Below are 126,142 nucleotides of genomic sequence, written 5' to 3'. Positions count from 1 at the left end.
TGGTCCATTGCCCAATAGGAAATGTAGAATACTCAAAAGTACTTTAAAAGTGCTTGAGTTACTTTTCTCAGGGAGTAACGTTGGAAGTACTTTTAAAGTAATTGAGTTACTTTACTCAGGGAGTAATGCAGTAAAGTAACTGGTTACTTTTTTAAAAAGTAACGCAGTAACGTACTTTGATTACTTTTAAAGTAACCCTTACCCAACACTGGTCAGAATGGTACGGTTTTGTTTCATAACCATGTTTTGCGACGATTCAACGGCGAGACTGGCATTCGAATCAGACTTCTCCGAATCGAATCACTGAATCATCGACTATTTGGGGTCACCCTTACTGAGTAGTATTGTCCAATCGTGTTTGAACGGTACGTAAACAGTCTGTGTGGAGAGGCGGAACGCATTGACCAGAATGCAGTTTCGGAACCCTTACCCAACACTGCTAGCTAATCGCCACCACTCTGGACTGTGCTCATACAACTCAGTCTTATTCTGAAGTCACTGAAATCTGGCGCTTGGGCAGCGGCATCAGACACAGACAAACAAAACTGTCCTTTCATGTTGGCATGATAAGTGCCCGGTCGCCATTATAGTTTAATGACACAAGGTGGCTTCAGGGGGAAACACCGACTTTCACCCTGTTGAGCAGTGTTTGTGTCCCATATGATAGTAAAGCCAAACCCTGTTCTTTTCTCTTAAACCCAACCACATGTGTGTGTTATTGGCGAAAAAAAAAAACAATCAATTTGCGGTGTTGTACCAACGTGCATTTATTTTGAAAGATACTGCCTGCAAACGGTACATTTCCTGTGAGAACAGAAGTGTATTTTGTAAGAAGACAATGCATGTAACAGGCAGAACTTGACATGGCGTCCCAGAACGTGAACAACCAACACACCCTGGGTACCTTGCACATTGTTTCTGGACATAGAAAGCCCATAACCAAATGTCGATATGTTACAAGGTTGGAGTGAGAATGTGTTGGGTCATACAGCGGTTACGGCTGGTTATTAGCACTATCCACTACCAACTGGGTTCAACCACTTCCATGTTTGCTCCCCTGCACAGGGCTTTGATTAGATTTGAGAGCTGGCTCAGACTATGAATGTCATGTGTTGCTCCTTTAAGTACTGTACTTAAATAAATGTGCCTTGCTACTTTCCACCTCTGAGTATACAGCCTTTAGCACAAATAAGAGAGGAAGAGTTTTTCAGTCCAGAAACAATAAAAGTTCCACCAATTACTCAAATTTGGCTCGACTTGCTGCTGCACGACATTCTGGTTTATTTTCTGCTTCTGTGGATGTAGAATTAGAACTCTGTGCTTCCCAAGACTCCCAGGAACAGGAACAACGCCAGGCTTTGAAGTCAATTTGACACAGTGGCCGTAAAATTACAACACTCGGGTCCATCACTTTTTCTCACAGTCTTAGAAAGTTTTTAAACCTTTTACTGTTTCAGATCTACAGAAATTTAAAATGTCAAACATTTCTGACTTCATGTGCCACTGAGTAACTTTCATAGGACTGAGCGGGGCCCCTCCTCCAATGCTGTATCCAGTTCTTTTTGTACATCCAGAGTGTTTCCACTTTGATGGATGATTGATTATCGCATCATTGAAGTGAACAAATAAGTGATAACACATAATCTACATTTGGAACATTCAAGTGAAACAGAATAACAATGTGCTCCTTGAAAAGCGAGTGACATCATCATCGCTGCTTGATTTTATTATGTAATTGCCATTAAGTCTGGTGTTTATTTAAAACATATCTAAGAGACGTAAAAGTCTGAACTGGTCAGAATTTATTTTCAGAATTAACAGGACATTTGGATGAAAAATAAAGAAAAAACGTTGTATATAACGACCCTTTCCAGCACTAGGAAGTATTACAGTTTGTTTAATGACTTTGTTGGACGCTCTTTCCATTTTTCTTTTGTATAACCATAACATTGTTTAAAAATACATTGTTAGCAGAACCAAAACCAGAACTGATTACATTTAGTTGCTGCAGACCACACAGACTGAATGTACCTTAGGCTCCATGGTTTATTCGGGGTGACTGTGAGCATCCAGCTGGGCCTCAGCTGCTGAGCCAGTTCATGGTGCAGGCTGGGGAACACTTGCTTTGTGTTTTTTACATCCAGTTTTTGCCAAACCTCTCCCAGCATGCCCTCTTGACCCTCCCAGTGCTGTGGTTGGCATCCTCAGGCTCTGGCTGCACCCTCCCAGCCAACACAGCCATAATACTCCCCCATATGGCAGACAGCATCTCCTGCTGAGGGACTCCTTCACTCCTATTAATACACACAGTGTAATAAAGGGCTCAATTGAATTAATCAGCTTGAAGACATTAATCAGACATTAATGAAGTATTGACCTCTGCACCGCACTGCTGTTCACGGTGTCTGCCTGCCTGTTTACGTCTAGAGTCGTATCGACCTGCTGCTCCGTTTCTTGGAAGGTTTTTCGTTGAGAATCTCCTGCTTTTCACTAAACTGACATGAAAGCTGCAGAGTTTTCTGTACAATGAGCCAATGGCTTTCAGGAAGCAGACAAAGGTGTGCAGAAGAAAAGAAAATCTAAATAAAAAAACCGACACTATCAGCGCAAATATATCAATATTTATGAAAGTTCATTTTTGACCTTGGGTATAGTCATTTGAGAAAATATTCTTTGTACAAGGTCCACTTACTATTTTTTTCCTGAGCTTTTTGTCTAACCTGAGATGCAGCTGAAAGCCCTAAAACAAGCTAGTAAGTGGACCTTGAGGTAAGATTTGTTTTGTCAAATGTGGTGCACCTGTTTCTGTGCAGCCGCCTCACCATTTTAGTATTTTATGCTTTTATATAACTAGAATTCTTCATGTATGTTGTCAGATAGCAAAAAAAAAAAACCCTCCATCTTGATATCATTTAAATTGTATATCACTTAAATTCTCTGAATTTGGAAACCTACATCGGTGGTGAATCTGTCGACTGTAGATGCTTTTCAAAGTAAGATATTTTAATGTTGTTGCAAATGTGAGTGTGAGACTGCAGGGAATGGACCCAAATGCAGATTGTCCGGGCAGACAGGAAAGCATCTCTGATTCACTGACAATAAAAATTAAAAGGCTTATTGGCATGGGTGGTAAGTCCAAGCAGAATTATGAGGGTCCACCAGAAACAGGAATGAAGCAGGGAAAAGGGTGCAGACAGACAGGAAGGTGCCATTTCCAGATAACTAGACTCCAGGGTTGCTGTAGATCGAAAAGGGGATCGACTGATTAGACTCATGAGGGAATGCACAACAGGTGAGCAGGTGGGTCGGAAGATCAGGGCTTCGTTCACTTTGAAAACAGCGTGCTCCTTGCTGCTGCGGTTTCCAGGTGGAACGACATGTTTCCTCAAAATGGTGTGTGTGTTTTCTCTCGTTTTGTTACCCAATCAGCAGCAACATGTAACTCTGAGAGATCTTAACTTATGGTACATACAGTTTTTGATCAATGTTGCTACAAGACAGTGGTGCACATGCTGAAACTGATGTCGTTTTTTTGGTCTTGAACACCTGCCTCCAGGGTCGAAGTCAGTTCAAGCAGGAGGGACTTGTCCTGGAAAAAATATTTATCTAAATGTGCACATATGAGAAATGTGAAGTCTTTGGTGATTAGACCCCATTGTGATGTCATCTATTCCAGGGTGGTAAAGACGTCGTAGATTAGGGAACCCCCCCCTATGGAGTCTAGAGCTGGTGGTGGTGATGAGATGAAGCTGAGGATCTGAATGTGAAGAGGAGTGGGCTTCTGAGCTTTGGCTCTGGATAAGGTCACTGGAGGTGAATGGGGCGGAGGAGGGCGCGACAATATTGCCTAAAATGGCAGCTGATAGGAGCAGAGAGGAGAACAGATTTAAAGTCTGGCAGCAGCAACATGGCTGAAGGAGATCGTGGCAAAGTTTGATTGGCTAACAGGGAGAGGGAACACCCATAGTCAGCTGATTGGTGGAAGTGGTGGGAGTGGGATAGAGAGAGAATTGTGAATGGATACAGAATAAAGAAAGTCTTCCTGATTGAACTTGTGCTGAGCTTCATATGTTTGTCGGACCCATACATGTCCCCTCCTGCACCCTGAACTGACTTTCATGCTCTTTAAACTATGTCCGTTACTCTGAGCATCTAGTAATGATGCAGATGGGTTTACACTGGAGTTAGTCTCGCTCACCAGACCTTTCTCAAGAAAAGAAAGGTCTTGGCTGGGCCGACTCTCACTTTGAGATTGGAGAAAAAAACGCCCCGGCTGCTTGTACTTCTTTCAACCAATCACAATCGTTCTGGGCGGCCACAGCAACGGTGCGCTTGCAAAAATATTGCCGGGGGGAAACAGGTTTTGGTGTAACACGTCCACAAAAATTACACCTACAGGACGCGAACCATAGCAGAAAAATGGCTACATCCCCGCAAGATCAAACACTGCAAAAGTTAGTAATGTGTTGAAAACGGTTGAAAACTGCTACACAACCGGAGGTGGTAGGGCGGGACTTCAGCGAGTGGCTCGTTCCGCCCAATGAGAGGCTGATCTATGCAGCGAACTTCCGCCCACTCAGACTACACTGGAGTTGGTGGAAAGACTGGTGCGTCTCACGAAGATGCTTAACAGTGCCTGGTATCATTATAGTGACACCAGGGACACTGCACAAGCAGCATATTTTGACACCCAGGCCGTGCAGACACAAAACTTAAAGCCTGACAAGATGTTTTTTTTGTGTGATCTCACAGTGTTGTAATAATCCAGTTTCTGTAGAAGGTAATCTTGTTGAATGCTACATTCATATGTAAAATAACATTTTATTCAAAATTTTCTGTAAAATCTGGAACAATAAAAGGTTTAAAACCTATGTGTGTCTGTCTAATTATCTGTCAGACTGAATTAACATATTAATGGTGCTCAGAAATTTATAACTTGTTAATGCAGAGATTTTCCAATCAGAGGAAAAACGCTGCTGACGTATCCGATTGTGGAGGATTTTGATTGTCCGTTCAGCAATGATCTTGATTAGTGAATAATGGAACAATGGTGCCCAACAACTGTAATTACGGTAATTTTCAAAACTCCACGCAAACTAATCAATGAGGTGCTTACAAAACGGTGGCAAGAAAAGAGAGAGACAGGAGAGCGAAAATCAGGAAGGAGGTAAATTATATACCATTAGACAAATGTAGCTTTTGTCTCTGTGGTGATGTAAAGAAACGGCGGAGGTACTAATCATCTCCCGCCATTCAGCCGATCCACTTGTGATAATCATGTATTGTTAGCGGGGTTGAAGGGTCAATTCTCCTCCAGTTCAATCAGCTCTCTGAGATTCTTTTAAAACTCAGAACTTAAAAAGAGAAATGACAGCATCAGTCCACTCTGCAGGGGAAATAATTAACTTGAAACATAATTAGGAGAGCTTTACAATTAGCCAAATAACGTTCACTTTAATTTGATCAAGTTTTACATTTAGAACTTTAAATTGAAACTGAACCAATGCCTGCCGGTTTGTATGTGGCTGTATAGTCTTAGTACACTCACACATCTGTCAGAAAATACAAATTTTACCATGTGTCCATTTTGATTTTGTAAAAGCTCTGAGGAGCTTATTTATCTACACTTCCAAATATCTTCCTTAAATAAACCCCAAATAATATAAACCGTAATAATAAAATATTTAGTCTAAAGAGATGTTAAGTAAGACCACATGGGAAAGATGAGCGCATGGAAAGCATGAGCCTGCATGACTCCGATTTAGAGAATTATTTCATACCAACTCCACTCGTGCCAAATGAGCTCCAGATTACAATAATACCACTGGCGGGCAATTAAGTCCATATAAACACTGCATGCAGAGTGCTGGCACCAGAGTAAGCCACACACACACACACAAACACACACACACACACACACATACACACACAGGTTGATACGGTGCTCAGACTCTGTCAGCCTTCACCGTGTCTTGCCCCGTATCCATCAGCAGCAGACGAAGGCTAACCTGACAAACACCCAATACCACCAGCAGCTGCCTGCGCGAAGATAATTAATACAGCCAGCAATTTGGCAGAGCTATAAACGTCCTGATGCTGAGACATGAAAGGATGACTGGTGACAGAGAGAGAGAGGGAGAGAAGCACTGATAATCCAGGAAACATAACAGATTTCTCTGACAGACACACGGACGCTAATAACACAGATTTAATTGTTTCTGTCAAAGGAAAAATCCGCTGTAAAGATCCTCAGTTTATTCTCTGCTCAGACAATGAAACATGACTGGAGCACTTCCAAGGCTCGTCGTGTCTGGACACAAAACTCTACTGGTTAAATCATCTGTTTTAGCAAATATCTGATTCTTTACTAAAAGAAAACAAGTCAGTGTACATAAAAACATTTCAATAAGAAACACTAATTTATTCACACCTCCGACTGTCTTCTTCTCCATGGTAACGCCGGCTGAGGCTAATGAGTATCATAATATTTAGAGCAGAGGTCATCAACTCCATTTGTCCAAGGGCCAGAATATTTCTAAACAGACACTGTCGGGGCTGCACTTCCAATTAAAGAAAATATTTAGAGCTAATAAGCCTATCAGTGTTAAATAAATAAATAAACAAACTTTTTTTAAAATAAAAAAGAATAAAGAAGTAAGAGCTCTGAATTCGTTCTAAGCAGCAACCTCCGAGACTGAGAAATTAAGCCAATGTGGAGGTGCTAGAAACTGCAGTTCATCAAATGGCCACTTGAGGCTGGCTCAAAGACGGTGAAATACTCACAGACTCCCATGTTAAAACAGTGCATCTCATCACATAGTACCCTGGGGGCACTGGTTGTTGACAGTCTGGGACGCCGTGTCAAGTTCCGCTGTTACATGCATTGTCTTCTTTCAAGATACACTTGTGTTTTCACAGGAAATTTAACATTTACATACAGTCTTTTTCAAAATAAACACACTACGACAGTACCACAATGCCAATTGATGTTTTTTGGCTTTATAATTTTACAGGGCTCGGACACCGCACTCCTGGGTAAAAGTTGGCAACAAAAACACGTGGTTAGGTTTAGGAAACACGAACAGAGTTTGGCTTTATAATTTTACGGGACACAAACACCACTCTCTGGGGTGAAAGTCTGTAGCTATGTTTCCATCCAAAAGTGATTCGAATCATTGGGAAATGCGCATTAAAAGAAATACGAATCCTGTGTGTTTCCATTAAATGTACGGACTTTGGTGAAAACTACGAACTCGCGCGAGTTTTCCGCAGAACCGGAAACAAAACAAATCTTGCATTCTTCTTCTTCTACGTTTTCTGGCGGTTGGCAACCAGCTTGTAAATGCATTACCGCCTTCCCGACCCGGAGTGTGGATATCACCAAGGAGAGAGGTGCGCTACGTCAGACTTAATTCGAACATAACTGTCTCTATCCCCCGTTTTGCGAATCAACATTTTTTCGAATCAACCAAAACCCGGCTAAAGCGAGCTCAACATTTTTTCGAATCAACCAAAACCCGGCTAAAGCGAGCGTATTTTAGTTTGTGCAAATCAGTGGATTTTAATTCGAATTTTGGCGTTTCCATCATAATTTTCAGATGCGAAACTTCTAGATGCGCATCTAAACAGGCTGATGGAAACATGGCTTGTGTTTGTTTGACCAATCCACCACCCCTCCCATCCGCCCAACTTGGACTTTTGCCACCTTAACTTTTGTTCTTGTCCCGATGTGTTTCCTGATGCTGCCGAGCGCCATTAAACTATAATTGCGACCGGTCACGTATCATGCCGATGTTAAAGGACAGTTTTTTCATCATCTAACACCGCAGGTCACCACCCAAGCACAGGATTTTGACGACTTTAGAGCGAGACTGGGTTGGTTAAAATGCCCAACTTTACAGAAGAATTAAACAAGTATACAGCCTGATAACAAAAAAAAAAAAAAGTTTAGGTCTCTGTGGCAAATTTCATCATTCATGACAACTGTGCGGGGGCTGATTTTTTTTAATTAACTCACCCATTTACATTCTATTAAGGCCAAAAGTTACACATATTTAAGGGCTGGGTGTTTGATTGGCTGTCTGCGAGGCATCACTAGTGGTTGCTTCAGTCTATGGGTCAGATCCCCCTCTCGCTCCTTCACAGCTCCAGCCTCTTGTCTAAATATGACCACTTCTGGCACCAGAAAAAACAGTCCATAAACCAATGGGTGACACCATTGTAGCTATGTCAGTTATTTCTACAGTCTGTAGTTTGTTCCAATTCTTGCATTAAGACATTTGCCTTGGACCAGATCTTTAAATTTGTCTGCTCCCCCAAGCTCATTGGAACTGAGCTACATGCGGTGTGTGTGCGTCTGTGTGTAGTTTAGAGAGAGGTGCACCACATTTCTGCTCAAAATGTTCCTCGCAATGATCATATATCATCTGAAGAAGTTTTAAATTATTGCACAGGGAAAGTCGGTTCAAATGATGTTGCAACACATTGAAAATCTCCTCAAACAAATCCAGTATGGATGAGGCAGAGTCAGAGTCAATCAACAGGCTAAAACCAAAAAACAAAGAATAGGACACAGGGAAACAAAAGGCTGGAACATTAGACACACAAGGAGCTAAGAGGAACTGGCACTGAGGGAAAACAAGACACACACTAAATACTGTGGTGAGGGGAAGGATAACGAGACACAGGTGAGACTAATCAGGGCGGGACAGATGATCAGACACAGGTGAAGTCATCAAAAGGGAGGGAAGACACACAGGGGCAGGAAGTGAAGTGATCTGAAACAAGAGATGTGAGTTTCAATGTGAAACAGGAAACAACATGAATGAATAAAATAAAAAACGTAACCTTAGAAACTTGAGCTGTGATAAAAATACATTGTAACACAAATAAATTGTCCTCATGTTGAAACATTCTGAGGATTGCATAAATGTTCAATGTGATTCTGTTCAGGATGACCCCGACTGTGAAATGTAATATCTGAAGGTTAACAGCCTCGACCAAACCAAAAATCAACCCTTTAGCCTACCTACCTCCCAGTAAGACAGTGAATAAATTAACCCCATAAATCTGCCAGAGTTACAGAGTGTCACTGGGATTAGTAGCTGTAATTATTGAATGTTAAATTGTAATCCCTGACACTACTTGTGGCTGAAAACAGTAATCAGATTACTGCCCAACACTAATCTTAACCACCCAGAGGTGAAAAAAGTCCTCAGATCTTTAATTTAAAGGTCCAGGGTGTGAGATTGAGGGGGATTAAGTGGTATCTAGTGGTGAGGATTGATGATTGCAAAACTCCTCTTGGTGAGAATTCCTTCAGGTTTTTACCGGGAGCCAAATTATCTGCAGAGGTCTCGGACCAGGTGATTTAAGCTGGTAAAGCCACTGAATAAATCAGATTCACGTCACAGATCAGTCGCCCTTTTACACAGAGATTGCGCTATAGAGCAATTTTTACATAGAACCAGACAACGGCAGCATCATGCGGCTCCAGTGAGTGATTACAGCCGGCATGCCGGCATTGCAGAAGCAAAAGAGGAGTGGAGGGCGTGACATGTAACACATCAGCGTCAGCCTCTAGTGTGACATATACCATATGCATCAGCATCACTCTCTAAAAGACTACAATGCCATAACGTGGCAGTAACAATCATTTACTGTCTCACTTATATGGCGGCTGATCTAGTCCTCTGCTTGGAGGGTAAGGAGCTCCCAGACCTCATTGTTTTCCCAGTTTGTGGACATTTTCGGCTGCTGGTCGGCTTCGAGTAAAGCTACTTTTTAAATCACACACGGTGGGTCACACGCATCACAACGTCACACCCATGCTGCCTGTGATCCTGTCCTGCCGGCTCTCCAGTGTATGCAGACAATGTTTCAGTCCTTTTCTACCTTCATACCTGGCTCGGAGGTGAGATAACCCCAGTCTGTGATTGTACCTTTTATACAGAGCTGCGAGGCAGAACAGCATGATATTCCCGCCTTCAACAGGCAGTGTAAAAGAGACTAGTGCTTCTCCTACACTGTTCAGCATGTTGCAGATGACCTACTAGCCCAGCACCTTCTAATGTGTGCTCAACTCATTTCTAATCCAGTTTTCAAGAGATTCAGGGGCCAAATTAAATGCAGAGGTCTTCTCCTCTACAAAATAACAGACCTGATGATTTAAACCAGTAAAACACTGAATAAAACTGTTTCTTGTTACATATCAGTGTTTCTCAGACGCTGTTCAGCACAACACAGACAGGACGCTAGCCTAGCACCTGCTGATGTGTGCTCACCTTTTTTTCCCCTGATGACCTAGAATCAGTAGCTGGTGGAAACATGCAGCACCTGGCAATCTAGAGACTACGCTCAACAATGTTTTTTATTTATCACAACCTGGAAGGAACAGCAGTCTTTAGAATAGGACCGTACACACAGACACGTCACACATATGTCTTAACAGGACATATGTGTGTGTTTATTGATATCGACACACACCAGTCTTCACAAAGGGAACAGGGGAACTGAACTAAATTGAGCAGTGGACATGTGGCTCGCCGCTTTGGAGGTCAGAATAGCCTAACGCAACTGCACTGTACTGCCAATAATGAAGTGGCCCATGATCAAGCTAGGGCTGCTGGGAGTTCTTAAAGGATAACAGGAAGTTTTCTACAACTAAGGAAACCTCCCAAGGGATTCTGTGCAACCCCCTTGAGTAAGTCCCTCAGCTTAGGAAAAATGAAGCCTTAAGTGTAATACTTAAAGGAGCAATAAGTGAAATTCATCATTTCTAGATTGAAGGAATTAAAAAATTGCTATGTGAAGAACTAGAGGTGTAATTTCATCTGGAGTATAGCATGACCTCACACACCCTCTCTCTGTGTTGATCTCCAGCCCATTGTTTACAAGCCGGTCCGGCTGCGCGTTCATGTACGTTCATGTGAATCCCCCCTCCTCCTCCTCCTCCTCCTCTCGGAGCCCTTGGCCCTCCCTCCCTATAAAAGGCTACAGCCAGTGAGCAATGGCAGCGCGTATTTTCGAAATGAAATGGCAGAGAGCGGAACGTCCACCTGAAGACGACCAGGATCTGACATTACCTCTAAAGAAACAACGGTTGTTGGCGAAGAAGTTGTCGGATAAAGAAAGGGACAGAACTCGGATTAACATTGGCCTTGCATTTCCAAGGTGGAGAGCACTGCGAGAGCTAAAGGGGCTACAATCTGACTCGGAGCTAGCTCTTCTTCTCCTGGACAGGTACAACATAAAGTCAAATGTCTGTTTTAATTAGTGTTACAGTAACGTTAGGCACATGTCGCTATGTCGATTCAATTAAATTTAATGTTACAATCGTAGCATGGGTTAATGTCCGGAGCTTGAGTTATTAGCGGCTCGGTCCCAGCAATGGGTCAGGCGTTACGGTTGTGTTAGGTGAGTAGCCCGGCAGCCCAGCTAACATTTGCAATTAGCATTGTAAAATGTAGCCCGGCGGGCAGCCTGGCGGCTGTGTTTAGCTATTCCCCTGCCTACTTTAATGATGATGGTACCTGTAATAAATGTAATATATTTGCTGAAATGGAGGCGAGACTCAGTGACTAGAAGAGCTGGTAGAAGCGCTCCATAGCTGCAAGCTACTCCAGTAGCCGTAGTAGCTCTAGTGCTAACTCTGGGAGCTAACGCTAACATTCCTCTCTTCTCCGTGAGCCCGTGAGAGTTGGAATGTTAGCATGGCAGCCGACTAGTGCTAACGCTAACGTCCCTACGCTTAAGCAGGCTCCTGGAACGTTAGCATGGCAGCCGACTAGTGCTAACGCTAACGTCCCCTTGCTTCTCGGCTCCGACTCACTGAGCTTGGTGGAGAAGCGTGGGGACGTTAGCACTAATGGGCTGCCATGCTAACGTTCCAACTCTTCTCCGTGAGACCGTGAGCCCGGCTCCCGGCTCAGTTGGAGCGTTAGCGTGGCAGCCGAGTAGTGCTAACGCTAACAGGAAAGCAGGGAAATAGCTAAACACAGCAGAGACCGAGAGTGAGTGAAAGACATTGCTAACTGCTAAACTAAGCTGGCTGTTTAGGTTTTATGTCTTTTATGTCAGTGAAAGCGGGGGCTAACTGGTGCTTCCTCCTCATGCTCCACTTCACTCAGCAGCTAACACAACCAGTTAGCCTCCGCTAGCTTCCCAGGTAGAGGGAGGTGTGGCTCATGACACACTTTGTTTTGCTCTACAGGCAGTGCACAACAGCGAACCTAGCAGTGAAACGATTTCGCTTATTGCTCCTTTAAGGAGAAAACTTAAGGTGTTTTGTGCAACTGGCTCCAGACATTTAGGAAGTTTTTACCAGGAGCCAAATTATCCACAGAGATCTCTTCATCCCCAAAACATACAGACATGGTGATTTAAATGGGTAAAACACTGACTAAAGCAGTTTCATCTTAAAAATATTTCTTTTTCCAACGCTCTTGTTGCAAAGGAGCTGCTAATTTTGGGGGCCCGTGTTTGGTTTGTCCGTTCTGGGCTACTGTAGAAACATGGTACAATATGGTGATATCCGTGGACAAAGACAAGCTCTCTATGTAGATATAAGCGGATCATTCTAAGGTAAGAAAAACACTACGATTCTTATTTTTAGGCGATTATACACCAAAGAAAACATGCTTATCATATTATATTCCATATCTGCTAGTATATCCCTCTAAATCCGACACTGTACCTTTAAGATTCTGACATTTACTTTAGGAACATGTAACATTAGAGTATTAGCTCTTCATTAGCATGCATGGTGTTAAACCAGCATTTAATGTCTGCAATTAACATTCTAATGATAAGCATGTAATGTTGACACACTAGCATGTTAACATGTGAAGTGTTAGCATGTTGACAGGGACATGTTTAGCATATCTAACATTTAGCATGTTGGGGAGTATAGAAGGACTAAGTCGTGCAGTATATTAATGCCTATATTAAAGGGACTGCAGAGACACAACATGTGCAGCATTAAAGTGCCCGTATGCATTCACACCCACACTAAGAGGTTGAACGAACGCAGCAGAGCCGGAGCAGCCGTGTCTCCTCCTGCTCATCTGTGGCCTATGTTAATATGATTAGACTGGATTATGGTAATGTGCAGGGGGATCTGGTGGGTGTGGGGCGATGCTTTGCTGCTCTCGTTTCGGGGAATAGTTAATTGGTTGGGTTTCTTTGATGTCGTGGTGATGAGAGAAGGGGGTTGGTGGGAAAGGCTGGCAAAGGCGCCCCACAACTCAAGCCCATTTTATTTTTGGCCTACGAAGGATCTGTGCTGGCCAGTGTTGAAAAGGAATGAAACCTGATGAAACCAATGAGAAAGGATACAGATCTGGAGCTGAAACACTGTGAATATTCAGATAACAAGTACGGGAGAGAGACAGGCCACATTTTTATTCTCTCCTGCTGAGTGAAGCATGTTGAGTCATCTGTTGATCTGAGTTTGGGTGAGATCTGTTAAAGGCTCTTTAAATCCAGAACTGATCATCGTTTTTCAATCAATAATTGATCAGCGTATTTACTGTGGCTGAAAAAAGCCCTTCATATCTAGAAATACTGGTCACCTTCTCAGGTGGGTCCTTGTTGACAATACAAATAAAGTAATAGGATGAGTTGCTGCTGCATCTTTAATTTAGCAGTATCAGAATAAGTGCGTGGACACATACAAGGACTGAATTTTTTTTGTTGCTCTTAAGGTGCACACAGACATAGAGATACACTTAAAACAAGGATAGCTGAATAAGGTTAACATTAAAATTCGACTACAGATACAAATTTATATGATGTAAAAAATATCCATATAAAACAAAAACACAATGAAACTTGTGAACAGATTGACAATAGTGCAGTGGTTCAGGGTGCTGAAATAGTGTCATGTAACAGGTTGCTTGATATATAGTTCAGTGACATAAGGTAGTTACAGTGGGCCCTCGTGTACGCTATTGTGCACATATCTCGTCACATGATCAAACAGACACTCAACACTAGACATCAACACATCTATTTTAATTTTTTAAATATATTTATTGATTTGGGATGATTGTGTTCGTGTATTTATTACTGTCTATTTTCTATTTTTCATATTTCAGGCATGGCACAGCAAATTCCGTCGTACTCCTTGTGCAATGACAATAAAGTCTATTCTATTCTATATTTTTGTTATAGATACTACTGACTACCTGCAAAAAAACAAAAATCAAAAAACACAACAGATTGTTCTGCATTTGTCAAGGGCATATACAGCAAATGGCACCTTTTTTAAATTTAATAAGGATATTTCTGAGGTAGCAATCACTCATAAAGGCCCATTCTCCGCCCAACACATTGTTGGAGGGCCCACTCTCTCTATGGGCCCCCCACCTCACAGGCCCCAGTCCAACCACACTGCCTGCACTGTCTATATTTACGCCCCTGATATAGTTCCATCACATTTTCACCATTGGATTTTCAAAACTTTTCCATAATATTTAACCCCATTTCATGACTGTTTTTAAAAGAAGTTTAAAATCGGTAGGCCTGCTTTATATTACACTTCACAAAACGTCAAGGCCACGCCCCTTTTTTGCATATTAGAAACATCCTATAGATGTCAGTTCAAAGTTTCTGTGCATGTATTTCTTGTTCAACAAACATTGTTTTTCATAGACATGTCTGATAATTGTTTTGCAAACTTGAACCTGCGCATTTGCAAAACCTCAATATGGGACAAACTAACAAGGAACAAAGGGAAACACACAGGTGTATATACACAGAAAACTAATCACAAGAACGACACACAGCTGGAGTTGGTCGACACGGGCAAAAGGAGGGAAATGGGGATTGGCTAACAACAAGGGTGTGGAGGGGTGGAGCAAATAAGACTGAAACAGAGCAGGTGTGAAGGGAAGACTGGTGGAGCAGGGAAGGACTAACGAGACAGGTGTGACAGAAAACACACAAAGACAGGAAGTAAATCTATCTATCTATCTATCTATCTATCTATCTATCTATCTATCTGTCTATCTATCTGTCTATCTATCTATCTATCTATCTATCTATCTATCTATCTGTCTATCTGTCTATCTATCTATCTATCTTGTTAAATAACCCTCACAGCTGGAGAGGTCAACAGAGTACATTAAGCTTTACATGACTTTAGTTTTTCCTGTTTCTCTCTGTACAGTCACACAGCAGGAAGAAGCTGCTGCTGATGAACTGCCTTCATACTCATCTGTGGGTCAGGACATTTAAGCATGTTGCTCTTGTGGCCTCGGCACAATCAGGACCAGCAGGTGTTCTGCCTGTAGAGGCAAAACACCTGCTGTGATATTAGGCTGTGCAGATAAGTATACATTTATATACTTTAGACTAAAGTAAACGAATGGCTCTCAGAAGTAGGCCAAGCCTGCAGCTGTGTCAACTGCTTGGTCCAAACATGAGCAACAACAATATTTACATAGCGCGCATGTATACAAATTTAATAATGTCATAAGAGCAATATGTAAATGTAGTGGTTAGAAGTCAAATTAATATTTTTTTATTATTATATTAGCAGTGATCAGACAACAGAAACTACCAAACAAGCCAATGAGAAAACCTGTAATGCAGGTTTGGCTGTTAGCAATCACCAAGGTGCACAGTTCCTTAATTTTGCATCTTATCTACTACATCTTAACTACATGACAATATATCAGCCAGATTTATGATAAATCTTGTCACATGACAAACAATGTTTCCTAGACGTGTGGACTGCAATCATGTGACTTGGAATCGAGTCATGGATGGGATGACTAAATCTAAAAATACTTGTAACTTGATACTGACTTAAATGCCAATAATTTTGACATCATTTTGACTCTAGACTTTTAACCTGAGCCCAAGCATGAAAAAATATGTTGTCTGTTTGAACCAATGTCACAGTATCCTATTACAATGTGCGAGCAGGAGGGAAAGGTGTGTTTGGACTAATGACTCTGTAGCAGTCTACAAAAAGGAGGAAGGCAAAATGCCCAACATGCAGAAACGTCAAAGCACACCTGAACATTGTGCTTTTAAATGTTGTAAACTGTAAAACTAATGGAAACACATTTTAAAAAAACATTTATTATTTCTGGAGGTTATGGTTTAAAAAAATTAAACATGGAATTAGATTTGGTGGAGGACAAAAATGACTTGAACGTCATCGCAAAGACATAAAATTTACCAACAATTTCTTTACTGGTAAATTGCACTCCTTCCTTGATTTATGTTGGCCTCAAGGGTCGGCCCAGTCGGCAGAAGAAACAGTACAAAACACAATTTTGATTTGTTGTTTTGAAATACTGTTGTGTTTTGCACCATACAGGCAATATGACATTATTAACAAATTCATCATCTTTTAAGATTTTTAAAATGCTCCATTTTCTGTTGTTAAGTATGAACTAGATTGAGGATCCGAAACTCATTCATTTTCCGTAACCACTTATTCTGTTGAGGGTCGCGGAGGGGCTGGAGCCTATTCCAGTTAACGTTAGGGTACACCCTGGACAGGTCACCAGACTATCACAGGGCTGACACATAGAGACAGACAACCATTCACACTCACATTCACACCTACGGACAATTTAGAGTCACCAGTTAACCTGCATGTCTTTGGACTGTGGGAGAAAGCTGGAGTACCCACGCTTACATGGGGAGAACATGCAAACTCTGCACAGAAGGGCTGCTCCACCCTGGGGTTCGAACCAAGAACCCTCTTGCTGTGAGGTGACAGTGCTAACCACTGCACCACCATGCCGCCGATCTGAAACATCTGGTCACATCTTAAAAAATAAACACCAAGACAGAGCTTGATAAGTAAAAATCTTGCAATTTTATTTGCATATAAAGGCAGCTAAATATATCACAATGAACTGAAAGAGAGAACTAACATTTCCATGAAGAGGGATACAATCAGAGAAAGAGCGAGAGAGGAACAGAGCACAGAAAGAGCATTTACAGCGGCAAAGTTGAGACAACTATTGGCAACATTTTTTTTTGTGCTAGCAAGATTGCATTTACACACAGTGCAAAATTAGAAAAAAGAAAGCAATAAAACACAAATACTATCAGATTTACACTTTAAAGGACAACTTTACCAGGTTTAGGCAGGCGCGTTGTTGGGAACAACCAGCACCTGTTAGATTGTGACTCTGACAAATTTTCCTCTCTCATCCAAAAATGAATGTCTACCCTACCGGGAGAGTCGATACAAAAAACATGAAAGAAAGAGCGTCTGATGGGAGCATTAAAGAAACAGGTCAATTATACAGGTGCATACAGAAAAAAATGCACCAGATTTTCTTTTTTCTTTTTTTTGTCAAACACAACTTTTAGTACAGATGTTTTACAACATGAATATATAATATATATATTTATATATTTTATACATACATTTTCCAAATTAGATCAGAAATCCATAACGGGATGTTACAAAGTTAATTTTTCGGGCTGTAATTTGATAGCTTTCTGTCCCTGCGTTAGTCAGGTGTTGTTCTGCGGGGTAATAAATAAGGACTTTTCTCTGAGCTCGCAGAGAGTGGGGCTCTAGCTGAGAACATTAAAGCTAGTTTAAGGCAGCGTCCCTGTCAGCCAATAAGAAAAGACGAACTGACGAGAAAAAAAAAGAAAAAAAAAGACCTAAACACAAAATATCAGATGATACAACATAAAACAATGGCATCCATTGTCCGGCCAATGCAAACCAAACACAAAGAAATTGTACAAATTCACAAAGCATCATTTATCTTACAGATCTGACCAATATTTATCAAGAGCAAGATTGTTTAACCACAAAATCCCTCTGACAAAAGGAGAATACCGGCGTCACTCATAGCTCAGTTTAACATGCCACCCAAATTCATCTCACATTGCATAATTAGTTTGACTAACACTTGTTTTTTCTTTCTTTAAATAAAAACTTTCCAAATGATCAAGGACATGCAAATGTAAGAGTACTAAAGTACAAAAAGCTGAAGAGGACTCAAGGGCTGTCGATCAGCTGCTTGCAGTCTTTACATGATGACAGTGAACACATCACAGTACGTACAACTGAAGTCCACATGTCCAGAGGGTGGACATTTGGATTGAGCCTGATGTTTTCTTGTGATGGTGAAATTATATTTTTTGTGACCATGAAAAAAAAAATTCAAGAGATATTTTAGGAATGTAAAAAAAATACAAAGTATTTTCCTGCAACCCAAAAACACACTGATTTGTGATCTCAAGAAAACAAGCTTGTTATGTTGAAAATAACTCCAACTGCGTCATCAGACATCATCAACTTAAATCATCAAGGCAACGGATTTTTAAAGGATTATTTTCTGGATGAAGTTTCCATTTCTTTCCGTGGCCACAGGCGATTAACAGGAAGCAGAGCACTGAGAAGCGTTGATATAAAAATGCTGAACTCTGTAGGATGAAATCAGGACAAAAGACAAAGTTTCTTCATGGATTACCTCGCAATGTGGCAGTTGTTTTTTCAGACAGACGAGATTGGAAAAACACTCTTCTCCTTCTGGAGGAAAACAAACCCTGATATCTGCAACTACGCTGACTGTGTTGAAAACAAAAACCTCAGAGGGAAACCAGCACTGTTGGCACGATTAGAAGAAAAAAACAGAAAACACCGGTATTCTCCTTTAACCCTCCCCGACAAACTCCCCACCCCGCCCCACGTCTCCAAATCTTCTCGATCTCAACAACAGCTTGGAGAAGACCAAAAGTTTGCAAAGAAACACTTAGAATTTTTTTTTTTTTAAACTTGACATATTTATAGAAAAAAAGTAGTTTATCGAGCCCGTGACCATCCCCACCCCCGTCCTCTGGTCTCAGGAGCTGGAGGGGTTGGGCAGGTCGAACACGATGGGGGGGTTGGTAGGCTGGAAGCTGACGGTGCAGGTCGACGCGTTGATGAACGTCGTGAAGCCGTCTGTCATGATCCCGTAGCCTGAGGAGGGAAACAGGTGTCAGCAACAGGCAACATTCAGTCACCCCCAAATTTTTACAATCAGGGAGGAAGTTTCTGATGAACTGTTCCCAAAAATCTCAAATTTGTGTGCTTTATATACCCATTTTTTCCACAGGTTCAGCAATTTGTTCTCTTGTCTTCATTTATCACATTTATTCCACTTTTTTGTCTGGGCAATAACTGCTTGAATAGCTTTGATTTAATACAGGGTTTTGGCTACTTGACAAGATGTCATGTTATCTTTGATTTCCCTTAAAAGAGTTTTACGGGATGTGAGTTTGCTTCGATGTAATGACTTAGTGCAAAGTGCAGATTATCAACAATCATTCTATTAATGTTAAAGGCATAATTCGGATTTTTTGAAGTGGGGTTGTGTGGAATACTTAACCATACTCAGTGTATTACATTCAGTAGATGTCAGTCGGCACACCGGACTGTTTGGAGAAGCAGGCAGTGCGTGTGCCAACACGGAAGCTAAGCAATGTACTGCTGTGGACAGGAGGCAGCAACAAAACACTTCTAAAAAGAACCACCTAAAAATATATATATATCAATAACAGTTTAAATGTACCCTAGATTGAGAATTTTTTCACCGCATTACCTTTCTGTCAGATAGCCTGTTCTGGAAAGTCGTTAACTGCTGTGGTTTCCCATCTACTGTATGCTCTTGTCAAAGCCACCAGACTCCATTAACAAAACCAGTAAAATCATATAATCATATAATAAACACAAACAACCTAACTGACAGGGGCAGTGGTGTAAAATCACTGTTTTTCTCAACGGAGTCTGGTTTTGAAGAGAGTGATGTAATGGCTTCAGTTCCCCATCAGAAAACTGTCTGACGGTAAGGTAAACCGGTAAAAATATTCTAAATATAACGTATGCTTAAACTGATATTGAAATTCTTTTAGGTGGAACTTTTTAAAAGCAACTACAATATGTCTTGTTGCTACCCTCTGTCCACGGCAGTGCATTGCTTTGCTTCTGTGTCAAACTTCAGCCTGCTTCTCCAAAATGGATGCGTGCTGACCGCCATCTTCTTTATGTAATACACTGATAGATAAGTATCCCATACAACCCCACTTCAAAATAATCCAAACTATTGCTTTAAGTAACTAAGTAGTTGTAGGATTAGGGGAAAGGAAAATGTTTACTGAGTGCATGAATTTGTAATTTGCTGAAGGGACTAATTTAAGGTAGGTGACGATTTCTTTTAAGGAATAAAACAAAACGTATTTTTACTCTCCAGCAGACTGTACGCTGGTCCTTTGTTGATATAGAGTTGGACAACACAGTGTCCATCATGACTGACGGGGCTAATCACTGAACCAAAGCAAAAAGCTTAAGTAAGAGAGAGAGAGAGATCTGAGGTGATTCCTCTGTATGTCAGGTTAAAGCTCAGACCCTCCCGACCTCTGACCTTAATTAATCTTATTCTCAGTACCTTCGTGAATGCCTCCAAAGGCATGAAGTTTGGGTCGCACCCTCTTCTGCACCGTGTTGAGCAGCTCCACACAGCCGACCCGCTGCAGCTCCTTGGGGACCCAGTCTCGGAAACCTACGCAAACAGACGCGTTAAAATTCTCAGTTCACTGCACAGTCCTGGTGTAGTTGACCAGTCGTCAGCAATGGATGTACAGAAATGTAACACATGACCTAACCCATAACCTTGAACGTTTCCTGCAATGAGTCATGTAGGTGAGCTACAAGAAAGTGACAGGGTAATGCAGGTCCTGAATCACCCTGAAGGGGTTCATGACACAATAATGAGCAGCTCACTGAACATTATCTCGCTTATTAAAAGGCCACTTACAAAGGAAATCAATAATTTGATGCAAAATATTGATTTAAAGATGATCTTGCATCCATGACAACAGTCTGTAATTCAAAGCACTCGTCTGCTATTAAGTGATAACAGACAGTTGAATATCTCAACTGACCAGAATCAGATCCACATATTCAACAAAGCCGTGTACTGATACAGTTTAGTACACAGACCGTTAGCTACCTTTTAAGTTTTAGAGACACTGATTCCAATTGAATCTGATTGTTATGAAATTCTGGTTCTGACTCCTGTGGCATAATTTGACTTAATGACGGTTTTAATACTAATTTACTGTACCTTCTGTACTTTTATCACTGTCTTTTATTGTGAATGCTTCCTACAGTCATTCTACAGTCAAATGTTAAAGTAGGTTGTGATTCTTTTGTGAAAAAGGTGCAAATAAGGGATGGATATTCTCTCATGTCTTGCTATGCACAACCTGAAAGAACACAGTTTCCGGCTGCAGGAGATGCTTCGTCATATTGGACTTCATTTATTACAATATCACTGCTGACTTGTGTGAAGCTTGTCTAAACTGTTGATCTCTCACTGTGGTCAGATACAAGTACATCTTTTAACAAATCCCCCGTTCTTATATATTGGCAGCCTTTTCTAGTTCAGAACCACCTCTTGATACTCAGCTCTGTAAATAACTGAACACTGTTCATTCACTGCCTTTTCATCTGAATTTAACAGCAATCTAAACACATTCTGGCAGATGAAACCCGTTCTTCATATTTCTAGCGTGGTCGTGTAACCCAGATTTTTTTTCTTCCCATTTTGTGTTTTCCAGTTTTGGAGAGCCACCCTACATCTTCAATGCCTCCCTCCCCCCCAGCTCGGCTCTCCCCTCCCATGGTCTCTCTCCAATCGTTTGCAGCGTCTGTCACACTGGTGCAAAATCGAGTTTCCATGCAATCAAACGGCCACAGCGGCTGCCACAGCAGCAACAGCAGCAACCCTCCGTAGGCGAGAGGGAAGGAAATCACTCAATAAAGCCAGATGGAGAGCGCAAAGGAAAAAAACAAAAACAAAAAACAACCCAAACAACTAGAAGGAAAACTGAATCAGTCTGTAGTGGAGTAAAAAAAAAAAAAATCCAAACAATATGTATTTTCTTTTTCATAAAGTCAAACCCAAATATTGAATCAGACCGTGTTCAGGATTGGATTTAGATGAAACAGTTGTGACTATAGTGTACGTACAAACACATCTACACACACCGCCTGCTGTGGCGCCTCCAGTGGCTTCATACAGATTTTGAATAATGAGGCACAACCTCATTAGATATGGTGATGAGGGGCTGTGATTGGTTAATTGGACTCACCGAGCGGAGGTCCGTGGGTCATCAGGATGTCGATGCCTTCAGGGACGAGGTTCCATTTATCCAGCAGAGACTGACCCCGAGGCAGGTTGAACCCCCAGCCGTTAAACCACGGAGTCCTGCAGAGACAGAGGGAGAGAGAGCACATTAACATTGCTCAGGAGACCAACTCCACCATGATTATAGCATAAAGCTAAATTGATATTTGGAAGAAAAAATATATTACTGGATTTATGCACCTTTACTTCAGCAGGCTGTTTCTTAGTAGCAGCAAGAGAGCCTTGTTTTAATGCTTCTTATCTCGCTCCTGTGTCCTTATTTACTCAAGTCTCTACATAAACAGTTTTACAACTTTCTCCAGAATCTGTTTTTAAAGGGACAGTTCACCCCGAAATCAAAAACATATATTTTTCCTCTTAGCTGTAGTGCTGTTTATCAGTCTAGACTGAGTGTTGGAGATATCGGCTGTAGAGATGTCTGCGTTCTCTCCAATATGTAAGGAACTAGGTGGCACTCAAAGCACGCATAAAAATATATGTTAAAAACTCAACAGCAATGTTTCTTGCCAGAAATCATGACCCGGTTACTCAAGATAATCCACAAACCTTCAGCACTACCCTGAAAAAGACCATGCCGGTTGAAACGCGTTGGCATCCCTTACAATAAAGGATTTTTATTCCTATCACCATCAGAGTGCCTCAGTCTGCCTCTTTGTGGCTTACTTGACATCTTCTTTTTTGAACGCCTTTCTCTCTGTTGATTCATTTTGTCATCCTGTACTGAAGAGCACCTGATTTTTAATATATTTTTTTCAAACTGGTCCGACCCAAAGTGCAGCACTCCACCTCTCTCTCATCTTCAATCCACAGACCTTGCTGTGAGCAGTTTCATGTAGGAACTATTTTCTGTCTACCAAACTAAATATGTAAAATATGTAACACTTGCTGCTGCTTCACTGTAAAAGGTTTCGAGAGAATAGAACTGCTTGTGGTTCTTATTGTGAAGCAGCTGCAGGAAGTCTTAGGAGATGTACACATGATGCGTTTTTCGCAAACTAAAATCTCGTTTTAAATGTAGAAGCGCGGCGGGCCTGCTCAAAAGCCAGAGCAATGCTGTACGCATTCCTGAGCGCCTATTTGATGAACAACGTTTAACAACATTTGACTTTTAGAAAGCAGCAGTGCTCACCGCATGCCATGTGACGAGAAACAACCAGACAGATATCTTTCCCATCGTCCGTAAATATCAGTGTGTGGCAAATATGGAGAAATAGTTAATTATTTTAGTGCGGGGCTATCCAGACTTTTACATCTGATCCACGACAATATTTTTGGCCTACAAACTTATAAACAGCACCTGGAAGAAGATCAGCTCTGCACTCAGGATTTCAGGTAAACTGGCTATGATACCGTGCTTGTTAAAGTTGCTTAGCGACCTTAGACGCAGCCTGCCCCTGCGCTCTTGAGAGTGGGCACTCAGGGCAAGACCTCATCTTTTCCAGGAGGTAAAAGACAAAGCATGTGTACGGCCCCTTAAGTCAGCAGTAATGCAAATAAATCACAGTCAAAAACAATCACAACATACAAATACTGTATTTCTACAGTTGATTGTGCTGCAAACAGGGTAACGTGGTAAAATAATGACACATAATGTAGTCTACTAGAGTAGGAATGTTTTAAATTGGGCAAAACAATATCTGAAAGCACAAATCTTGTGGTTTTTTACACATGGAACCCAGCGTAATGACGATGCAGGATGCATGGAAAAAAAGGATGCTCAATTCCAGTATATTGCTGTATACTTGCAGAGTGCCCACAGTAGTGGAATGCATGAAATGTTTAAACCTGAAACAAACACCTGCGACTGGTCAGAGTGTTTGCCCATGATAGAGTGTTTGATGTTTGAGTGCGAGAGCTTCAAATTTAAAGAGCCACATCAAGATTAATTAATCTAAGAAGCCCAAACTATACGACTGACTGCGCAGGCCTTCTAGAAAATAAAAAAAGTGAATTTCTAAACAGCAGGGAGCCACATCATGTGTCAACCCCCATCCCCTCTGCTACACAGCCTGCAGATTGATTGACAGCAGCCGGGCCACCTCCGGCAGCCTGGATGGGAGTCTGCGGCTCCGGGGTGACAGGCAGCATCTCAGCCTTCCCCAGCAGACACAAAGAAAGCCTCGATCTGGCTGAGTGGGAATGAGGGATGGATGGATGGGTGGGTGGATGGATGCAGGGGGGGTGAAAACAGATGAAGAAATAAAGCGAACCGTGCGGAGGTTAGATATAGGAGCGGGGGCGGGGAAACCGAGGGGAGAAAAAGAAATCGAGTAGAGGCTGGTTGATAAATTGAGCCTTCATTTATCACAATAGTTGTAATGGCAGAAGAAGGCTGACAACAGAGGAAAGGAAGATAGATTATCACCACATAATACCTCAGTATATAAGCTGACCTACTGCAACAAGCCCAGAAAAAATCTTTTAATTTTTATCTGAGTGTTGCAGCACACAGTCGCTGATGAAAAGATGATTTTCTGTTACACCAGGTTACTTTGGGACAGACCACAGACTTTGGAGCAGCTTCCAGTCACTTAGCGATGGTGCTGCGGATGGTATCTGACCGAAGGGAAATCAGTGCTCCACAAACATCAATAGGCTTTGTTACAGTGAGGGATGGACGCTCTGGCTCTAATCAATACTTACTGTTCCACGGGAGGGCCGAGTGGGGCTAACCAGAGCTGAGCAGACTCAAGATGTGTAAAACATGAGATCTCAATCCCTCCTGGTTCGTTCTAAAACACAACCAAGCTCCTCGAGTATCTCTGCTCAAAATAAGACACCAAAAAAATCCCATCAATTCAGCGTGTCGAGAGAAAAGAGCATTATAATGCAGTCTAAGCACCGGCTCAGCCAGTTTGGGGTCTGGTGCTTGAGCAGTATTGAGTGTTTGTGCGGGGCGGCGGCAGCGGCAGACCTGAAGCTCGCTCTTTGATTTGCTCGCTCAGTCGTTGCCTCGTTCTCTCGCTCGGTGGAGAGCTGAGAAATGAGGTTAAAAATGAAATGTGAGGAGCGCACAGGGGAGTGAAGGCCACAGACTGAACTGATTAATTAGAACTAATCACACAAATCGGAGTTAATGGAAGTCTAATGGATTACTGGGAAGACTCGCCACTTCATGGATGGAAATAGCGCTGCTGCTGCTGTTGCTGCTGCTGTTGCTGCTGCTGCTGCGGAGAAACTTAGAAAGCAGTGAATCAGAGCCGAGCTGGCCTGGTCGGCCGGCTGCACACAGAAAGCACGGGCAGGATATTTGTCTGGCTCTAGTTTTGACTAATAGCAACAAGGCCAAACTTTGAAAAATGGCCGAACACATTTATTTTCCCCCGATTCAGAAAAATAAATCGTGGTCGCAGGCAGCAAAAAATAAATAAATAGCTGGAGCGTTGATTTTGTTCCATGTTTCACATGTTTTCTCCCGCATAAACACATTCATCTGGGAGATGAAACATAACCCCGGACATGAGCCGAGGATCCTGAGCCAACCAAAAGGTCCTGACTGAATGCAGAGCGAGGCGCTGCAGCTCGACGCCACAATGGCCCCATTGTCGGCTGTCTGCCTATGAAATATACCTTCCATGCAAGTGCATTTGTTAACCTCCGCCAAGATTAATGACATCCCGGTCACATAAAGGAGAGATTGTTTCCTGTGTGGCTGTGACACAGGTTTTATTATACTGTACTGCTCAGTGTGTGTGTGTGTGTGTGTAGTGGGTAGAGTGCACGTCCACCAGCATCTGAGTAGGATGTGAGTGTTGAACAGAATGTACGCTGCCAGTGTCTCAGTCTGTTCTCAGAGTGCGTATATACAGACCAGCATGTGTGTGAGTGTGCGTACATGCGTGTGTGTGTGTGTTGTGATCAGACTACATTTGGAGCCCAGTCTTGCCTTGACACTCGCCACCTGGAGTGCGTCGCCGTGGCAACAAAGGAGAAGCGTCTGGAGGCAGGCACAGTGGGAAGTAAAACACCATCACAGAAATAGAAGCAGAAGTGAGAGAAAAAGAAAAAGGCTGAAGGAGGTGAGGATCAGAGAGAAGGATAAAAAGAGGAGGAGGAGGAGGAGTAAACAACAAGGGAAGACGTGGAAAGATGTCGTCACGTGTTTGCGGTGCGTTTGTGCTCACGCCAGCGGAAGGAGGTGTTTAAGTTGAGGAAGAACAACATCAAAGCTCTGAGAAAACTCTGTAATTTGTAAGAAACTATAAAAAAATAAACCTTCTTTGACTCAAACAGCGGCACAAAAACAAAACACTGGATAAAAAAAAGGACGAAAAGACCGTAACCATGGTAACAGGGACGTTTAACAATCACCCCTCCAACCCCCCTCTGGGAATCAAACAGTGGAAAAAGGTTCAAAAACTGCAGCCCTGGCCGGCAGCGGAGGTGAAGCAGACAGAAGCCATTTAGCCCTCGTGTGCAGAACGTCAATATTCAATTAGGCCGGTGGACATCATTAGGACGGCGGCGCAGCGTCTCTCTGGGCGTGACACCGCTCTTAACCCCTCTGCTCCCCCGAACTGCTCTCTCTGGTTCCCTAGACGGGCTATGATACCCCCCCAAGACACCACACACACACAGACACACAAACTGAATGCTTCATTCATCTCATTACGCCTTTTAATCCGACTCCTCCCTCACTTAATGGATCATTTTAACAATTTTCTTACACCTCACTGATTCGGCTGTTTGAAGGCGAAAGGTTCTCTGACGTTTTTGTGTCACTGACCCCGAAATCATCTCAGAACCTCGGAGGGCAGGGCGATAATTTGATGTATTTTTATCATCTTCTAGTGGAAGTGTATAATTGTCAAATCTCAGATCTTAACACACTGAAGACCCTGCAGACTGATGCATGTTTTTAACAATCATTTTAAAGACCACATAATTCATAGATTACATAAAAACAATTGAGAGCTTCACAAGACAGTCATGACTATCATTTGCCAATTTACAGTTGATTCTAATAATGTGGTCATGCCATATCGCTATATGCTCACGTTTACATCAGTGATTCCAAGCAAACTGTAATTTACAGCAAAATAAGCTGTTAAAGTTTTGGTTTTACATGTGAAAGAGTTGAACGTCAATTTGATTATTTTATGTTTGATTGTGCCGACCCTTACCACCACATTGTAGGGCTGCAACTAATAATGTTGTTCCTTGTTAATTAATCTGTTGATTATTTTCTCTATTAATTGATCAGTTGTTTGGCCTATAAAATGACAGAAAAAAAATAAAAAAAATTGAGAAGTGTTTCCCAAAGCCAATGTCCTCAAATGTCTTGTTTTGTCCACAACCAAACGATATTGTGTTCACTGTCATGGAGGAGTAAAGAAACCAGAAAATATTAAAAAAAAAAAAGACGCTAAAATCAGAGAATTCTGACTTTTTTTTCTTTAATAAAAACCGACTGATTATCAAATGAGTTGGTGATCAATTTATTAACTGACAACTAGCTGACTAGCTGATTGAGCGCTGCAGCTCTACCACAATGTGAGCTATATTGGTATCAGAACATTCTTATCAATATTAACTTCAGCCATATGACAACATAATAATTGCTGGTCCATATTTGATCAGATTTCTTGCCATTTTGAAGCTGATTGTTTCCACTCAACACCTCTACACAGGTCTTTATAATCTTCCATATATCAAAGCAGTATGTGGGTACATCTGTGCTGCATTTTGCTGAACATGGTCTTGTCTTATACCTGGCATTTACATGACCCCCATTTGCTAAATTAATATGTTTGTGTTGCTTCTTTGGCATTCATGAACTGTGTGACTTGGTTTGATCTACTCTTTGGACCTATTCTGAATTAAATAATACAGTAAAGATCTTGAACCACTGATCGTTTTGCTCAATCCTTCTCTTTCTCCTCCCTCTAACCTGTTTATTCACCGGCTGTCCCTACAAATGCTTTTTTGTCCTCTTCCTGTTTAACACACTCAGGTCAGCCTCTTTTTTACCCTGTTCCTGAACTACACAAACACGAACACAGGTACCTTCATTTACCCTGTGCAGAGCAGACTGTTTACCAAACATGGTGCAGACTCTCTCAGCCACCTCTGGTTGTGCCTCATTCAACATACACCTGAGACCCAGCAGTACAGACCTCACAACAAACACTCAGGCGGGAAAGATGAGGCCAATACTGTCTGTCTGTCTGTCTACACCTGTAAGAGCCTGACTGTATTTATTTCTTAAGGCCAAAAACTGAATGAGGATTTCCCCCTCAGACTCTGCAACAAGCTTTAAAATCTGTCCAACAAAGGTCTTAAAATGCCTGATTGCATCCTCTACAGGCTGCACTGTTAAACATTTAAAAGTCTGCACAATAGACATGGGAATTGATAAGATTTTACTGCTACCAATGCAATGATGATTCTGCTTATCAGTCTGATTAAAAAAAACAAAAAAACAAATTTCATGTTGATTCCTGATCAGTTTTCAGGTTGCAGATTTTCCAGTGTCAACACAACTGTTTTATTATCTCCCAGTCTGAACACAGTGTAGAAGCAGAGCATAAAAAACACATGAATGTGACGTACAAAAGCTATGCCAGTGTTAAATAAAAAGAAGAAACAGGAAAAAGCTCAAAAACTCAACCCTTAACAAGTGAAAAAGGCCGACTCCTCACAGCACTGTGCATGTGTTTTGGTTGTGTTGAGAGCAGAGATAAGATCGAAACATGTCTTAGGTAAAGTATGATCCTCCACCTAAAAGCTGCAGAACAGCTGCACCCTGGGATACCAGCCTGGCGCCAAACACACGACAGGACGAACAAGCTGCACGGTGACCAGCCCAGAGATAACAGGAAAGAGAGAGAGGGGGAGTTAAGAGAGAATGTGTGTGCAGGTCCAGCGATCCATCGTGTCTGACCTCTGAGTCAGAGCGGCCCCAGGGTCAGTGGGGGGAGGGGTCTAATTGATCAACCTGTCAGAACCAATGAGGAGGGCCATGTTAATGGGACTTTTATAAGCCTCGCGGGACGCACCACCTGACACTCAGAGCTGTATGAGTATGTGCAAAGCAGAGTGCATGCCCTGTGTGTGTGTGTACATGTGTGTGTGTGTGTAATCCCAGAGCCCAGGTAGCCTTATTAAAAGGAGCCAAGTGGAGACTCTGGCTGGGTTTTGACAAATGGCCTCTCAACACCAAGGCCACCTTTGCAAACTTTGGGGACGAGGTAGAAGGCGAAGTCACAAGGGTGAAGGGGCCGTGTATGTTAGAGAGTGTGTGTGTATGTATGTATGTGTGTTTGTGTGCTCGGCTTCGCCCCAGCACTAATAACCTGTGCCTAGTGACTGATGGAGTGTGGAATGGATTAATCTCGCTGCAGTCATGCTGCCAAACGCAGAGGCGCTAAGGGTTAGCCACCAGACTTAGCCCGCTTAGGAAAGGCTACAACCATGGGGACGGGTTGTTTCACTCTCACACATATACACACATACACATACACACACTCTCTCCCTCCCCAGGGTTCGTCTCCACGCTGAGATGCAGCCAGCTGCAGTTTGACCTGCAGGCCGCTAATGTAAAACAACCGCTGCATCAGCCAGTAGACGCTTCGCAGCAAACACAGCTGCTCTCGACGACCCGGCAGCTTCCAGCAATCCGTTACATGCAGGTCTGAGTGCATGTGAAGACGGAGAGACACGGTGAGTCGAAGAAAGAGAAAAAAAAAGGAAGAGAAAAGGGCAAGTGCCCAACATTGTAGCAGGAAATCAAATGAGAGCAGAAATGGTCAGAGTGTATCCCCTGCCATCATTACATCTAAGAGACTTCCTCCCTAACAACCCCCCTTCCTTCAACACACGCACACATGCACGCACGCACAGACACACAGACACACACACACACTCTGTCTCTCTGTGCAGCCGGAGATACACTGGATTAGCACAGACATCAAAGCCATCAAAGACTACAGTAACTGTGCCTGTCTGGAAGTGTGACTCAGTGACTCAGTGTGCATGCATCTCATCTGTCCCGAGTCCTGTCATGGGGTGAGGGCAATCAATACTGACAAAGTGTGAAATTTTTTTAAAACACAATAAATTGTCTGTGTGTCTGTAGCATAGTGAGCATACTGTGGCACCAAGTGGAGAAAACTATTTACATGTAACCACAGCAAAATCTTAACAGACCACAGTGTGAACAAGGTTAACTGATTTTTTAAATTATTTTTTTTGCACATTTACCCCCTCATTACCACCGGACATATTATTAGACACCCATGGGCAAAATGCCTCTGCATCTGACAGGTTAAGGTTGCTTTACAGGACTCCGGACTGCCAACATTTAATTACACTTTGTAATCATTTCTGTAAACCAGATTTACCAAAATAATTATCTGAAATATGCAAAAACCCCTAAACCTCTAGAAGCACCAATCCTGTAGTCTGGCATAGGCCAGTTACAACTGTTAGTCTAATATGAGGAAGACTTGATATGATGACTGATTACTTGCAGAGCCTTTACGCTTTACGCAAAATACATGATGATGTCATTTTGGCTGGCACACCCATGCACCGGCAACACTCCAGTGCAGTGGTTCCTGACTGGTGGGTTGCGGTCCAAAAGTGGGTCGGGGGTCCATTCTGAATGGACCGCAAGTGACTCGCGAATGTGTCAAGTTTGTAAAAAAACAAACCGCTGCTCTAGTGAACATAAACTAAGCTTGCATCGGATTTTTTAAATACAACCAAGATGGCTGCAGCTGATGTGGAACCTTCTGTTAAAGTACTATTTTCAAATTCTGATGGCAAAAATTCCAGGTTCCAGACTAACTTGCACTTGCAAATTGGTCTGGCGTTTTCAGGCAACCATTCCTGGTTGTGCTCTGACAAATCCGACCCTGAGCTGATTGGCCTGAAAGCATCACACAGACTGCAGTAAGTATCATCATGTTTGTTAAATTTCTACCTCCCGAAAATAAACAAATAGAAGAATACAATTCATATAGAAACAAGGTGTCATGCAAGTCATTTAAACTAAAATTGGTGCCTTGGGACAGCTTTGGTTCTGAATAAAAACCACTTCTAAACAAATGAAGTTTGTCACCAAATTAGCAAAAACCACAGGTGGTGGAGACGAGCTCACGATACCTGAAGTACTGTGTGTTTCTTTTCCTGGTATATCCCTTGTCATTGTTTTAAGGCTTGACAGTCAGTTATAGAACCCACCAGACCCTGACTGATAACATCCACTGATGTTTATCACAAATATACTAGTGTTTGTTGCAGTTACGCTGGTACAAAGCTGCCTGTGGATGTACCAGATGGGGTTTGATGTTATAAGAACACTGATGTGTCTACATGTGAACATGGACTCAAAACACTTTGAAATATGGATATATACTGACAGGAAGCTGGGCAGGTCTGAAGAAACTGGAGATCTGAGGAATAAAAAGAGGGGTCCTATTCAGAGAACCTGTATGGGGGCTGGGGCCGAGACCCATTCAACCTGCTCTGAGACACAGGGACAAGGGTCCCATTACCCTCCACCAGCCCCGACCTCCATGAACTTGATCCTGGAGAACAATGTAAGAGGGGGGAGGGGGGAGTGAAGCAAGGCAGGGGGAGGATAATATCTCTGGGAAATAAGTGAGCTTTCCTCAGTGACAATAACTGACAGGCAAGGTTTCATTTCCCAGCTCTGCTCCCAAGATCGGGGCGGAAACCCTTGTTTTTTTTCTTCTTTGGATTTCAAACAGGACAAGGTGATCCGAAAATCGAAAGAACGCACTCGGTTACACAGGTGCGTCTTCCAGGCCATTTCAAAGCTACAACCTCTTACTGCTTTTCTTCCTCAACACAAAGACTACAGCTCCGGGTCTGCAAGTTAATTGAAAAAAAAAATAAATAAATAAAATTGAAAAAGCTGTTTGAACATCTCAAACTTTCATTTATGACACACAATACTGAGAGCAGAAAAGAGATGAAAGAAAATTATTAAAAAAGGACCACTGTGTGTTTTGGCCTCTGCCAGTCTTTGTGCCAATTCAGGCCAAATGCTGAAGGTCTGTTACTTTTCAGACACAAACAGGAATTTAACAGAGAGACAAAAAAGAAAACCCAGAACAAATCGAGAAGCTTTGACATAAATTAGCCGGTGGGGTTGACATTAGAGTTGGGGCATTCAGACTTCCCTTCTTTCTTACTTTAACAAAAAGCCAGACGTGTCCAAAATCATTTACCATTCAAAACACAGTCCATTATTTCACTCTCGCACACTGCATTCTTGTGCAGGAAATGCTTTATCATGTTAGCCTTCACATTTCACTGCTGGAACATTGTCAGACTCACCATAAACATAAACAAAAAAACAAAATCAATGCAGCAGAAACCAGACGTATCCCCTTTTTTATTCCACACAGTCATCTCCTTTGTCAAAATGTCAAAACCTGGCGCCAATATTACCCATAATACAACTCCACCACTAACAAGTCAATGTAGCCTGCAGCAGAGATGAACAACAGACTACAGAGGTCTGGTAAGCTCACTTTTCTCACAGGTCACACCCCCAGAATATTTTCATTTTAAAACTTGTAGTTTTCAGACCCAATCAACGCTGACTCAAATGACATCACATGGGCAGTTGTATCACTGCTGTCTTTTAATAAGCAGCAGTTTTAAGCCCCTATGTTCAGGCTACCATACATGTGCCTTATTGCATGCACAGCTGCTGTCATCTTTTTCTTCTTCTTGCAATGTTTTAAAATGCTTATTTACAAGCTGTTATAGTGGTTTCACAGAATAGTCAACTATCAAAATCACTAGTCAGCACTGTGCTTAGTTGTCAACTAATCTTTGATCTGTGGTTTCAGATGCAGGTGGGTGTGCTGTGGATAGACAAGGCATGAGAAACCTCTGCTGGTCTTCAGGAGCAGCAGCATTTGTTAGTAAACTCTACTGCACATTTACTTGATATCTTCACAGCTAAACTTTAACTCCTCACTGTTCGCTTACTGTTGTCTGCTTTCACGCCATTTGCTGTCACTCTCATTTGCGCTACTACACACTCCTTATGCACACACAGACTCTACATACTGGCTCTGCTCTTCTCCAAATGACCTACACTACTCTTACATCTGTAAAACCAGTCTTGCTACTCCTAAAGAAAGCAGTCATGTTGTTACTGCAGTCAAACACTACTGCTCAGACAATCCTGCTGTTGGGTTTAGTCCAATCACATTAGGGCTCATGTGTAAACAGCCTCTTCCAACTATTCCTATTCCAACTACTGCAGGTGGGTCCCACCTTTCAGACATTTGTGACGAGAACTGATAATTGCAACTGGGTGAAAAAATGAATCTCTCGCAATTAATCGACTAGTAGACTACTTTTGGGAGTAATCGAAGACCATTAAAATGCAGCAGTCGTCAGTACTCTACGATGTTATAGGGAGTGCTCAATGGAAAGTGCACAGGAAGGCACACATGTGCTTTCAGGTATTTGTGGTTGGACTTCTTTTGGATTGGTTGTTGCAGCCTGTGGCTTTGGTATGAACATATTTGATGTCTGGTGAAGGTCTGAAGAAATGTGTGAAGGGATTCAAACTCAAATTTGACATAAATATGAATGCGCAGTCAAGAGGAGTGAGGATCAGGTAGAAAGGATTACTACACCATATACAGAAGACTCCATGTGTCCCACAATGCAGTCACAAAAGTAGTGAACAAATAAAGTCACTAATGGGGCCACCATCATGCTATCAGAGTTGACAGGAGGAGGAACCGACACAAGAATGAACACAGTAACTTTATGTTAAAGATGAAAAATTACAAATACTTTACACCTTTAAAATGGCACTCAGCATTGGTGCGACTTATGTTCTACTAGCTACTAAAATAGTCTTATTATGTAAATATTTTCTGACATAAGGGTGCCCTGGCTTTGTTTCTCTTCACAGCTTTAACACTAGTTGGCTTTTCTTGTTGAAGTCACATAAAGAGGGAACTAACATCATTAATAAAGCACTCTGCAAGCTGTTAAAATGACACCGCTGCTTTAATTATATTGGTTTTTCTCGGTGTGGAATTACTCTCCTCCTGAGGATTAGGTGAAAGAAAGCAGCAGGTTCTCACAGATTCCTGTCAAAAGGCTGGGAGCGGACCGTGCCTTGTCCTGACATGACAGGCCAACCAGTCTTTGCTGGAGGGGTCGAAGGTCAAGGGGGGAGGATGAGGAGAGGGTGTTAAAGGCAACAGGAAGGGCCGCGGGGTCAAGCCAGTGCAGATACATGGCACTCTATTTGCGGTTATTGTCTCGACCTTACAACGAGTGGATGCTAGCCGGGGCACGGAGACACAGTGGCAACAATAGGCACAGGAAAGCACACAAACTGGCATTGTTAGTCTCATGAGTTTGTATACAAAGAGCCGGAACACAGACAAAACAAAACACACAAAGCTGAATGGGGAGGCAGCCTGTACAAAGGAGAGACGCACCCATAAAATATAAACCTAAAAATACTGTTAATTGGAGATGCTATTCTTTTAGGGGACAAAAGATGTTTACGAAATATCCAGCAGCACAGTAAACCTGGCTGCTGCCTAGTGCTGGTGATCAATAAGTCGATAGACAAACAATTAATCCACAACAATTTTGATATTGTTTAAATCATGTATAAAGCTAAAATGCTCCGACGACTTGAGCTTCATAAAATGTGAGGATTTGTTGCTTTTCTTCTTCTTCAGGGAAATTGTGATGGCAATTTTATAGATAAGGTGATTAATCTAGAATATAATCAAGAGGTTAATTGATGGAAACGTAAGATTGGGTGCTCACAGCCAACGACTGTAGACAAAGATGAAACATGTCTTCACTTCCAAAAATGAAGCCAAAATATCCCGGACATGGCCGCTGCCATCTTGCGCTGGTGATGTCATTTGGAGCCAGAGTCTGTGCAGTTGTGATCTCAACAGTGTCAAGTTGTCGCACATTCACCCATCCGACCCAATTGCAAGCAGCACCACTGATTATGACCACACTAACTGGCACACACATCTATCAACATGATGTCACACCCCCTTTTTATTAGATCAAATAACTAATCAAAACCAAAATTATCAAAAATATGAACACTTGAACATACATCGGCGTGATAAGAACCACCTTAAATGACAGAAACCCTTTTTGGGAAAATTTATTTGACGTGTATTTTGATGTTTTAGTTTGACCCATGTCCCATCTGCTTACATGGAGGAGGTGGCATTTGCAACCTATACTGCAGCGAGCCACCAGGGAGCGACCAAGCTGTCATGCTGTCCATCTTCATGCACAGTCTCTGATCGCAGCCCTTCAGCTGTCCAACACATCCACTTCAGCATAAATCTGGCATATTCCTTTAAATACAATTCCTAAATATGACTGACTTTTGTTTCTATTGTCTGTTGTTTGCCTGACAGCGATCACAGAACGGAGGTCACAGTTTGCCCACCGTTTTTTATTTACGATACCACATCCCCGCAGGCACCTGGGTGTTCCTACCACCCACATCGGGTGTCTAAAGTCAGCGAGTGCAGATAAGCAGAGTCTTGTCCTTGCCACTGAAGCTGTGCAGAGGTCAGCAGGAAGGAAGGGAAGTGCTGCGGGGACGACGTGAATGCTATCACCGCTGAGCAGAAACCAGTAGGTAGGCTGCCCTTCTGTTTATGGAGCTGTCGTTACCGCCGTGATTGATGGCTCGCCGCAGACAATCCACATCTCCCTCACGGGCCTCATAGTGTGGTGGGAGACCAAGTGGGAGAAGCAGAAGTGTGTGAGAATGTGTTTTTGTGAGTGGGAGAAAAAAACAATTTGGAAAAACAGTTCCAGCTGTTGTGAATGTTAAGTTCACTTTTGGAGGAGATCTGCTATGTCCTCCCATCTCATGATCAGTTTAATTATAAATTCATTAAATATTAACTCACATTACATCATTACCTCTTTGTCACTGGATACGTTTCAAGTCAGGTGAACTTTAATTGACTACTTATCACTAGAGGCAACAAAATCCGCAGTTCAGTGTAGACCTCGGCTTGAGGATCATTCTTCATTTTCAGCAAAGCAGGGAAAAAACAAACAAAAAAACAAAAAGAAATGCAGTGGCGCCCGACTAGAGAGTGAGTGCCACACATTCATCTCAATGAACCAACTCCTGGTATCTGCAAAACAATAGTGGATGGAAAGGCGCTTAGATTTGCATTTTCTTTTGCAGATTTTCAAAAAACCTGGTTAAAATTTGCTCTACATTTGGAAACCCAAATTCTGTCATGCTGAAACAGAAATGGCCTCCCTAAACTGTTGACACAAAGTTGCACGCTAATGTCTAAAATATAATTATATGCTGCTGGATGGCCAAAACCATGATGAATAGTCCCAGTACAGAAATGTTTAAGGGCAGCACATTGTGTAGCCATCTGCAGTGAGAATACAATAGTAAAACCCTCACACACAGTGATATGTGTGGACTGCTTTTAGAGGATAACCCAATTGCAAAAAGTAACACCTTGAACAGTCTGATTTATTCTCATCTTTTTCCATTTCACTCCTCCTTAAATCATTAATGTTTTCCTCCTTCTAAAACTTGCAAGAAAATTCTGTGGAGCTTGCACCTATTTTCTTTCTATCAAAAACCTTTCAGCACTTAGCATCTCTGCTGTCGTATTCAAACTTGTTGTCATTGATGGTATGACTTATTCATCTGAGCTTCAGCTGCGGCAGCACTTAGGTTGGTGACCTTTCACACCAAACTCTGCGGAGAATAATGGCCAGGACAGTACGGTACACTCTGAGCTGAAATCCATGTTTAGGTAGAGAAAAAAAGTCACCATGGTAAAAGGTGCAGCTAATGCAGGGCTGCCAAACCTCAGGCCACAGGAGCTGGGGACACAGGGCTTCCTCTGCTTTTCAAATATTTATCCCCCCATAGCGCGAGACACAGCATGGGACGGAAAACAAGATGGAGTCCTGCTGAGTCCAGGATCTGCCAGTGTACACACATACACACCAGGACAAGCACAGCAAAGAAAAAACAAACAGATGGGAAGATTCAGATGTCAGAGACATACACGTGCCCGCCCTTTGTAACCAAGACCAAAGTGTTGATAATGATGGAAACCCACTGCTGCGTGCCTGCTGAAACAGCAGCATGGAGTTTTTAGCATCTTCTCTGTTGACTGAGCAGGTAGCCTGAGGTCGGGTTCAGGGGGAGAGCAGGGGACCGTCTGCTGACAGATCGCCTTTACTCCCTGGCTGGTTGCTGAGCCATCTTGGGCACCCTTCCAGGGGATTGTGATTGCATTTTATAGCCTTGAGCAGCCTCCTCATGTCATATATCCCTCCTCATGTCGCAGACATCTGGTTAGCTCTGGGCTCTTCTAGTCTCCCCTGTGCTCCCTGCTGTGCTGGATCGTTTGATTAAGCCTGCATTGTTCGTAATCATACTCAGAGCTCCTTCCTCCCCCCATACCTGCAAACCTGCTCCCTAACTGCCTCAGAGTCCCATGACGACTGCATTTTGAGTCTTTGCTTCTTTAATTTGACACATTATTAGTTCAAAAAGGAAGTTTGGGTGAGACATGAGGCAACTCAAAACAGCCACAAGGAACTACTGTGGTGTGTTCAGAAAAGGAAATAGCCTGATTCCAGACCATAGACCCCGCCCACTCAACTGAGTAGGCTTGCATTACTGGTCTGGCATACTTCAATGAATTTGCGATTTATCTCGTCCAAATGATGGACGGACCAATGAACGCCGGCGATTAGCCAATCAGCGCCACGCTGATGTCAAGCTGTACGCCGGTGGGTAACTGGTGAGGATAGCAACAATGGCGACCGCTACAGATCCTACAGACCACATTAACGATGCTATCGAGGTATTTCGCCACTACTCGCGTTAATGGAGGACCAAATTAAGGAAGCTGCTAAACTGGATTTAACGGCGATGCAGCTGGGCGTGCACGACGACGGAGACATTTTAAACGGGCAATGCTCGCTTGTTTTCGGCACCCCCGAGGCATGGATACTAATGACGTCAGATTCTGGGTGAGTCGTTGATCTCTACTGATTGGTTAGGGAAAAAATCAAATTCCCTCCCCCTTGTAAATCGCCTTCAATGGAAGCCATGTCAGACTGAAGGTTCTGGGAGCTTCAGTCTGACACTCAGGCTAAAAAGGAAAGGTTTTCAGGGGTGAGTACAGTTTGTGACAAGGGTTTTTCATGTATATGGTTTAGTTTAAATTATTATGAATACATTATATCATTTAGGTAAAGGGAATCTTGGAACCCATTGGCTCGGTCTGATGATGAAATAGCATCAGGGGGCAACAAACCAATATTTTAGGGGTTCCTGTGTAGCCTGCGGATATCCAGATAACAAGATATCTGGGCCAAGACTTCCTCTTCCAAAGTCTTGAATAAAAACAAATAAAAAACTAGATAGTTGAATGTCTTACGGCAAATGTGTTCCACCTTTTTTCCTCTCCATGTGGACTGTTAACCTGCAGGAGACCAAAGCTATCTTATATGTGATTGGTCAATACTACTCGGACTACAAACGAGAACCAGAGTGCTTTCCTGATACCGAAATCTGCCAACAGATTCTGCATTCATATAGAGATGAAGGTAAAGGTAATGAATTAACCATTCTTGAGCTGTTTTCCATCTCCCTGCACGCCTCATTTGCCATTTATTTTCTTATTATTTCTTCCCATTTGTTGGATTACAACTTGCATAAATACATTATGTTTGCCTGCTGGTAGAATCACTATTCTTTTACTATTCATCATGCACAAATTGATGACATGTCACCAAACAACGTAGGATGAACTCGTGTTATTCATTCGTACTCGCTTGCCTGTTAAATTCTGAGCAGCATGGAACCTATTTATTACCACTTGCTCACCTGCCCCATCACTAAGCTATTCATTATCAAGGTGACTAACCTGCACAGCCATTAGCTGCGATGCTATTCATTTCTTGTTAGTTAGTGCAGGTATGCTGTTAACGGGCAACGTGCCATTAATTCTGCACGTACAAAGGAAAACGTGACCCCGTTTCAGAGAGCTGCGGTGAGCCGGTGCACTGCCAACACACGGCCGCCGTGTGTTTAACGGGCCTCATAGGGGAAAGAGACTTACAGTGTGTTTACACAGTGGCATCTCTGAGCTGGTATTAATAATAGAGCCACTTAGCATTCAGAGGCACTGGTCTCAGCCACGCTGTTTGTTTCACAGGTCATTAAATTTATGCCGCAGCCCTAATGTTCATTACAGCAGCAAACTGGCCAGGGGTCTGTAACACTCGCTCACTGTCTTTAATCCCCCGCTGTATTCCTAACACCGGCTTTCTTTTCATCCCCCGCTCATTCTCCCTCTCTCACATCTCAGTCCATTTGCTTCACAACAATCTTTTCCTGGTTTAATTAAAAGAATTGCGCCAGTGTTTCCAGGTTCCTTGTGTTTTTTTTCCTTCCCTGTTCAGACTAAATTATTCAACCACCTCACACAGGCAAAAGGTATAATCTCAAACGAATGTCTGGACAAATATTCTGGTGTGGAAGAAGTGTTCTACACCCATCTAAAGCGCATTTCTACCACTTGTGAATGCTGTGGCTGCTGCACAAAGCTGCTGCTGTGAGGCCAGTTTTGCCAGTTTCACCTTCGTAGGCGATGCTGGCAAGAGGAAGCTGATCCCTGCTCAGGCTTAACGGCTGGTAATTCCACTTCCACTGTGAACAACCCAAAGTCACCGTGCTGCAAGCTAACAGAGGCTGGAGGTCAAAATGATAGACAAAAGGCACACACAATGTGAAAACTCATTAAGGGGTTTTACAAGGATTTTGCAGAAACGACGAGACTGACAAACAGCAGGGGTTTATAAAAGCTAAATGGGAAACATGAAGAAGAGGTTTTCATCATTATTTACTTAAAAATCATTAACCCTCTCTATCTTGTACATCTTTACTCTACTCTTAATTTGAGCAAAAACACGAGCATACAGCCATCATTTTCTTTAACGTCCTCAGTTTTTCTTTTTAACATCCTGAATTTTTGTCAATTGCATGTGAAGCACTTTGAAACGCATTGATTTTGTCTGAAAGGTGCATTATAACCAAAGTTTGATTGACTGATAAAGCGAAAGCAGCAAAACACAGCAGGGGTGAGAGCAGATTCAATGTGCAAACCAGGTGGGGGGGCACGTTTAACAAGCACACACACTGTAAAGCAACACTGCGTGAATTCACGTTGCAGCCACAAACAGCAGCCTGGTCCCACAGGCTCCAACCGCCCACCAATCCCTTCATTATTCCTTAATGCGACTGATTATTCTCTTTAGAAAAAACAAAAAACAAAAAACACTGCCACACAGTCCTGCAGGAGAAAACACAAACACTTTAAGGAGCGAGCAAACACTCTGTTTAATCTAATTAATCCTCTTGGAAATGTAGCGCACTTTGAAGGCTGACTGTAGAGCCGCTGGAGGAAACCAACAGCAGCTGAACCGCAGAGGAAAACAGAAATGATTCCTTACAGGACAAAGTTTTGTGGGTCAGATACTGACTGTTCGAGCTGACAGTGCTCTCCACTGCTTACACCCACAGGACCTACATTCCCAAACTAACATCATATCAAGAATCCAAGAATGAAATAGATGCAGATTAAAGCTTAGGCTCACATCTGAAGAACACAAAAATCTGTTAATTAAGAAAACACACAGCAGACTACAACACCTTCTTACGGGTTTGCATATTCAAAACCCTTTCTGAAAAAATATTCGAACATTCATTTGTCACAAAACAAAAATATGAAAGCACTGTATTACCTAATGCAAGACAGTCAACCTTCAATTAATTATATGTGTCTATACTGCGATTGTACATGTTTCTCGGCTGTGTGTGCCATATGGCCGAGACAACCTTTGGCAAGAACTCAAAAAAACGTCACCTGAACCTCATATCCCAGTGTTTCCCACAGAATTGGAATCTATGTGTGGTATTAGCTGACGACAGGGGGCGGCAGTTTGTTGAGTTTGACTCTTAGGGTGGAGAATTGATCGATCAGAGCTGATCAGATCAATGGATTAGAGATGGAGCTGCTGCAGAGGTGAGTTGCAGCAGTTACACAGTTTAGACCTAGCGCTGGACCGCGGAGTGTGCAGTTTCATCTAAAGTAGGTTGGAAAAGCAATAGACAAGACTAAAATCAGAGTTATAGGAAACAGAGCATACAAAAGCATACATCGCTCTGTGTTCTGAGAGTGTGGTGCTCTGAATAACCAAACGGTATATATATTACAACAAATTAATGGACCAGCTTCAAAAATAGAAAATCAAAATGTGGCGAAGATATTGAAGCGCACTGCCACAAAAAAAAAAAAAAAAAAAAAAAACAAGTGTGGGAAACCCTGTGTCTCTCATATGCAGAAGTAAGTGCATTAAATGCAACATTACTATAAAGACATGGTCTACCCTAGGGCTGCCCACTGAAAGTTGAAGACTCGAATTATCGGCCAGAGACTCCTCAGTCGACTAAGATTCTTCAAGTCAAGTAGTTGTTCTTTTTTTTTCTTGTCAATCAGTGTGCAGTCTACTTCTGGGGATGTTTCGATCCCCAGATTTAGCTACGGATTGAGCACTCCTTGCTTTAACGCTGCTCTTCAGTATAAGCAGCTGTCAAGACGAAGAGAGGAGGCTATGACCGGACAGGCTCTGAGAGTACGTTATCTTCTGCTTTCTACTCAAAGGTGGTGAATTTACAGCTAACAGCATCTTCATACAACACAGCCTCTGATTCTTGTTTGATATCTAGTGTCGGCAAAAGAGGTTGTTGCACATTTCCGTCTGTCGTTAGCATAGTTATTGTGCATTAGCTCACAGGGCTAACTTGGCATGTAAGTCTATTATGTAAAACTTGCTGCAACCCTGAATGTACCATTTGGCCACAATTAAACTGTTAAACTCTACATGGAAGAAAAAGGAACGAATAGTCAAATATTCTTACTAGAGTTGTACCAATACCGATCACGTCATTACACATATGCACGCTACAGGCAAAGGAAACGGAAACGGAGCGGAGTTTAAAAAGCATTCTACTGTAGCCTTTAAAATGTCTTTTTTACCAAATTGTGTGGCTGCACTTTAACCTGTGTCTTGATCTGTGTCAACCCTGGATAATAAAAATAAAAAAGTTTTATGGCATTCATTCTATTATTATGTATGTATTTCTTAATATTTTACACAGAGCTTTAGGAGTCGAGACATACAACAATTCATATCCCATCCATTTTTATTTTACGTGATGGTATCAGATTGGTACTCGATATCGGCAGATACCTAAGGTTCAGGGATTGGAATCGGTATCGGGAAGGAAAAAGTGGTATCGGTACATCTTTAATTCTTACTGAACAACCAAATCTAACTTTTACTGACATTTCTGAGTTGGGCACAGTTCTAGTCTATTTGACTGCTTCAGGAATCATCCATCCATTACGATCAAGTTAAGAGTGAAGCATCTGCAAATCCAAGGACAACAACTGTAATGTTTTAGCTCCCACTGAGCCTAGTTCGGCGTTCATCAGATGCACAGAAACAAAGTCCTTAATTGTCAACCAAAAAAGACAAAGACAAAAAAGCTCTAAATGCGAACCGGCAAGCAACTAAAAAACATGAATGTGATGATGACCAGCTAGCATTAGCATGTTAAAACATGAAGCTTCCTGGTAGCATGTCCTAACATTTATTCTCCATCTCCCCAGCTGAACGTCATCCTCTTCCTCTCAAATGTCTCCTGCCTATGTCCCTAATTTGTGGTCATTAAAGGCTAAAAATGCCAGAAAGATTATAATAAAAACAGAATAGCTAAACAGATAAAAGTAACACACGTACCTTATCGAAATTATGTTTCTTGTGTGGTTTTTCACCAGAGGTGAAGAGCAGAATTGGGACCAGCACTGATAAAATTGATTAATTATACTCTCTTCAAGAACCAGACGATCTCACCCTCTGTGTGTGTGTGTGTGTGTGTGTGTGTGTCTGTCATTACATGCATCTGCTGTCCCTTCTGCCCAGTCCGACCTGAATCTGAGCGTTTGCAGTGAAGGATCAGAGGCTCTGCAGAGCATCCAGTCATGTGGCTCTCTAATTAGAGATGACGCTGCCACTGAAGCCCGCCAGCTCCCGGGTCAAAGGTCACCACACAACCACTGACACAAGCAGGTAGCCAGCCACTGTGAAACGGGTTAAAAGGCAAGCCGCCACCACTAGCTTCCCCCTCCTCCACCTCCTCAACCTGTCCTCCTCCCCCACTAGTCCCTGCTTCTCCTTCTCTTCCTCCCAGTTCCCTGCACCTCTCCTCTCCGAGAAAAAAAACATCCGCCTCCACACATTTATCCACTCAATGACATGGGAGAGAAAGAATAGAGACAGAATAGAAAAGGAGGAAAGAGCGGGGGGAGGAGCAGGAAAGGCTTTCAAATAGTGGCAGCAGAACATCTATAGGAAACTCGCACTTCAGAGCCCTTTCAGCACGATGAAAGAGCAGAGACGTCGCAAGGCTAAGGCCATCATCGGAGGGCCAAACATGTCACTGGAAAAATAAATACTATGTGGAAATGTGAACTTCCCTGTGTACCTCTCATATGAATGATCCTATCTATTCACCAGAACAAAGGCACGCTGTTGACCTTTGTATGTCCATTCTTTTAAAGCAAAGTGGAACCGGACCTTTCGGTTTTCTTGGAGATACAGTCAAGAAAAAAGAGGTCTTCAAGGACGTATGTGTTGAGGTAGAAGGAGCAAGTATGCTGAAGAAAGCCATTCATCATGCTCAAAAAAAAAGAAGAAAAAACAGATCTCAGCCACAGCGCAAAAGAGTCCCTTGATAGATTTGGTCAAGTACAAGTGAACCTGAGCTTGTAAACAGAAGTCACATGGACTGAGAGGTCTCTTGTTTACAGGTCAGAGTGGTAGCAGCACGTCGACCCCGGGGGTCAGACACTGCCAGCTGCAGAGGAGGCGAGTCAACAGTGTGGTCATTGCAGCTTCATCGACAGCATTTTCAGGCATTATTTTGTGCCGCTCAGCTTTCCGAACACAAGGAAGTGCTGGCTGTCAGATGTCAACATCCACCATCTCTTGCTGCTGCCCAGAAACCCTCCTGCTTCAAGGTTTTTTCCGGGAGTTGATTAGGTTTACATGCTCTCTCCAAACAAACTGTACCGTTGCTCTTCTTCTTGTGGTTTATTTGAGATGGATACACACACACAACACACACATTTACACTGTATTGTATCAGACGTGATGCTTATGTTAATTGGAAACACACATCCGTTGTTAAGCTTTTATAGCAGCATAAATACATAAAACACACTACAAGCAGTGTTTCCTACAGGACTGGTGTGAGTGTGGCGGTAGCTGACGACAGGGAGGGTGGATCAGCAAACTTTGTGTTTAGTGTGTGTGTCTCTGTGTGATCATTCTGTGTCCCTTCTCTGAATTTGGAGGTTTTTGAATGTTAGTAAACACAGCGCAGACGGAACTCTTGATGAGATTTTTTTCCCTCAGCAGCAGTTTGTTGAGTTTGACTCGCGGGGTGGAAAATTGATCAGTCAGTCAGTTTGTGGTTTGATCGATCAGAGCCGATCAGATCAGATTGATGAATTAAAGGAGCAGCTGCTGCAGAGGCAAATGAAAGTAAACTTTAGACCCAGTGCTGGACTGCAGGAGGCGCAGTTTCCATTGGAACACAGCTCTGTCGGCGCCCACAATACACTTTGTGCTCCGAGAATGTGGTGCTCTCAATAACCGAAAGATTCACACATATTCCAACAGTGCTCTGAATTACCAGTCCAGGTCCAAAATTAGAAAATCAATATGTGTTGGCGAATACTGATATCTTTGTGGGCTGCCACAAATAATTAATGAGTGTAAAACCATGAGAAGTAGTGAACATTTGTGAAGATGATAAACCTCAAATGTACAGGTGTTGGTTGTTACCCCTTGTTTCCGCTTGCGTATGTGACAGGCGTCCATAGATTCGAAAATATTTTTATGATGCCTCTAGTGTCCAACGCAAGGGAGTTCATTTCTTTACAGATGGAAAGAAACCTGATAGAAACTACCCGGGACAAAAACAGGACCTGCCAGGTACGTGGCATGTTTTGTGAAACATTTAATGAAAAAGACAAATGAATGGCTGAATGAGTCATAATGACAATCTGAGTGTATATAATGTATAATCTTATTTTAACAGAGTGACATTCCTCAGATTCACAATGTGTTAAAACCAGATAAACAAGTTCTTTTTAATCAAACAAACTCATCTGACAATCAACAGGCAACTGAATTCAAGAAAATAGCCTGTTGGCTGAGCTAGCACACTGCCTTACAGTCACTCCAAAATCCACCACGTTTTTTTAAACGTATCCGCTGCAAATTCCTGACCAAAATATTATGAAGGAGAAGAGTTTCGCAGACACATCAGCTATCACAGAGATTCCCATTGGAATTAATAGACTTCCAATTGCTTCGTGTCTGCACACACATGCAAGTGGAAACGAGGCGTTAGGGCTGGGTATCATTTGGGGAAATGACAATGGGTGCGGTTACATGATGGCTTCTCATTCAGAATGAAATAAATCTGAATGAAATCATTCGGAATTAAAGTTTTTCCGAATGAGGGTTTACACGGCAGATCAGTTTAATCAGGTCTGCGCAAGGTTTGGGGCAGGGAAGGTTTCTGATTGGATAGGGGGCGGGGCGGACGTTATGTCTTTACCTTTACCGGAAGAAAACACTGTAGTCCTGTCTCCGGATAACAAGATGCTTGATGCCGCCGTTCTTAGTGCCTTTTTCGGGCTTGTTTTGCTTATATTCTTGAAGCAGCAGTACGACAACAACCTTGTTCTGCTAATGCTTCGTCTATTGAGGAGGAGAAGGGAGGTAGAAGGTCGAAGAAGGGAGGCAGAAGACCGTGCTTTGGCGAATGGAAACTGGTGAGTGCAACAAGTCCGACTGCTCTATCTCAGCCCGTTGCTATGCGCGCTATATACGTCATCGCGCCAGAAGGGCAAGGAAACGAGCATGCGCAGAAAGACTGGAATGAACTTAAAGAGGAATGAGCGTTGCACACAAAATTCTTTAATTCGGAATGACAAACGGAATAAACCACCCCCTTTAATCGGATTTAATATTCAATTGGAATGACCGTTTACATGACCACTTTTAATCAGAATGGCCTTTCACTCTGAATTAAAGTGGAATTAAACTGTCCATGTAAACGTACTGAATGACGCCTTATTCTGCAAAACCCTTTTTTCATTTCACAAAAATGAGCCAAAGTTCTCATATATTCCATATTATGTAAACACAAGATCTTTTCTGAATGAAATACAGTAAAAATGTGAAAAAAAAAAAAAGATTTAAATCAGGAATCATCTGATCAAAGAATAAGTAAAATAAGATTCCTAATCTGAGCAGACACTGCAGAATACTTTTTTTTTTGTATAAGATCAGGAAAAAGACGAAAACCTTGGAAACTGACAAAATGAAAATTCAAAGCAAGAAACACATCAACACATCTCTGTTCACACTGGAACCAAAATTAGCTAAGGGTGAGATGTATTTCCGTTAAGCCTGGCGTTAAGTGTCTCGCTGCCACAGACGGATGTGTGTTTCTCACACAAGGAAATCAAGGGCTTCGAGATAAAATATGGAAACCATATTAGGTGAAAAGAGTCAGGCGACTCATCGAGCTGCCAGTTCTGCACAGTTAAGTCACAGCATGCAGACAAAGAGAAAAAACACTATTAGGGCAGAAAATAACATCCTGTTATCTTAAGCACATTTAACATCCATTAGTCTCCACAAGTTTAGTCAGACAAGTAGAGGAAGAGGAGAGACAGCGCTCCATATATGTCTCTCTGTGTCCTCATCAAAGGAACGAGGTTGTGGACGACTCAGTCAACTGAGCTCTTTCGCTCAAAAACACACACACACACAAGCACAGACCTGCAAACCAACAGGAGCGATTACCTTCCAGCCGGAGGCTCTGTGTGTATTGTAACCACAGTCTGTCCACACTGCCAGGGACAAACACCGATCTGACCTCAGAGCAGCGCCAACAGTCTGCCACACAACTAGAGCACAGACACACACCAGCAGTCTCTCCATTATTCACAGTGCGCTCAATTTTTGGCTTACACCACAGTAAAGGTGGGAAACCTCGCAGGAGACTGTGCTGCTGACATAATCAGATTAAAGACTTAAAATTGCTCATCGTTTTCTGATAATGCTGAAAGACAAGAGGAGAAGGAGGTCAAATTACCCACAAAGGTGATTTTTCTCTATTAAGTTCTTTACGTTCTTTCAAAAAAAAATAAAAATAATTATGTTGCAAAGAAAAAAGACAAATGGCTACCACAGAAGATATGCTGCACCCTTCCAATCAAAAATATCAATACAGTCCAAAATCCTGACATTTAGAGATGTTTCCAAATCAATACTGAACTAAAATGATGACTCTTTCTTTTACTGGATCCACCACAAGTGTCAAGACAATGTCAACACAATTACAAAGATGCCTTGATTTCCAATGAAGAAAAAAGGAATTGAAAATGGAGAAAAAACAACAACAAACACACAAAGAACCTTTGGACATGATATCAGAATAAAGGACATGGTCATCAAGTCTCCCATAGAGCTGCAACGATTAATCGATCAGTTGTCAATTATTAAATTAATCGCAAACTAATTTGATAATCAATTAATCAGTTTGAGTAATTTTTTAACAGAAAATTGTTTGATTCCAGCTTCTTAAATAAGAATATTTCCTGTCTTCTTTACTCATGACTCTTGTATCTTCCTAGAAAACAATGATCAACATTATTTAATATTCTCTGACATTTCATTGACAAAGCAACTTATCTATTATTCAAGAAAATGAATCACAAATCAATCAACAATAAAACTAATCAATAGTTGCAGCCCTAGTCTCCCAACTGAGTGAGATGATTCCTTATTTTTTAAAAGCACTTTTAAGTTACATTCACGTTCATCTGCATCATGATAGTGTGTCCTCCCACTAAAGAGGGACCACCAGGCTACCCGACTAAACTGGATCGTTTTCCTTTAATTTTTTCGCAGTGAATCTCACACATGGCCTGGATCCAGAGCAGGATTTTGGCTGTGTCAGCCCTTTTCCAGGCCCGACAGTGTTTGATGGAGCTGCTGGCCGTCGTATGGCAGACCTCTGGCTGCCCGGCCGGTGACTGATGCACACGGGGCCACGGAGGAGAGCTTTATTAAACGACGGCGAGGACCCATCACTCTCCCTGTGACATATTGGGGGCTCACCTTGGAGGTGGGGGTGTGGACGGAGGGGCTGCACCAGGAGGAGTCAATGGAGACGTGAAACATTTAATCTGTCTGTATTAACCCACCTCTGTGATGACGTACAGTGTTTGTTGGTTTCCAGGATGTTGCACTTTTGAGTTTTGACTGTGTTTCATATTTTTGTTGCATAATGTGTGTGATTGTGCATATGTGCCCCTGAGTGTGTGTGTGTGTGTGTAGTGAGTCATTCAGCAGGGAACACTGTGAGCCGGCATACTGCGGAGAGCAAGGGCGCGTTGACAAATCCATCACTTAACCCTCTCATTCACTCCTTTGACACACACTGAGAAACTTCACACACACATACACAAACACACACACACACACACACACACGCTACATCTGCAGACCTTGACAGCCTGAAAGAACAAACCGCCAACACACCCCTCCTCCTCCTCCTCCTCCACGCAGCCTTCATCACCAGCTGCAGGAGGCTCCGTACAGTCTGAACCTTCCCGCATCTGTAACCTGACGACCACCTGCAGCTGCACCAGCACCCATGGGTGCGCCAAGCGGTGCCAACAACAACAGCAGCAGCAGCTATACACACGCTAATACACACCCAGCAGGAGCACACGCCACAGTCCAGGCCCCGTTAACAGATGCTTGACGATTTCTATTTTACGCTCCATTAAGTAAAGGTGTCACATTTGAACATCAATAAATCATTATCTCATTAATTCTGAAACATCACTGTAATTACTGTGAGACTGCTGTCAACTGAAGACAGTTCATTTCCAAATTTTAGGAAAACTAAAAAAGAAAAGCTGCTTTATTTTTATCTTGGCAACCTTTTTTTATTTGCTTATCTGATGACATTATGAAAGAGTTTCCTTCGGAACAAAAGGTGGTAGCACATCAGCATGTAATCCTCCGCAAGGGATAAGAAAATATTGATTCAGTTACAAATCTGAATTTTCTTATCTTTATTTCTTATCTACACAATAAATACTGAATCAATATTTATAATTGGTATGTTTAAGACAAACAATTACTGTTTGCCTTGGCACTAACAGTGTTTTACCAACTCTATCCTTTTAGAAAGATATATTGATTATTGGTAAATTAATTATGCTCTATCTTACCTGAGAAAACTAATGAAATCTAATGGATTGCTTTAAATCCTAAAACACAAACATGCTGTTGTAGTGAGGTGTGTCAGGTTTAACACTACATGTAGAGATAAAATGCCTTTTAAATACCAATACTTGTAACTATTTGTTAATGTCAGTTTTACGTTGGTCACATTTGGGCTGCAACTAACGATTATCTATTGATAAACTTTTTTTTTTGTTTTTTGTTATAAAATGTCCCAGAGATTTAATTAATTTGTTCAGAATACATGCTTTAATCGACCATCAGCATAAAAGCCCAAAATATTTTCAGTTCACATTTACATCCTCTAAAAATGCTCCTATTTGAAAAGGGAACGTTTGTCGTTTGTGCTTGAAAAATGAAGAATAATATATTATCAGAACAGCTGCAGATAAATGTCTGTTGATCGACTATTTGCTTCAGTCATCATTTGTTTCAGTCGCATTTTATGGTTCAGTAACATATCATGATTTCTGCAAAATAATAAGCTATGCAAAGCTCGGAAACAGCAACTGACAGTCATAGAAAATGGCTGTGTTTAAATCCAGAGACAGAAAGTATAAAACATTCCTAAAAAAAGTCAGACAGGAAAGTTATTATCCAGGTAGTCTCTAACTGCCACTGACAACACATTGTTCATCCACAACTTCTAACTATTTCAATAAATAAAACAAATGTCCCTATAGTATTTAAAGGAAAAAAAGCCTTTTCTCTTAATTTTACAATTTAATAAGTCATAATTTTCTTGTAAAACTGGGGTGGCAAATGTGTGTTATAAAAAAGAAAACTCTTCATTCACTACATGTTTTTGTGTTCAGAGGAAATTTCGCCACACAAATTCTCTGAAGAGAGAAAGAGACGAGGGCAGAGCGACCATGAAGCCCTTGACTTCTCGGTGACGGACATTTGTCAGGGCCCATTGCCTCATCGGAGGTAACGCTGCCATGTGCTCACACTCAGACAGAGAAAACAGTGTATGTCACTCTGCGTGTGTGTGTGTGTGGGTGAGTGTGTGTGTGGTGGGCAGACTGCCAAGACAGAGGCTGGCGCCGGCAAAGAGGTGACTTAGGGGTGATTAAGCTAAAAGCAGCCGGCACAAATATCAGATCTCAATGACACAGACGAATGAAAACAACATGGAGTTAAAATGCTTGTGTTCACTTTCACATGAGTTATAGAGTTGTCCAGATATACTACAGGTTTGAAAGAAACACATAATTAAATACATGTATTTTTTTTTAAGTTCATTCTCTTAATTTTGTAGAAATTATATCAATTAATCATATTAATAAAAGATGTTTCGGACCTGCACGCATCCTTAACATACAGTTCTGTGAATATTTGTTATGTCCACTTACATAAGAAGGCAGTTGTTACAAAACTTTCCTTTACAGTGTTGAACAGACTGGAGGGCTACACACACTGTCGTGTAATGTGGAGGACCGTCACATCAAAAGGTCCAAACTAAGTTAATACATTTAAAAAAATGTTTGTTTCTTTGTGACTTGCGTCAAATTTATTCTGCAGGTTTGTCATGTAGTTGATCATGAAGACACGACTTGTTATTGTCAGATGAAACATTTAATAAACTGTTAATTAAAAGAATATTTTTTAAACTGCATTTTCCCTGAAGGAGATTAAACCTGTATGTATGCGTTGAGGGTCAGGGGTGGTTCTTATTTTACAACACCAGGACGCTCTTGCAACAAAAAGCCACTTCCTGATAGAGAAAATAAGAGAGACAGTGAGAAGGAACAGGCTTTTTTATTTAATCCTGTCATACACTATAGAGCCAAAAGTATGTGGACATGATGACACCCATGTGCGCTTGTTGAACATCTTATTGAAAAGCATGGGCATTTACCTGCTGCTACAACTATGGATGTGCACTATTAGTTGATTAAACATTGCTAACCTTGCTAGTCAGCACCAGAAATACTAGCCAGTTAAACTTATTAAGGTAGGAGGAGATGGACAGGATGTTGAAACTGACGAGCAGCTCTGATCGCCACCTCTGTTTCTTTCATACATACACACACACGAACACGCACGTGCCTTCATACTTTAAGGGATGAAACCACGTGCCTGCGACCATTACAAGTCTGCAGCTGTTTAAATAGCCTGGTGCATGTACATGTGTGTATATGTGTGTGCACAACCATGCATGAGCTGTGTGACAGTGTGGGTTTTTGAATGGAGACGAGTCAGAATGTTAAATACATAGTATATTATCGAATTTGTTACTTTCTCTACAGTGAGTTGTCATGGTTTGCAGGATGATATCTAACGGTCAAGACAGGTCAGTGGCATTTAAAATACAATTTTGTTACTGAAAAACGTGATTAGCGATTTCAAATGGCTTTTGTAACACACACACAATGCTTTTTCAGTAAATGTTTATTGACCTTACAGATTAAAGTGTGCTAAATTGTGACTGTTAATTTGGTCGCCCGCTCTTCTATCATTCATTTGTAGAGAGCATTCTTACTTTCTGTTCTATTAGCTGGTATTTTTCATTGTTGGTGAACATAAAAAAAAAAAAACTGCATAAGATAATCAATATGTCCAGGAAGATTGCTGGACACCAGAAAAACAGCATGACGATGACCTGTGAGTCGCAAGTGGTGAGAGAAGGGCAGGCGATTACTAGAGAAGTTTCACACCTCCTACTTAGTGAATACAAGCTGCTTCCATCAGGCAGAGGGTACAGAGTGCCAGCCCTCGGAACCAGTCGGGCACGCAGATAATTACACCAGTATTGCAGTGTTGAACGGAAAAATAATTTAACCTCTGTGTATGAGGATGCTGCACTTTATGATATGTGGTGATTACAGTAGGTCTATAATATGGAGAAAATGCCCTGTTGTTTTTGTCTGTGTTATTATAGTTGTCTGTTTCTGTATCTGATAATCGCTGTACAGCACACAACGAATTTCTGAAAAGGACTTATATAAATCTATCATCTACGTTTTGATCTTGAACTAGTCATGGTTTAAACGTCTGGGAAATTTACAGTCTCCACTAAAAGTCTGGCTCCAGTCTTTCCATCACGGTTTGGAACCTGGCTGCAGGGACTTGCTCCCATTCAGCCACGAGAGCATTAGGAAGATCCAACACTCCCAGAAATGTTGGATGGGGGCTGACATCAGGACTCTTCAGCACCAAACTGACCTAGCTTTGTGCTCAGGGGTACTGTCATGTTAAAGTGGGAAAGGATCTTCCACTAAATGAAGCACGCTGTTGTATAAAATATAACCGTACACTTACAAATTAACATTTCCTGAACGGGGTCTAAGCTCTGGACCAACAGAACACAAAGATATGTGGGCAGGGGGGGTCCATAGACTTTTGGCAATATAGTGTAGACAGAGATAAAGACAGATAGATGGTGAAGGGAGGGTAAAGAGAGTGCAGAGGGAAACAGATCTCTGCCCTCTGCATAACGAAAACAACCAAGGCATACCGATATTTAAACATCAGCACTGTGTATCACTGCCTCTCCCACTCCCTCTTTCCCTCTCCCTTCATCACACACACACACACACACACACACACACACACACACACACACGGCTGACCTTTACAGTGAGAAATGAATACATGAATAAAACTAAAATCTGCAAATGACAAATCTGCATTTGGCCCTCCAGGTTTCCCCCGAGGTGAGTTTCAGAGAGTCAAATGAGGGTAGTTGGATTTAATCTGCCGCCTCTGGGAGGCACACACACACACACACACACACACACACACACACACACACACACACACACACACACACACACACACACACAGAAGCAAGCCAGCAGACTGATTTGCTATTGAAGAAAACAACCAAACATCGATTGCCATTTCATTCGTTAACAGGAACCAAAGTAAGTACTGTGAACAAAGAGGAGAAGCAGGGGAAAAGGCACTGTGTCAAAAGGACAAGAGAGAAATGGAAAGAAGAAATGAAAGGAGGAGATTAGGAGGAGGAGAAAAAAAAATTATGACAGGAGAGGAAGCATGAAGAAGGGAGGAGATGGAAGAGACTCCCCAGTGGACGAGGCAGCGGAGGAGAGCTTCAGTTGGGAGGATCGGGGAGGAGGCCACAGAGGCAGCAGCAACAGTTTGACCTTCGACCGGGGAGTTAAGTTGCGGTCAAGTCCAGAATCACAAAACAGGTTAATCCCTACAGACCGTCTCTTTTCCCTGCTCGTGCTTCTCTGTTCTGAATCAGTCAGCAGAGCTTATCGGAGTCGGCAAAACCAGCAGGATTCCTCACATATCTGTGACCAGCCTGACCGCTCACTCCTTCTATTGCTGCTGTCTGAGCTGAGTGAGTCGGTGTGCCTGTGTGTGTGCTGCAGTGATTATTTTCACGATTTCTTTTAACTGATTCATAATTTAGTTTATAAAATAACGACCAATGTTCATCACAGCTTTCCAGAGCTCAAACAGATGTCTTCAGGAGGCAAATTTAGTCAGACCAAAAGTCCAAAAATAAAAAAAGGATTTTGGTCACAATGATAAGAGGCAAACAAAAGCTGCAAATATTCGCCTTTGGAGAAGCTGGATAAAGCAAATGATTGGGAGTATACAGGACAGATAATCGATGCGTTAGTGTGAAGTATGCGTAAAGAGCTGTTAGCAACAAAATTTAAAAGAAAATTTTGTAATTAAATCAATTAAATTCCATAGAATCTTTGAGATCAATGGATTTGCACACAGGGGCAAAGTAAATCAAACTAAATCATATCAAGTTTATTTATATAGCACATTTAGGTCCCGTTTATACGACAATGATTTCAACTGAAAACGGTAAACTTTAGTTGCTTTTTGGACGCTCGTTTACACGTCAGCAGTGTTTTGGGTGCCTGAAAATGCAACGTTTTGAAAACGGGTTCCAGAGTGCAATTTTTTGGAAACAGCACCGTCTCTGTTGTCATGTAAACTTGCAATATGCAGTTCCTCTGAAAACGGAGACTTTTTGCACACGCGCATTACGCTCCCAGTCACTAGGTACGCGCGAGAAAGTCGACCATCACAACAACAATGGCGGACTCCCGAGCTCTGCTTGTGCTGCTCACCCTATTGAATTTATCAACGCTTCCCCATCATAGTGTAGATTTACTGTAGCAACTCCACCTCGTCGTCCGTCCAGACAAACATTTGTGCGGTTGCCATTTTGTTTATTTATACATCGCCGCTCTGTAGAAGGAAGCGTAAGCGTCACACCGCCAACTACTGGCCTGGGATGTATACTGGAGCGTTTTTTGTCATTTTTGCTGATCCGTGTGCACGGCGATTGTTATCAAAACGTTGTCGTCTAAACGCGGAACTTTTTTCAAAGCGAAAATGAGAACCGATTCTGTTTTCAGTGGATCGTTTTCGTGTAAACATGGCCTTAGAATCAACCACAAAGTGACCAAAGTGCTGCACGAAATAAAATAATGACACACAAATATAAAACAGAATCAAACTGCTAGGAAACGATTATATACAAAGATTCTAAAATACTAAAATATTAAAACCACTACAAACAACCAAAGGCCACTGAAAACATGTACGTTTTAAGATTTATCTTAAAAGTGTCAATGGAGGGGGAGGATTTGATTAAGAGTGGAGAGCAAATCCAAAGTTTTGGAGCAGCTACCGAAAAGGTACAATCTCCCTTACCCACCAGCCTCGTTCGCGAGACAGCTAAAAGACATTGTTCTGAGGATCTAAAGGTCGGGACTTGGAGTAAGGACAGAGACGTTCAGCAATATACTGGCTCTCGAAACAAATAAAATAACCTTAAAATCAATCCTGTAATTGATAGGCAGCAAGAGCAGAGATGCTAGCACTGGTGTATTGCTGAATAACAGCAAGCCATCTTGCAGCTCGCCTGCTGCAGTACTTTACCAACTATGCAAATAGTCTTAAAAACACTTAAATTAACAGTGCTTCTTAAAATAAGATGCAGATAACATTCATGCCACTACTTTGAAGATCACATTTTCAAAGAACTGCCTAATCATGTGGTCTACAGAAAGTCAGATGACAAAGATAAAGCTGTGTGTTCTCTTTAACTTTCCAGAACACAAATGATGTCATTAAATTTTTTATTTCACCTCACCTGCTTCCACACACTGTACAGAGATACCAAACAGAGACAAAGGCAAAAGTCTTCATGTTCCAGAAGCTTTGACCAGATTTTTTTAACTGATAAATGACTCAATTAAAGTTCACAGATGGATCACAGATTGGGTTGTAATCATCTAAGAGTTCAGCACAGATCTGAAGTGTTTTAAGTGTTTAACCTAAAGCTGTCAGGCTGGAGCGGCTCTCAACTTTCTACCATTTCACAAAGGGCAAAAAAAGACATTCATATCCTGCATTAAAGCGCTAGATTAAAGACAGAAGATTAAAAAGATTAATAAATACATTGAATGGGGTTTAAAGTTCAAAGAAAAGGACTCAGAGTTTTACTTTGCTCCAAAATCTTGTTGCCTGGAGCAGAGAGAGTTAACGATGTGAATCAAATCTAAAACTGTAAAGCTCCGAGAGACCTTCAGCTTCTCCTAAAGAGGTTTGATTGACACGGTGCAGAAGCCTGCTCGTCTTTCCACAGCGTGTGTGTGTGTGTGAGTGTGTAGGAGTGTGTGAGTATGAGAAGAGGAGGTTTAGGTATTCGGTCTGTTAAGCATCTGTCATTAAATAGTGTGTGTTGTGTGTCTTTCATGGTACGCTGCTTTTTCTCCAAGCAGGAGTGAAAAAGGTCAGAACGGAGTTTGACTCAAAATGTTTCAGAACACAGTTTTATAAACGTATTTTCAAAAATGTCTTATAAAATGATTTGTTCAATAAAGAGAGCAGAATAAAAGAACATCCAGGCATCTGTCAAAAACATTTTGACGCTTAAGGTCACAGAGACAAAAATGTTTGTTGCTTTTCTGTGTTTTATATAATTGTAAATTTAATCTCTTTGGCTTTAAAGTTTTTGTCGGACAAAACACGCAACACGGAAACATCACATTGGAGATACGGCGAGAATTTTAATTTTAAAGACGACCAATCAAAAAAATAATCAGCAGTTTAATTCATTATGAAAATAATCTTTAGTTGCAGCCTTGGAAAAATGTAATCCTCCACATTTGCTTATCATTCATATCACTTATTTGTTCTACTAATGGAAGCTCAAGGATATTTTCTAAGTGCCTAATTTATTCAACATGTTTACGTTCCTGTTGCAGAAGCTGAATTCTGTAGTTTTCAAGCATCTGAATGAAAGCAGACTGTGCCGACTCTCAATTCAGCTGGAAGTGGAAATAGTCCACATTACATAAATGAAATTACATTTCCTCGCAGCTTTTTCAGCTCAGCTCACATCTCGCATAAAAGCAATATGTGGCAAACTGAAGTGGAGTTTTATTTGAAGGGGAAATGACAAGAGTTTCATTTTTACCTAATACAACCTCCTGATGGCCGTGTCATTTTTTACTTTACTGAAATGGTGTCATGAAGGTAAGGAATTTATAACCCTCTATTGACATCAACATCATAAAATCCAAGTAATTAAAGGAATTGTAATTCCTATCACCATCCTAGAGTCTCCTGCTTTAAAATAAATCTCATCTCTGAATACATTTCCGGTAATAAACCCACAGCCAGAGGAGCGCTCAGATTTACAACATCTGGGGCGATTTCTCCCTCAACACGAAAGATTTTTTTAATAGATAACTGTTTTTCTCTGGTGCTCTGGTGAGATTAATTAACTGAGGCAACGTGTTGAACACATATTTAAGTAACTAAAAATCTATGTGTGTGTGAGAAAGCTTGGCCTCGTTCAAATCCACCTCAGTCCCTGAAGAGTGGAGTTCAGAGCAGGCTTTACTTCATCAGTTTCATAAGATGAAAACTTGAAACTATCAGCGTGGGAAAGTGCAGATTTTTTACTGATATGATGTGAAAGCATGTTTCCTTTGCATGTGCTCCTTTAGACCTAATGTGAGGACAGCAGACTTGTATGTGTCCAAAAAACATTTATGAAAAACAGCGTAGTGAATGAAGTGTTCCTCAGTGGTATATCCAAATCTTTCGGCTGCAAATGGCCACATGCTGAACTGACAACCTGCTGCAGATAATTATAAAATGGATTATGTTTGAAAAGCGCTGCAGCGGAATGTCATTTTTATCCATAAGACCTTTAAAAACAGACATTTAAGTGATGGATGGATAAAAAGAAATGGTGGGAGCAGCGAGCGAAAGGAGGCTGTAATGTTGCTAATCAGTCAATCAGAGCAGAATGTTTCCTTCCATCTTGTACGATGAAAACCTGCAGGGTCATTGTGTGTAAACGGCTGTAACCTGCTGCTTCTCTATAATTTACTAAAGGAAACTTCAGAGTCCTGCCTGCTCTTAGAGTATAAAATCGGACTGATCGATCCAGCAGTTAATGTGTTTTGAAAAACACAAATTATTAATTATTTTAGTGGATTTCCTGAAGCACAACAGAGGAGCTGTAAAGAGAATATTAAAGTTGTGTTTTCCATCATGCTGGTGATAATGTAACAATTGTACTTTGTGTTGCCATCTTTGGACATAAAGTACGCTGGAATGTGTTTTCATTCAATGTCGGAACAATCTTTTCTTTTTTTTTTATTTCACAAGCAGAGTGATTCAAAAAGCAGAAAAAGCCTTTTAGAAGTTGATTTCTTGTCAAAGAGAAAAGAACCAAGGAAACATCCTTTTGATGGCATTTTGTTTCTGTCATTGACATTTTTCAGTTTGAGTTAGATGTGAGTGGGACGTAACGTGTTCTGAAATGTTCACAAAGTTTTAAAATGTGAGGCATTAGAGCTTGAAAAAACAACAAGTGACTACTGGTTGATATTTTCCTGTACACACCGTCATAGCCAAGAATACTAATTTTGTATGAAAAATGGCATTTTGTCATAAAACTGAAAGATTGTTACACGTGTAATATTGCAGGGTGTCTACAGGCAGCAGACATTAAAATGTAATGGTTTTAAAGACCTTTTTAAGATTTTTTTAACCAAATTTAAGACTGATTTTATAAATTAATCAAGTACTGCCAGTTTTATGTATGTAGTCCCATGCAGAGGGTAGGTTTTACGAGGGAATATAGTTACTAGAGCGAGCTCGGTCAATCTTCATTTTGCCAACTGGTTCAAAGATTTGTGACAAACGAAACTGAAATTAGCTGACAGATAATTAAATAAGATAAGATGTTTGTGGCAATTGAGACCTCACAAATTCAAACTTAGGACAATTTGATGTCTTTTAAGGCTTACTATTTATTGAAATTAAATTTAAAACATCTTAAGACTCTTTAAGGACCCTGTCTTGCTGAAGTCCACCACTGAGAGCAGAAGTTGAACTGACCAGCGAGCTGAACACTACCATATTATTGTGTTTTAAAGCAGCAGCAGCAGAGCAGGCCACTGCAGCGTTTATCAGGTGGTAGTTACACGCTACATTTCCTGAGTGATGCTGTCGCGTCCCGGCCTGCAGCGGCAGACCGCTGAGGGCTCGGAGGAGCTCGGCCACCCAGGCAGCAAGCTGGTGAGCTGTTGATGAAGTGAGGGGTCACTGCGAGGCTAAGTGAGACCTCACACTGGACAAGCAGGCCAGACCTCGGGCCACGGTGGCATATGGGTGTGAAGGAGGTGAGGAAGCTGAGGAGGGGGCGGGGGGTGCGGGGGTGGCCAAGCTGTCCACTCGGCCTCTCACGAGACCCCCAGCTGTCACAACAGACACTTACCAGCCCTCACACTAAACACCCACCAGGGAGAGGGGGGGCAGCATCCTTCCTCTTTCAAACAGAAGGATGGAAAAGAGGAAGGATGGAGGGGCAAAGAGAGAAGGTGATCTCTCCTTCCTGCTGCTGTGATGTCTGAGGAATGCTGGGATCTGCCCCCGCCACTGTCCCCCTGCCGCTTCTAAAGCCAGCCTGCAAACCTGCTAATTATAGCCACTAAAGGATGAAGGTGTGACCTAAATAGTTATTTTAAGTCTGGAGCAGACTTGTGAGAATCACAGCTCAGAGAGAAAGAGAGGGAGGAGATGGAGCCACAGCAGGACAGAGGAAGTTCTAACCTCGACCGTCACACAAAAAAACATGCAGCTGCAGAGCAGGCGAGCCGAGGTCAGACTGCAAGACTGTTCAGATACTGTAAGACAACAGCAGTTTAGTCTGAACTACCCCGCTTTCTTTCTACTGGACTACAGCAAATATGAATCGAGCGAAGTGAGGGCATCATGCAGATGAGAATAAAGGATCATTAAGAACTAATGTTGTCATACTGTAATTTCTAACTTTCTTACGAAACTCGATATTCAGTACCACTTTTGATGCCACAGGGAAAAACTGACAGCGAGGGCATAAAATTTAAATTTGTATTAACAGATAAATATCACAACTTTCCTATTTCTTGGTTAGTAGCAGAGAACAGCAGAACATTAACAATAAGAGAGAGTAAGAAAGTGCAGCTGGTATCTGAGCATCGGACGAAACAGCGCATTTTCCATTACAGCCCGACAGCTGTGAAACTCTTTACCCGAGGAACTTATGTTGGCAAACTCCTCAAAACATACTTTTACAGGAAGGCATTTTTACAGTAAATCTGTTGTGTGTCTAGTTTCTATCCTTCTTTTATCAACTTTAATGTTTATTTATTTTTATTACACGCTCTGATTTATCTGGTCTTAGCCTATATTCAATGTTTTTATTGCTATTATTGTATTGATGGTGTACACTATTTTTTAATCTCATAAAGCACTTTGTAACCGTGTTTTGAAAAGTGCTATACAAATAAAACGTACTATTGTTATTATCAATACTGCGGAAAATCAGCATTGAAACTGTTTCAAATATTCAGAATAGATATGTAATGATAAATCAATATTTCTGACCACACTAATTATGTTTTGGCAAACTACCAGCCGCAGTCTTTGATGACTTCTGCTGCAGAGAAACGATTAGTCAATTAATCAATTAAATAGGCATTAGAGTGTCAAATCAGCAATTCTGAATATGAGCATTGATTTATTTTGGCCAGAACAGCCAGAAAGCCGCAGTCAGAATAAGTTTAGATTTATTTTATTTATAGGACAAAGTACATTAATCAACATTTCTGTGAATGTCCCCGTGTTAGCCAGCTGGCTAATTTTCAACTGCAGTCCTTTGGCAAGATGTTTTGACACCAATAAAAGGACAAAGACAGCCTAAAGACATAAAGTGAGCGATCTTAAGACAATATCTTACAGTCTTGAGACAATATTTCTGAGTGTTTTAAATACTAAAACAATAGTGAAATTAATTCCTGGATGGAAGTAACTTTTCCAGCTCTACTTCCTGTAATACAAATTGTAAAAAATGTAGGAACCTGGGCAGAATGAAGACGGCTGGATGTACTCCAGGTTTCATGTAATGCTGTGAGGACAATGTACACTGTAGTTAAGATGAGTTTAAGTGGTAAATTTTAACAATAGCATGACTTATTTATCTCACTAATTTTATGTTTTGTGTATCCCATGTTCAAGTCTGTGTGTTTTTTGTTTTACCTGCCTGCACGATCAATTCCCCTCCAGGGAAAAGTTAAAAGTTAATTAGTAAAACTAGGAGAAAAATCATAGTTTCCTTTAAACAGAAACATTTATCTTGCGGAAAATAGGCAGCTGTAAAAACCTCAACTGCTGTTCATCATTTCTTGTGATAAAGGTGTAAAATACTGTATGCTGGTATTGCTTTTAAACATATAAGCATATGTATATGAAACACTGTCTCCCAAACAGTACTTTAAAAAAAGCCACAAAACTATTGTTAAGTGCTCTAAGATATAAAACCTATAGTTTACCCCAGAAATCAAATTTGAAATGGCACTAATTCATAAACACAGTTACCATTCCTAACATTATAGTGTATGAAACTTTGACTGCATCAGAACTTGCACGTCCAGCAGTGATCTCAGGAGAGTTTCCTTCCATAATGACAACAAGTACCTTCCCTGCACAAACACTTCTCACTCCCACCTGCCTCTGTTTGTTGAATACACGCTGCTTACACCATTCCTCGACCCCCCCGCGTTCCTTCCACACCTGAGAGCCTATTGACAGAGTGTCCCGGTACCACGCGTATCACTTAACCCCGTGTCAAAACACAGGTGTAACGTAAGCCCAGGGAGCAGGCGAAGGTCCTGAGCTCATAAAGGAATGTGCGAGCTGGGAATAGCACCCTGCATGTAAGAGAGACCCCTCGCTGAGAGCAGAGTACAGAGTTACTGCAGGGAGGGGAGCTGGAAAACAGCCAGACACTGACAGAGGGGAAGGCACACCTTCACCTCAGGGAACCACAACACAACCTGACAGAAATGTGACTCAGCGGTTATGGAAGACAGAAAGTGATGAGAGTCGTTTTGGGATGGAGGACAAAAGGAAGGTTGGTGCTCTTACCATGGCGCCCCGTATATCCGGAATCCCTTTATGGTGACATCCGAGTCCTGCAGGTACACACAGTTTGTGAGGAGCGACTGGACATTGTCAAAGTCCTCTGGTTTCAGTTTGGAGACTGAGGGGAATCGGTAGTAATCCTGCTTGACCAGCTCGGCCATAAAGTCCTTATCAAAGGTCAGCTCGTGGTTTCCAGCGATCACCACCTTAAACTCGTACGGGAGGCCGCCTAGAAGAGACAAGATGGGGAGAGGGTGGTGAGCTGAAGTCATATCCACATGTTAAGCTATAGTCTGCATCACTTTCTTTTTAGACGAAGAAATGTCCTCCTCTCTGACATTCTCTAATATCTCTGACCTGAAAGAAACCATTTGTTGTATATGTGAGTTTATGGCATATCAGGAACAACCACTCCACCAATATGTAGCTGATAATGACATTTTCTGTGCACAAGCTGACTGACGTGACAAATAGAACTGAACTGAGGATGCTGCAGTTACATGGCACGAGTCTGGACTCCCAGGATGATGAATAGGCTTGGGCAGTATCACAGTATACCACGGTATTAAGAAATACAGATGGTATGATTTTCAATACTGTCAAAAATACAGATGCTCATCTTTCTAATATCCTCATACTGGAGAGGCTGTAATGAGGATGTCATGTTGTTCATCAATACCACCATATATCATATACACCTGTGAAATTTCCAGAAGGTATGTAAAAGTCGATATCACCCAAGCCTAATGACCAGCATCAAACTTTTTGAGCAACACATTTTTCCTCAAAATGTTTTTTTTTCAGAGTTAGTCAGCTGGTGAAACCATTAACACAGCATTTTACATTTGAGTGACATCATTATAAACTGGATATCATCTGCAGTATCAAAGTTGCACAAACCAACATAGGTGCAGATGAATAAGCTGTGGACAATGCTAACGAGCGAAATAAAAAACAGAGGTGAAAAACCAGAAGGTGAGTGTTTGCTTCAATAAACTATCAAACTGATTGGTTCACGAGTTTTGCAAAGATCTTGTCCTGCGTCCTTTACTTCAGTTTCCCTGTCAGGGCTGCATAAGATACTGCCTATTTATTATTATTGCGTATATTGCTTTTGAAATATAAGCATTTAGTTCATTCATATTGAGAAAGTTAAAATCTGTTCCTTTTGTTGAAAAAAGGACAAATTAACATTTCGACCAACTCAGCATTCCTTAAAAATACATGCTTTTACTTACAATTGTTTGACAGAAACAGGATATAAATTTGTTGCTTATTAAAAGTATTTCTGAATCTATATTTTTACATATGTTACTGCAATTTGTCAGCAAATAAGTAAAGGACATTATTGACTTTGCATCGTATCTGCAGAATATTTGCTTCTGAGGTTGTTAAATTTGATTAACAAAATTTCATTTCAAATTTGATTTATTTCAAGTGATTCTTTACGCCGAATAAATTCTTCACACACTGCATGTTTTGTCCAGATCTTGCAGCTCTGGGGCACAACAGTATTTTATAAAATCACAAAGGGGTTGTACTTCCCACCCAGTTGGTCTATTTCTACAGAAACAGCAGGTTGTCCTAATGTTTTGTACACGGAGCAAACACTCCTCAGCAGCTCCCTGTATACCTAACCTGAAGCACAGATCAGGACTGGATAGAAAACTCAGATAAGTGGAGGGGAAAAATACCCTCAATTCAGACAGTCAGAGAGGTTACTACCACAGCTGACGGCTCTGCTTGACCCTGACAGACCACGGTCTGTCTCTGCAGACACCGGGCAGCAGGAAAAAGCATGAACCTGAACTAAATAAAGAAGAACATCTATTACAATTCTCATCCCCTCATCTTTCAACTTCGGCTGTGCCCTTTTCGCTCTCCTCTGTCGGGGTGATTTGTCCCGGTTTCCCCTTTGCCATCAAGAAACTGACTTACTACTTTATTCCAGCAGATTGAGCACTCAACGAATGGCTCTGGCCTTCATCACCCTCCATTCTTTCTCTATACTTCTCCCCTTCATTGTTTCTTTTTTTCAGGCTTTCAGTCCTCTTTCCTTTTTGTCCTTTTTAGCCTGCTGTAGCTTCTGTATTAACTAATCTGCAGACTACTTTATGTGAAGAGTAAACTTAACCACAGCATGCCCCAGTTGCAGCACCCCAAACCCAGGTGATAAAATTTATAGTAAGGCTGCACCTAATTGTTACAATTACCAATTAGTCTGCTGAATACTTCCTTGATTGATTTATTAATTGTTTGCTTTATAAAATGTTAGACAACAGGGTAGCCTAAAGTACTTGTTTTGTCCAACCAACGATCCAAAACCCAGAGATCTTTTAATCTTTATGAAATAAGGCAAAGAAAAACAAGACTCACAAGTGAGAATTTGAAACTTGGGAACAACTGGCACATTAACTTGAAAAATGACTTAAATGATGGATCAACAATTAAAATACTATTTAATTATTTTTCTGTCGAGCGATGAATTGATTAATCAATTTAATTGAGCGCTAAGTAATACTTTATGTAGTTTCCCATAATTTTTTGTCCGTGTTTATCTGCTGTGGCTGAAAGGTTCTGGCCAGAATTTACACAAAATACTCAAATGCTTTATTTTCAACCAACAGCAGCACTTTAAAAGCGTTTGACATGAGTGATGACTCTGTGCTATGCTAATGAATTCATCGTGACTACTAAAGTACATACTGTCATATTGTTTGGCTGACGTAACGTCATGTAGTGCTTTCAAGCTGTGATTTACCAATATATTTTGCAACTCATATTTTGTACTCCGTCTGTAAACACTTGTAGGACAGGGGTTTATTTGCCCAAAGTGTGAGAACCAAAGTAATACGTAGCACTGTCTGACCTTAGCAGGATGAATGTGCAGTGCTGGGTAACCAGAGTTACTTTAGCTGCTTATAATTATGCAATCCACCTTTTTTGCATTGGATAAAATAGCAAAATTGCAATAAAAATCTTTATCTGTACGGCTAATGACTTTATGTAGGCTTGTGAATACTGCAGCTGAAGCAGCTGATAATACCATTGTGATTTGCAGGTGTAAAGACGTTGGGGCGTCTGATTCTATGGAGCGGAATCTTAGGGCACATTCACACCAGGATAGTCCAGGGGACTCGGTTTGATTGGGCGGGGAATGCCGAAAAATTTCACACGTTCATTTGGTTCAGTTCACTTTCACACTGCACTTTTTAAAGCGGACCAAACTGCCTGGACAATGTCAGTTACAACGGCTGCTGGTTTGGAGGCAGTATTGCCCGAAACAACCACTGACCAGGAAGAAAAAAAGCATGAGGAAGAAGAAAACCCGGCTCATTGATTGGCCAGGACCAAAAACGGAAATCCATCCCCTTCAGCCAGCTTGGTCACCAAAATGCATTGCGTTCTACGTCACTTCCTCTCGGATAGTCCATTTGCATTTCACACTGTTACCGAACCGCACCAGGGTTCACTTGCAAGTGAACCGAGACCCCCAGTTTTCAGGGACCAGGGATCGCTCGTTTGGTCCGCACCAGAGTTTGAATGAACGTTCACACCACTCCAAACAAACCAAACTATCTGTGGAAGCGGACCAGGGTTCGCTTAAAGCAGACCAAATAGCGCCAATGTGAATGCGTCCATAGACTGATTGATTACATGTCTCCATCAAGCCCCCAGAAACAGCAGCGGGCTTTGAAGCCAATTTTATATAGTGGCCAAACATGGAATTACAACTTCCAGATCAGTCACATAATGTCATGGAGTCCATTAGACTTACATTGTGAAGGAGATGTCTGTAAATCAGTGAATACATTTACTTGAGCACCACAACCCCGCAAAATGACTCCTTTCACAATCAGAATTTAACCCATTTAGTCTGTTAGCATTTCGGATTTTTAGGAGAGCCACACAATCTAATCATTATTTCTTTTCAAGATAGTGAAAGACTGAACTGGAAGTTAGCTGCTTGGCTGCACTCGGCTGCTGTAAGCCTCTAGCTTGCTTTATCTATGGGCCTCACAATGCGGAAGATGTCTGTAATTTAATACCGCATTTTTGGCTTCATGTGGCACTGAGCAACCTTCACAGGAATGAAGTAGGGCCTGCCTCTTACACTGTATCAAGATCTCTTTGTACATCCATTGTCTCCACTTTTCTCACCGTACAAAACTGAAGCCAAAAATTCCTGCATACCAGCACTGCCATCTTGCACTGGTGATGTCATTAGGAGCCACAATCAGCACAGTAGCAATCAGGAAGTGAAGCTGCAGTATTGAGTTTCCACCCATGCACCCACCTGACCCAATCGTGAACAGCACCATTGATCCCAAGCTCACTGATTGGCACACACAACTGTCAATATGATGTCACACCCCCTTTAATGGCATCAAATAACTAACTGAGACCAAACTCAGAAACACAAACACTTAAACAAACTTCACTGCGATAAGAACTATATAAAATGACAGAAACCATCTTTAGGAAAAAATTTATTTTATGTGTACTTAGATTTTTTTAGTTAGCATTTGCTAACATGGAAGGGCGGGGTTTATGACCTATACTGCTGCCAGCCACCAGGGGGCGAACAAAAGGTTTTGGCTTCGATTTTGGGGAGCTGTCATGTTGTCCATCTTTATATGCAGTAATTGAGCTGCATTTAGGTGGAAAATTAAAGATTAGAGGTCGAGATTACACATACTGTTTGCATATATCCTTTGCAACTGCATTTCAGAAGCTATATTTCAATGTTCGACAGGTTTCACAGGATCTCCGAGACATTCATCAATAACAAAAAACTACAAAAACACTATGCAACAGAGAAATCCTTAACATACACTACATGCTTATTATAGATTTACAGTGAGATGCCAACATCCACCAGCAACACAGAGTTTGACTGACAGGAAGGTATTCGCTCTGGCAACATTAGCTGATACCGCTCTATTGTAAAACGTTTTTGTCCTCTGCTCCATATTGCTCTGGCCAGTGATATCAGACGGTTATGACTGAATTGAATAAAATGTTGAATAAAGAATCCAATAAAACTTATTTGCTGAATAAAAAAGCTTTGGATTCATGACAGTAAGTGAAAGAAAAGATGGAAGCTCACTGCTCAATTTTGCAGCGGTCAAGTTCACAATTGGAAATAAAGATAATAGAAACTGAACAGAATACAAATTCAATCAGGATATGCTGGCTCAATGCAGGTAGATAAAAAATTCCACTGCATCCGTCTCTGTGTGTGTGTGTGTGTGTGTGTGCGTGTGTGTGTGTGGGAGAGAAAGAGAGAGTGTGTTCTCTAATGCTGAAAATGAAAGAATCATGGTTCCCCGGTCCACAGGTTTCATTCCCGCTACTCTAAATTAGCTCTTGTCGCGTCTCAGGATCATAAATTCCAGTCTAACCTTATATGAGAGCGCCGTCTCTCAGTCCCCCAGCACTCTAACTGGATCACACATCCATTTACACACACACACACGCACACACACACATTATACCCAAAGCGAATCATCCTCTCAACCACCACCACCACCAGGCAGGGAAAAGGTGGGGAAAACATAATTACCATCAAACAACTCCATCTCCATTACTCTACTGGGAATTTCTACTGCTTTTTATTGCCACCGTGATACATCTTACAGAGGGCTGGTGGAGTGATACGCTTAGATTTATTTCTTATTTTTTTTCGCCCACAAACGAAAGAGAAAATCAAAACTCTGTGAAGAACTATGTGTGCAGAGAAATGTTTTGTCTCTCAAGCAGGCAGACTTACATTTGTGTAACAATTTAAGAAGACAAATACATCTGAAAACATTTCAATTAGAAAGTATTTTTCACAGCGCAATACTAAAAATACACTCTTTCCAAACACATTCAATGTTATATTTCCTAAATTAAAGAGGTGAATATCTATTAACCTGTCATCCCTGTCTCATCTCCTCTCGTCTCCTCAAATTAATCCTGGAGGGGAAAATGATGAAACCGGATCAACACATTTTCCAATTAGAGCAGACGCTACGAATACGCATTAGTTTTGTAAAACAAGCCTTTTTTCTTATGTGGATGATGTTGAAAACACCCGGAGACGCTTAGCTTGTTTTAGCATCTTTCGGGTTTCTGTTCTGATTTAACAATCTGGACCTCTTCAGCTGTTTACTGGGATCAAGCTCTGATGAACTCACTGTGCACTATCTGCTCCGCACCAAGCAGCAGACAGACAAAGGTAGAGACTAGCTGGTGAACAGAGCATTTAGCAGCTAAAGAGAAAGATATTTCCTTCAGTTGTTGGTGGGGAGGATAACAAAGCTAGAAGTAGAGTGAATATTAGGGCTGGGCGGTATGACAAAATTTTTGTATCATGTATCTCCTCTGCTCTCGTACAGAGAGCAGAGGAGAATTGTAAATGCGCAACCATGTAGAGACAGAAATGACATGCCGTCATGTAAATAAGACAAATAACATAAGGCTGTTTAGTTTGTTTAATAAAAGGACAAGGTATAGACCTGTTCTATAGGCCTGGATATGAATTGTCAGTAGTGCCAAATAATATAACGGCAGTTTCTAAAAAAAAAAAAAAAAGAAAAGAAAATATCAGCAGTGGCAGTCATATTTCAGCGCGGTGCTGCTAGTTGCATATGGAGGAAACACTGCTCCTTTTGGTATGAGTTCTTCTGGGTCATCGTGTTCTTCTTCAGCAACGTGCACAGTTGCTTCGCTTTAAGGACTCTCTCTGGCAGCCATTCTCGCCTCTAAACTTTTCTCTATGCTCTCACTCTCGCCGGCTCTAGCACGCCTGTGGTGTGCAGCAGTGAAATGGGTCCTGCCACGCACGTCCCAGACCCTGTTTGGGCTATTCACCAGTAGTGTGGTATATGAAAAATTCATATCATAACGAAAATAAATACCGGTTTTAGGTACGAACCGGCACACCGCACAGCCCTCGTGAATACTGAACTTACAATAATCAGCTTAACAGAAACACAACTTTAAATAAATTCTAATGTTGCCAAGTGAGTATTTTCTTTGTCAACTAATCTGACATTTGGTTTTCATTCTAGATTTTTTCAGTCCATAAAATCATGGAAAATAGTAAAATGTGCCCGACAATTTAAAAGACAAAATTAAGATGAAGTCATCAAATGTCTTGTTATGTCAAACCAACAGTACAATACTCAACAACATGCAGCTTACTGTGAAATAAGACAAGGGAAATCCTCACAACTAAGGGCTAATTTTTGACATTATATGACGATTATCAAAATAGTTGCCAATCATCTTTCTGAAAATTGACTTATCATTTAAGCTCTAGCATAAAGGCCACCATTTTGGATATCGGCCAATCAATCAGCTATCAGCCTTTTCCACTTTCAAACTATCGTTATTGTATCAGCCTTTAAAAATCCACAATCGGTTGACCTCTGGTCTGAAACTGTCCATTGTGTTGTTTTTTTCTGTTCTGTACCTTTTTTTACTGTATTTGTACATTTCATTTTTACACGTTTGGATCCGAAGGTCATGTTTGATTTTTGTTTTGTTGATCACTGGCAGCACTTTCTAAAGCTTTTACTGCAGCACGTCTGTCGCTTACTATTTTTTTTTCTATTTATCTATATTTTTTTGTACATTCTAAAAAGTGAAGGTGACTCATTCACTTTCAGATGGTATGTGGCCAACATTGCACACATTCTACACTCAACTAAATAAATGTAGAGTGGTTTGCAGTAAAAATAAGCTGAATTATAAAAAGCACTTGAGTTCAGCAACAGTTGTAAATTGTCTAAATTAACTCAGCTAATTGATGACTAACTTTGGCATAAAATGTAAACATCATTGACCGCCTGCCAAGTTTCAGTTAAGTTTTTCATGGTATAAAAAAGAGAATTACTCCGACTTCACTTAGAGCTGCCAGAGCTTGGTTTAACAACTGTGTAAACTGGCAACTTTTAGCCAAATGCGTCCATGGCTGTTTGTAGTAACTTGTGTAAATAGTTTGCGTAGATAAGTATGTATTTAAAATTGATTCCAGTAAAACTGAGGGCTTTGAGAGAGACACCTTCATGTTCTGTTCATGTTTTAACAGCTGCCGTCACTATGGGCGACACATTCACTTGAGTCACAGTCGCGGTTGCGATCTGTTTGTGATGCATGTGACTGCATTCAAATGCACGTTTATGGGAGAAAGACGCCACTGCAGTAATGGCAACTTGTTTACTTCCAGTGCTGCCCCACATTTGTCTACAGGTAAACTTTACACAAAAACACTAATCCTCTATTCACCAAGTAATGTGACAATATTAACATCAGGTTGGTTATGGTTTTAAAGAAATAAGTGAGGTCACATATTTTCACTTTGTAAATTGTTAGCACTATAAAGACACCTATTTGTATCATTTTGGTACTGTATCTAAAGTGAAAGAGTTGTTTGTGATTAGTTGATTGCATATTTGCCTCTTAAAATAAAACTTTAAATGAATGAAGAATTGCAAATACTGTCAACTGACACACACGCAGGAGTGATCAAAACCTCCTAGTTCTATTAACACATATGATAAACTCCTGTATTAAAACACATCTGAGCATAGACACAAACCCACACACAAACTACAGAGACTTGTGGGAGCAGCTTAAAGCAGCAGATCAGAGCCGGTGCTCCACCAGACAGCATGGGTCAGGGAACGCTCGTTCCTCTGCATCGATCTCCAATGATCTACTTCAGCAGGCCAAACTGCAGTCGATGGCTCGAACAAACCACTGCCTCTTCCAGAGCCTTCAGAGAGGAGGCTGAGAGGGAGAGGAGAGGCAGCACAAACAAACACACTGCTCGGTTTACAGGAGCTTTAAATCTACAAAAACAGCCTCAACCAGCCCAAAGTTTGGAATGTGTTTGGAAGTTGTTGATTATTTGGTTTTAGTTTTATCAATTCTGACTGCAACTCCAATTCTATTAGCTTCTACCTGCTGCATAATGTTACACTTCCTCCCTGCATGAAAGCACCTCTGCACTGGGATTATAGTTTGCTTTGTAAGCCATATTGCAAACCTTATAGAGGTGCATCGCTGCATGCTTAACGGGTGAACACGCTCAAAAAGTCCATGTTTTGCTTTCAGGAAATGCAAGAGGAAAATTACAGCATGTTTCTTAGAAAAATCCCTAATTGTTACACCAGAGTGTCATATGAGACACAATGGAATAACAACAGCCAGTTCTCTGTATCCTCATGTAACTAACATTTAATGACCAAAACATCGTAAAATGCTGGACTTGTATTGTTGATATGTTAAATCCAGTAAGTTCTGAGCATGTCTGAGCAGTCAACCCTTTCCTTTCATCCAGAAATCAATCTATTGAACCAATATGCCTTCAAACTGCTGTTTTTCCTCGTGACTTTCACCATGCGCTGCCATCTTTCAACCTCCACGTCTGACTCTGTTCTCCTCCTCTCTCACACGCTCTCTGCCTTCGTCAACAAGGACAAAACCCGGCCTTGGAGGGAATATTGAACCTTTGACATACACTTGAGTTTTCTTTACTAGAGCCCCTTCAATGTAAAGCTCACACCAGCACTGAAAAAACCAAAACATAAATAAATTACATTTTCACAGCCTGCTGACTGCTGAGAGCCGCCTGTCCTCCAAACGGCAGAAACAAGAGATGCCGACTTTAACAACATGATCGAAATGTTTCCACTTGCTAGAAAGCTTCTACATTTCTGAAACAAAGACTAACTTTGAGTATTTGAGGAAAAGACGGACCAATTTTTGTGAAGGTGATGATTATCTTTAAATGTGGCCAATATCTGTAATATAATAAATGCATTTAAGCTCTATATTCTGACTTTATTCTCATAATGTTATGACTTTTCTGGTGATATCACAGCTTTAATTTTTATGTCTTTTCCCCTCCAATTTATAACTTTTACAATTTTGCTTTGATTCTTTTAATATTGTTGCTTTTTATTATGAAATCCCAGCTGTCTTCTTATAATAATAATATACATTTTTCTATAAATATTATAACAGACTGAAGTGAACTAACATTTTTCATTTTCAACAAGTGGCTGTAATAGTTTTGTTGTAATTTTCTGCCCTCCAACCCTGCGTGTTTGACGACCAGGTGTGCAGCTCCACGCTCAGAAACCAGGCAAGGCGCTCCCAGCACACTGAGCAATTTTCCACTTTGCCCTGCATCGATTCCCCATTATGGCGATATCGCTCTTTTCACAGAGGCTTAACAAAGTACAGACACACACGCACACACGGATATACACACACCTGACATAGCTGTCTGTGGTGATGGATGGAGGAGTTTGATAGAAAAGCCGACCACTGTGCCCTGCTGGTGGTGCCAGGTGCTGTGTTAGCAGTGACACAGCAGAAAAACAGCAGTGTGTGTTCGTGTGTTTCACACTTTGTATACGTGTGTGCGTCTGTTTCAGGGGAATTAGGGCACTGTATACGTGTGTGCGTCTGTTTCAGGGGAATTAGGGCACCACACCTGGCAGTAAGAGTCAGCCTGGTAAAGTGGGTGCACTGCAGTGGCAAATTCACATTTATACAAATAAAAATTAAGATTTTAAAGGTTGAAAGTATGTTTCAAACGACGTAAAAATTGATTTTGAGTTTGATGATTTAACAAAAATGTTAACATTGCAAATCACTGTAAACCTTAACAGCATGCAGCCGTTCAACGACATTCAAAAGCCTCTGAATTTTAGCTTTAATATTGAGAGTTGTGAGTGTGACTGTACCTCGCAGGGCTGTAACAGTCTGTGCATTCCTACAGAATCATCACAGTATGGAGGTCACGGTCTGGTGCATGCAGCCACACGCAGAATACACAGCACATATACTGATGCACGAAATGCAGAACCAAAGTTCACAAGCACGAATTCCATGTTGGTGAGTTTGACAGGATTGAGATGGAAACTATGTTTTAGGTAAATTATGTCCAAAGTATGATTGTTTGAACACGCAGAGCACGCCGACGGACAGTGGAGAAGTGGATTATGCTGCAGGAGCGGTTTGAGAAGTCTCTGCAGACGTCTGGATTTCTTTTTTCTTGTTTTTGCTGTAAAAACTGGGTCAGTGTCGGAATCCACTGTAACTACTGTGAATCCAGACTGACTGCAGCCGCTGTCGCCTTTAGAGAGGCTGAACTTTGACAGCTACCTTTCAACTCTACAGGGGGTGAGTGTCTGATGTTCCAAACATAGATTTTAAGAGGAGTACCTCTTTCAACTAAGGGGTTTACTTGTTTTTAAAGCTAGAGGTTCTTAAAGCCTTTGCACATCAAGTCCGTATTTTTCTTTATGCAATTTTTTCAATCTTAAATCTGATAAAGATTGTTACACAGAGACCTTGCACACTAAGTCTGATGCATTTTATTATTCTATTCGCTGCAAAATTCACGGACACATTTGCTCTCTTGTTTCACTCTGCTGGCGTTACCTTACTGGCTGTCGACACTCTCTGCCTGCTTCTTGCATTTGACACTGCAGCCACCTGAGTTATGAAATGATACTGTATGGCTGTTAAACTGCTCTCTGCTGTAAGCATCATCATCGCTGTTGTGCAATTCTGGATAGGCTTATGCTACAGTTTCTGTTGTGGAAGATCTCAAGAAGGACATTGCTTCCATCTATTTCCACTTCATTTTCTTGCTGGCCCCCTGTCCACTTCTGTTCTGCTCCTCTCTCTTGCTGCGGATGTGTTGACTAATTCTTGGTCAGACGACTCCCTCAAGATGTTTTAATGGATGTGAAACAAATGGAGACAATCGAAAACTTGCTCTTACAAAAACTTTGACAAAGGGCAAAGTATCAGAGACGGTTTGTAAACACGATTGACACACCGTGAGGTATTTATTTGTAAATGAGGTCATTGTTTTTGGAGCCAAGGAGGACAGCACTCAGCTTCAGTTGGCAATGTCAAAAACCACAGACCAAGCCAGAAATCTTGGTGCAGGTGTCGACGCAGACCTGAATTTCCACATTTAGACAATTACAAAGTCAGCCTATTACCAGAACATATCAAGGATAAAAGGACTTGAGTCTCAGCAGGATCTGGATAAACTTGTCCATGCATTTATCTTCAGTGGACACGACTACTGTAACGGTGTCTTTAAGGGTCTCCCTAAAAATCAATCAGACAGCTGCAGCTGATTCAGAACGCTGCTGCTCACTCCAGTTCTGAGGTCTTCACACTGACTTCCTGTCTGTCAGAGAATGCATCTCTCAGTTCTTTTAAATCTAAGCTGAAGACTTTTTCGGTTTGCCGCTGCCTTTTATTAAATCAATGTATTTTAAACCTGTCTTAGTATATTTTAACGAGTTTATGGCTTTAATGGCATTTTAAATGTCCGTTTATCACATTTTTTTAGCACTCTGCCTTGATGCTTTTCATGTTTTATGTAAAGCACTCTGAGTTACCTTGATGGTTGCGAAACACAGCAGACAATCAAACCTGATCCAAAAACCATAATGTCGGAGGAAAGTTTGGAGTCTGTGTGTAAATATGATTGATGCAACATGATTATAAAAGTTTTTGTTTTTAAATGAGATGAGTGTTTTTGGAGCCAAGGAGGAACGATTAAATTAAGGGATGTAATTTTTGGATTGTTTTATGTAAAGCACTTTAAATTGACTTCTTGCTGAAATGTGTAATATAAATAAACTGGCCTTGCCTTTGAATGTGCAACAATTTTGGATGAAAAATACGGACTTGATGTGCGAAGGCTTTAAATCTGAAACAAGGAAAATACCTCTGAGTCCTTCAACAGTCTTTCTTGAACCCTTTTGACACTATATTGTTGTGATTATTCAGTGTTAAGTCGAAAAGTTTCACTGTGGTTAATGAGAAACATTTTCACTGAACAAAAATTATACCTCCCTCCCAACAGAGACTATCATGAGTCTGTAACTGAACCTGGATAATAAGCTTTTCCAACATCAAACCACTTCCTTTTTCTTGTTGTGTCTCATTCTCGTGTCCATATTTTTGTGCATAGGCCGAACTATTGAGCGAAAAGTGCACAAGTCTGTCCAGACAGAACACAAAGCCAATTTTCTTTTTGGCCACTGGATTATTTGGATGTTTATTCTCTCCTAACAGCCAATGAGAGACATAAGGTGTAAGTAGGTGGCTTCATGCACACGAATATTGTGTTGGGAGGGTGTCTTGTCTGTGTTTGCATGACAGCTTGGTACAAAGAATTCCAGTTCTTCTCGTAATTTCCTGTCTCTCCTTCTTACTTTCAATGCAAGTTCACCGACTTGAGTGAAAAGGCTTCAGAATTCGCAAACTTTCTCTTTAAGATTAAACATTTTCAACTCATGCAGACATGTCTTCACCTTGATTTGTGCATTTTACGGTACATTTGTCAACTTGTGTCTTTCCATTTTCTTAATACGCAATCATGATGCTGCTAAAATTTACTTTGTGTTCAGTCTTTCAGATACTTTTTGTCTGTTCTGACCTGCTGAGGGCTGATCAACAGGCAAATACAAATGATTTCGACAAAAGATCTCAAGTGTCTTAAAACGATACAGTCCTGTGTGGTACTTATTGATTCATGCACTTGGTGAGAGGGAATGTCAAGACAGTATGTGTGGTTTTTTTGTGTGTGAAACACGACTACATTAGAGGGACAAAAATGCTCCAGCTCTCCCCTGGAGGGTCTACAGATGAAACACTTGCTGCTGGGATAGACACCACACACACACATACACACACACAGCCCAGCGGTCCCACCCACAGCATGGGGCCAGAGGGAGAGGTCAAAGGTTAACTGAGCCAGGGTGTTAGGTCAGAAGGGTTAAACTGGACACTTTAGCACAGCAGTTGTGGGGTCAGCAGGGGAGGAGAGTGGAGGCATTGTGTGGTCCAGTTACTGGTTGTGCGTGCAGCATGTCCCGTGCCTTCGCCTGTCCCCCCTGCTCACGAGAGGGCTTGTGCATGTCGGCTTTGTGTGAGCGCGAAAACCATGCGTGCGTCTGGCAGCGTGTGTATGAATGTGCGTCTTAAGCAGCTTAATACCTAGCCAGTCGTTGAACTTCTTAACCTCGGAGGGCAGGCCCAGCTCGGTGAAGTCACCCATGTGCAGCAGCACGTCGCCGTAGGGCATCTGGATGCCGTCTGTACGCGAATGTGTGTCTGACACACACACAAACCTGGTGTGTCCTGCTGGCTTGGGAGTGTCATAAGGAATGGGGTCCACCCTGAAAAGACAGAGACAGAAAACGAATTTAAGCTCTTGACTCGATGTCATGATAAAATAATGATTCAGTAACAAAATATGGAGGCTTCTCAATCCTTATATTTTATTTGGATTGATTATAGTCTGACAAGTTGTAGATTCTAGTCTTCTGTGTGCTAACTGGTTGGTTGAACTTCTAGTTAGATGTCACAATTTGAAGGTACAGTATGCAGAATTGTTGGCTACTCTTTGTAAACACGCTCGCCAGCAAAAGTGAAAGTAAAAGTCAACCCCAATTCATTCATCTGGTGTTTCAACTCGCTGTATTTGCATTTCTTTATTTGGCACTGTGTCTCTTGGATGCCTGCTGTTTACGGTTTGGCACCTGGTCGCTACCTTTTAATAAAGCCCAGACCTCACCTGAGCGCTGTAGGGAACACGCCCTATGCAGAAAAATACACAGCCACAGACTTCTAGTGGATCAAAAGTGATGACTGAGAGGGATTACATTGTCTTTTAGGAAAATGTAATTATTGAGAACTATAATATGGGGCATTCTAGTAGCCTAGTCAAGCCTCTAGTAGTTAGGATGGACATCATATCGAGTGGTTTGAGTCCATACGGGAACTTTGTTGCATTACATCCCTCCTCTCTTACCTGATGTTGCTTTGAATAAAGGTTGCTAAACATACACTTGGGGGAAAAAAAACCTGGAACAAAACAGTAAATTCTGCATCACTGGGTCGAGTTTTATAATGCCAGTGACTCTGTTTCACTGAACTCAATTCAGTTTGTATTTCAGCCCTGCAGTGATGCAGACTGTGAGACCGAGGACCTGCTGTCATTCATTCTTTGTGCAGTTTCCACATACCAAGATACTCAATGACTTATACCTCTGTTATTGTGGTAAATCAAGAATTATCATATCTTTGCTACACTTTCTTATACTCTGATCTGTCAATCACCTGACCCTAAAAGAAGGGGAAATATTCCTTTAACATGCTGCCTTACAAACTGTTTCAAGTTGTGATTAAGTAATGTTAGTGATTCAATAATATAAAAATGATACTGTGAAAATGATGACAGAGTTAAACAATCTGTAACTGTAAACAATTATGTTCTCCTTTTCCATGAGTCATGATCGTGTAGACAGGTTTATAATTGCTGAAGTGCAGGAATTGCAGGTGTTCACCCTCAACAGTTTGTGAATATTTTCAGTCCTTGATGTTTGCAGACATTTTACTGACTGTAAAAAATGTCTTTAGCGCCTTGGCTGTGATTTTCATGTTTTCAGTCTGAAAAGTGTTGCACAAATTTTAAGAAACTGATTTCTAACAGGTCAAAAGACACTGTCAACATTCAATTATGTTTGATTCCATGCTGTCACCAACAAAAAGACCAAACCGATTTTCCAAGCAATGGATTTTTCCGGTTATTTATGAGACATCTGCCTTTGGTTTTATTTCATAATCCTGAACATTATTATCTTTAAAAAGAGCTGCAATTCAAAGAACATGCCCTTTCTCCTCTTTGTGATAATTAATAAAGGTGTACTCGAACCAGAGGCATATTTTTAGGATGCTAATTTCAGACCAGACAGTGGAAGGGGCACAGCTGAAAACTGCATCCTTTAAAAGACCATTTGTTGTGCAAAATAAATTATATATTCTACAGAATAATGCATGCATCAGAGCCAAATGCATCTCAAAGAAAAGACCAGACATTACAACGGTGTACAAGATGTGTGGTTTGGGCCAGAAAACAACCAGTGCCCGAGTTGATTTGTACACACAAGGAGGCCAATGGCTGTTTTGTGGCATCAGATTGGCTAAAGAGATGGTGAATTAAGGCATGCCATGTCCTTTCTTTCCATTATCTAAAGAAAAAACACTTAGACCCAAGTCTGGCTGGAAAAAACCTTTTATTCAGCTTTTTTTGTTCGATGTAAGTACGTCTGTTAAAAAGGAAGAAAAACCTGTACTTTTTCCCTGACTGAAAGGAAAAGAGGAAAAAAAAAAAAAATCATCTTGTCTGTAATTGAAGTCTACAATGTGCAATCCTCCAGCACTCTGCCACTAGACCATTATTTCATTAGAAGGGATGTCACTCTGTCGAAAACATCAGACACATAATCAACGCTGCAATCTCCAACCTGACAAGCACACGCACACACAGAGTTAACTCGCGTGTGTGCACAAACATGGCATGAAAACAGCCAGAGAAGCAGATGAAATCAAAAGGTTTCAGACTGGAGAAGATGTCATTACCAGAGAAGGAGAAAATAGGCACCTTGGCACAAAGGAAAATCTTGTTGGGGTGTGTGTGTGTGTGTGTGTGTGGGGGGGGGGGGGGGGGGGTAACTTTGCATTTGAGGAGTCTCATTTGGGAAGCAATTTTCCTTTTTTCTGCGGCATATTGAGAAGAATATTAGACGTAGAAAAGGTTCACAAATAGTGTCGAATCTGTTGTTCTGGTTTTGAGTTGAAACAGTTAACTAGTTCATAATAATGGTGGCACAACGTAGGACACCCTGGTCACCATCTGTAATGTGCAGCCACCGTATGTAGTTTGGATAAAATTTTCTATCCTGATATACAAATTTCAGGTGTCTCTGAAAGGTTGTGATGTACCATGAACCTACAGAGCAGCTTCAGTGCTCCTTGTCAACTCTCCGAACTCTAGTCGAGGGTTTAACACCACTCTTGCACAAGATAGTCCCTCATTTGGAGAGCAATGTCTTAACATGTTGCTCCAAAACCTCCAGACAGGGTTTCAACATTTTAAGGTAAGTCAGAGGTTAGACTTTTTTAATGACACTTGAAATGAAATTTAAGAAAAAATCCTGTAAACTGATAGTTAGAACTTTTTTGTCTCGTGGTGGAGACGAAGGTAAAACAGAACCGGAAAATACCTGGTGTTTGCTGGAGAGTTTTCTTCGTGAATTTTGTGTTTTTAACTCGTTTCCCATCGCGCCAAGTTTAAAAACTTTTTTGCATGAAGTACACCGAGCCTTGTATGCATTGCCTTGTACCAGTTTCAGCCATGCTACATTATCTTTTTAAAATAGTCAATTTTTGTTGAATTTGCACTCCTCCATGTTGTGACAACTAGCTGGCAGACAGCAGATCCTCTGCTCTGAGCATCCCTGCAGGAAACAAAACTTCAGTGTCTGCTGGCTCTACCATCTTGAGCTTTGACAACCAAGAGAACTTGTGCAAATTATGCCAGAAAAATTGATGTTACCAATTATTTTGAGTTTTTAAAATGCAGCGTCAGAAAAAAGTTCTTCATAAAATCCTACTTCCCATATCTTAGCATTTTTAAGTCTTTTAAAAGATTCATTTAAGTCTCAATTTTCTGAAAATGAATTTGGAATCTGACAAACTATAGGTGTGAATTTCATTGTCTAATCCAGTTACGTAAAAAACCTGAAACTTCATCTGTCAAGGTCCAAGGTTCAAGGTTCAGTATATCGTCATTCAAACATGTTAAAAACATGAGGGAGCTAAATTCGTTACCCAGGTTCAACAACGTAAAGAATAAATAACATTTTAAGATAGACCTATAATAAATAAATAATATACTTCACACACATTGCTGTTACTGATTCACAAGACTGACTAGACAGACCCAATACAACCACAGATATTAAAGAGATATATACCTTCGTAGTAACAGCATGGCAACGTCAAATTACTGTTGTGTCACTGAACATGTCACCTTATCGCACAAATCTCGTCCACTGCCACTGCCTGTGGTCTAGCCACCATTTGTAATCACCATCTGTGATCAGTGGCCACTGTCTGCACCAGCAGCTGCATACTTGCTGCGTCTCGAGTCCCCCCACGAGTGTGTTTTTTCTGCCTCAGCAAAACTGAATGAACTGGAAGCTTTGGGGAAGAAGAGGCTGCTCAGAATCTTTACTCTGACAAAGACAACAGCAGTGCCTGAAATTCAACACCCCCATACATTTGAGTGAGGAGACTGTGTTGATGCAGTGGGGGTGCCAACGCGGAGGGTTTGGGTAAAAACATGCCGGCTGGACAATTAAACACACATTGTGACGTGATACATCATCACATACATGCAACTGCAAGATACTGGTAAATCACTTAAAGGGACAGTTCACCCCAAAATCAAAAATAGATATTTTTCTTCTTACCTGTAGTGCTATTTATCAGTCTACATTGTTTTGGGGTGAGTTGCAGAGTGTTGGCGATATCGACAGTAGAGATGTCTGCTTTCTCTAAAATATAACGGAAATAAATGGCACTCTGATTGTGGCAGAAATTATGACCCGGTTATTTAAGATAATTCACAGACTTTATTGCGAGCAGTTTCACGTAGGAAATTTTTTCTTTCTATCGACCAACGTGCATCTACTGCTAGCTCACCTCGCACCACTGAGCTAGCTTGCTGTCTCAAGCATGAGCCTCCTGTCCATGTGTAAATGCACACTTCATTCTATGTAGTGATACAATTGGTGGATGAAGTAGGGGAGAAAGAAAATAGTTCCTACATGAAACTGCTCACAACAAAGTCTGTGGATTATCTTGAATAACCGGGTCATGATTTCTGGAAAGAGACATCGCTGTTGAGTTTTTCAAATTTTGTTTTTTGGCGGTTTGAGCACCACGAGCCGAGCGCCATCTAGTTCCATTACACTGGAGAAAAGGCAGACATCTCTACAGCCGATATATTCAACGCTCGACAACTTGCAGCAAAACAAATCAAGATTGATTAACAGCACTACAGGTGATGATGTGTTTTTGACTAAGCACTGAACAGCCTCTTTAATGTGAACACCACATGTCTACTGTTTACCTTCAACTGAAAGATACAATCTCTGTCACTGTGGTAAGTTTCCAGAGCAAGTCCTTCTACATATTATTAACTGCTGTGCATTGTTTTAGCATCTGATAAGCCTTCGAAGCCATGGATCAGTTACTCAAATTGGACATCCTAGATCGTATCTTATTGTTTTACCTGAACCAGGATTGAGTCTGCTAATTCTATTTTCTTGTTTGCAGCCTGCACTCAGTCAGTCGTCAGTATTTGGTAGCCGCTGGTCCTGTTGCTCCTTTAAACCTTCAGATACACAGGAGCAGAGCGAGCTTCTCAGTCACCCATGCAGGCCTGGACTCACTGGACAAAATGAAAAACTAGCTATGGACATAATGATATTTACTATTGAGCGTGTGCAGTAAATACTGCTCCTATATACACACACAAACACATTAACTTGAACCAGCGGAGCAGCACATACATTGCAGTGTAGCTGGTGATTAGATTTGGTGCTCTGTGGTGCCTGGACGTCATGCAGCTTTACAGGATTCGACAGTTCTCGTCATGGAGGAAGGACGAACGCAGAACCACATGGGATGACAAAACGCACACATTCGTACATGTATATATGCACCCACACAGGCGTGCATATTAAAACAAAGCCAGGAGAAAAACAACCTCCATCTCCTCCCCTTTCCTTTGAGATTTAATCCACCCTGAGAATGTAAGTAAATACCAGCAGCCCCTATCAATTAAGAGCAGGCCCGGGCCAAGAAACCTTCATGATAGTGCTGCATAGGTCTCACACACACACATACACATGCACACACAAAGAGAGAGGGCCTCTGTCTTTCCTGTTAACATATGACTGTATAACAATCCAGAGGTTCATTAGTAATGTATACAGGAGTTCAGGAGTTCAGCAGTGCAGCAAAGGCCTCTGATCTATTGTAAACGGAGACAGTGAAAATGAAAAAGTCCTCTTGCGCTCCGGCAGCAGGTAAAAGAATATTCTCCAGTGACAGACTGAACTGTGTTAGCATGAAGGTTCGTGTTAACATGTCTGAGCTTCGGCGTGACATCAGAGGGAAGACTGCGGAGGGAAAAGAGTGGGGGGAGAAAGAGAAATGCTAATGCACTTGAGGAAGGCAGGAGCACACTCTCAAATCCGCCATGACACTGGAGCTGACACAAAACCGAGGTCTGTGGCTGCAGAAATATCTGCTGGATGAAGAAACGTCTGTGATCCCCCAGTAGAAAAACCTCAGGGCATTAACTTCTAGTCACCTACAGCTGCAACATTTATCCCTCTCCATTTTAGGAAACAACATTATACAATTGCACTTTTGCAACATTAATTTTCACTTCAGTGCAGCTTTCTTTTTTTTTTTTTGAGCTAACAGCAGCCAGACAATCCTGGTTTTATTCTTACTGTCATGCCTTTGTTGTGTTCTTAAATACAAAATTAACACTGACAGAAGATGTTTTACATTTGGGAGCCAAAACATTTTTCCTCTTAAACATCAAACCAATTTGATGTTTTTTATTTTGCCTTGCCCAAGTCAGGTTTCTTTGCTACTTTCACATCTAACGTTGTAATTTATTCACATCACATACTGCCTCAGATGGAAATGTTACTATGCAAATCCAACAAGGACTTTCATGTGAATTGAAAATTAAACACTTCAATTTGATTATTAACATTAGAGCTGGCAGTAAAGTAGAAAAATAAAAATAAAGTTGCCTCCATAAATCACATAAAAAGCCCATTTATAATATCGGTGTTAAAAGAAAACTGCTTTGGCTTACAAATGTTTGCAGATCATAAAACGATAAAAGGTAAATGCGAAACACAACTAAATCCCGGAAAAGCGGACTGAACCCGGACACAGTTATTGGTTACATGTGTCATATGGAGGAGAATAACAGCAAGCGAAGTATAAATCAGCGTGGGAGAGACAGAAGGAGGGAAGAAGGAGTGCTCTCTGATGTCTGTGGGAGGATATTCAATTTGACTGAGCGCACTTGGCTCCATGGCCTTTTAGAAAAACACACAAGCAAACAGGGTCAAAGTTCAGCCCGAGCTTGCTTCTTCAAACGTGACACTTAACTCGCAGCAGATAAGAAGGTCGCGGTCTGTGTCAATCTCCAACTCGTCCAGCTCTTTAAGGACGCCATATAATCATTGTGATTGATTGCAACACTTCCTCCCGAGTCTTCACGTCGTCCAAAATAGACGTGGCGGTTTGCTGCGCGGCCAAAAAACTGTCCGGCTAAAGAGCTTATCATGCGCTTTAGTATTAGTTACATTTAAACCCGCTATCCATCACTACAAGAGATAACTTCATGTATAGCTCTAATGTATAAATAAGAGCCGGCCAGAGGGATCGCTGCAGATCTGCAATCACCCAATGATTTCAACTGTGAAATCCACCTTTTTTTATCAAAGAAAGGAGGTAAAAGGACAAAACAGAGACACGAGGCAGGTGAATGCTTTCCAACTATAACCCATCCTCTCCCTCTCGATCATCTACAAACAATAAGGAGGATTTTGATAATATTGAAATGACAGATGGATTTTCAGCAGAGAGACAAAACATGAAAGATCTGAGGTGTTAAGAAACTGACCTTAACACTTCAACTTCTCTATTAATCTGTATTAAAGGACTTTTGTGTACAAACAAAAAATGCACTGAACTTAATAAAAACACAACCCCAAATGCTCCCCAGACAGAACTCCTGCACGCTCACATAAAGCCATTTTTAGATTTATTTACTCTGCTGTAAATTACTTAATATTAATCGTATTCATTTGAGAGACTCGTGATCAAATACGATTGCTGTGACGGATCTGCAGACACGAGCAGCAACAATTGTTTCTCTTGTTATGTTTAGGGAAGAGAGGAATCGTTTTAATCTATAGAAACTGTGTTATTCAGAGAAGAATCTCTTCAGAATTTTTACATACAATACATCGGCAAAAGTATGTGAACAATCTGAAGAAGGTGAAGACCTATGCTGCTTTAACAGCCTCCGCTCTGAGAGATGTTGGAACCTCGCTGGTCAAACACTGATGTTGGGTGATAAGGTCTGGCTCCCATTCAGCATTCCAGTTTATACCAAATGTGGGTTGTGGTCAGGACTCTGCAGACCAGTCAAGTTCTTCTACATCAAACTGGGACAAGCATTTCTTTCTGATGCTGACTTTGTGCACAGGGACATTGACATGTTAAAACAAGACAGGGCTTTCCCCACGCTGATCCTACAACGAAGAGTTGGATTAAGATTCCTCTTAACTGGAACAAAACAAGCCTTGTGTAAATCATGATAAACAATCAAAAGTTAACAAGTACGTGGACAGGGGTGTCCACAAACCTTCATACTTGTAGTGCATCATAAGGTGGGGACACGCTTATCTCCCAAATCGATGCTATCACAACACTTGGGTGCCGATTTGATATGTACTGTGATTTTGCTTCAAGTATTGCAATTCATTATTATAAATTATTGCAATTTTTGTTTCCTTTTTTAAACATTAGACCATGGGAAAAAGTTAAATCATACACGTCTAGAGAGTGTTCATCATAAGGCATGTTTTCAAAACCAATGCACATCTTACGTCAGTCAGTGTCTTTGACTTTTGTGTCAGCAGCATCATATATAGAAAAGGGGTGTATAAAATGCACATGTGCAACAGAATAAAGAAAAACATTAAACATAAAATTAGCTAAATCTTATTTATTATTTCATCGTTGAGCTGTGTGCAGTGCATTGATTTCGCTCAGCCCCTTCCCCTGCTCTCTCTTTGTATATCAGGACCCAAATGAGATACGAATTTAGCTAGCGCAACCTGCGGTCTCTCTACCTTGCTCCCTGCCGAGGAGACTATTTCGCTAGGAGGAGAGTGGGCTGCAGCTCTAGAGGTGTACCTGCAGCAGCTGTAGAAACTTGAATTTAGCCATCGCAAACCCCGGCACCAGGGTTCACTGCAGCTCATGTAACAGCAGCAACAGAAACTACACTGATTTGGCGTGAAGTCGGGGCTGTCCTGCATCAGACCCCCAGCGCTGGGGTTTGCATGACCTGAATCTGAGTTGCAACAGCTGATAACTGAAGGTCTGGCTTTGTTTTTCTAGAATGAATATGACCTCACTTTAATCATAGATGACAACAATTATTTTACTTCCACTCAGACTAAAATGAACAATAGCATTTGAATTACATCGATTCAGGCATTAAAGAATTAAAATCAATTTTAAAAATGCACTACTTTGATGAATCAATTTTTTTTTTCCTGGCAGCAACGCCCCCCTCCAAGTCCTGGCAAGGTTAATGGGTCAACGACCTCTGAGCTGCCCACTTGTCTCAGACAGAAACACATGTCAATCACAGTCCAGTCTGGGTCTCTGTCCATTTTATACCTGCCGCCACCTGCTGCCGCAGGATTAACCTCCAGCTCCTGCCTCTCTCGTCACTGTTAATGGAGTTGTCCTGCTAATGATTTCTCATCAATACGAGGCCACCAGCGGGGACACAGCCACCTGAAACCTCCAGGGGTCAAAGGGGAAATGTGGATTGACTGCTAATCAACTAAAGCTGACCTGTTCATACGCGACAAACAGGATCGAGACTCGCACTCTATCTGGTTTAGAGGGTAGCAGAAAGACAAAGCTCTAATCAAGCCAGCTCTACAGGCAGTGATTGTGTGTGTGTGCACACGCAACTGCAATATAACTTTATAATTCACTCATCATAAAACGAGCACAACACATGCAGCAGAATTCCTGGTAATTTTGTGATGACGATGTGAGCTGCAGGTCATAAAAATTAAAATCATTCGCATACAGTATTTCCATGACAACTTGCTTCCTAAATTTAAATTCTCTATCAAACAGGGTCAGAAAAGTTGCTTCTGGTACCATGATGTCACCACTAAAAATATGTTTTAATGCTTGAAACGGTATAGAGATTAATCAAACAGTTGACTAACAGAAGTTTAAAAAACAATCAAATTGTTTAAGTCATTTATCCAGTTGCTTAAATGTGAGGTTTTGCAGATATTTTTGTGTCACACGTTTAGTATTTTTTATATCAGCATTTTTCACTATTTCTGACCTAACAGACGATAGAGGAATCCATAATGATAAAATAATTTGTTACAGCCCCTGATGATTTCCAGGACGTAAAACTATTTGAACTGTGATACAAAAAGGAGAAAATAATATGTACTTTTCATGTGTTTAACTGTCAGTCTGTGTTATTGAGCTGAACAGGGTGTGCCAACAAAAACAAAACTATTTCTAAACAATATGCAGCCTCAATGATCGGCACTTAAATCACAGCAGACTGGAAATGGACGTCCGTACTTCACCACGGCCCTGTCGAACTTCACAACAAAATCTATAAAAGAACGTTTGTCCACGACGTTACATTAATAATGAATTTAAAAAGATAATCACAGCAGAGCTGGAGACCAAACAGTCACTGCTCTTCCACTAAACTCACACCGTCTTTATCGCTCTTTCAGGAGGAACATCAAAACACAATGCTCCCCATTTCCTCCCTCTATAACCTCTGCATCAGTTCCCCTCCCCCTGCTGTACACACACACACACACACACACAAACACACACACCGCTCACTCATCCACGGTGCAATACCATTTCTCTGAGAGGAGCAGAGAGAGCGCCTCTCTTATCTTCTGCATTTCAGCTGTCTGCGCTAATTCAATAAACTTCAGAGGAACAAAATGAACACAGGAATAACGGAGAGGGGGGTGGTGAGGGTGGTGGAGATGGTTGTGGTGGGGGGGGGGGGTAATCAAGGGAGCGGAGAAAGAGGCAAAGGTGGGAGAGAGAAACAAGCAAACAAGAAAACCCAACAGGAAGAAAAGGGGCAGAAGCACAAACAGAACATGTCGAATGATGGATATTCACGAGAGAGGAGGAAAAAAAGAATGAACACAAGCGCACTATAAAAAATATTCAAATGAGAATTGATTTTAAAGAACGGTGAATGATGACCTTAATGCAACCCCCCCTCTTCTTCCTCTCTCCCCCTTAACTCCATTTGTTCAGGCAGGGTGCGTCCTCCTCATCCCTCCCATAATGGCCAAGTATGGCACACAAAGCCTGCGTTGGAATATCAGCACCGGAGAAACCTTCCGGCACTGCGCTGGGAAATAAATTGCTTCTGCTAATGCCCCTTTCATTACGGCACAGCCCTTAATTGTGCTGCTGACAGTCCGCCTGGCTGCAGGGCTGATGGGAGGAAGGCTGAGGAGACGGGCACGACGTGGCCCCCGGGGCCAAACACCAACCAGCAGACTGCTGGGAGAATAAACTAGTGGAGTAGTTTGAACAGACAACATGGCTCACAGCAGAGGGTACAGATTAAAAAAAGCATGCCAGCTTCATTTGACGGCACTGTGTCAAGCAGCGATTATCACTCTCCGACCCTTCAGCTACCACGTTTTGTAAGAGTGCATTCAAATGTAGCTCTTTCAAGACATATTTTCTGTACCCAGGTATATCCAGCTTATGTAAAGATCCAGTTAAGGACTTGAAAATAATGCTGCTTTTTTAAAAATATTATCAAATAATTAGGATCAAGTGCCTTATATCTCAATACTGCTTTTGTACCTCTCAAAATTTACTGGAAACTGTTTAATCTCGCGACAAATATCTAGTCCGATTCATGATTCTTTACTCATTATCTAAGGAAAAACTGCACAGCTGCCTTTATTTAAACAACACTTGTGGTTTCTTTTGTTTAATGAAAGAAAGGGTTTGTAGAAAAGCATGTTTATACAGCTAAAAGTAAAATATACACATAGAGCAATGATCGTTAGTAATTAAGGAAATGTTCCCCTTTGTAACATCCACAAATACCTGCACTTGTGTATGCCTACATGCTGCACGTACCCGACAGTAACAGGCCTCTGTACAAAATAAACAAATGCTTTAGTGTCAGTATAACACCTACAATTAAAGCATTACAGTTGCTGCTCCTGTTAAAACACAAGATGGAAGCGATCGCATCCCGAGACCGAAAACAACTTAAACACTACCCTGTCTCCCAGATCATTTTCAGGACTAATTTAATGACTTATCTCCATTTCTAAAGGCAGCATGTATTCACCAATTTCTTTACACCTTACAGAGAAATACAAAAAGAGTGTTCAAGCTCCCATGAAGTGAAATGAGTCCCGTGTATTATAAACAAAACACTGATTACCAGTAAAGGCAAACTAAACACACTCTAAACTGCATAAATGGAGGACTTGTCACGCTGAGAAGTTGCAGGCTCGGGCAGCTTTGCCTCCATTTCATGTCAAGAGGGAAGTGACATCATCGGGAGATCGTGCCCTGTGATGCCAGGCTCGGGGGGCTCGGAGGCCAAAATCTCAAAGACATCAAAAGGGCTTCAAATCTCAAAAACAGCAGACCTGTCCTATGTCAACTGTCACTTAACGCCCCCCTCCCCAACCACCATTGACTCCACCACCAGCACCGTCCCGCCGGGCTCCAGCAGCAGGTCAAGGGTGGAGAGGGAACTTAATCAAGGGTTCTCCAGTTACAAAAGCCCCTCCACTCCTGGCGGTGAGCAGTGGCAGGCTGACAGAAACAAAAGGCCGCAAAATGGGACGGGCTCTTTGTTCTCCGGAGACCTGAAGCCCGACTGCTGCTTCTCCACAAACTGTTTAGGAGGAAAAAGAGCAAGGGATGGCAAGGTGAGACGTAAACATGAGGCTGCACTATTAATTGGAAACTCTCGTCTTTGATTAATAATTATAGATTTCCACGCCACAGAGGCATTTTCAATTCCAGAAAAGTCCTTCTGTGGTACATCAGTAGCCTGATAAGCAGACTGAATTTCGTTTTCACTTCATTATTCAGTCTGACACTGTGTTCATGTTAGCCATTTTCTGTCTGGGACAAGGGAGGGGGGGTCTGACATATTCATCCCAACGTCATTTTCAGTCCACACGAAAGCAGCTAGGTTGACATTTGCTATGTTGATCAAAGAAAATGTTCATTTAAGAGTCATTATATCTGCAAGTCGACCTATAACAACCTGTATAACTCATCTTTCTCATCTCCATCTATGGACCATAATCTGTCAGGAGAAGAGGAAGATGACACTGTCTGAATCCCGCCTAAAAAGCTGAATGTCTTGCTTGTTTCTGATCAATAAAAAAAATGTGTCGAGACTCAGAGGTCTGGAATCAGGCTGGGAGAACAAGTGTTTCCATTACAAGTGACCAATCAGAACCATGTGACCCAAACAAACCTCACACAAAGGATCTGCAGCGAATCAGAGCAACAACCAACACAGAAAAAAAACACACACAACAGATCAGACAAAAGTTTAGAGAACAAAATCCTGAACACATTTTAGCTCCTAAAAGTGAATCATCATCTGTCATCTGGAGACACTTTTTGTTTTAACCCAGACAACCGCAAACACGAACAGACGTCAGATGGAGTTTACCTTCAGGTTGTAGCTGCACCACAAACTAATAAAATAACTGTACTATAACAATTACAGTACAACAGTAACAGTGAAAACCTTTGGACTTTGAGATAAAGTAAAAACAAATGTTTGGGCTCAATAGTTGGGTTTCGCAAAACCAAGACAAATAAGTTATTTATAATTGTGATGACCGTATTTAGCTAAATGAGAACATAAGTGGAAAAAGAGAAACAAAAAACATGAAGCAAACACTAACCCACTTTGTGTGTGTGTGTGTGTGTGTGTGTGTGTGTGTGTGTGTGTGTGTGTGTGTGTGTGTGTCTGTGTGTGAGTGTGTGTATACGAATCTCCATGGCTAATCTCGCTGCCGGACGATCATTGCTCTGTGTAAACTGCCGGACTCGTCGGTGTAATATTTTGTGTACGCTAGTGTAGGGCTGTCCTGAATACCATTTTTTAACATTTGGACGTTTGGCAGAATTTATAATGAATATTCTTTCACAGGTGGCCGGGGGGGGGGTCGGGGGTCTTGGACCTAATTGTATTGCGGAGTTCTGCACAGCGGCAACCGGATCTTTGCTCTCAAACCACAAAAAAATGTGATGGCACAACAGTCTCCTTCAGTACATTATTCTATGCTTTCTTTTGATTTTCACATTGGCTAGTCATCCTGTTTAATTTGTCTTCTGATTAAATCAGAACCGCTGAAACAAGTTGTAGGAAGCCCAAGTAATTGGTTGCTGGCAGACACTCTGTGCTGCAATAAAATGGTTAATCAGCAGTGCCGTGCACTGTAGAGATGCGCTGCTGGTTCTGCCGGCCTGAATAGAATATAATGTCTACTGTTGTGTACAGCCTTTATAGACTGAGCTGAGTAGTGATGCGCAGGTCGACCCGTAACCCGCGGGACCGCAAATGGACCTGCGGGTCGGGCAGCAGTGATCGTCTGTTAAATCGGTCTGTAAATGATATTTTGACATTATTGGCTATTACTGTCATGGCATCCGAAGGTACTAATGCATTGAGCAGGTGACAGTCCGCGGTCGTTTTCAAAACACACTTGTGTCACGCACTCCAAACGAAACTTGTTGAAACTTTAAACAAAAATTTATTGTACAAAACGGGGGAAACAAACGTAGACAAAAACGGTTCCATAATTCATATTAAATTCAAAAGATAACGAAAAAACAGCTACAAGTTAGAGGGAATAGTGATAAAGTGGTAAAACTTGGCATTGATCCACAGCCTCAGACTGATGCGCTCAAGCGTACCGTGTGCACAAGCTACGTTGGTAGGATACTATATTTTCACATTTTTAACAATGCAATTTAAAAGTTTTGATTTTTATTGATAACCTACATTTACCAACAACAAAAAGACTACATTTAGCACCAAAAAATATGTAAAAAAAAACAAAAAACAATATCGAATACCAAATTTTCATAACTAATACCTACCCATAGAAACAAATATTCGAATATCCAAATATCCTGTCTTGCGTCGTCATTGACTGCTGACTTCTCACAAATTTTGACTGGCCAGTAGGGGGCGCAAGTCTTGCAGAAGTCGACTAGGCTAAAAACGAAAAGCCTTGCCTTCTGTTGCAGGTCCAGGGCGTGTTTCAGAAGCGGAGTTTTGCCTGCTTCAATTTCAGAATTTGTCCTTCTACCACAAGCAGGTAAAAAGGCTCAGTAAATGGTTTCTTTTTCGTTATTTCCTTCTTTGTTGTGCTGTAGCCGACAGACAAAATGAATACCATTTATACTCCAGTTAAGAATGACAGGGATAAAAGATTTCTGGTTGTGTTTTAGTTATTAAAAATACATTCATCCTCATAATTATACCATATTAATATTTCACATGCAGTACCTGTTAGCAGGAAAACTCTGTCTGCTTTGTGCCGTGGCTCCGAGAACAACAGACGAGGCGTGTATTTTTATTAGCTCCTGGAACGCTTCTGAGACGTGCTGCACTGTTTGCTGAAATTACAGGAATTGTCAAGAGTGGCCACGATCAGCCCAGCCGGCTGCCTGGCGGAGATCTGCACTCTACTGAGTGCACTTTTCTAGTTTCTATCTAAAATCTATTAACACTGGAGGAGAGGGTGAAAAAACTGTGATGTGTTCAACGGCAAATTAGACAACATGGCGAGTTCTGAAATGTCGACATTTCTGTTTGAAAGTCACACATCTTTCCACTGTTAAATTGCCAATTATGCCAAGTATTTTCATCTTCAAAGCATTCCCCGCTGCTGAAGTAAACAAGGTCTAACTTGTTCATCCACGACATGATGCAAGACACAGGGTCCCTTCTTCAACAGTCCATTTTGTGTTGTGTCACATGAGCTGCAAAGCCACATTTATCAACACAGAGATGGAAATGTCCTGTTTAATTATCATCCGACCACCTCACCGGCTCTCAACACACAGACTCATTAATTAAAAAAAAGAAGTTGATTTTCATTGTGTACATACATAACGACATCAGCTGTGAAACTGGGGCTGCTCCTCTCACTCTGCAGAAACACATGCTATAAAAAAACACTTTCCTCGACCGCATTTACAGCGCTCTTCCATTATATTAAGAAAAGGAAATCCGGCCCATAAAATAAAATTTAAAAAAAAAAAAAAAAAATCTCAAGGAGTTCATTAATAAAAACTAGGACAGTGTTAAAATGAATGTGTGAAGGCCGTGTTCTTCTGGTGCCGTTTCCTCGCCAGCTCGTGTCAGAATCTCCACGTGTATGGATGCAGGCGGCGGCGTCATTAAATGATTCATACTTACGAGCTCCTCAATTATTCAGAGGGCGGGAATAATTAACAAGGCATCTGGAGGAGAAGGAGTTTGTTAAATGTGGAATATTTTTTTCCCATGTTTGTGAGAGGGGTTTAAAGAATTTCAATTTCAGAGCATTAAAATTTATGTTTTGAGCTCAGGTGTGGTGAGTGAATGATTTTTTATATAACGTGAGTAACTGCCCAAAAAGAGGGAAAAGGATGCAGCATGTCCTCTGTGTTTACAAGAGATGTTTCTATGCCACAGAAAACACTGATGGGCTGCTGAATGTTCCGGTCAAGTTTTTACTAAATCAGAAAACCACAACAACGATACTCCTTCTGTGTGCAACATTACCACTTCACCCCAACTGCTGAAAAACGAACCTAAATATGGGTCAACCTGACGACAAATCTGAGGTATCCTGATATAGAAAACAATAGAGTAGGCAGAGGAAACATTTGTGCACTTTTTCATAACGAAACGCCACCATTCTGTCATTCACAAAACATTCAGGTTGTACATAAATATTAAATCCATGTGATTAAAGATTTTGAGTCAACGCAGCCAATTCTTCCTTGATACAGACAACGACAACCAGTGATAGGGATATATTCATGCAGGTGTGTGTGTGTGTGTGTGTGTGTGTACAGGTCAGTCCCTGTCCCTTCCCATAGTGTCAGCTAGGAGACCAGTGTCGAGATCACTATGTTCCACAAGCTGTCTTTGCTTTTTTAGTCTAATAAATAAACAAAATGAAGTCACAAATGCCAAGAAAGAAAATATTCTGACATCTATTTTGTTTATTAAACAGAAAAAAACGACCATACACTCTATTTCAACTCGACAGAAACCTTATTTATCGTTCAACTGTTCCAACAATCAATTAATAAACCTTTATTTCATCAAGTATGAAAATATGCTGGCCTCTACATGCTGTTTCTCTCACTGTCTCTCTTCCCGCAGAGCAGCAGCTTGCACTTAAAATAAAATGACCAAAATTATCCAGAGTCATTTGCTTATTTTGTCAGATTTAAATAAACTGTTTTTTAGTTGTACTGCATTTCAAATCTTGTGCAATTACTTTGTGCTACAACAAAATTAGATGATGTATCTTATTGGAAAAGTTTTGCAGAAAAACATTTCTATATTTCTCAAAGTAAAGAGTTGTAAGGAGGAGCGCGAGGTGTTGGCACCTAAACTGAGGTATTGTATTAGCACTGGAACTTTTGAATATATCTGCAGGTTATACAAAGACGGATTTACTGCCTTTCAACACTGTTCATAAAACTTGGAATTAAACTTGAGGCCGATGTAAAACCTGAAATAAAAAAACAAAGCTCGGGGCAAAGACACACAGACTGTGGAGTAAAGCAGGACAGAAAAAAAACCCCACCAGGGTCCATATTCACAATGTTTCCAAAATGCTCTGACAGCTCTTAACTCAGCAGAGTCCCCATTATAAGTGCTACTTAGGAAAACTTGGAGCGAGGAATGGACAACAACTTGGCGGACCAGGCTGCTCTCTCTGAGGCACTGTCACTGGTCCCAGCATGCTTCTTTTTAAAATGATTCTGAAGCCAAACAAGAAAACACAACCACAAAATACTTTAACAGGGTTACTGATTGTGTCAATAGAAAAGAACGTGTTTTATACATATTCAGTACAACGTAACCGTCCACACCCTGTACGGAGACACTAGATAAACAGAGTTGTTGAATCAGAGTAAACCTCGCATCACTGACCCTGGCAGCACCGGGGAAGTCGGCTGTCTCCACTGACACAGTTGTGTTGGCTTGCATGGTGCGCAGGTCCAGCGGGAATTAAATAAATTAACACTCTAAAGGCGTTAATGGCGTAATGCCGTTAAGTCATTGAGTGAGAAATGCCAACACATCTGCGATCAAGATAAACCACAAACAACATCGTCCCAGCGCGATCTAATGTGGTGCACATGATTAACTCCGTGTTATTTAGGAGGATTTAGGTTTGGATCACGTTTCTCCCTCGGCTGCTGTATGCAGACATTTGCTTATTTCTAACCAAGCAGTTGTCAAAAAATACTAACTTTTTATATTTACTGAGATTTGTGCAAAAACAATCAGTCAATCAGTCATAAATTGCAATGACAATTTTGATGATTGATTGATCATTTATGAAGCCGATATGCACAATGTTTAATATTTCTAGCTTCTTAGACGTGACGCTTTTCTCTGTTCCTGTCTTTGTGAATTGAATATCTTAAGTTTTGGACTGTTGGCAAGACAAAACAGACTTCATTTCGGGGTTTGACAAATTGTGATTGGAATTTCTGAACAATATTCGAACATTTTAAAAATACTAATTGAAAAACAGTGATCGCTAATGCAAATAATCTTCAATTAAAGCCAAACAAGGATTCAATTCCAACAGGAAATTCTTAGAAAACATAATAACTCATTTGATACAGCCCTAGGATATTAAATGTTAACAGCAAGACTATTTAAGACTATTATAAGGGTCACAGAAAAGTCTTGAAACACTCCCAGATCTGCAGTGTAGAGTTCTTTTAGTTTCAACTCTCTGTCAGTTTGTCTGTCTGCGTCTGTGTGTCGGGCCTTCCCGCAGTCTGGCCCAGATCCTGCTCAAATTGGATTTGAAGCCATTAGTGTCCCAACTCGAAGCATATGTTCCAAGTTGCTGAGCATTTCATTTCACGAGACGACGATGAGGGGGCTGAGAAAAGGAGGAAAAAAAAAAGAAAGAAAGAAAGAAAACACAGACGGCGCAGAAAAATAAACCAGACACAAACAGGGCTGGACTGAGTCTGTCGCTCACTTACAGACAGACAGAGACGTCCCATGCGCCGAAGAAAGCCCACTTTGACTTAGAGGTCACGTTCCTGAGCATTAGTCTGTAACTGCCACTGTGTGTTTGTCTGTGTGTGTTTGTGCGTGTGTGTGTGTGTGTGTGTGCATGTTTTCATATGCGGTTGAGAGAGCGATACCTTCCACACCACACAAAAGGCACTGCTGTGCTCCATCACAGAAATCTAAATATTCTGTCTAGGGGGGCAAAAACATTAGAGCAGGGATTGTATTTCAAATGGCGGGCAACCCCCTCGCTTGAGCTTTTTTCTACTCTCTCTGTCTTCGCTGTCAGAGAAGCAACAACTTTATTTATGTCCAAATACTGTGGATGCAGTTAGCGAGAACCCCCAAGAAAGTCGGATCATTATCTCTCAAATCTAAACAAGCCTTTACTTTCCCAGAACAGAGCGTGTATTCTATAAGCACTTAAACATAGCGGGGGGATGGGCTTATAGAAGTGTGTGTGTGTGTGTGTGTGTGTGTGTGTATGCGTGTGTGTGTGTGATCCCAGGGTTCCCAGTCTGAGTTTAAGAATGGCAGAGTAAAACACTGCAGGCTCTGTGGAAGCCAGGAAACAGCCTAATGTATTTATCCAAACACATATCTGCTGAGAGGCTCCACGGCTTCAACACATCCCCTTCCTACAGCGGCTTCACCTCCAGAAACTATCACAGCGAAAATGGAGGGAAAAAGCAGGACGGCGCAATATCGGCAAAAAAACGATTAAACTGATTATTTAGATGAACGTTGTGATTATTTGTTCCGAGTTTCAGGAATTTTGACTGCATGCCTGCACCTTAAACATGCTGTCACTGTTTCATTTTTCATTGCCCCGAGCAGCAGAAGCTGGAAGAACTTGTTTTCACTCGTGCTGTCTGACTCTTAATATCATTTAAACAAAATATAAATAATTTTGTACAATATCATCCACAATCTGCTCTTGTTTGTCATCAGCTGGAATAAAACTAAGTAGATAGACATTATGATTGCAATATGAGCCGCAATTTTAGTGGGAATGGTCATTTTTGCATTTCATTTTAACTGAAAACAAAATATAAAAATGATGATGTGATTTTTGCTAGGGTCTGTATGAAACAACTATGTTCCCTTACATCTGAAACATGATTTGTAGGCCGAGGCATCTTTGTAGCAACACAATGCTTCGTTTATAATGTTGTGACATATTTTACCTTTATCAAAAAATTGCAGCTCCTGGATTTGAATATCGCAATTGGCCACATTGCCATTTCGATAGTACTTCGATTAATCATGCAGCCCTTAATAAGCTCCACATGACCGTACACTTGTAGAAACTCAGGATTTTCCTCCTGAACACCAGGCAGGTCAACTCTTTTCCCACTTTGCTTGTTTTTCTATTTTCCTACAAAGAGGTTTCATGTTAGGTTTCTCTGCTGCCTCTCCGACTGAACTTCAGTAAGGGTCAACTGCTGCATCACTGCAGAATAAAAGGCTGGTACGAACCACACCAAGACTTTCCAGGGAACTGATAACAAAACCTGTCAATCACAGAGGCATAAAATAGTAATAAATCCAAAAATAAGCTGTGAAATTTCAGAAAAAAATGGAACCTTGCAGAGGCTGTTCTGTCATGTTTTACAGCTGGAGAAAACATTGTTTATACTATTTATTATTTGCCTTGTCAATAAAAAGGAGAAATTGAGGGAGCCTCTTCAAGCATCAAACTGGAATCCTTTCTGGTGAATCCTGTGCTGTCTGGCATGTGTTAACCTTGATTCATATTGAAGCATTTGGCCTGATTTATTGCCGTCTTTGTCAACCGTTAAAATGGACTGACGTAACACAAACTGCGAGGTGACCTCGTCTCCGTTTCCACATTCGAGGCACCAAAGCTCGCTGTGCTGGCAGCCTTGCTCACAGCTGAGGAATCCCAAAACAACACAGTGGCACAATAACGCCAGCACTGCCAACACCGGGAAGAAGGTAAGAGTCCCCGTTCAGCTGTTTACACGACTCCATAATTTGACCATCTCCCCAAAATAATCCTGTTTACATGAACATGATTATCCAGACAGAACTGTGGGAATCTGAGTGTTTGAGGTAAACAAAAAAAAAAAAAAAAAAAAAACTTGTTTGCCAGATGTTGTTGCTCCCCAAAGTGAGAGAGCACGGCTGGTTCAGTTTCCAGCTCTTCAGTCTGCACAGATCTCACACTGCTGCCCGAATCTTCCTCTCCCTTTAATTTATCTGACGTTTGTCTAAAAACGTCTCCTTTATGATGTTTATATATCTGCATGAGCACCACGTCCCACACGTCATGTAACATAAACCCCTGTTCTGTGTGTCAACCCCGCCGGCCACCATTGGCTCAACATGATGCCACTTCCCTTACACCTCAACGTAACAGGATGATCTGAGCACATGTGCAACCTGATCCCCGTCCAGGACGAGGGACTGACCAAGTGAAAGGACTTTACGGTGTTGTGCTGTGTTTTACTCCAAGTATGAGTCTGCTTACTTTAATTTCAGTCTGATCCCAGATTGCCATAATTATGCAACAAGAGATGCATCAGCTCAACTTTGTAACTCCTTTTAGATTTAGAGGCAAAAATATATTTTTACAAACTGCAGCTGTTTTCTCGTACAGTGTTTCAAGGTCTCTGAGGGAACTAACACAGAGGAGTTTTAAATTTAACAGTCAATCATATCAGTCTTGACTTGACAATCTGTGGCTCACCTTTACGGACAGTAATGAAAACATGCTTTAAGCTTTGTGTTTTTACCTTCAACAATTTAATTATATTTCAAGATTTGCTGTATTTACAAAACTGTCAAATCTGTCTATAACAAGACAAACAGCTGCACTTATGTAATTAGTGCATGATGTTTGCACAGGATCTATTTTCTGACATTTATGCCTGATAGATGTGTGACTTTCTAAAACTTAAATTAGCAACAAGTTTTAAATCACCACCAGGGTGCATCATATTTAACTTTTTTGGCCAAATATTTATTTTTTTCTTATTTGTTGCACCTGAAATAGTGCTGTCAAAAATACCGATTTATCAATACAGAGCAATTTTGAATATTTCAAACTGTTTCAGTACTCATTTTCCGCAGTATCAATACATCGGTACCAGCTGTCTTATTGCTGAGCTCTCTTATTGTTAATGTTTAACGACAGACATTCTGCTTTTCTCTGCTACTAACAAACAAAAGAAAAGTCGTCTTTGTCTTGTTATAGTCTCTTTTCATATTTATCTTTTAATAAAAAATGTAACTTGTATGCCCTCACTGACAGTTTTTCCCCGTAGTATTGCAAATGGTATCAATTATCAATATTTTTCAAGGTATTGTATTGGACTCAGAAATTCCATTGTCGTGACAACACTGACTTGTAATATCGAAAATGGCAACTAGAAATTAAGAAAGGCAGAAGGAACATGTGTCAGCTTTTTGCTAAGCTCTAATCGTGCATCTAAAACAGCCAAATCAAACCAAAATTACCCAACAAAGAATAAAGTTCAGTCAGAGAGCAAAATAAAATCCACAAATCCACTCTGAAAACAGCAGACGGACAGCACTGTGGCGCTCTCCTTCAGTCACTTCCTGTCCCTGCTGCAGCTTAACTCTTTACACAACACTCTCAGTGAATACATAATATCTCAACAAGCACACTGTGCATGTGACCAACAATCACTCGCAAATCTTTCATAAAACCTCATCACTGCTGTAACTGGGAGAAGGCACAAAGCATGCAAACACATGCAGCTGTGTGTTAATATCTGTCCACAGATAAAACACACACAGTGCTCTGATGAGTGTGTGCGTGGCGAGGGGCTGACGGGTCACAGCACTCTGACCCACTAATGAGAGGCAGAGCGTAACCACATCAGACAAGAGCCACGCTAAGTAACTGGTCTGATAAATAAATAAAAAGAGCGCCCTAATGCGGACAAAGCGCTCATGCACCGCAATGACAACATGGCAAAAACGATAACAGTCTCATAGGGAACAGTGGTGAGCCGTCCGCGACGCACGACAGGGAGTAAAAACATCTGAGTCAGAAAAGCTTTTCTAAATCTGCGTGAAGCATGGAGAGCATTTGGTTTTCGTTGTGTAAACGCTGCATGTTTTTAAAATGGGACTTCTGTGGTTCACCTGCCACACACGCTGCAAACTTTATTTTAACCAGTGGTATTTAATTTCCTTAAATGTTACACAGTGCAGTTTTTGGTGTCTGCCTGCTGTCAGAGTTTGTCCTCGATGGCCACCGTACATTCTCTGAGCTTGAGCCAATTAAATCAAAGTATAAACAAAGACTCTGCATCAAACAGGCTCCTGATTGGCTTCCTGTTGCAACTCAAAATTTCTAAGTGTCTTCTCCACTGTCTGGATTATTGCATCTTCTGAACACTTCATACAAAACCAGCCTCAAAACATAAAATGAAATAAAACAAATCAAGACAAAAAAAAAACCCTGGATGAGTGTGTGTTTAAAAGTTGCAGGTCTGAATTTATTTTGGCAGGTAATGATAGTTTTTAATTCTGATTTTAGGTTACGTGGCAGGTGATTCACTTCTATATGTGTATGAGAGTGTGTGTGACACTTACATGTGGACATGAGGAGGTTGGAAGCGGCTCTGGTTGATGTTGTAGTGTGTGAAGGCCTGTGTGGGGTTGGAGCTGTACTCGTCCACCGTGATGGTCACTTTGCCATGAGCCATCCTTCCGCCGTTTGGACATGAGACGCCGTTCGTTCACCGGGATTCAGCAGCGAGCCGTGCAGCGGTCATCCTTCAGAGCCGCTCAAGAAGCCCAGGAAGTCTCCCAGCAGCAGCAGTGGCAGCAGGAGCAGCAGCAGCAGCGACCCGGCCGACCAACACGACCACGACACACTGCAGTCTGCAGCGACAGGGAGCAAAGAGACACACACACGTCAGCTGCTTGAAACAGGACCACACGGCATGCACCCTCTTCTGAGCACACTGGTTGGAGGGTCTTAAAACCTCTGTGAAAACATTTAGATGTTTTTCCTGTTCCAAAATTAAAATACACAACAAAAACAGAAGGCTTGAAGAGATTAAATGACTGAGCACACATCATGGAAGGAGCTGATCTGTTTCTAATCATGCCAAATCACAATGTGATCAATACTTTATGCTGCAATTATAGTGTTCTTGCTTGGTTTCAGACACCACAAATAAAAACAGCATTCTTTTTTTACTGTCACAATTTAATTTTGAAAGAAAGAAACAAATTCCTGAACTACTCTCCATTAAAATGAAATCCTAATTAGAAAAACGCAGCGAGGCAACTTAAATGTAATTAGCAGATTTATTCTACCTTTTAAAAACAACATGGCATTCTCGTTAAGTGAACAGAAATTCTTTCAAAAACTAAACACTGGACTCTTAAGGCGACAATTTACAATCTGCAAGGCACGTTTTTTAATTGCTGCTCTGCTGCTCAGCTGGTTTTAATGCAAACTAATATATTCAAATGTAAAAAAAAATACTGCAGGCATGGCCTCTGAGGCATTAGCCCCTTGAAATTTAACCAAGAAAAAAGAAAGCAGCAAGTTATAATGCTCTGCTGGTGATCAAATACACTGCAACGCCTTCAGTAATTCTTCAAAATGCATGCACAGAACAGGTCTGACAATTACACATAAACACACAAAAATAAAGTTCTGCTTTTGTTATTCCAGGCCTGGTGCTCTAATTCTGAAATTAACCAGTAGCAATTAATCTGCCATCTGAGCTGCTCTGGCATAACCACACAATAAAGGCTAAATTAGGTAAAAACACATTAAAATCTGGAGGTAAAATGCTGCAAAAAAAAAGGTGAGTTTTCTGCATCTCCAGAGCTCACTCACCGGGCTCCGCTGTGTGTCTCCTTGCAGCCCTGAGTTCTCCCTCCTGCCTGACCTCCCTGACTGATAGCAAAGTGGCCACTGTGGGCTTGACAGGCTTTTTATACCAGACCTCCTGATGCAGCCACCAGCACAAGAAGAAGAAGAAGAAGAAGAAGAAATGCCCTCAATTTAACATCTTTTTTGGAGGGTAATCAGCAGCTCCGGAGTTCATTTGTTGGTTAAATCCTGTGATGCAGTGGTGAGTAACGGAAAAAAAAGAAGCTGTGACCTCCAGTTGTTGAATATCTCAAAGCAAACAGCCTCCCTATTGAAAGCAGAAAAAAACACTGTCCTATTTTCACAAAAGCATTGATTTATATTTTCTGGGTCAGCTGGATTCTACTTTCTGTGATATGTGTTTTTAAGTCAGACAAATGTATGCCAGCAGCCTAGAAAATAAAGGTTGGTAACCTCAGGTCCTGCAAGAAACAAAAACCTAACGCAAGCCTTTGAGTTATAATAATGAAAATATAACTCCTGTGCATCCAATAATAAGTTTGCAGATCTTCCAGGACCTTCAAAAATAATAATTTCACCCAAATTAAAAGCTGCCCTGTCAGACGCCTTGCACACGCGTCACCTCAGTAGTCATTTCTCCCAAGGCAAACTCCAAAACCTGAACTAGTGCTGCTGCTGCTTCTCGGAAAATGTGCTCTTTTTTTTTCTTTGCAAATGCAGGCCGATTTGTGTGCAGCATGCTTCACGGTCTCCTCGCCGTGTGCATTCAGTGTGTGTGTGTGTCTATGTGTGTGTAACTCGCCTTGCTCGCCTGTCTGTCTCTACCTTGTGGCTACAGTAGCAGCAACTAGCTCTGTAGCTTAGCCTGCTAAACCTGCCCTGGCAGTGGATTTTTTATTATGCAGGCTGTAGCTTCACACTGAGCTGCTTTTCTATAACGGCGGTGCACACACACACGCGCACACACACATTGTCAGCCCCTGCCTTTGAAATACACAGAGCAGAGAGCCCCCCCCGGCACACACCGTATAGCTAACTTCACGAGTGGAAACCACTCCGGTGAGCAGAGAGGGTAAAAGGCGAATAAATTGACCCTCTCTGATACCATGCATGTACACGATGTGTGCTATGCGCCTCTCGCTGTTCACCGCTTGCAGAAATGTACACAAAAAGAAAAGGAGGTCCGTGCAATCCTGAACTCTGCTCCTGGAATAATAAAAAACACCCAAAGGTGGTCAGTGTCACGGCACCGCCGCGCTAACCTCTTGCTCGTCCTCGTAAATGACAAGCCACCTTTTAACCGACGGCTTTGTGTCAGGAATTTCTTTTTCTCCCTCCCCGTCTCCCCCTTCTCTCCCCCCTCCCTCCCTGCTCGGTGCTCAAAGCAAAGCGGAAAGGTTGCTCTACCTTCGTCGTGTGGGGCTTTTTGTGCGTTTTTATCTGGCCGGAGAAAGAGTGTCGGGTCGGGGTCGCCCTCTACGCGGCGGCGGCGGCAGCAGCAGCAGCGGCGGCGGAGGGACGCGGGTCCATGCGGCAGCAGCAGGAGAGCGGGTAGGTTCGTACGCGGCCGTCCGGGGGTTGCGGCAGTCTGGGCGGATAGGGCAGAACCTTCGACCCGGCGGGACCTCGGCTGGCTCCTGTGGAAAGAAACCAGACAAGAGAGCGGAGGGGGAGAGAGCCGGAGAGCAGGAGAGAGACACTGACAGACAACAGGAGAGAGAGCAGCCTCGGTCCGACGGAGGGGGAGCCGGAGTGCAGTGAGTCGGAGCTGCCACTGGGGTCAGAGAGCAGAGAGAGCAAGAGCGAGCACAACCCCCCGCCACCTCCCGTGCGCGCGCCCTCACCGGCGGGCACACGCGCGGCGAGGCGCGAGAGGGAGGGAGGGAGGGAGGAGTGGGGGGGAGGAGGAGGAGGGAGCTCGCGCAGTCCCGCTCTACCTCTGTGTTGCATTCACTTGCTGTCGGAAATTACACACTCCCTTTCAGAGGCACGAACGCAGCAGTGATCTCTCTTTTTTTGTTTAATTGAACACTAGAAGAACAAAAGCATAAACATACAACATCTCAACAAAAAGCTAAGGGAATATTAAATACATGAAAATAAGAATTATAAAAATTAGTTAATAGATTATGTGCAACGTGTAAGAAATGTAAATTAAAACTGTTTTTTTCTCCATGCTGGCTTTGTGCTAAGCGATCTAGCGATGGGTCTAGGGTCTAGCGATTAGCCAATCAGCGCCACGCTAATGGCGACCGCTGCAGATCCTACAGACCACATTAACGATGCTATCGAGGTATTTCGCCACTACTCGCGTTAATGGAGGACCAAATTAAGGAAGCTGCTAAACTGGATTTAACGGCGATGCAGCTGGGCGTGCACGACGACGGAGACATTTTAAACGGGCAATGCTCGCTTGTTTTCAGCACCCCCGAGGCATGGATACTAATGATGTCAGATTCTGGGTGAGTCATTGATCTCTACTGATTGGTTAGGGAAAAATCAAAGTCCCTCCCCCTTGTAAATCACCTTCAATGGAGGCGATGTCAGACTGAAGGTTCTGGGAGCTTCAGTCTGACACTCAGGCTAGGCTTGACTGGCAAAAGTCTCGAGTGTACTTGCTCTGTATATGGGCCCAGTGACGCAGAATTTTACACTCAGCAGTTGAACCATTTTGGCTTCATGTGCCACTAACCTTCATAGGAATAAACAGGAGCCCGCCTCCAACACTGTATCCAGGTCTCTTTATACATCCATGGGAAGGTTTTCTAAAACCTGGCAACCTGAAGGCTCGTTTTTAATGGATTATTGCTGATCTATAAAGCATTAGTAGATATTTACTAATGATTAATAAACTACGTCCCACTGGTAGGAGGCCCCGGGGCAGACCTAGAACATGCTGGAGGGATTACATATCCCATCTGGCCTGGGAACACCTTGGGGTCCCCCAGGAGGAGTTGGAAAGCATCGCTGGGGAGAGGGACGTCTGGGGTGCTTTGCTTGGCCTGCTGCCCTGGGACCTGGCCCTGGATAAGTGGATGAAAATGGATGGAGGGATAATAAACCTTTAGTAACAACTTATTAATCTGTGCCATTGTAGAAACAGGTACCAAATCAGCGAAAACACCTTCAACCAGCCTTACTTGCACTTCCTCTTTGATTAAAAAATTAGGTGCATATGAATTTTGAGTTATCAAATCAGATAACCCCCAAGGAAATCCTTCAACATCCATCCTCTTGATTGCTTTCAACACGTAGGAGACACTGAGAACAAAAACATCCACCCAGGCTTCCACACTGACTGTTTACCATCAGTGTCTTCCATCTTTGTGTGTCTTCTGTTGCCCTGAAGAAAGGTTTTACGGTGGTATGTTTACTTCAGGCTTCATGACATGGCATAATAAGAAGGTTATTGATTTTCTCCCATGAAATCTTATGCAGTATTCAATATTGTGGTTGCTGCACCTTGAACTCAGCATGCACTGCCTTGTTTGTAAAGCAGCACACACGCTGAAGCTAATTGATTGTCTTGGTCATGATGGACACTAATGGTAAAAATCCTGATACAATAAATAGATAGATGCATTTTTAAATTGGACTCATTGAAATAATCGGAGCATCTGCACACACCGCAGACTGGAACCTACTGTTTATTTGAGCATCAGCTAACATACAAGTTCTCATACTGTGACACTGTACATTAATTTAGTGCAAATGTTGACCTGGAATATTTCTTCATAAGATCTCAGATGTGTAGGGAAACGGTGCCAGAGAGTAGAAGGTGTTGTAAAATCTATGATTAGAAGACAACACGGCCCCTTTGGGTTCACAAGTAAACAATACTAATGAGTACCTGTGGGAGTCCTTCACACAACCTGAAATGGGGCAGCACACTTTCCAAACTGGGAAAAAAAAAAACTGCAACTCGGATGACTGGGTGTAAAAACAGCATCCTGATCATCAGGGTCTAACTCCTTGATTATCAGTTCACTAAATTATAAATGAAGTCTGGGAGAAAGTTGGTCTTGATTTTGTTACACATGTGTAGAAATGTATCGTATTTGCCCAAATGAACAAACCTACTGGAACTCATCATATATAACTATTGATCTTGGAGTCTTTTCGAAATGTTTCCTTCTCACAGTTTGCAGCGTTAACAGAGCTCCAACTCAAAATCCTGTATTAAAGTTTCTGTAGCTGCTTTAATCTACGATTAAATTGATTTCTCTACTGAATTATTTATAAATAGTTCCTCGAATCATCCAATTTTACTCTCTTTTTTTCTTTAGCACTTTAGTGTTACTTAAAACTGCTACCAGACTTTTTTCCTCACAAAGATAGATGCACTTAATGCACTGAGAACTGTACTCCAGGGCTCATAGTAGTGAAGGACAATAGCTAAATGAAGGCAATCAATTGACCTGAAGCTAACATAATAACGTCATGTTTGATCACCACGAATTAATGGACAATGAGAGCTGGACATCATGTATGATAGCTCACCAGTATAAACATCAAGGACATGAATATTAGCTCCTGAGAAACCCAACTTTTGTTCTGTCATCATGTACAGAGTGTCCATAAATTCAAAGCCGTTTGTCTTATTTCTGTGCATATGAGATGCACATGTGGAGCACATAGACTGTTTAAATAATGGATGTAGCTACCATGACGTCACCCATTGGTTTGTGACCTGCCATTTTGAAGCCTCGATTTCGGCTTTTTTTTAAGCCTTTGCCATCTTGGTTTTTTTGGAGCCAGAAGTGAACTATTTGGGTGAGAAGGTGGAGCTGTGGAGAAGCGAGGAGTGGTTCTGACTCACAAAGCGCAGTGATGCCTCACAGACAGCCTGTTAGTCAAGCGGCCTCGCCCTTTAACATGCATGAATTTGGACCTTGATCAAATTTAAACAGGTGAGTTACAAAATAATTTACCCTCTGAACACTTGTCTTGAATATTGAAATTAACAAAAGAAACCAAAACCTTTTTTGTACCAGGCTCTAAACATGTTTATTTCAGCTGTAAAGTTGGGCATGTTAACATGGGTGTCTACAAGGATTTACTCTGTTTTGGAGCCAGCCTCAAGTGGCCAGTCGATGAACTGCAGTTTTTGGCACTTTCTCATTTGCTTCATTTGCTGCTTGATGGAGTACAGTTGTCAATGTCTTGTAGATATGTTGCCTTATTTACTGTAATGGTATTGTAATGACTCAGAACCAAAGAACCCAAAAGCATGAACTCAGAGACAGGAGCAGAGTCCAATATTCTTTAATAAGTCCAAAAACAAGCAGGGATCACAAACCAGGCAGGCATGCAGATCAGACAAAACCAAGGGACTAGGCAAAAATCTTCAGACCGGGAAACAGGCAGGGTAACAGGTAACAGGCGAGCTGACAGATCGACAAAGAATGCTGGAAAGCTAGGCAAACACACTAGACAATCTGGGCCAGTATATGAGGAGTGACTGATGAGCATAATGGGATCCAGGTGAGGAGATGGGCAGGGAAAATTCAGGTGAGGGGAATGAGGTGATTGCAGGGCAGATGGGTGTGGCAGGATCTGCAATGACAGGAGAGTTAGTGAGCAGGCAGGTGAACAGCATGAAAAATAGTCACTAAGACGGTAAATCCGTGATAGGTATGGATGATCACGGCGCCAGCAGTCTGAGAAGTAGGGCGTAATGTTTGAAAGTAGTTTGGAGTCGACACTTTAGATGGTACAAGACCTAGGGTCTCATTCATGAAAAGTGAGTAAATCTGTGTATAGATTTGCACATAACGCTACTAAAAACCTACTCCGGATTCAGGAACGCCGCGGGAAACTCAGATTTGATCGTAAACACGGAACGCCGCGGGAAACTCAGATTTGATCGTAAACACGTGTGTATGATCATGAATGCCAATCCATCCTAAAGTGACAGCGCACTCCCGGTAATCAGCAATTAGCATAAATCCCTGCCCACGAATAGCCAATGACCACCATATAAGGAGGTGTAGGTGCATCCAGTCGACCTGTCAGTCATGGCGCAAAGAAAGAAAGAGAGAGAAAGAAAAAAGAATTTTTCCGAAGCGGAGATCGAAATAATTTTGGGTGAAGTGGACTTAAGAAAAAACATTTTATTTTCTTCAGTTAGTAGTGGTGTGACAGGGACAGGCAAAGCGAAGGCCTGGAGGGAGGTAACAGATGCTGTTAATGTTGTCTCCGTGGTACAAAGAACCATGTCAGAGGTGAAGCGTAAATGGTTTGATATGAAACTGGAGGCAAAGAAACGCATAAGCGCACACACAAAAAATACAGCGGTCACCAAACAAACAGAAGATTCATTTGTGGGGTTTTGAATGAAGTGGGAACGGGACACCAGAGATGTTTTGTGCATAATGGATAAACTCTAAATCAGTGATGGCTGTCAGAATGTAGAGCTATTTAACATTTATTTTAGCAAATGATACGGATAACATATAGCCTACAGCAGTCTGTATGCATCGTCTTCAAATTATTTGAATCTTAATAGCCTAAAGCTCTGTTTTATAACGTAAATTAAACATTTTTCAAATCAGATTTATTCATTCAAATAATCAAAAAGCCACAAAAAAAAAAGAAAAAAAAAGAAAGAAAACGTGTTGTCTCAAATAATTCTTTCAGCTGGCGCGTGCTCCTTCGTGGCTCCACCACCTGCTGCTCCTGCTGCCCATGCTGAACCCAGGCACCGAGGCTGAAGAGGCTGTGATCCGGCTGTCCTTTTTTTTTATTTTTATTATCATCATTCAACATGTAGAAAGAACGTGTAATCTATTGAGTCGATTTACATAGATAATTCACAATCATGAACCTAATCTGGATCTTAAACCTGCTAATTGCCAAATAATTTAACTAAATGTGTTATATTTCTAATATTTTGTAATGTTTAGATTACGTGTTTCAAAGGCATCTGTGTATTGTGTACATAACAGAGCGCAATACGAATTAAAATTGTAATTTCCAATAGTGAAAAGCAATATTTATGTGCTTTACTAAATTTACACAGGCACTACAAGTGGTCAGGAGCAGGAGTAGATTTTGTTAGTAGCTACGAAAAGATCAGAGCTACTAAAATATTGATGAATGCGGACATGCACGTAAATTTCCGTCTGCGAACAGTTTACACACAAATTCCTTCTGCTCACGTTTCATGAATGAGACCCCATGAGTCTATGGACATGCTAGCGCCTATGTGAGGCTGCAATGTTAACTGTTGTATGAATAAATAGGGGTGTAAATCACCAGCTTCATCACGATACGATATTATATCGATTTATTTGGATGACGATACGATGTTTGCCGATATCACAAAGTCTGTCACGATATGATTTCGATTCGATTCGATTCGATTCAGGAGCCTGCGATCGATATGACGCAATATCATATGCCCATCAAACACCATCATTTACATCAACCCACAAAAACAACTAGAATATGATTTGACCATTTTATTTCTGAGCTCTTCCAGGTATCAGGCATTTAAATGAAAAACAGTATTCTTCTGTAACAAAAAATAATAAAAATAGACCTGTTCACTAAAATGGTGACACAGGCGCGCTATGTGAATTTCAAAATAAAGGTGTATCTTTAAGATGACGATATGGATCGATGTTTTCATTTTGCATCGATGTAATTGGATCGTTAATCAATGAATCGATGTATCGATGTGGATCGATGTATCGTTACACCCCTATGAATAAACCAAAGTACTGGACAAATTTAGACTTGATGATATCGCTACATGAAAAGCAACATCATCAGACCATGAACGTCTGCTCCAAACTGCATCATAACCAGTCCAAGAGTTGTCAAGACTTCTTGCTTTGGATCACAAATGTGAACCTCATGTAAGGAAAGTCTAGTGATCTATAAAGTCACTGTGAATTATCCTTTTGGAAACATGATTGTCTACCAAAATATGTGCCAGTCCATCTTGTAGATTTTGAGATATTTCACTAAATAAGAGAAAACCTTGGTGGTGCTAAATGAAAAGTCAGCAATTCACCAAAGTCATCAGGATTCATCATCTGGGAACCATGCATATCTATACCAAATCTCACAGCAGTCCATCTAAGAGATGTCAATACATTCATGACACCCAATAATGTCAGTGTCATGGTGGCACGATGAGACCAGGGACTTGCCATAGCCAGTAGGATTCGTCCTCTGGGGACCATGAATTTCTGTACTAAATTTCACAGCAATTCATTTAGTTGTTGTTGAGATATTTCAGTGTGACCCACTGACCCACAGAAGCTTAAAAGGTTGGAAGGAGGTTGAAAGATCAGAAAACTAGTAAGCAACCCTTTAAGCTTTGTATGACAAGTTGTCTTGTACGTTAAATAATGGACAATGACTCAAATGCTGCCTTTTCCCCCCTTTGCGGAGTGTGATGTTGGACTCCAAGCAGCCCAGATACAGAAAACAACTCCTCTTCTCATCAGGCGTTCTTCATCTGCTCCTCATGCCCCATTATTTTCTTATATCAGGACACTCCATCATGGATTATCACATACTTGCAGTAAACTTATTAGTTCATACATGCGGTGCTCATTTCACTCCACTCTGCTGTAATCCTTTAATCCTCTAAAACCCCTTTACTGAATATTTCTTCATGCAACCGTTTCTGATTAAACAGGAAAACAAATTAGTTTTTACCTCAAAACGGCCACATTAAACTTCCTATGTACAAGGTATAAATCACATTACACAAAGAAAGAATAGTGGTGCTTTACATAATATAGGAGCTGACAGAAGACTCTCAGTGAGGAGCAGAGGCATAAACATGTTTTAGTACTGTACCACGTCTTCCATGTCCCAGTCTCACTGACTATGATAAAACTGATATTTTCAAATATTGTTCTCTGTTATTTTCAGATCTTATCAGTTCAGTATTTGTTAATATCAGATTTAGAAAACACAAGTGTATAACAATAAGTCATTTCCATTTTTCTTTAGGATATTTCCTGCTAAAGGAAGATGAATGATGGTATTGAATTGCTGCCCATCACTGAGTTCAGCAATGATTCAAATCACTCAGGGAAAAAAAAAGATTTAATTTGTCAGTGCCGAGGCTATACCTTTTAATATACTGATGGGATTTCTGATGAGAAAAGGCTGCGTGGGACGGTCCGTAATGGACTCATCTGAGGGGCTCTGCCACATTTACATGTCTGCCAGTTGAGGCAGGGCTGGCTTTTTCTAATTTTACTGACATGCTTCAATTTCCCAGGCCCATCAGCCCGCTCCCCACTGCCACAACAGCCCTGCGAGTCATTTCCATTTGACTTTTCTCTTATCTGCGAAAAAAAAAAGCATTTTCCATCTACTAGCCGGCGGGTGTTAATGTGAAAGCAGGGTTTGAATTTTATGTGGAGAGGCCACATTTAAACATTTGACCAGCGTTTGTTCTCCTGGCTGCATATAGAAAACTGATGATAGATAGGGGACCAAATGTCACTGAAGAAATGGCTTTTGCCATGAATGTTTTATTCAGCCCCGTGTCGCGGCGATCACATTCATACAATAGAAAATGTAAATGTTATGCAGAGTGTTAAAAAAAACACTATATATTTTATGACCTTCTATAAAAGGGGTAAAATGACTTTCCATCCAAATAAGGCAGAAATGAAACACATATTTAATGGCAATGGGAAATAGGAGTGTGAGTTTTTCAGGAGGCAGAGGGTGATATTCACTTAACCTGCCGGCTGAGGCGGTTCAACGGCTCTAACCTGCACAGATTTATGCCTGTCTGTGGCGGTGCCTGTCTTCCCTGCCTGCCATGTGGATAAATAAAATGGAGGCCTGTCTGTCGGAGCGCCCCATTCACAGACAGGCAGGAGTTGGGTTTTTTAAATGTTAATGTCATTCAGATTTATGGGAGGCAGATAGATGGTTGCTGAGGGTATGGCAGGCTAGATACTGTTTATGTCATTGAAATGCACACAGACAAAAATGTTTGCCCCTGAGCCTCCGCAGAACTCTGAAGACAGAGCTGCCGCCGGCACCAGGCGTGTGTTTACAAATGAACAGAAAATTGAATACAATCTCAAGATTCAAGGAGGTTTTTTTTCTTACTTTTTTTTTCGCTCTGCCTGGTTGTTATCAGCTAGGAAAAAAAAATCAAAGCAATATACAAGTTAATTTTATTAGCACACAAAGTGCTTTTGTCCAGTGGAGCTTGAAGAGAAAGAGGGAGCAGGAGGGTAGGAGAGAAGAAAGGCAAAGAGAGAGCACACTGGCATGAAAGCCAAGTGTATTAATTCTCCTCCCATTCTCCTGCTGTGTTGTGATAGACTGAGTAATATGCAGGCTCACTTTCTATGCCAAAGGCTAGACGAAGGCTCACAGGAGAGGACTCTCTGAGTCAGTCTCTCTCTCTCTCTGCCTCGCTTGCTCTCCGTCTCTTTCTTTCCAGCCCTTTAAACTTTAGCAATGTGAAACTGTACAAATAAAACAATCATTTAAGTTTCCCCTGAGATCCAGATTTACCCGCAACCATTCAACACAATCTGCCTGCCTCCGCTTCTCCTTCTCTCTCTGTCTCCTTCTCCCTCTGCATGTGTGTGAAACGGTCGATACAGTATAAATTAGGAGAACACTGAGCCACGCTGGCTTCCATGTGGAGTGACTGTGTATTAAATCACGCTAATTGATTAGCTGAAGTTCAGAGGAGGACAACACTGGATTGCACTCAGTCCTCAGCTGGTCCGTTGAAGTGGCTCCTTCTCGTTTCAGGTGATGACCTGAACACCTACACTCGCAATTAATCCACCGTTGATGCATTTTATCACAGTGGTAACTGTCTCCATGCTCTGCTTGTGTTTGCCAAGAACCCCCCTGTGCTGCTCACAGCCTAAATGTATATTAATGCTGTATCCCAATTCCACAGTAAAGTTTTGTTAGGTGTACACAGAGGATGTCAGCATAGTGGGCTAAATGTGCTTGATTTTTTAATGTGCTTTTGATGTAAAATTAATAAATTGTGGACCATGTTTCGGCAGCAAGCATTATCTCAAATGTTCACAAAGCAAAACAGTTACAGTTGTCTTGAAAAAACAAAATCCAAGGCAACTCTTCTCTGGTGCAAAAGTTAAAAGGCCTTTATTAAATGGCTAGTTCATGATGAACATTAAAATCACCAACATGTTTTGGCCATGCTCACTGGCCTTCATCAGGGCATTGTATTGATGTATATTGGCACATTTCCTTCAATTCAAAGAGTGTGCTCATTTCTTATATACTACCTGCAAAAACTGCACTATGAAGATTCGTAAACAGGAGGGATGCTTAGCTTGCTTTGCTTAGGGGCCACTACTGCAAAATGACAGGAGGCCAGGGGCCAAACATTAATAACATTAACAGCACAAATCACAAATGAATTGCCTGTTTTCAACCTTCTGATGTGACAAGAGGCAAATCCAGTCGCATTAGCCCCAAACAGCTCAGGTGTATGCTGCATTTTGAGGATTTGAGGATATTTGGGGCTTAGCCTGGACATCTGTCAAGGGGTTTGGGGGATCCTCCCATGGTAAGCTTTATTTTGGATGCCTTTTTATGCACTCTGGAGCCTTATTTACATCCAAAGTACAGTCCCAGTTTCATTGTGAATTAGAAAATGGTTGGTGGGCCATCCGCCAACCAGTCGCAGGCCAGACTTGGCCCGTGGGCCATAAGTTGAGTATCACGGGAATACAGTAGAAAATACTTAATGGTCTTCTTTTGTACATGCAAAATGCTGTAGATTGTATTTTTTGTGTTTATGTGCTAAATCTGCTATTTAAAAAGGTACTTTAAAACACATCATATCACATCCGGACAGGACGCATTAAAACGCATCTATATAAAGACACTATAATCTACATTAAAAAGAGCACCAGGGACTGAATAAAGGTTGGTTGCTGACTGGCTTAAAAAGTATATAGTATACTTATAGTATTTGTATGCACACACATATGAGCTAGGTGCTTAATTTCTACAGCAGAAAGTATAGTTCAGAGGAACTGGTTATATTCAAATGATACTGTTTGCACTTCCAATCCAGGTGGGGACAGCATACACGACAAATGAATTCCCATAGTACTTATACTGCATTTCAACATTCATTCAGTGTGCCGACGAGTTCCCTTTCTTTTAAAATGAAAATACAGCTCATCCAGATTCTTGCTGCACACACACAAATATCCAGAACTGGTTATACTTGGGCAGATTCATCCCCCCAAAAATGCACAAATACATCCCAAGTATCCGCGGGGATTTGTTCACGTTTTAGAGGAGAATATTTGACTCAATATACAGTAGTCTGAGATCTACAGGATGTGTAGGATTACTTCCCCACTATATTCAGATGGCAATGTATCTGATTTTTACTATATGATTATCATAGTTAAAAAAGTTCACAGTAACAATACTATCAGTCAAATTCATTCATTCATTCATTCATTACTTTGTTAATTGTGCACCTTTTCTCTTTTTTGGCAAATTATTTTCACTGAAAATACAAGCGTATGGAGATGGAGTGAGATTCTGTAACTGTATCTGTGCAAAAGTGTACAAAAAGATAAATTACACGCGAGAATGGAAAGAAAAGAAAGATGAAGTGCCAGAATATTTACCATATCATGTGTATTATTAACATGACATCAAAACTTTATTGTTAACTATTACGGTTATTGTCAATACCTGCATATCACAACATCACCCTAGATTTTTTTTTTAAACCTTTGATTATGCCCCTGTGATTATTATGGAACTAATATCTCTGAGTTTAACATCTATATATGGACCTTAATGGTCACATGTTCAATAATACTCCATGAAGGCATAATGTTAAAATCTGATAATAGTACATAAAGGAGCAGTTTGTAAAATTTAGGGGGATTTTGTGGCATCAGGCTGTGAGGTCTGCAGATTACACCCAGCCGAATCTTCTCCCTCTTATAATTCCTTCAGTATTCATTGTTCAGGTTTGCACTGGAGCTGAATTATCCGCAGAGGTCTCCTCCTCTTTAAAACAAATGGCCCAGTTGTTTCAGTGTTGTTTGGCCTGTCTGCATCAAGCACCTGCCAATGTGTGCTTACCTTTGATGTGTTTAATGTGCTGTCATCATTTTTCTGATCCAGACATTCAGGAGGTTTTTAGTGGGATGCTTAATCACAAATGTCGCTATCAAGAGGCAGTGTTTGGTTTGTTTGTTCCGGGCTACTGTAGAAACATGGTGATGCAACATGACGATCTCCATAGACGAGGAACTCCTCCCTATACAGATATACACAGCTCATTCTAAGGTAACGAAAACACAAGGACTCTTATTTCAGGTGATTATACAGTAAAGAAAGCATACATATTACAGTATATCGCATTTCTGCCAATATATCCCCCTAAACCCTACACACTGGACCTTGAATAAAAAATTTTTGGTTGTTATTCTTGAACTGTATAACGCTGAGAGGTGTTTCCAATGTTCTGTTTGTTTTATGTATTTAAATGAGGTGAACAAAATATTAAAAATGCCTCTCAGTAGAATGCTGTCTTTTAAAGTATGGCCCTGTGTGTGAGTGTGTGTGTGTGTGTGTGTGTGTGGGGGGGGGGTCTTGGTTCAGCGTTACAGTTGTTTCTGATAGTCAGGCAGTAAGAGTGCGAAGGAAGAGCAGAGGATAACTACAGGATAAAAGCATGTCAGGAGGTCAGCTGGTCACGCCGTGAGGGCTGAACTTCCAAACACTGAGACTCACCCAGAAAACAGAGCGACAGAAAGAGGGCAGAGACATCGGATAAAAAACAATGAACCCAACAAGAACAGAGAGAGGAGAGGGGAGAAAAGAAAAAGGCAGAAGCAGATAAATAACAGACTGGATAGATAAAGGAAAAACACACCCTGACACACTGTTAAACCAGACGGTGGCATGCCCTGTGCATTTCACTTGGTTGTTTGTTGTGTTTTTCGTGGATAAATGAAATGCAAACAATCTTTTGTGCAGCTGCTGCAGACTTTGATAGCACCATCGTCTTCAGTGAAGAACGTCAACAGTAAAGATCACATTTCGGTGTCACTACCACCAAACATACACAGCTTCCATTTTGCTGTTTTTCCCAAAGATGAATGTAACGCAGCCTTGAGATCACTAAAGAGTCGTGGCTATATTATGTACTGTGTCTCAAATCAGCCCCATGGTTACTCATTCAAAACCCCCTGCATGATAAATACTCAATAGTTTGCTCTATAATGAATCGAGACTTCGGACATTATAACTTTAATTTTTATATCCGACAAAGGCAAAATGTTGCAGGGTGGGGTTTTGAGCAAAAGTTAATGTGCGTGCTATGGAGTCTTTCATTTGATGTGAGAATTTTTGAAGGTTACGTGTTGTGCATCAGTGTCACAAAGAAGTGGCACTTAAAGTGAAGTCGATTTAGTGCACGATGTAGCAAATAAGGAGTGATTTCATCCACCAAGACGTTCATCCAAACCTTTGTGTGTTCAGGAAAGTTTCGTTGAGAGCAGTGTGTTCTTTGTCAGGATCAATCTGTTTACACTCACACATTTATACAAACCTGTTCACCACTGAGCAGATCCGTTGAAGCAGCTGGGGGATAAGTGCTTTGGTCAAAAGCACCTCAGCAGTGTTAATGAGGGAGGGACCAGCAGAGTGTTTTCACTTTCCCCACTTTGATTTATCCTGTTTTCTCCACTGACGGCCCTGACTGACACAAAAGCCACTGTAACATATAATGAAGAAATGCTGTCAGTTAACATACAGTATATGACATGCAGCAAAAATGTTGAAACTCAATCAATCAGTGAAAGCTTCATTCACAATGTATTTCATTTGTTATTTGCCAGAGTATCAATACAATATCCACTCACAGTGACTTCAGCATTGTTGAACTTTTAACGTAGTCGCAGCGCTAGGCTGAGGTCAGGGAAAGATCACGGTCTTTCTTTGATACAGACAAAGCGACTTGAATCACAAAACACAAAGTGATTATAAACATTTAACAGGAACCTTGATCTTTTTGAACGTAAGCACTTCATTGCTTTGACCTAACCACAGCGAGGACAGAGGAAGCTAACTTCAGTATGTGGAGTCAAAGCCCTGTGTTTTGTGTGCCTGTCACCAAACTCATCCTTTAGTGGTGAAAGAAGTGCTTAAGTAAAAGAGTAATTCTATAGAGCACAAATAAAGGTCATGCATTAAAAAGTTAACTTAAGTATAACCCTGGGTTCAGCCTGGCAGTATATAGGCTGTAGTTGGGCAGCAGCCAGGTAGATAACATCCGAATTCCAATTTTTTCGTTTCGTAGGTTATGTTTTTTTTATTTCATTCATTCATGTTGTTTCCTGATTTACTTTGAAACCCCCTGTGTGTTTTCCCTCCCTTTTGATGACCTCACCTGTGTCTGATTGTCTGTCCCGCCCTGATTAGCCTCACCTGTGTCTCGTTATCCTTCCCCTCACCACAGTATTTAGTGTGTGTCTTGTTTCCTCTCAGTGCCAGTTCCTCTTAGCTCCTTGTGTGTAGTGTTCCAGCCTTTTGTTTCCCAGTGTCCTATTCTTAGTTTTTGGATTTAGCCTGTTGATTGACTCTGACTCTGCCTCATCCCTACTTGCTTGCCTTCACTGATAGTCCCTCTGTGTACTGACCCCACCTTTTGACCAGTAAAGACTGAGTTCTTTTATCCGGATTGTCTCCAGAGTCGTGCGTTTGAGTCCACTCTCACCTGGTTCACCAGTTACACACCCCACTTCAGCTACCATGACAACTAGAGATCAAATCTAATTATGAAACACTGGCCTAATATATGCAATATACTGAAAGTACCACAAGCAAAAGTATTATGCAAAATAGTCCATTTCAAAATATTAAAAATATGACTTTGATGTCAAAGTTAGCAAATTTCAGCTTCTTTTTTTACCAGTATACCTCGTTAATGTCCCTTCTCACTCAATAAAGTCTTGTCTTCACTTTTAATATTCCATCATTATTTATTGATTATATTTTGTGTTATTAATCTGAATCTGCAAAGTCACTAAACCTCTCAAATAAATGTAGGTAGTGAAGTAAAAAATGCAGTGTAGAGGTGCAAAGTAGCAGAAAATGTAATTACTCAAGTGAAGTACAAATACTACAAAATTGTACTTCAATACAGTAATTGAGTAAATGCATTAAGTTAATCCCCACCCATATCGTCCTAGCATCTCTGTTGCTTAGTAACATACCAGGGTAGGCATTGCATTATTAAAGCCAGATTAAACCTAATAAAGTGTTTCTTCTTCCACTTTATGCATGTACACGCATGTGCAGGCACACACACACCAGTCAATATCAAGTTCTCTTTAGTGATGACACAGGATTCACATACTATACAAGAGTGGTGTATAAAATAACTGGTTCTAAAATGTAAAATGTAACTAATCACCAATAGCTTATGTCTTTCTATTTTGCGTTTAGTTAGCAGCGATAAAACACATGAGGGTAATTCGAAATAAAGCCAAACATAAATGCACACTGACTCACCAATCTGCAACTCTAGGCTGCTTTTAGATAACATCTATCTATCGATCTTTCCTGGTAAAAACATCAAGTACTGTGTTGTGAAACTTGTCCTAATGGATGGGGCAGCAGTGCAGTCGCTGCTAGCATACTTAGTTAGATTTGTCAGCACAACATGATTGGAAAAATAATTTGGTACTATATAAACTTAATTCCTAGTAGACAGGGTCACATTAGAAAATACATTACAAAAGAAATATAAAGCCACCCCAGTGTTTTTATCAATATGATGATTTCTTACTTGCAATACCGTGGTTGGCCACTGGGCCAAATTGGTAGCTAGACTGATTCATCGTTCTGTATCCAGCTCTCTTAATACATCATGGTTTTCACTGAGAAAACCTGAACTCCTGCAAAACAAGACTGGAAACTACGGCTATATACCACATCAGCGGAAGGCAGGCTTCCACTTTGTCTGACTTGATAGTCCTTTCTGGAAAAACTGTGCTCGGAAGCAGCATTTCCTCCAAAAAGTAGTTTCAATTAACACCACTCACTCATCTGTGGTTTCTACAGGATGCTGCCAAAGCCATTATCTGAATTTGATACGACTACTTAGAAGAAAGTGGGTGCACAGCAAAATAAACTGAACATCACGAGAGAAGTACGAGCACGTTATGAGCATATTTATTTTACAGCACATTGAAGTGTGCGTCCGGTATCTATCAGAAGCAATCTGAATGAGTATTACCTGAGGGAGCCATTTGGCATTCCTTGTAGCAGCATGCTACTTCCCCATGTGACCACCATGTTGGACTAACCTACCTCTCTGAGTAAATGTATCCGCAGTGGGTGTGTATGTGTGTGTGTGAGCCAGGTAGGACAATCTGGGATGTGTTTCATTGCTCTGTTACCTGCTGTGAAAGTTGATGGGGTTCCCCACCGAGGACGTGCGAAATGATCCTGCCAAGTGATTTGTGTGTGTGAGAGAGAGGGAAAAAGAGAAGTAGACTTTGCTGTGTAATCTGACATTCTGTGTGTGTTGTGTGTATCTGTGTGTGTGTGTGTGTTACAATTATGCTTGAACAGGTGAGATAGGAAGCGAGGCTGATTGAAAACCCCGGCGATGCAGTCTCACGCTGCGGCTCTCATTTTACCTCACAACTGCCTCGAAACCCATTTGATTGTCACTGTGTGACTCATTTTAATGTCAGTTTTTTAAACTCCTCTTCTTCCGATCAAATGTTCCTCATCTCCCCGACGCATGACGGCCCAGAGAGTTCAACGTACAGCAACTTAAGCAAACATATGCAAATGAATAACAGACAAGTAAATGGAGAAAAACATCTTTACCACTTTGAAAAAACATACAGGATTCAAACATAAAATACTGTGAATAAAATTTTGCAGACACAGGGTTTACTGTCCATTGGGACTTGTGTTGGGAACCAGAGGGATGCCGGTTCTAGTCCCTGTCTGGATTGTCTAGTAGCTGAAGAGGTGCCAGTTTGCCCCCTGGGCACAGCTAAGGTGGTTCTTCTTCTTGGTCTTGGTCTTGTTCTTCTGCTTCTTCTTCTTCATCAGTGCTGTTGGAGGACAAGTGAACAATATTTATTCTAATTTTAACTCTCTAATCACATGACATAAGTTTTTAATATGCATCTTAAATTTGGCCTCAAACATCCGGTATCAGTTTGGAAAGGCACTGAGGTTTCTCACCCACCATGCGGTTGTGATCTTGCATGATATAGACTAGAGGTCTTCACAGGTGTAACATTTTGGACCACACTGACACAGATAGATATACTGTCAGATCTGAATGGGACTCTCAGACATTCCGAACGATGGTTTAAAACCGATTTAAGGATAATTAGACTTGATCCAAAATACAGTAAACGCAAACTGACCTAAACAATTAGAGAAATCCAACACTGCCAACACACCCATTACGAATGTTATTACTCGATTAAGTGTTTTTTTTTATAAGTGATGATCATGGATATGGGTTAGAAGGGTCCTGCTACACCTGCTTTTATGTTCTGAATGCTGTTATCAGCGCAAGAAATGGAAGTTGCCAATGGGAGCAGTTTCATTAGGCTTCACTTTCAGTTTCATTAGGTTGAGGCCCAAAGACTACAAGGTTAGGTTTAGAAAAACATCATGGTTTGGCTTAAAATAAGTGTAAAATAAGTGATCTATGTCACTTGACAAAAGTCACATATGTGCATTGCACATATGTATGTGCAGTGCATTCTCACTTTCAACTCATCAAATACCAACTCTTGATCAGCGGCACTGCAAGTCAAAATATGACACTCTAGGTACCCCTCTACCATCAGTTTTGGACACTTATCATATGCATTATGTCTTTTCAAAATAAACTTCTGCTTTCACAGGAAGCGTAATGTTTCTGTTCATTAAATGCATACAGTCTCTTTTTAAATTTAACATAGAACATGGGTAAAACTTTGTCTTTTGGTTTACTTCCTGAGGTTTAGACAACAAAACAGCGGGTTAGGTGTAGAAAAAAACATCATGGCTCATGGTTTGTTACTAACGCAATGTTATGTCATGTGACATACTTGATATATGTCATGTGACTTACATCACTAGTGTAGTATGCTACACATAAGTACACTAAGTCAATATTACAATAACTTGGTTGACTTTGATTTCACATGGGAAACAAACAGGGGTCTCCTGGGTGAAAGTCCATAGATTGTTTAACCCATTCACATCCAGGTTGTCATGTAACGTGACATACTCCACATGACATGTGTCACGTATTGAAAATAAGTCGATGTTGCCTTTTCATTTCACACCAGACACAAACCCTGGTCTACTGGGTGAAAGTCCTGTGTTTGACCCATCCACCTCCCAAACCAGGACTTTCTTGGTCTTTTTTTGTACGATTGCCACATTACAATAAACACGGCTATTTCAGAAGCTGAATACAGCATTCTGAACATACCGGTCAGTGTAGCAGGACCCTTCTAACTCACATCTATGACACTGATAAGTGGTGTTGGGCTTGTTACTCTAAAAATGTAACATATTAATGTGAACTAACAGAAGACATTTTGTCATGTCTCAGTTGGAAAAGCAAACGTGAATAATAAAATAAATGATGTTGCTTCAGTTACAGGGTCCTGCTATTCTGCATGTTTGCTCACTGTCTTGACTGACTATAACTTGTAAATGTTGTTAGTAAAACTTGTGCTTTTCCTATTATAACAAGTCAAAATGTCTACTTGAAAGAAGAAAGCCTATTGATCTATTTTGACCAGGCCTGACTCTGGTCTCAGGCTGGCCCTGTGTGGTGGATACAGTTAATATACTTCTAGTTCATATAATATCCATAAACCTGCATTCTTTCATCCACATTCTTCTGTTTTAAGATGTTTATTGAGATGATTAATGTGTGAATGAAACGATCTGCTCCCTTTGTGTGCCTCTCGATGCTGTGGATGGTGTTGTCATGAGACTAAACACTGTCAGAGTGTCTTCTGGAGGAGAGGGAGAGCTGGTGGAGGTGTGCAGAGTCTCACAGTGTGGAGAGTCCGCCTGCCGCTGCATGTTTTATCTTCTGTCACTGAGCCTTCAGTGCTGCGCTCCGCCTCCCAATGATTTACTGTCTTAACAGCAGCCTCGTCACTGCACTGAGGAAGTGTGTGTGTACGTGGGTGTATCACAACACCAACAGAAACTGATGTTGTAAGAGATATACAAGGATGTATGATGTAAAGAATATCTGTTTAGGAACAAATGATAATGTGCCGAAAAGTGAAATGAACACCTATACAGCGTTGACTATCTGGACTTGTAAAGCGTCGTGTCACCAAAAGGAGTCGGCTTCCACTCTTGATACATTCCAAGATGTTATTTGATTTCATGCTATTAAAGAAAATCATCTCATTTCTATTATAAATACAAGTCATTTATTATATGATTAATGAATCTGAACTGATCTTTCATTAAGCTGAAGGACAGGGAGACAGACTGGAACGATGATGTCACCCAGACACAAAAATCCTGGAGCTCCTCCATGGACGGTGAATAATGGAACAACTGCAAGGACACTGTGACAGCAGCCATAGTGGTTTTACTGGGAATAAGCCCTCCATTCAAATAAAACTCAGTTGGATGGAACAAAGGGGAGAAATGTGTGGGGAGGGTTATATCGGCCAGCCGCAGTTCAGGCAGTAGGCTAACAGACCTTTTTTCCCCCAGAGTAAATGTTAGTTTTTAAAATAGTTAAAAGATCTTGGATGGGCATAAATCAACAGCACAAACTATATTAATCTAGTTCTATAGGAAAAATATCCACATAGTTGCTGTGGGAGATAAGTTAACTGTAAATCCACAGAGCAGTGCACAAAGGAATTATACAACTGAGTTTTGAAACTTCCAGCAGCAGCAGAGGAACTCAGCTCTTTTACTCAAAGGGACAGTTCACCCATACATATTCTCAGACAGCTGATGGTGGTGAACTGAACATTCAGTTCTCAGGCAACAGCTCAGCTCCTGCAGTCAGTGTGCCAATGGCATGCTCCCTCAAACGTGTGACATTTGTGGCATTGTGTTGAGTGACCAAACTGCAGTGTCCCAAGTGGCCCACGCCTGTAGTAACGATGCTGTTTAATCAGCCTCATGATTTGTCACACCTGTCAGGTGGATGGATGAGCTTGGAAAAAGTGCTCTCTAACACGGATTTTAACAAACAAACAACCAAAATTTGAGAGAAATTAGTTTTTATTGTGCATTAAAAAGTCATATCTTTAATTAAAGTTTGAGAAAAACTGAATGGAAAACAAAGGTGTTGAGTTTATATTCGGTTCAGTGAATGTAAGGAGTACTTTTACTTTCAATACCTAAAGTACTTTTGATGCTAATCCTTTTGTACTTTCACTTCAGTGAGATTTTGAATGCAGAACTTGTGTAACATAATAGTAACATTGTATTTTTACACTGTGATATTGTTACTTTTACATACTCTGTGCTCACAGATCTGCACACAGGACACACACACCCCTCAATATTTAGAACATGTGCATTTGCTGACACCCCCCAACCCTCAATTTAAACATGAAAATAGAAAAAGACTTTTGTTTGGCAAAATTAAAGACAATGACACCATAGAAAATAACCAATTTGGTCCACAACCATCTACCAGAATGCGGGAAATTTTAGAATTAAGTGTTTAACACTCAAAATTTTCTGGCTGAGGACCCTTAAACTCACTGTTTCACATGTCCCCCCTCCACCCCACCCCATGTTGAAACAAAGTGTGCAGCCATGTAGTTTTACACTGAGGTATTGCTATTTTTACTAAAGTTAAAAATCTGAGTTCCACCTGTGATTTTTTTTCGGCTTGATCCCCATTGTTCCAAGTTTAATACATGCTTGACATACAGCGCAGTTTGCTTTGTAAGCATTTCCAGGCTTTAACCATCACGAGTAAGCGTTATTCTCAGGCCATTTGCTTTTAAACTTGCAATGTCTCGTTCCCATCTGAATGCAATGCATACAAGGGGTAAAAATAGGGCCATAGTGTGCATGCAAGTGTTGTGTCACTGTCTTTTCCCACGTCAGATAGTGTGTTAAATGCATAGCACTCTCCTCTGTGGTTACTGGAAATTCTCACGGTGACTTTACTACAAACCATTAGAGCCTATTTGATCTGAATTTTTGACAAATTAATACTCTGAAGACCTTTTATCAGTAAATGTGCATTAAGGACATTTTAAGACTTTATAGGGACCACAGCCATACTGATATTGATGCCAGCATTACTACACATAAGTGTTAATATATGGAAAAATACACATGTAATGACAGTGAGTAGTTGACTTACTGAAACATATTGTTAAAATTGCACTTGATTATCTTAAGACATCTCAGGTTGGTTGTCGTCTGGTTTGTAAATGGATTAATGTTCTCAGAATGTACTTGTCTTTCTTTACACTAAAAGAAAGGGGGAAAATTTGGAGGTGTTGATATTCACAGGTTATTATGAAATAATTTTACTGCTCCAGTCCTCTTGAAATCAAATTGAGCTCTGTGTGGCCCATGAACTAAAGTAGTGCCTGTCTTCTTTTTAGTTTACCTCGTCTCACTAATTAACTTGGTGAGTACAATGTTATTATTACCGATTATTACTGAAAAGAGGAAAAAAAGATTCAAGCTGTAAAAACCTTGAATCCTTCTTTATGTCGACTCTACCAGAGTCCATTTGAACATCTCAAGAAAAACTTCTTAAGACCAACCTCTATATTCCCATGCTTATTTGAGTATCAGAATTTGCTGTTATTTTTCTTATTCTGCGATGTATTTCATTTTTTGTTGCTCTACTTTGTTTAGTTGTTTTACCTGTGAAGCACTTTGTAACTTAAAAAAAAAAATGCTATAAAACGAAATAAATCTTCACTTACTTTTGCGTTTGGGATTAATTCAGTAACTGTGGTGCAGTATTTTGTTCCTGTAATTTGATTTTTAAAAACGGACTGTAGTTTTTTGCTGGTAGTTTGTTGTTTCCTCTGGCTGCAAACTGGACTCTGATGAGAGTTGCAACTGTGTTATTATGATTACAGAACAAAATATCTATATCTCAGGCAAAAAACTCTGTGAGCACAAAGAGCTAGTCACTATTTTGGGACAATGCAATTTCCTTTTAAACAAGGATTTTACCTTTAAGGATGTTTTAAGATAAGATATATTTTTTAGAGTATATATTTTGGAGGGAAACATGCCATACAGTGAATTTCCTGGATTTCAGTGTACTGGAATGGCTGCGTTCCCTCACACATGTTGCATGTAGAGCATGTGAAACTGTAACTAACTGTGTTCAGGTTTCGTTTCCACACAACATGGATGTTTGGCACACACAGTATACATGAACTCCTCTTTCCTGGATCCCAGTGAATCAGATAGGCTGCCCAGCCCCCATGAAGGAGATTACACAAATTTATGCAAAGCCTGTAAATGATTTATACTGCAGAGCACAACAAAGGGCTTTTTTACAACACCGCGGACAAGACGAGGAGAGAAGGAGAGCGAGAGACACTGACACCTGCAGTAATCCCTTCATTCACTACCACATACATCTTACTGTGGCACCGCCAGAAGAAGAGGCGCAATAAAACATGATGGAATTTGGGTTTTTTTTTTCAATAAAAAAACAAATAAAACTAAGAAGCTGCATTCAAGGCATCTTCAGCCATTGGTATTATTTCAAGGGAAGTGCATAACGCCCTTTTTCTCTCTGCACACAGAGCAGCTATTGTGGCTAATTCTGCTGCCATGCAGGCGGCAGAGTGCAGTGACGGTGGAGCTCCATTCAGGACCACAGCACTCACTGTTGGCCTTGGGTCTATGTTTAGACAGAGCTTTTAAGCACTCTGATGTCTTGTGTTCACTGGAAAAAAAAAAATCAGTGTATGTGTGCACGTGTGTGTATTTGTCGTGTCTGTGTGCCGTACTGTATGTTTGTATAAGAGGGAGTTCTTTATCAGGGATGATAAAAGGCAGAAATATGTTTGAGCTCTTCCCATCTCCCATGGCAGTGTCACCGCCCCCCCCTCCCGCTGCACCCCCCCACCCCCAAGGATGCAACGCGTGGCCGGGTTTATACACTATTCATAAAGATCACTATGTGGGAGAAAAATGGACCCATTATTTCTAAGCAGTAATGGGATATATTTGTTTTGTGGCCCTGAGTGTAGAGTAGTGGTAGTGAATTTGTATGTATGTGTGTGTGTGTGTGTGTGTGAGTCACATACAGAACATGTTTGCATGTTCAGACCCTATGGTATGTACCATGCAGTCAGCTGAAGGCCATGTAGAATGAGGGTTCAGACTGCTTATATAAACTTAATTGTACAGTGTAAAGTGTGTAGAAGGGCAGAGGGAATGATCACAGCAAACGCACATACATATGTGTAGGCGTGAGTGTTGTATGAAGACAGCCTTGAATAAATGCCAACCTATCAGATGAATGTGAAGAAAACAATGTGACAGTGTGAAAGGGTGTGCTCCTAGAGATGAAAGTACAGAGAATTACCACCTGAGTCTGCAGCTCCTTTCAGCTTTGCAGATCTTTATAGTTCTAGCTCATTGTTTAGCTCTTCGTCCCACAACTTTACTGTTCTGGTTCATCCTCAGCGCTCCCATAGTGTTGTTCAGATGCAACTGGCAGCCTCTAAACCCCAGTGTACACCTCAGCAGCAAACAGAGATGGACACAATAAGGGCCCAGACACATCAATTCACCATCAAAGACCTGGGGCCGGTAAAGGCCCACTTCTGTGTTGCCTCACATCGCCTGTGTCTTAGCTAAAAAGCTGCACTTGAACCAGTATTGGGTAAGGGTTACTTTAAAAGTAATCAAAGTACATTACTGCGTTACTTTTTAAAAAAGTAACCAGTTACTTTACTGCGTTACTTTTTAAAAAAGTAACCAGTTACTTTACTGCGTTACTCCCTGAGTAAAGTAACTCAATTACTTTAAAAGTTCTTCCAACGTTACTCCCTGAGAAAAGTAACTCAAGCACTTTTAAAGTACTTTTGAGTATTCTACATTTCCTATTGGGCAATGGACCACAGGGCGCTAAGC

The 126,142-nt window shown here is 41.3% G+C and overlaps 1 protein-coding gene across 4 annotated transcripts; it reads right to left on the bottom strand.

Annotated features, from left to right (window-relative positions):
- Nucleotides 1-16,814: 16,814 nt before the first annotated feature.
- On the bottom strand, nucleotides 16,815-102,846 carry mpped2a (metallophosphoesterase domain containing 2a). 4 transcript variants are annotated; one of them, XM_050043517.1, is made up of 8 exons: nucleotides 102,428-102,846; nucleotides 101,024-101,248; nucleotides 99,760-100,050; nucleotides 76,122-76,303; nucleotides 62,091-62,316; nucleotides 22,126-22,241; nucleotides 20,418-20,531; nucleotides 16,815-18,952 (listed from the first exon to the last, which is right to left on the bottom strand). In XM_050043517.1, the coding sequence occupies exons 3-8, from the start codon at nucleotides 99,870-99,872 to the stop codon at nucleotides 18,834-18,836; spliced, it is 870 nt and encodes a 289-aa protein (XP_049899474.1). In that variant the 5' UTR covers nucleotides 99,873-100,050; nucleotides 101,024-101,248; nucleotides 102,428-102,846; the 3' UTR covers nucleotides 16,815-18,833. The 4 variants fall into 4 exon arrangements, with proteins under 4 accessions (XP_049899474.1, XP_049899482.1, XP_049899465.1 ...); XM_050043525.1 differs by having other exon boundaries at nucleotides 101,024-101,135; XM_050043508.1 differs by lacking the exon at nucleotides 101,024-101,248.
- Nucleotides 102,847-126,142: the final 23,296 nt, after the last annotated feature.

The sequence above is a fragment of the Epinephelus moara genome, chromosome 1 (genome assembly GCF_006386435.1).
Source record: "Epinephelus moara isolate mb chromosome 1, YSFRI_EMoa_1.0, whole genome shotgun sequence".
Taxonomy (NCBI): domain Eukaryota; kingdom Metazoa; phylum Chordata; class Actinopteri; order Perciformes; family Serranidae; genus Epinephelus; species Epinephelus moara.
This window is presented reverse-complemented; position numbering and strand designations above follow the sequence as displayed.

What these genes read in the sequence shown, in the direction of transcription:
- mpped2a (XM_050043517.1), bottom strand. Translation starts at nt 99,872, where the DNA reads ATGGCTCATGGCAAAGTGACCATCACGGTGGACGAGTACAGCTCCAAC. An exon ending in CAACCTCCTCATGTCCACAT is followed by an intron (nt 76,304 to 99,759) that starts GTAAGTGTCACA and finishes CTGTCTTTTCAG; the next exon opens with GGTGGACCCCATTCCTTATG. An exon ending in CGGATATACGGGGCGCCATG is followed by an intron (nt 22,242 to 62,090) that starts GTAAGAGCACCA and finishes CTGTCTCTGCAG; the next exon opens with GACTCCGTGGTTTAACGGCT.